Here is a 144179-nt window from a genome sequence, read left to right as displayed (position 1 = left end):
GAGAGAGTAAAGGAAGAGAAAAAGAAAGAGTGATAGAGATAGAGAGAGACTTGGGGGAGAGGGGGAGAAGTAGGGGGAGACACATGGATGCAGTTGATGCACAGATACCTGAACTAGAACATCTATGGAACTATATAATAAACACTATCATAACTATATGGATAAGTGAGTGATGACGAAAAGATGACAAACTGTGTTTTACATGAAATATTTACATGTAGATGACAAACAGGAAGAATACTCCAAGGCACTCTCTTTAAGCATTAAAATGGATTTATTCTCATGGCATGGTCATGTATAGACCTAAAAAACACTTCACTGTGTTTCAGCTTCAAGCCTTCATCAGGAAGTCAAACAAAACAGAAGCCTGGAAAACTGTAGGCTCTTTTAAAGTAGGTAAACAGCCAGCCAGCAGATGGTGTCACTACAGGTCAAAAGGACATACAAAAAAAACTCCTGTTTGTCATCTACTTTATGAATCCCTTTTTCCAAAGAGCGCCTCGGACAAACTCGTTTTTTGGGGTCCTGGAAGCATTCCTTTCCATGATTTTTTTGAATTATTTACATGTGTTGATAGGATGAGCAGTTCAGCAGTTATTAAACATTTTTCATCAGCAGATGGTTTTGGTGGATGTTTAGGTCTTTATGGGTTAAAGGAGGTTATCAGTAGCTGCGGTCCAACATATTATAGTGGTGTTACGAAGTTGTATTGTTCTAATGATGACACATTAAAAAAGCTTGGGATCGAAAAAAGTAGTGATGGATTGAGCGAGTAGAGACAGATGGCCACTGTAAACAGAATTATAGTTTGATGAGGCTTAAATCTATACCATATTATTGACTTGTGTTGATGTACTCATAGACACTGATCTCATTGCAGGGCAGCTCAGATATTGATTGTCTGACTGGAAATCCCATTACACGCGTGCTCGTTCAGCGCCATTTGAACTGCTCAGGGTACAGTGGATATCCCTGTTTGTCAGAAAGCAGCGCATCTCTCCACTGAGCATCCGGTCTTAAATAAAGATGAAGTGCGGGAGTTTTGAGAGGCCTCTGCTATCGATTCCTCCACAAAGCACGTTCAATTGACTTCAATCCTTTTCGTTTTTTTTTTTTAGACGTTTTCCCTCTGATAGATAGCCATGCTTGTAAAAACCACTGGGAATCAGGACATGTTCTCTTATAAGCAGTCCCTTTCTGTTGTAATTTTTGCAGGCTGTAGCTGTGTGTGGTGTGTAGAAGTGGATTGACAGGGGTGAGTTAGTGTTTGTGTGGTAACTAACATCTGTGTGGTGCAGATAGCCTATGACATGTCCAGGAGATCCAGGGTTAGCTCAGGGGTTTGGCCTTATGTGGTTGTTATTCTTGAAGGGCAACTGGAATTAGTCGAAAAACTAACTTTAAAAGTGGGAGGGGGTAGGGCACGGAGGAAGAAAATTGTTAAAGGCAGTTAGACAGAAAGAGTTAGAAAGTTAAAAAAGGAGTGATGGTCAAAGAGACTACAGACCTTGGAGGCAGTGTAAACAAATAAACACATAATCTCTCTTTTCAGCCTCACTCTATTTCACTCAAACACACACACAAACACACACACGGAGAGTCAGAAATACCAACCAAATTCTCCATTTCTCTGTTTGCCCTCTAGAGAGGCCTTTTGAACAGAGCAGATTCATCTTGTACACCCTGACCTCCAGCTTTCTTGCTCACTTCCCCATGGAGCTCACACTAGCCATTGCCTAATACACACACATACACACACACACAAACCCACAGCTCCACAGATGGAAGCAGCGGGTGTAAACACATAAAGATATAAACTCCACCAGTATATACCAAGCACTAGCGCACCTCTCATACTCTGTACACCACAGTCGACCTACAGGCTGTATTTTCTCCTCATATAGGCTTAAGCCCTAATGCACCGAGGATATCGATCCTCAAACCACTTTCATCCACACCGACTCCAGATCACATTTCTCTATGTGCCTCCGTTCACATCACTTCCAGTAGTTTTGGATGTTTATTTTCACACCTAAGTGAGAAATCTTAATGAAATCCGTGCAGAGTCCTTTGTTTGTTTTGACAGACCAAGTATGTCTGTTTTCATCTATATCGATTGAAACCTGTCATATTGTGGATCAGCAAAGAGTAATCAGTCTGTGTCTGCAGAAATAAAACTGTAGAAACATAAGTTCACATTTGGAAGTAACTTGCAAGAGCTACAGAGCTATTGCTAAGTTCCTTTGTAAATTAAATTTGGAAGTATTAGGGCATTAACTGAAAAAATGGTTTGTCGACGTGTTGACGTCTGTGGCACAAGTCAACGTTACTTTGGAGGAGTCATCTTCCATCCCTTCCATCACCCAACAGTGCACAAGCCTTCATTCAGCACATGTCAGTACTCTCATCTTTCTACAGGAACACATGGAGCGCAAGGTAGTGATGTGCAGATCAGCGGACCTGGGTCGGGTTGGTGTGGGTCCAAAAAATGGTACTTTATTTGCAGGGTGGGTCAAATAATTCCACAAAAGCAGGTTGGGAAAAAAAAAAAAGACCTGCGCATCACTAGCGCAAGGCCAAGACTGAAGGACGAAGATGACTCAGAGTAGGATTACTAAACTGACTCTGATCTAGAAAAACTATCATCTAAGTAACGTTCTATGAACCACGTAAGTACGACCAATATTAAATAATAATGTGGACAGTCTGTGTTTGGATTATTCTGTTCATTTATTTCATTCAGACAATGCGCTCTTTTCTCTAACATGCTGTGTCTTGGCTGCTGCTGTCTTAACCTTTTCCCGCAAGAAAATCCAAGGTGTTATCCTATGTTTAGTTTTGGTTAAATGTCTGAGACGGACTGTTGATGCTTGTGTCTTGCAGGTTTTTTTATTCTGCTCTTTACTGTACATTGTTAATGTTCCAGTGAACTTTAGTACAAGTTGCTCATTGTTGAACGACTGTGTGTCTGTGTTGTTCCTCTGCTGTCAATGTGATGACGTCATTATACGAGTAGTCGACTCGGCTTCGACTTTATTGACAAATAAGTCGATCTGAAAAAATCTGAAGTCATTAATGCCCGAGTAAGTATAAATGGAGAAATTAAGAAGTTTATTAATGCAGCTCATTCTACATTTTTTTTTTTTTTTTTTTACAAAATGATTTTGTGCTTTTAACTGCAATGTAACTGAGAGACTACAATAAACCAGTCAGATTTCAACTTAGAAAACCTGAAAATATATCTCTATATCAACCTAATACGAAAAACTTTGATTAATCACTACTATTTCCCAGTAAATTACTACATTTCTGTCTATTCACATTTTCTGTATGTACACCCTAGTGAGTTTGTTAGCACAGAATAATACAACACAAGCTAATTTCAGTGTTGTTGCACAGTAACCCAAGTTACATTGAAAAAATAACCCTTTTAAATGCATGTGCACATATCATAGACTGTATGTAAACAGTAGTTGAAGCCTCTGTAATGTCACATTGATTTATGGACAGATATTTTTAAGCCTCAGTTTTTGCATTTTGAGCATCGTTATTGGTTTAGGGTAACGCAAGGTATGTTTTATTCAATAAACTGAAACCATGAAGATAAGATAAGATAAGAGAAGAGAAGAGAAGAGAAGAGAAGAGAAGAGAAGAGAAGAGAAGAGAAGAGAAGAGAAGAGAAGAGAAGAGAAGAGAAGAGAAGAGAAGATATGCCTTTATTAGTCCCACAAGGGGAAATTCCAGGTTTACAGCAGTAGAAGTATTATGAAGTCATTAAGCATCCTTTTAAGCCTTAATAATGATTTAAATGAGCAATATAGAAATTCACTTTAAATTTAAGTAACCTTAAAGTTTTGGTTTGACTGTTTGAAGTGTATTCTTTATAGAGTTTATTTCATGGGAATATGTTTCTGTCTCTTGAATGTGTCTAAAATCCTCCAAGAAACCTGTCAACCTCGACACCTACATGACCTGTATTTGATGTTTCAGACATAGGTATATAGAGGTGCATGTTCATTACTCAAAGCAACAATGGGAATGTGGGAAAGGGGGTTTGACACCATCTTTTCACTATCTCCTTGTTTCCTTTGTCTATATATGAATATATACAGACAGTGGAGTTTTAAAAAAAAAAAAAAAAATTCATTTTGGAAGGTGTTGTACAAAAATATGACTACCATGCCACACAATTTACCCAGACATTGATAAAACTGCTTGTTTTGCTAAATATCCATATTAGATTGGACATGTTATCAGACTGATACTATGATAAGAAAAGAGTTTAATCATAGGCACAATATAGGAGAATGATTTCAACCTGAATTTACTTCCATTTTATTTTATTTTATTTTATTTTACCAGGAAGTCCCATGGCCATTGAGATTAGGAATCTCTTTTCCAACGTGGCCAAGGTAGCAGCCATACAAAGGCCAAACAACATAAAACACATACATGATACATAATTAACAATAAAACACAATAACAACTATTCAACCACAATGGCATCAAAAAAAAAACCAAACAGTGACATTCTTCCTTCACTGCATTTTCCATGATACTTTTAAAAATTTACAAATATAACTAAGTGAAAAAGTAAGCGAAATGCTCCGCTGAGACAGTTCTGCTCCAATATTATGTGAAGTTAGGGCATAAGTCTCATATTTTCATTTCTTTTCAAAGCCTCCATGCTTCAAGGCAAGGGTTTTTTTTTTTCTGCCTTTGGGAAACTCAGAGCTCCCCACAGTAAATGAGAACCATTACAGTCGGGGCAGGACTGAACCTGTGACCTTGTTTTTGCCAATTCACTGCCTCTCAAACATCAGGGCCACCCTCTGGACCACTCAGCCACATGTCTCCTGCTATGTCTTTCAGTCCCCCTTATCTTTGTTGCTTCCTACTGCTTGTTCAGAGCCTTTAAAAGCCATAAAGCTCCACAGAGACACAAAATGTTTTTAATGTGAGACCAGTAGTTTCATGTGAAGTCATGACATGAGCCTCATATTCTCATTGGCTTTTAAAGACCTCCATGCGACAGAAACCGGCCGCTCTTCACGAGTAATTCTTTTTGTTTTCTATCTTTGAGAAGCTCGGGGCACCCCACAGTAAATGAGAACCATTACAGTCGGGGGAAGGGCTGAACCTGCGACCTTGTTTTTGCCAATTGGCTGCCTCTTCAACACCACGGCCACCCTCTGGAACACTCAGCCACATGTCTCCTGCTTATGTCTTTCAGTTTCCTCGTCTCTCTGTCCCTCTCTTCGTGTTGGCGCCATTAAAAGCCATAATGCCGCTCTAAAAATGAAACAGTGAATCCCTTGAAACAATTTCATCTTATAAATCTGCCCGATGCAGGAGTTGTGGTGAGGAGGACAAGTTGACAGTAAATGAATATTGATTTTTCCTCCCGTACTGTGCAGCTGGTTTCTGGCTGAGTGAATTTACTCTTACAGAGTTGTCAGAGGGTGGGCTGTTTAATGGGGTGTTATCAATTCACGGGGAGTTTGAGTGCCTTCTGTCAGTGTGTTCACGTGATGGATTGGCTGGTGGCTTTTAGTTGCGAAGTAGGACTTGCAGATTTAAAAAAAAAAAAAAAAAAAAAAAACAGGCTGATGGAGAACATGGGCGGTATGTGGTAGAAAGCTGTGTAGGAATTGTTTAGGATCACAGATTTCTCACGGTGATGTCTTACCTCAGATTAGCCCGAGTATTTATAGGGCTGTCAGTACAAATCGTTTGCGGTGTGTGATTGCAGCTGTTTTTAAACGGGATTATACTCAGCTCTCATGTGTACAGCCCTCGCTTAAAGAGATTTGAAGAAAGCATATTACCGGGAAAATTATTCGGTTAGGTTCAGTTAATGACACGTGGTTGTAAATTATTAAATATCATCTCGACATCGCAGTGCAGAACATCCAAGTCACTCCTTTTGTGTCACTGCAAAAAAAAAAAAGAAAAAGAAAAAAAAATCCTTTCGATTTAGTTGTTTGATTCGAAGCAGGAAACCCTTTCATGCATAGTGGTCACTACAGTGGACAGCTGTTCAGAGGTGTTTTCTTGAATATTTATGGATTTTGTTGTTTTAGTTCCATATCAACCAACACAGTGGACGTTTATCCACCATCCCATAATACTGTAACTTTGCTGTTCTAGATAAAACTGATCTGCACTAACATGTTTGAGTGTAAGTCACTTGTTATTTGTTAGACACAAAGATTTTTGGGGTTTTTTTTGCACATTATCTCCATGAAGTGAGTAATAACGAGCATTAGAATATGTTAAAATATGAGAAAACATCAGATTTGCAGCATTAAAAATGCTCTTATTTCATTGTTTTCATGTTACTTTCTTACGGAACAGGATTAGGGCCAGTGGACTTTAATCTCAGAATTCTGACTTTAAACTCAGAATTCTGACTTTTATCTCATAATAATAATAAGAAATATATATTGGACCTTATTTTATTTTATTCTACTTTATTTATTTATGTATTTTTTTTCCAGTGGCCCTAATCCTCTTCTGTACTTTCTGATATTGGGTTTTAAACACACGTTTCTTTACTTTAAAAATTAAATGCATGGACATTTTTGTAACTCCATGAAAAAAAAATTGATCGCATTATTTTTGTTTTTTGTTTTTTTTTTTCATATGTAAGGAGGAACAAAAACACTCAAGAAAAAAAACCTTTACTAAGGTTCTCATAATTCATGCATGAAAGGGTTAAACAATTTTTTTTTGGGGGGGGGGGGGCTGCGAGCTCTCTCCATGCAGGTATGTTAAAATGTAATAAAACATGAAATTTGCAGCATTAAAAATGTTTTTATTTCATAGTTTTCACAGCATACCACTAAATACATGTTTTATTTTTGCTTCTAAAATTGAATGCATGGTGTCCAGCTGAGTGGGCATTTTAGTAACTCCATGAAAAATACGTTCATAAATTTTTTTCTTTTTCTTTTCATGCCTAAAGAGGAATAAAAACACTCAAGAAAAAAATATCTTGATTAAGGTTCTCATAATTCATGCATGAAAGTGTTTAAAAATGGTGAAATGGTGAATGAATGATAACACTGAGACCTTGTGGGGGTGTAAAGTAAGTTGATAATATGGAGAGGCTGGTGAATTGTGAAGTGTTAACTAAGGCAGCAGGTGATGAGAATGAGACAAGGCACATGGGATTTGTTAGACAACTGAAAAGGTCACGGCTAAACAAGACCGGGAAATACATGCAGATTGGTTAAAGTGTGTGCATGTGTGAATGTATGCGCTCACTAGAGTCTGATTTTTAAGTTAAATCACTTCAACACTTGTTATTTTTTCCCAGGCTGATATGTGAAAACATCTGTTCTTCTGAGCTCTTCATTTATTCTCACTCACATATATGTTTTAATTAGCGTTAACTACCTCTAATAAGATGTCAGGCCTCTAATTCACTGTGCCTCTCATGTCAGGCATGGGCATTGTTACATTTTTGAAATTTAACATCATATACAATCATGCACTGTCAGCTCTGCAGACTTAAACCATGTACAGTGTTGATATGCATTCACATAGAGACCGTGGTTAGAGAGAGGAGTAACTGGAGAGATGCAGTGACAACAAGAAAGTACTGTTTGAGAGAATTTAGTGGGGATCAATGTATTGTGTTATGTTTGAATAAGCCTCAAATGGTCACATGGAGAATATGCTGTGTTAATACTGAACCTTGTAAATAAAACACAGCTTGTAAATATGTAAAAATTCGACATTTTGTTTTGTTCATAATGAATTGTACTTAAAAACACACATGGAAGTGACAGGAAAAGGAAATGATGGCAATGCACTGCAAAAATCTAAATCTTACCAAATGTATTTTTCTCATTTTTAGTCAAAATATCTCATCACACTTAACCCTTTCATGCATAGTGGTCACTCCAGTGGACAGTTATTTTACAGCTGTTCTCTTGTATATTCATGGGTTTTGTTGTTTTAGTTCCATATCAACCAACACAGTGGACACTTAGGCACCATCCCAAACACAGCAATTCAGACCATTACTGTAACTTTGCTGTTCTTGATAAACCTGATCTGCAGTGACATGTTTTAGAGTAAATCAGTTGTTATTTGTTAGACAAAAAGGTTTTTTTTTTTGCATATTATCTCCATGAAGTGAGTAATAACTCACATTAGAATATGTTAAAATGTGAGAAAACATCAGATTAGCAGCATTAAAATGTTTTTTATTTCATTGTTTTCATCTCACTCTCTGATATTGGGTTGTAAACACGTTTCTTTACTTCAAAAATTAAATGGATGGACATTATGTAACTCCATGAAAAGAAAAAAAGAAAAACTCGATCACATTGTTTTTTTCATGCCTAAGGAGGAATAAAAACACTCAAGAAAAATTTTTTGATTAAGGTTTTCATAATTCATGCATGAAAGGGTTAAAATAAGACAAAATCACCTAAAGACTAACTTGTAAGTGAGATATACGAACTTATTTTTAGACAATAAGTCTTGAAAATTTTTTTTCAAGAAATCTTACCAAGTTAATTTTCGCTTGTTCCATTGGCAGAATTTTTTGCTTGAATTAAGCAAAAAAAATCTTGAATTAAGCAAAAAAATCTGCCAGTAGAACAAGTCAAAATTATCTTGGTAAGATTTCTTGAAATAAGATTTTCAAGATCTATTGTCTAAAACTAAGTTTTTATATCTCACTGAAAAGTTACTCTTTCAGTGATTATGTCTTATTTTAAGTGTGATGAGATATTTTGACTAGAAATTAGAAAAATACACTTACTAAGACTTTGATTTTTGCAATGTGTTTAGCACTGTTGCTTCAGCGCAAGAAGATTTTCGGTTCAATCCTTGTGTATTCCTGAGAGCTTGCATGTTCTTTGCATGTTTTGTACTACTACCTCCTCACACCATCCATCCAAAAGCATGCACCTTAACCCATAAACACCCAAACAGCCACTGGCCACCTAAACTATCTACTGATCTAAACTGTTGAAGACCTGTTGATCCACTAATCTTATCAATACATTTAACTAATTGGTGTAAAATCCAGTTTATCATCCTTTCATGTTCATCAGATGTGACCCATTTGGATGTTCGGAGGCTCCGTAGTTACCGTGGAAACACCGTCATCTTCTACAACATTGATTCACCAGTAAAACCCATGTAGTTTGATCAGTGACAGTAGATCATGTTCAGGTAATGATGTATTTTGCTGAAAAAGTTAAATTTTCTTCAGTTTTCTCTATCTGATATAATATACCTCAACTTTAATCTGAGCTTTTATGAACATCGACATGTAATATAGGAAAATACATGATTTTTACTGACAAAAAACAGAGGATAACATTGTAATAAATGGTGATAAATTAGTTAAGAAAGGTTAAATATACTGTAAGTAAAAATGTATTTGGAAACTGCCAGAAAAGTAGCACTGGGCCTTTATGGGTTAATAGGTTAACTGGTCACATTAAATGGCCCATGGTTGTAAATGTGAGTTTGTCTGTATGGGCCAATCCTGCGATGAACTGGCGAGACATCAAGGGTGCACCCCACCTTCACCCATTGGTAGCCGGGATAGGATCCAGCATCCCTGCAAACCTATTGAGGATTAAGCAGCTTGGGAAATGAATGAAAATCTTACATAGACACAGATTTGTACTTCATTTTGTTTTGATCAGCCTTTCTGTACAGCCAAACAGACTGTTTCCAAAAGACCCCTGAACAGGTTCCAATAAATCTCTGTTCAGACAAGATGGTCATGCACTCAAAGATGATCAAAAGCAACAAGACGAAAGAGTTAGAGTAAAGAGCAAATTGGCTTACAGACATCAGACAATAATAAACACAGCAAATATTAATGTAATGATGATAAAAATAATGCAATTAATATTTATACACATGTAAAAACTACGAATGACAAATTAACGGCTGTGAATTGCATAAGCGTACCATTTCTAATTCTATAACTTCAACGTATCCAGTTATCTTCCCTCTCTCTTTACAGTTGTCTTTTTCTAACTATAAGAGTAAATCCAGTTTGTCTTAACATTTTATGCAGCGGACTTTACACATGCAGATTTTTCTCATGTTTCTCAGTTTAATTGTCCATTTTTTATACTATCATCGGCTTTCACGCTATGACTAAATTTAACCACATATTATCCTTATTTTGCAACATATTGCATTACAGTCAAATTTACCTGTCCGAAATGACCATAGCATGTTGTATACCGTAGCCTAACTACACCACAATGGGATGGAACAGGTGCTCCTTTGAAAAACACCATAAAAATATGAACTACATGAGAAACACTTCAGAAACTAATACAAAATGGTCATTTTTGGAGCCATACTGAGTGTGCGATTTAAAAAAGAAAAAAAAATTGTAATAGGGGTTATTTTCCTGTAGGAGAACCCCCCATGCTCCCACTTCACTAACCACCACTTACATACTTTGACGTCATTCAAATGTACTCTGTCTTGCAGGATCAATCAATCAGCGAACAACTCCTCCATGGAAAGCCATTGCAATAATCTAAAAAAAAAGGCCTAAATTGTCCCTGTTAGAACTACAATTAAAGCCATCACAAATGCTTAAATGCTATAGAAATCTCTAATTTCTTATTATGATGCTATGAAAAGCTCTTTGGCGACCACATGAAAAAAAACTCGAAAATCTTCAAGGAGAATGTACCAATGCATTATCAAGTACCTGAAACGCTTTATTAACCCATGTGAAAACCTGTCTTGAATGACCATTTTCAGAGCACATACTACTACATTATTACGCTGTCACCAGAGGCTGTTGGCGATCACTTGAACAAGATTAAAAAAGAACCTGAAATACCACAGGCTGTGTTGATTAACCCACAAAGACCAAGTGCCATTCTCAAATGAATTTTTCTCCGTATTGAACCTTTCTTAAGTGATTTATAACCATTTATTGTAATATTATCCTCTGTATTTTGAGTTTTGTCGGTGAAAATCTATTTTTTCCTATATTTAATTTACTGATCATGTAAATGTTCATTGAAGCTCAGATTAAAGTTGATAGTTATTATATAAGAAGCAGACAAAACTGAAGAAAAAGTGACTTTTTCTGTAAATATATCATGAATTGAACATAAAATAAGTGTCTTCATCCACTGCCATTGATCCAACTCCATGGGTTTTACTGGTGAATCAATGTTGTAGAAGATAGCGGCGTTTCCATGTTCACTACGGAGCCTCTGAACGTCCAAATGGGTCATATCTGATGACCATGAAAAGATGACAAACTGTATTTTACACCATTTATTTACATGTATCGATAGGATTAGTGGATCAACAGGTATTAAACATTTTACTGGACTAGATAGTTTTGGTCGCCAGTGGATGTTTGGGTCTTTATGGGTTAAACCAATCTCAAACACTTTAGAAGCTTATATCTAAACTTGTTCAAAGTGACCCTTTTTCAGAGTACCTCTTTAAGCTCTACTCAGTTGGGAATTAGAAAATAAATAACAGGGAGTGATGGTCACATAGAAGCACCTCCTGCTCCCATGCCACCAACCAACACACACCCCCTGGGGCACCGCAAGGAAATGTGGGCCCCATGAAAGGTTAACATAGTGGGCCCGTCATAAAATAAAAGTATCTGTAAGTTTGGTATGTGTGTGTGTGTGTGTGTGTGTGTGTGGGCAGGGTATGTACATGTGTTCCATAAGTGCCATAGCTGGCGTAAACCTGCTAATTAAACTTAAATTTGGACGTCTGCTTCAATGCATTCTTTTACTCTGGAGCTTACACAAAATTTTCACAATTTCTAATCTATATCCACTGCCCCCCCAGGAATGCTGGGTCCCATGAATTTATCATGTTAACGCGCCCCCCCCCCCCCCCCCCCAACTGTGCCCCAGCCTTTAGGGGTCTAGCAGGGGGGAGGGACTATGAAAACTATTTAGTAAAAAAAAAAAAAAAAAACTGAAAAATTTTAGTAGAAAAAAATTAGTTAAGAGGGGAAAAAAACAGGAAAAAAATTGAGGGAAAAAAAACTGGAAAAAAATTTAGTGGGCAAAAAAAACCATGAAAAAATTCAGTAGGAAAAAAAAAGGAAAAAAAATTTGTGGGCAAAAAAAACCCAAGAAAAAAAATAGTGGGTAAAAAAACAAAAAAAAATTTGGGCAAAAAACTCAGAAAAAAAAAAAGACAGGAAAAAGAACATGTGGAAAAAAAACAGGAAAAAAAATTTGTTGGGGAAAAACTCAGAAAAAAAAAATCAGTGGGGGAAAAAACAGAAAAAAATTTAGCGAGCAAAAAAAAAAAAAAAAAAAAAAAAAAAAAACCCAGGAAAAAAATTGTGTGAAAAAAAACAGAAAAAATATTTAGTGGAGAGAAAAAAAAAAAACAGGGAAACGTTTTGTGGGGGGAAAAAAATGGGGAAAAAAAATGTGGGCAATAAAAAAGCCAGGAAAAAATTTTTGTGGGCAAAAAAACCCAAGAAAAAAGTGGGTAAAAAAACAGGAAACAATTTGTGGGCAAAAAAAAACAGGAAAAAAAATTTGTGGGAAAAAAATAACAGGAAAAAATTTTGTGTGAGAAAAAACTCAGAAAAAATCAGTGGGGAAGAAAAAAAATTTAGGGGGCAAAAAACCCAGGAAACATTTTTGTGTGGAAAAAAACCAAAAAAAAATTTAGTGGAGAAAAAAAAAACAAAACAGGAAAACATTTTGTGGGAAAAAAAAAAAACAGGAAAAAAATTGTGGGGAAAAAAACCCAGGAAGAAAATTTAGTGGGCAAAAAAAAGGAAAAAATGTAGTAGGCAAAAAAACAAAAAAAAGAAACAGGAAAAAAAATTAGCGGGAAAAAAAAAAAAGAATTTACCCCCCCCCCCTTATGGCACCCCAACACATACCATATGAGCACCACACCAGTGACATTGTTGCAGGATGTCTTAATTATAATGGTGCCTTTTCTAACTCTCTGATCTATTTTGATCCAGTTACCTTCCAGTTGTCTGTTGTAACTCTATTAAAGTAATGAACACATAGACCTTCACATTTTATGCAACAGACTGAGTTTGTTCAGGCAGTGTTCCTCATGTCAACACGGAGGATACATTTTGGTCGTTTAGCTAACGAAAGGCATCGCATTCAACTTCCACATCCCCCTCACCCTCTGTTACCCGTCAGCTGCTTTGGACTTTTGTTGTCCTCTAGGAAGATCTGTTTGATTCTTATCTTTAGCTCCCGGCCTGATGTTGTCAGGTGAGGTTGAAAACCATCGCCATAATTCTCCTTCTTTACGATGCTGTCAGTTTTATGAAGTGTACCACTCTCTTGCAGCAAAAAAAAAAGCCCGTAACACATAACCACCATGTGTGCTTCAAGGTTGGGATGGTGTTCATCGGTGCAGCAAGTCTTATTTTTTTAACGCTGGTTTTGCAGTAGTAGCGTCCTCCTTACTGAATATTTTTCCAGGTTGTAACAATACCCATCTGTTAAGTATGTTGAACTATGTCTGTTGTCCTTGGATCCTTTCAAACCTGTCCAACCAGAACAAATTTACCATAATAACAACCAGATTATCACCATGGCGCTAAAATACAACCACAGCTATCCTTCCACTTGACTCCCAATAATAACAGTTAGCCGATATGAAATGTCTGCAGTCTTGACATCAGTTTGTGGGAGCTTCCAGAATCAGTTGACATATCGTAGGTAAACTTTTGACCTTCTGAGAATGTAATAAAATAAATACAAGCGGAACCAATAGAGGGAATGTATATGTAAGTGGATTATTCAGTACAGTGATAAATGGAGGTTGAATGCATTTAGCCAAAGTTATACCTTAACCCTTAGGGGTCCACGGTCATGACCTCGTGACTGAATCACATGACATTTTCAACATGTTGTTGCGTTGCAAGTCGGTCACATAGACCAATGGGGACAACTGCATTCGAAAGTGCGGACTTGAAAAACTCTCCTACTTTTTATTTGATTTTGATAAAGCAAACCGGAGAAAACGCCTATGTAAAGATATGTTTTTATGTCAAATATTTGAGTATAGTTTTAATGTATTACAATTTAAATTTTATATACCTAATACTTGGAACCAATATCCACTTTTAAAGTCTTTGAAAAGGTTCATTAGGCATCTTTGTGTCATTTATGCAATAAATTACATTATTTTTTAAAATCAGATTTTATATTTTTTGTGTGTTTTTTGGCCTTTTGTGTTGATATAATAGGTGAAAGTGAAAAAATAATTGGCAGATGACAAGATAGATGAAGTTGCGCGGAAATAAAAGATATCAAACATGGGTATAATAAACATTTCTTTATAAAGTATATAAAGGCAAAATCAAAAGTACTCAAAAACAGCCAAAATAGGGTCAGACCCCTAAGGGTTAATGTGTGTAGAATATAAGGGCATTACAAAAATATATATATATGTCGAGGCCCAAAACGGAATCTGGCCCGATTCAGAATCGGGCCGGCCCAGAATGGAATTCTATTCTAGGCCGGCCTAGAATGGAATCCTGCTGCTATAATGTTATTTTTATACCATGTTTAATGCAAATGATCCATAATTCCATAATTTGTCATAATTTTACATTTTCAGTCTTACATACCTTGAGTAACTATTGTCAATTTCAGTCGATTTCACTGTACCATATATTGGTGGGGAGTACCACTAGGTTCTATTTGTAAATAAAGTGTATTATAGTTTACAATTAAAATATTGTTTGTTTCATTTTTTTTCACATATTTGCAAATTCCATGTATTGATTTTTGTAATAATTTAGATCATTTGCATTAAACATGGTATAAAAATAACATTATAGCAGCAGGATTCCATTCTAGGCCGGCCTAGAATAGAATTCCATTCTGGGCCGGCCCGATTCTGAATCGGGCCAGATTCTGTTTTGGGCCTCGAGATATTTTTTTTTTTTAATTTACTAAATGATAGTGAGGAAATCCAAACTTTCTACACAGTATCAAAGCAGTAACCATCACAAACAGAAAATGTGCAACTGTGACTTATGTAAAGATTGCATTATATAATATATGGTCTGTAATTTCCCACCACTACACAGAACAAAAGGCCATCCAAAGATGAACACACTGACACTTAACTGCTTACGTATTATACTTCAGCTCACATTTTTGCCAAATGACGCTCAAGGCCAGCTCCATCAAACGCCGCCTCTCTCTAGGGCTCTGTCTTAATTGTCTGAAGGGTCTTCATCATTTTGATTTGTAATGCTAATGCAAGCGCTGATGAACCTCTTCTTCTATGTGTGTGTCTCTCTCCGTCTGAACTCCAGTGCTGCTGTTGGGTATTTTCCTTTACACTCGCTGGAGGAGCTACAAAGGGCTGAAGGAAGGCGTTTATCACGTCTCAGCCCACCACGACGGCTGGGAGGACATCCGAGAGAACGTCCTCAACTATGACGAGGAGGGAGGAGGGGAGGAAGACCAGGTAACACACACACACATGAACACATTTGTCTGCACAAAATACATATTTTCTTTATGGTAAACTAAACAAGGGCAGCTCTCATATGTAAAAAAAAAAAAGATATTTTGGATCCAGTTCAGTTTGAAATAAATTGCTCCAATCTGTGTGTGTGAGCATATGTGTGTGCTGGTGTTTTAATTAAGCCCACGCCAAATCCTTATCTCCTCTTTCCAACATCCACTGTAACCCACAAGCACTCAACATTGCTTAAGAGGTTGCATAATATCACAGTTTTAATCAAAATAAACCTCTGTGTCCGCTGCATTGCTAGTACACATACATACACTGAACACACGCATAAATTGTGTGTATCTAGTCTCCAAAAACTCTCAAGGCCACGTCCTCCACGCTGTAAACCACCTGCAGCCAAACATACAAGCACACGATCATGATTCCCGACTGTATAGCTGCAGCTGATTCCCAGGAGTCCTGTTTAAAGGCTCTCTGGAGGAATAAAAGCAGCGCTTTCCACTCATAACATAATCAGTTTTACAGAGCCACCCACACCACCCTGTGTATCATTTCCTCCTCCTCCTCCTCCTCCTCCTACACCCCTCCAACCCCACCCCCGTTTTTCTCATCTCTGCTGCTGCACTTACACTTCCTGTGGAATCACATTACGACTGAAGTGATTGGCTGTTACAGTGTATGTAAAAGTAAACCCCAGTGCACCAGAGTAAAGTGGAGACGAACAGAAAGAGAGATGCCCTTCATCTCTTTGAATCACCTCTGCTCATTTTTTTTTATCTTTTTTTTTTCTTTTTTTTTTTATCTTTGTGGTCACACATTCACAGACATACTTAAAATTACTTCTCAGAGACAGAAAAATGGAGATAGATTGGAAACCTAAATAGGTGGAACATTCACACTAAACCTAATGTTTGGACCTGATTGTTTTTCTGCTCTCTTTTCATTTTTCTGCTCTCTCACTGTCACATTTCATTTTTTCCCTGCCTCGTCTCTTCTTGAAACAGTCTTTCAGTTTGCTTTGCTGTTCTGTCTGTTTGCTCTTATCTCTCACTGGTCTTATTCTTTTACAACTCCTAGTACTAACAGTCGTCAGGTTTCTATCTAAATCTATCTCTAAATATAAATGAATTTCCAGGGGAAAAAAAGTGTGCCCATTTCCATCTACTGCTATGCTAACAATATTTGGAGTTTGTTCATTTCTGAATATTTGAGCAAAAATACCTGAACCAAAACTGAAACAATAGTTAACAAGGGCTTCAATGGTTGATTGATTATTACCTTAAAACCACAGGATGTATTTTCTTCTGCTGGGCATCCTTCAATAAAAAAACAGCAGAAATTCACTGTTTGCCCAAACAAAAATTACACTACATAACTGTATAATTTGTTACTTGGAATAAAGGCGCTGTATGTAACCGTTTGAATGAAAAGAAACTAATTTAATCTGAAGTAGCTTTCAAGGGGAATTGGGTAAAACTTTGAGAATATGTTCAATAATAAATGTTTCTACATTCATTAGGTCAGATGATGGTTTCCAGCTAGAGCACAAACATGGCGGTAATAAAACAAAACTATTCTGTGCCTGATAACACTTTATTGTTTGAGACTTAACCCTATAACACCAAATGTATCGTATTTGATACATAAGTTTTGAAGCCCCCTACGTGATTGGTATTGGTGATATTTTTTTTCTTGAAAAACCTGATGTATACAATTAGATACATCCAATACACAGATAATCCACCAGAGGGAAGGAATTCTATCACCAGAGGCCTTTCCAGTGACACTACAAGATTGTCATTAATGAGGAAGGAGGCAGAACTATGGCGATTTTGACAAGGAATTACCAATTTGTTAGACATATTTGTGTTATATTATGTTTTTGTTTCTTCAAAAATAATACTATTTGAGCATTGAGACCCAGTGTATTAAATATGATACAAAACTGAAACTCATACATAGAAATTGATATTTGAAAAAATAAATAAAATTTTAAAAAAATTGGTAGTTCAGAAGGACCAATAAAGGCTCCAGTTTCAAAGAGCTGGAATTTTCTGTCAATGGTTCAGGCTTTATAGGGTTAAAGGGTGCCTGTAGTGAGTTTTCATTGCTAGCTATTTCAAAAGATCACGTAGAATACTAGGGGTTCCATCAGGTAACTTTTGTCATAGCCTGTTGTCAAGTACACGGAAGTACTAAGTCACTGCTAAGTCACCGCTTACCACATGTCTGAATAGTGTATGTGCAAGCAGAAATGCAATACTAATTTATGAAATGCTGAATCCATAATTTATAAAGTATGAAAATACAGTCACTAAGCATGTTGTAGATGAGTTTATTAATGAGTAAAACATTTATAACTGTGCTTATAAACCATACACTAATGAGCATTCAGGTCAGAATTATGCTTTATAATTGGTGAATTCAGTGTTTGTTAATGCTTAACTAATGCTTCATAGTGTGTATTTATTATAAAGTGTTACGAAAATGTGTTTTATCTGAAAAGTAGTTTCTCTTTTATCTCAGTAAATATTTACTTTTACAATAGACCCAAAGTGCTTCCAAACTTGCTTCATAACATTAGTCTACATCTGGTTGGAATTTTTAGCCCCCATGTCCTGTTTTTAGGGACCAGTTTCATAGGAGCACCCATTTAGGATTGAACACCATGATGGTCAAAAGGATAGTAATACTGAAAAAAAGAAACTAAAAAACAATATTTTCCCAGAACATGCCTGGAAAACATCTTCTGTTATATTTCCCACTGAATGAGCAGAATTGTTTTTGCATATGCCAAAAAAAAGTCTTCTGATTAAAACCTTTAAACACACATCTTCTGGGATCAGCTTTGGAAAATAGTTAGAATATCTGATCAAAATAATTACAATCTGACTGTAGAAATATCATCCACGTAACTGCAGCCATTTGCATTTGCATCCATAAATACCTTTAGCAATAAAACATGAACATGTACACTTAATAAAATGGCATGTACTTCCATCCACATCCATTATATAATTTAATTCGAGTGAAATAGCTACAATCAACATTAAATACTGATATTACACAACAGGCACAGGATTAGCCATTGATAAATATTAATATATGTGGAAATGAAATGAATTATGGGTTTAAACAGATACGAAGTAAATTAGTTTATTGAGGCATATAATTTATTTAGTGGTATTTACACTGATGTCTCCCTCAAAGGTGTTTTCTGTAATGATTTAAGTGGAGATGAAGGGATGAAACTGGAAAATGGAATGTATTATTCACTTTCACTGGTGTATAATCAGCTGGAAAAAATGGGTGTTTTCATTACCTTAGAATGAGGCATTTTCATCCATGGAAGGAAGGGGTTGCCAGAGACCGCCATGTTTCCATAGTTGCTCTGAACAGACTTCCTCTTTGTCTTCTTTCCATTGCTTTCCAGTGTTATTGTCTATCACCATCACCTACTATATTTCAGTGTGGACTAGACTTATTATCATACATTCTAACACCCTCTTCTCACCATAGGGGAGGGTGAGACGAGGGTGTATTCACTTGAAATTCTGCAAATTTACCACTAAATGGTACAAAATATTACACACTGAACCTGACTTTCAAGTAACGCTGCCTTCTTCTCATCCTTCCACATCATCACAGTCGTCATTTATTCAATCAATCAATCAATCAATCAATCAATCATATTTTACTTATATAGCACCAAATCATAACCAAAGTTATTTCATGACACTTTATATACAGGGTGGGGAAGCAAAATTTACAATGAACATTTAGTTGTTTTTTCTCAGCAGGCACTATGTCAATTGTTTTGAAACCAAACATAAATTGATGTCATAATCATACCTAACACTATTATCCATACCTTTTCAGAAACTTTTGCCCATATGAGTAATCAGGAAAGCAAACGTCAAAGAGTGTGTGATTTGCTGAATGCACTCGTCACACCAAAGGAGATTTCAGAAATAGTTGGAGTGTCCATAAAGACTGTTTATAATGGAAAGAAGAGAATGACTATGAGCAAAACTATTAGGAGAAAGTCTGGAAGATACTATTAAAGAAGAATGGGAGAAGTTGTCACCCGAATATTTGAGGAACACTTGCGCAAGTTTCAGGAAGCGTATGAAGGCAGTTATTGAGAAAGAAGGAGGACACATAGAATAAAAACATTTTCTATTATGTAAATTTTCTTGTGGCAAATAAATTCTCATGACTTTCAATAAACTAATTGGTCATACACTGTCTTTTAATCCCTGCCTCAAAATATTGTAAATTTTACTTCCCCACCCTGTATATAGTTGGTCGAAACCAGACTCTAAGCCAATTTACAGAAACCCAACAGAATCCTCCAGGAGCAAACACTTGTGACTGGTGACAGTGGCGAGGAGAAACTTCTCTTTAACAGCAGAAACCTGGAGCAGACCCAGACTCCTGGAGGATGGATGTCTGCCTTGACCAGTTGGGGTTAAAGAGAGAGAGTAAAGGAGGAGGAAAAGAGAGAGAGAGAGAGACTGGGGGAGAGGGGGAGAAGGGGGGAGGTACAGGGAGACACATGGAGGCAGTTGATGCACAGATAACTGAACTAGAACATCTATGGAACTATAAAATAAACACTATCAGAACTATATGAATAAGTGAGTGATGGTGGTGAAGGATGAGAGAGGCAGGACCATAGCAGCAGGTCCAGAGATGATCCAGGGAAAACCTGTGATGATCCTGGGAAAACCTTGGAAAACTATTCACTGAATCTGTTTTCATTCCACTTATTTGCTTTCACTATTTGTCGATACATTAACTCATCTGTTATTTCTGTATGTGTCTAGAATGCCTATGACATGGCCGAGCTGCAGAAGTCCCTCCAGCCGAGCCCGGCCCAGTCGGTCCAGTACTGCCGCTCCAGAGCTCTGCACCACCCGCCGCCTACCCACCACCACCACCACCACCTCCTCCACCAGGCATCCCCGGCCCCACCCTCCGTGCAGCCGCTGGACCCACTCAGCCGAACTGCCAGCTCCACCACCCTCCCACCGTCGGCTGCTTCCTCCACCTCCACTGCCACAACCACGACCAGCCACCGCAGAGACGTCCCCCCCACCAGACTGCCTGCCCAAGGCCAGGCCCGGCCCTCCCAGCTGGCTCGCCGCTCCCTCTCCTTCTCCAGTCAGGACCTGGCCCGCTACTTGTGCGAGATCATCCGCGACGCCGACCAACATCCTGACACGGGACCTTTCGACTCCTTGCAAGTGTTCTCCACCGAGGGAGGGGGCTCGCCCGCCGGTTCCCTCAGCTCCTTCAGCTCAGCAGGGCTGGACGGAGGGAGCAGTGCAGATGGGGGAGGAGGGGGAGGGGAGGGCAGGAGGGAGGAGACGCTCGGGGAGTGGGGGCCTCGATTCGAGAAGCTGCGGGCGTTGTACGAACGAGCCGAGGCCAGCGACCTCTGAGCTCAGCACACAGAAAATCCTGACTGATTGGACCCTGATACCGGGGCGACCCAAAACAATCAATTAGCAGATGCTTAGCGGCAAACGAGGCAGGAAAATGGCGACACACTGACTGACAGAGACTCGCTCTGTGCGTGTTCGTCTCACAACCCTCGTTCGTTGACAACTGACACAAAAGGTTTTGTATTTTCTGGATGGTGAGCCCTGTCAGTCAACACCGTGGCCTACACACAGATCAAAGTGTCCCTGTGAAAAGAGTGCACCACTCTGCGCTCTCTCTACCTTGGATGACAATTTTGTTGGAGCAGGTGTTATCGAACCTGCCAGTCAGGTTAAAGGCTTCAGAACATTACACTCTACCTGGGCTACTCATCATGATGGAGCTTAGCTTCACTGTCAAAAATATCAGTTCCGGTCACAGCCACCAAAACGCTAAATTTCCTCTCTTTTCTAACATCCATTGGAAGCTGTGAAAACATGTCAGCTGAAGGCCTAAAATGTCCTGGCTAGGATTTTTTTTTATTACCAAGCAAGTCAATGCCAACTGAATCTATATTTTGCCCCTTGCAGCTGAATTAGTTATTGTAAATAAATATCTAACATACAGAGGTAAGGCTGTGAGGATGAGTGGAATCATTCTGAGTAGCCCATGAACCAGAGCCCTGAATTTTCACTATATAGTGGACACATAGTGTTCTCGCTGCCTGGCTGTACACAGCTTCTGTCAATGTTTGTAAGAGAAAAAAAGTGCTTTGACCACCACTGGGTTGCAGGGTGAGGTTTTACTTTATTTTATTCTTTTTTTTTTTTGTAATGTGTCCTTTGCTGGGTTGAGTAATTCTGTATTGGTTGGGTGTTTCCGCGCTCCGTGGGTTGTAAGACATCAAGCTTTCTACTTACTACTGCGCCCTCGTCTTCATTTGATTTCCTATTCTCATTCGCGCTCCTTCGCAGCTCGTTCCTCCCCACCCGAGGGAGGGTGCACAAAAATTCAAACAGCTTTGTAACAAAGAAATGGGAGCGGACGTGTGGACTGCAGGAGGGAGGAAATACTTGCTCTGTTGCTCTGTTCCACGTATGCTCTTCCTCAGGCATACCAAATGCAGCGTCTGAGAGAGTCAATTTTAACAGACAATTGCATGGTGGAATACAAACTATGTCAAACGGCTTTCCAAGGTGACTACTCAATAAATACAAACGAAGAAGGAGGAGGAGGGTGCAAGGAAGGAGATTTTTAATGATTACACAAATTCATATTGTGAGCTGTGCCATAGGCATTTCACACTCACATTTATCTATTGTCCCCTGCTAAATTACCACATACTCTAGGTTGAAACGGTGTGAGTGTTCTGCTAAAAGGGACTGATGGAAAATTGCAGGGAAATAATAACTCTGCAGTTATTATCCAAACTGTGAATTGTCAGCACAGTGGCAAGCCATGCTCTTGTTTAGTTTGTTTGTCACATAAGTTGATCTTACTCCTTTTTTCTCATTTCAAAAAGGAAAAAAAAAGAGAAAGGAATCAAAAAAAAAACAACAAGTCTGAATAGGGCCTGTTCTTTTCTCCATTGGTATGAGAGATGATTACAGGGTGGAAAGTCAAATCAAAGAGCAAATAAGAAAGGGGAGATAGAGAGGAACCATCTTAACAAGTGCCTGGCTCTGTGGTAAATTATGCCACCACTCCACCATGGAGCCCATGGAGAAGGGTGCAATGCTGGTTTTGTGCAGATTTTTTTTTTTTTTTTTTTTGGCTCAGCAGATGGCATAAATACAAACTCTACAATGGCCCCAAAAAAGCTGGCCTGGCTACTCCTGGCATTTTAGGCACTGTATTCTGCTGGAAGTAGCAGCGTCGCTCTCATCTTGCTCTTTTTATTCTGTTTCGTCTTAGAGCTGGCAAAGCCGAGTCTGTCGGCAGAGAGCAGTTAAAGGGTAGGAGTGTGTGAAAACACGTCAGGGCACTAATCCTAATAGGACCTGATGGCTTGCTGTCATGCTGGAGAAAACCAAAGGATTGCGGGTACTTTCAGAAAAAAAAGTCGACACAGGAGTCGATTCCCAGATTGCAGCTTTTCAGAAACGGGCCTTTTTTAAAAAAAAAAAAAAAAAAAAGCAGAGGCAGCAACGTGGCTTTTTAAAGTAAGAGATTTAGCGGTCAGGTGAGGGTAGATCATGCTGTGGGATGGTGCCAGAAAGTAAGAGACACAAGTATATTTATTTTTTTCTTAAATAGACCATGGGTATTTCCTAGAAAGGAATGGTTTATTTTCCTGTTTCTTTTTTTTTCTAAATTCCTCTGTAGAAAGGGGATGAGCCTGAGCCAAGCAGAGTTGTGGAGTATGAAGACATGTGATGCTTTACTTTTCTGCAGCTGTCAGGAGCAGCGACTCACTTCCCACTACCATTCATTTGTACCATAAAAAAAGCTTCTTAAATGTTGTGTTATGGGTGCAGACATGTTGTGAACAAAGTTAATGTTTTTACCTCATTTGTAAATACAGAGATAGATTAATTACAATTATTATGCTTTTTGTCAAGAAAAGCACCATAGGTCACAATGTGCAGCTTCTGAGAAAAAAAATCAAACATATCTTTTTTACCATCATGATGGTGATGAGCTTTGGACAGTTATGTGTTTTGTATTTGCTTTGATCTTTTTTTCTCAATAAATTCATTTATTTGCACCAGTGAATCTTGACTCATGACTGCATTTGACAAAAAAACAAAGAAAACCAGAGTGTACACTTACCCACAAGACAGCCACACCCTGTAGGCCTCAGCCGGAAAAGGGTGGAGTGCCCACTCCGGGTCGGGGAGGAAGTCCTACCTCAGGTGGAGGGATTTAAGTATCTTGGGATCCTGTTCACGAGTGAAGGTAGGATCGACAGGCAGATCGGGGCGGCATCTGCAGTGATGCGGACGCTAAACCGATCTGTTGTGAAGAAGGAACTAAGCTGAAAGGTGAGGCTCTCGATTTACCGGTCGATCTACGTTCCGACCCTCACCTGTGGTCATGAGCTCTGGGTAATGACCGAAAGAACAAGGCTGTACAAGCAGGCCGAAATGAGTTTCCTCCGCAGGATGGCCGGGCTCAGCCTTAGAGATAGGGTGAAGAGTTCGGACATCTGGGAAGGACTCAGAGTAGAGTCACTGCTCCTCCACGTCGAGAGGAGCCAATTGAGGTGGCATCTAGTGAAGATGCCTCTCAGACGCCTCCCTGGGGAGGTGTTTCGGGCACGTCCATCCAGGAGGAAACCTTGGGGCCGACAGAAGACACGATGGAGGGATTATATCTCTTGGCTGGCCTGGAAACGCCTCAGGATTCCCCCAGAGGAGCTGGTGGAAGTGGATGGGTAGAGGGCTGTCTGGTCTCCTCTGCTGAGGCTGCTGCCCCCGTAACCCAGACCCGGATAAGCGGAAGAAGACTGTACGGTACAGTTAATAACAATAATAATAATGGATTAGATTTATAGAGCACTTTTCTATGAACGCATACTCAAAGAGCGTACAGAGGATCCATTATTCATTCGCTCTCACATTCACATTTACACAATTACATTACAAACAAAGGAAATCATTGGAAAACATCTTTTTTTATTGTTCATACTGGCAATGTACATTTTTGTGTCAAAACTGTAATATCCAACACTGGCATGGGAAGAGATTTCAACTCAACACAGGTTTCACATATCCCTTCAACCAACATGTTTGGCATCAGAGCTATTTTAACTGCAGGGTAAACACTTGATATTTTGTAGTATTTCAGATATTGATCCTCCTGTAAAAAGAGCCAGCTGTACAACAGTTCCACTGATCCTCAAGAAAAGAAATAGCAGACCAGAATGGTAGGGGAAAAATGACCAAAGGCACTGAAATACATAAATAAAGTATTCCTCTTTCAAGCTCACAAGTGGATCATTTCTACTACAACCAGCATTTCTTGCTAGCTACCTGTACATATAAAGGTACTTGTGCTGAGGATGACAATGTTTCAGGGTTGCACGTTCTCTTTACAAATTACCAACTCTCTAAGGTGATTAAGAACCTTCATTTATCACAGTGCACACTAAGGAGCTGCCTCAAGTACGTACTGTTGTATTGTACCAGGACCCTGACTCGTAGAAAAGCCCATCAGTCATTTCTCCAGTACCTGTGTAAATTTACTTCACATTCAACATTTTTATGGCACTGGCTTAGGAAAGAGTGCAGACGATAGCACATAATGTAACACAATTTGTTGAAGAAAATGTGCAGTTTAGACCTCTATAAATCTACACCAACCTAGTAAATGTATCGGGACATAATGGTGAAGACCAAAACAGAGCATAAAGAAGGCTCGGTATTGGACAAAAATCCATCAACAAGATAGAAACGATATTTCAGAATTTAACTGTATTTTTGGTACATTGAAATTTGTCTTTGAACTTAGCACAACTTCAGAATTGTATAAGGTGCAAATGTGTCCCAGTGTATCATGTCAGTGTTGGTTTCACAGCACTGCCCCCTAGTGGCCCTAACAACTTTGAGGAATGAAAAATATTAAAATACTTAAGCTTCGGCATCTAACTTCACAGCCTCAAAAACCCCCGATACAACTAAAAACAAACTGAAAATGATGCTAATACATTTACGTTTAATCTACAGCCAACTATAGTGTCTCTATATAAAATTACATTTGGATTGCTAACTAGGCTGAAAATTTCAAATACTTTTTGGCTAAACGCACACGGTAAACTTTTGATGTACTTTTTAAGTTTTTTTCAACTGGCACAGACCTGCAGAAAGACCTAACCTTATCCCAGTTTTACAACATTGCATGGATTACAGCCAGACCTCATCACCTAGCGTCAGGGTCCTCATCCCCTTAAGCTTGTGCCAATTGAATCCCTGCAACTAAGTACTGAAATCTGCTCCGAAGGCTGGCCAGCAGCATATTACAATAAAACCTGTGCTTCTGGAATGACATGTTCCAACAACGTCCTTTTTTCCAGAAACTTGTGGCCGTGTCACATATTGGAATTCTCATCTGTTGATCTGCCGTGGATGTTTGAGCTCTTTTCTTTGTATTAAAGACCTCAGATTCAGGTGGCTGTTGAAGGCCGTGTGATGGTCAAAAGGTACATTCTGTCCCTTGAGTTATTGTTAGATTTTATTGGAGGACACAAACCATGAAGGACAGGCCACAAAGTTTCAAATCGTAGTAGATTTATAGGGGGGAGGATCCAGTTCCGGAAGCATAATGTAATATTCTATGCATCACTGGTCATGAAGTTAATTTCTACAGTGGCTCAGAATGGCATTCCTCTTCTTATTTTTTACCATTATCAGCGATTTTTCAGCATTAAGGTACATAATAATCCTCTATTATGTTTAAGTCTAGAAAAGTTATTTCCCCTTTATATAAAAAAAGCTAAAAAATCTGGCTCAGCTGAGGGACTGACATTTTTATCGACCACCATAGGTAAGGATGAAGAGACGAGAGTGGTGCAATCTGCAACTTCACCACTAGACATCACTAAAATATTACAAATTGAACCTTTAAAACACTTTATAACTTACTTCTGAATTCTATAGCGGAGGGAACCAGTAAAGACTGTAGTGAACATGGTGATTTTTGCTTTAAACAAGCACCTTGACAACACGGGCTGTGACGCCACAACGTTTCATTTACAATAATATCTTGTGACACACTTGAAGAAAAAAACTGCAGATCCAATGATTTGGATATTGCACTTGGCCATATTGCGATTTTCATAATATTTCAATACACAGCTCAACCTCAATGAATACCCTTCAACCTCAAATATATACTTCCCGCGAAAATTTGGCACATTCATATTCATACACATTTCAAAATGAACCTCAATGTAGCGTCGGCTTGGAATCTTCCTAAGCACATGGAGTTAAATGGCTTCCTTCATCTCCTTTTCATTACGGAAAATCATTGGCAGACAGCTCGCCTCCCAATGAACTACTAATCCCAATATGTATGGAAATTAACAATGCTGAAAAACATATTACATTAGTACACTCTTATTAGTCAAACATAATGGAATCACTTCGCTCTCAAATAAAGCAATCAGACATCTCCTAAATTAAACATCCAATACGAAGGCGTGGAAAGAGAACAAGCGGTGTTATTCCACAGTGATCCCGTTGGTATGCATTACAATGAGGCTGCGCGGTTAACGAACAACAGCGCTTTCAGGAGCCACACAACAAATGTGTGCAGGGGCTGTTCGTGCATCTGCGACTGTGCGGATTATCAAAGACACAGGTCCTTATTAACAAGTATACAAATATAGGCAAAAGGAAGACGAGGGGAGGGAAAAGTATGAGCGTGTGTTGGTGTGTGTGTGGTGCTGTACCCACATAACAGCTCATTGTAGGAGGCAGCTTGGACCATAATTACAGACGGTGCTCCAGCCTTTCAATCACCACCTCTACTCCCTCTCCCTGCTTTTTTCCTTTAGTTTGAAAGAAAATGAGGAAGGGTTTCAGATCGTGGTGAATCCGTGTTTTGATGCGCTCTCATCTCTCCTCTGCTGCTGTTTAAACATGAGCCTTTTCTGTCCTCCCCACTCCTCCTTCTCCTCCACCTCTCCACTTTCTTTTCTAACCACAAAGCCTCAGTTTGATATGCAAGTGTTGGCCCTCTCCGTCTCCCCCCCCCTCTCTCTCTCTCTCTCTCTCTGTCTGTCGCAACACACAAACTATTTTGGATTGCGGCGGGGAATCAGCGTCGTTGTCAGCCCGCCGCAATTTCCTCCCCACTTACATTATTCATGTGTGTTTGTGGCTCTGTGTGTGTTTGTGTGACAGAGAAAGAAAGTGAAAAGATTGAGGCTGCCGCTGATGAGAATCACAGAGCCCAAAGAGAAACATGACAGCAATCACAACAACAGTACCGTCACAAATATCACTTGGTACCAGTATTGACCTCGGTTTTACAGCAAAAGAAACGCACGTTACAGCAACGGAGGAACCTGTTTGGGGATCGAAACTAACTAAATTATGTCTGATTTTCTTTTCAGGGGTAACTGATAACATCTATCACCCAACTGATCTATACTCCAGAGGTAGTGAAGCTAATTTACTAAACTACTTCATGTGTCTTTTTTTTGTTTTTCTCTCTTGTGAAAACACCCGCCTTCTCATAAATTCACTGGAAATAAACCTCGAGTACCGTCACTTCATGTTTTCCCCAAGTTACATCCTTAAAAATATCACATAATACCAGGAGAAGTAAGAATGTCATTCTCATTTAAGACAAAAAAAAAAAAAAAAAAAAAAAATTGGAAAATGTGATATGGTTAAAAGTTCAAGCCGACATTAAGTGACTTTGTTTGGCTTTTTTTTTTTTTAAACAAATAAGCAGCATTTTTAATTGGAACTCATTTCATCATTTCTCAAAGGATTGACGTCGCTCCCGTTGTAATCCGCACAGTGGTAATTCTCGAACTGGCAGTATGCCCTTGTTTTTATTAAATTGTGATAGTTCTTCTGATCTTTCAATTCTACCTGGGCTGTTTGGCAGTGACAGTTTGCACCTTTAAATAATGTATTACGTTGGTAAAAGAGAACGTCTGGGTTAAGGCGGGATTTGTGTAGGAAGATCTAATTTTGGACCTGATTCCGTGTCTGTGAAATGCTGTGAAAAATAGCCAATTTTTTATCCAATCTGTTAGTTGTCCCTCTGGGAGTAATGTACACTGAAATCAAACAGTCTTTTTGTTTAAAGGAAACTCGATATACTGCAGTGTAGCTGGATGGGCTTTAGAAAGTCCAGTGTATTCAGTATTTTCACATTAATCTGTTTGTTTAGTTCGTAAATGAAATTACTTGCTGTGACTGTCAGTCAGAGTTTGATTAATATTCCTCTTTAAAGGTACAATTAGTAAGACTGGGCTTCAGAAATGAACGACGATCAACAGAGAGGAGGCAGGAATTTACCAGAAAGTTGTGGTGTTGGTATCACGGCCAAATCGATGAAACTCTGAGGACTGGTTGGTATCAGTCTAAGAACATGTTGTATTTTTTTAGAGTTAGAGTTACACTGAAAAAAATCAAAATCTTACCAAGTGTATTTTTCTTATTTCTAGTCAAAATATCTCATCACACTTAAAATAAGACATATTCACTTTTCAGTGAGATATAAGAACTTATTTTTAGACAATAGATCTAGAAAATCTTACTTCAAGAAATCTTACCAAGTTAATTTTCACTTGTTCCATTGGCATTTTTTGCTTGAATTAAACAAAAAAAAATCTTTAATTAAGCAAAAAATCTGCAAAGAGAACAAGTGAAAATTATATTGGTAATATTTCTTGAAAGAAGATTTTTGAGATCTATTGTCTACAAATAAGTTCTTATATCTCATTGAAAAGTTACTCTTTAGGTGATTATGTCTTATTTTAAGTGTGATGAAATATTTTGACTAGAAATGAGAAAAATACTCTTGGTAACATTTTGATTTTTTGCAGTGTAGACGCAACAGTACTAGTGTTAACGGGATTTGCACAAACTGGTTCAGCGGACATTTATTTATAATCATGTTAGGTTCTGGCAATTTAAGTAAAAAACACAAGGAAACAGTGCTAAAGTTAACTGGATTTGCGTTGGTAATATAGAATACAACCACATAATTAATATAATATTGTGTTATTGATGACCTGCGAGTAAAGAGAAGCCGGCAACATGGAGATCAACTGTTGATATATAGAAGAATAAAAGTTGAATAGTTGTGAGACATACCAACACAATCTGTCTCCATGTTACGTCATTCCCTATTTCTTTTTATTTACTGCTTATTAACAATTTGGGAATCAGTTTAGATGAGTTTTCCTGCCACCAAGTGGATTGGAGTTACAAATTTCTCCTTCATGTGCTCATTATATTCCAGTCAGGAGTCAAACCAAGCCGCACCTAGTGGTAAAACTGCTCTGGTCCAGTGTTTGGATTAATATCAAAGCAGCTTGAAAACTTGAACATGAATGAAGCCAGTTCACACAAATCTAATATCCTTTACTCTGTGCTCTGACTGCCCTTTCTGACCAAGACCTAAAGCTCTTAAGCTCTCCTCAATGCCCCCCAGACTAACCAAGAAAAAACAGAACAGAAATGTTGTTAGTCTACTGTTACTTCAATATGCTAGTTTTTGCTAATGTATGAGTTTGGTTAACATCAAAACAAACTAGTGATTAACATAGCAGTAGACAAGCACCTCCTGTAGGCTACACATTGAAGTAAATGTTATTTTCCACAGAATCGGTTAGCTTTGAAGACAGCGATATAGCTTGCTCAGTTTTTAGCAATATATCACCACTGTTCGGAATGTTAGAAAGGATAAACTGTGACATACACACAAAAGTAAGTATATGTATGATTTTACCACTTAAGGTACTATGTTAAAGTGGAACTGTGGTTAGCATATTAGCTTGTTTGAGGTCTTAGCACATATTGCAGTGTTGTAAAAGCTAGCAGATAGCAAATACAAAGTATTTATTTTGTGAAAACATCTATAGTCCAAACAGTAACACAACACTGCCTTTGTCGCATGTTAAATAACTCTTCTCTCTGGTGTTATAAAATGGTAGTGGGCTACAAGATGGCATTGGTAGCTGGCTAGCATGCTAATTGCTACAATGAACAACAAAAGAAATGGAAGTTTTGTAGACTAACACATGAGAAATAGTCATTCAACAGCTGAAAATATCTTATATTAAGTTGTCATTTTTCAATGTTTAACAGTAAAAATATTACAAATTGTGCCTTTAAAGCGAAGGTTTAATTGTGGGTCCAGTTTTGTTAAATACCTCTATTTGTAGCAACTACTGCAGTTTGTTCATTACATGATGCAGCGCTGAGATGATGGAGAAAAAAAACAACTTGTAACTAAACAAAGTAGCCTAATAAATAGTTGCTCAACAAAGTATCTATTTTGTGAAAATATCTATGGTACAAACAGCAACACAACACTGCCTTTGTCGCATGTAAAATAACTCCTCTTTCTGGTGTTATAAAATGGTAGTAGGCTACAAGATGGCATTGGTAGCTGGCTAGCGTGCTAATTGCTACAATGAACAACAAAAGAAACGGAAGTTTTGTAGACTAACACATTAGATACGATCATTCAACAGATGAAAATATCTAGTTGTCATTTTTCAATGTTTAACAGTAAAAATATTACAAATTGCACCTTTAAAGCAAAGGTTTAATTGTGAGTCCAGTTTTGTTAAATACCTGTATTTATAGCGACAACGGCAGTTTGTTCATCACATGATGCAGCGCTGAAATGATGGAAAAGAAAAAAAACAGAACTTGTAACTAAACAAAGTAACAAACAGTTGCTCAACAAAGTATCTATTTTGTGAAAACATCTATAGTCCCAACAGCAACACAACACTGCCTTTGTCGCATGTTAAATAACTCCTCTTTCTGGTGTTATAAAATGGTAGTAGGCTACAAGATGGCATTGGTAGCTGGCTAGTGTGCTAAATGCTACACTGAACAACAAAACAAATGGAAGTTTGGTAGCCGAACGCATGAGATACGATCATTCAACAGATGAAAATATCTAGTTGTCATTTTTCAATGTTTAACAGTAAAAATATTACAAATTGCACCTTTAAAGCGTAGGTTTAATTGTGAGTCCAGTTTTGTTAAATACCTGTATTTATAGCGACAACGGCAGTTTGTTCATCACATGATGCAGCGCTGAAATGATGGAAAAGAAAAAAACAAGAACATGTAACTAAAAGTAATAAATAGCTGCTCAACAAAGTATCTATTTTGTGAAAACATCTATAGTCCAAACAGCAACACAACACTGCCTTTGTCACATGTTAAATAACTCCTCTTTCTCATGTTATAAAATAGTAGTAGGCTACAAGACGGCATTGGTAGCTGGCTAGCATGCTAACTGCTACACTGAACAACAAAAGAAATGGAAGTTTTGAAGTCGAACACATGAGAAATGATCATTCAACAGATGAAAATATCTTATATTAAGTTGTCATTTTTCAGTGTTTAACAGTAAAAATATTACAAATTGCACCTTTAAAGCATAGGTTTAATTGTGGGTCCAGTTTTGTTAAATACCTGTATTTGTAGTGACGACGGCAGTTTGCTCATTACATGATGCAGCGCTGAAATGATGGAAAAGAAAAAAAAAAAACTTCTAACTAAACAAAGTAATAAATAGTTGCTCAAGGTCTAATAATCATCTGTGCTTGTTCATGTGCAGCAGTGCAGCCTGGGAGGATGGCGAGGTGGGTGGGCGGAGACAGAACAGCCCAGAGCGGGACTCCTATAGGTGCTTCCACACTCCACTAACTAAAACAAAGCAGCCCGGAGCTTGAACCGGCCCGTTGCTCTGACACCACAGTTCACAGAGCCATGTGTTCAAAAAATAATGGACATGATCACAGCTGGGCACAGTGCAGAGAGGAGATAGAGGAACAGCAAGGATTCACTTCTTTTATCTCTTCTCTTCCATCTCTCTCCCCCCTGGCCTCTCATTTTTTGTTTTTTTTGGGGTTTTTTTTCTATGTTTCCCACAATCCTGCTCCCGCTACTGAGCCGAGCTGGACTCTGATGAGCTCTTGGCGCTTTTCTTGCGTTTCTTCTTGACCCGGTATACATGGAAGGTTTTATTCTGGAATGTTCTGGTGAATAGAGCGGTGTAAGCTGCCTCGTCCGACTTAATGGCCTCGCAAAATCGAGGGTGGGAGGCAGGGACCAGGTCCAGGTCGTTGTCTCCTGGTCCGTCCATGATCTACACGGCACAGAAAAGGATCGCATCGTTATTATCGACAGCAAGAAGAACAACACAAGGTTAAGGTCAATCTACAGTATCCATGCCACGCGTTCAATACATCACCAACACACTGATTCTGAGATATCGTTTGTGCAAATAAACACTAACAGCAGGGTGACTGACAGACTCTCACAGGCTCTAATTTCACTTTGTGCTCCTGCCAGCTCCAGCGCTGCAGGGCCCGCTTTACAGCTTTGACAGGAATCGAGCCAATGCGTTTCCTCAAAAAAAAAAAAAAAAAAAAAAAAAAGTGGAGTTTCTTGATTAGTGATTTATATATTAGTTTACTCCTGCAAGCTGTAACATATTTACAGAGACCGTGTAAAATGATGAACGTAAGTTTGACATTGAAAACTTTGTGCAGAGAAATTTTGCTGAAGTTCAGAAAAACTGACAATATTGTGGCGTTTGCCGCATTGCATCTTGGGTATTGGGCATGTTTGAGTTTGTGTTATTTGGGTTAAGCAGGGTTGTAGTGTTTATGTAAATTTGCGATTAATGTGTGTATGGCAATGTTTATTGGCCTTTTTGTGTTTGTTTTTGTATTTCTGTAGAGCTGGTTACCTAAAATGTTCAGTTTTTGGTTGAACGGGACAGAGCAGCACAGTCAACAACCTGGAGGGGGTGGGGCGTGAAGTGGCTCATGTGCATTTAAAGGGCCAGCGCTCAAAATGACCTTTCTGGTGTCATTACTCAGAAATAGGGTTGAAGATGGACCTGTGGAGTTAAATTAATGAAGAATTCAGAGCCAAGCATAGCATTTACAGTTGATGTAGACCACAGGGAAATGTTTTAAAATGCATAATTCCATTTTTAAAAAAAAGCTAAATATCACTCCTTTAAAGGCAGAAATCCTTCCAAGTCAAAGACAAGGCCATAAGACGACTACGCACGAGGCATGGGTCACAGTGAACAAACCAGAGCTCTACGTCCTAAAAGCAAATTGTACCTGCATGGCTGGGTGAGTATTATTTTCTCTTATTCTATCCTGTCGCTTTTCAACGTTACCCTGAGTTTGACAGTAGTGTGTGAACAGCAGGGTAGGGTCAGGATGGCAGGTGTCATATGTTAAGTGCCAGATCTTCACTTTTTTATATCGGTGTTTAAAACTCAGCGGTCTCGTCTTCCTCCGCTTGAAGTGAATAGGGTGAATGTTTTGTTGCCAGGATGTGCATGCAGCTTTTGATGACGTTGACGGTAAAAGGGTCTATTATACCAGAAGGTCACAAGATTTGTCACTGCAGCAACTGTCCAGAAAAAAAAAGAAAAAAAAACGTCTATGTATTGTATGTCTGGCAAAGACCTTAGATGAGGCAGGTACTGAGTTGAACCCTGTTTGCATGAGACAAGGACATTATGTGGACCTCCGCTGATTAGAAAAATCAACCACCCACATTTGTGTTTCATGTGTGTTTGCAGCCGGTAAGCGAAGTTTAATTCTTACTCAGATTTACTGACATTATTCCCTGGGTCTGATGTTAAGGACAAGCTCATCACTTACAGATAACGGTTGAAGGATGTCCTTTACTATAGCTGTCATCATATCATCCATCTCACCATCTTTTAAGATGTCACTTTTTCTGAAGGATTTCAGTTTGCTCTGTCAGTGTGTCTTGAGTTTGCATTCTGAACACTTAAAATTTTCATTTATCATCACCAGCTCAACCTTCATAGTTCTCAATCAGGAAACAGGCTGAATAATTGCGAAGCAGAAGCAAAATGTTGCAAATGCCACCAGATCACACAGATGTTGATTCACGGGACTATTATTATCACAGGACGTGTGTTCACTGAAATATGGTAGGTCACTCACAATGGAATTTTTACTTTAATAATTACAGACAGGACAGATTCTCATGAGATTAAAATCACAGACCATCTCCACAATGCTTACAAATCATCAGAGGTAGGTGGGTCCACAAGTCCAAGTAGTCCAATGCAAATAAAGCTTTAACCCTTTCATGCACGAATTATGAGAACCTTAATCAAAATTTTTCCTGAGTGTTTTTATTCCTCTTTAGGCATGAAAAAAACAATGCGATTGAAAATTTTCTTCTAAAAAATACAAAAAAAAAAAAAAAAAGATAAATAAATAAAATAAAAATAATTTTAAAAATGTAGAAATTACATAAAAAAATATTAATAATGAAAAAAATTTCTTATGAACCTATTTTTCATAAAGTGGCAAAAATGTCCACTCAGCTGGACACCACACATTTAATTTTTGATGCACAGAAACATGTATTTACTGATAAATTGTGTGAAAACTATGGGGAGGGTTTGTGATTCTGGGGGTTTATGCTCAGGAGAGATCTACATAATGATACCAATTCATGTCAGAAAAGATATGTAGTGTCTTAAAACTTTAGTAAAAATGTGTAAAAAAAAACCCAAAACAATAACAACAACAAAAAAAAAAAACAGCAACAACGAAAAGAACAACAAAAATCCATGAATATACAAGAGAACAGCTGTAGAATAACTGTCCACTGGAGCGACCACTATGCATGAAAGGGTTAAAGAGGGCTTTTTCTTTCACCCAGTACATGGGTTCTGATGGTTAAAGAAACTTTAATTTTTATTCTCTGAAATGACACTAACCACTGCTCATACAGCATTAAAACTAAATAAATAGTTCAGTGAACAATGTATCATGAACTACAACTAAAATAGGAGTAAAGGTAAAATCAACCCAGTAATAATGGATCAAAAATAAAATCACTTTGCACAACATAGATCTTAAAATAAACAATGGTTTTGTAATTTATATGTCTTTATGCTATTCATCCTATAGAAATGGAGGCTTGCCTGAAAAATAAAGTATCCTAAACTAAAGAAAATCAAAAGGAAAACTAGTTAGTTCCTATAAATGAAACTAAAATTACTCATGCATATTTCTTTATCCGATTTATTTATTTACAAATTGAGACTTGCCTGAAAAAAAAAACAAAAACAAAAACTAAAGAGATGGTAAACCATGAAGGTAGTAACTTTAGAAACAAAACTAATATTACTGATTCATTAAAACTAAACTGAAACCAAATTAATAAATAATGAAATAATATCTAACACATTTCAAGGTCTTTCAAGTAATTATGCTTTTAACTGCACTAAAAAGTACAAGAAATATGAAAAAAAACAAAAAACTAAACAAAACTGTGATAATTTATTCTAGTAATTGCATTTCTACCTCATCTGCAGATGCTCTGTAGCTTTGAAAATTAAACACATCCACTCTCTTGAGACTTAGACATGGTTTTAACATTGGATTTAGAATTTCTCCCCCTTTAATCGATGCATCCATAGTGAGGCGAGTTATTGGAGGAAGTGTGGATAGTATAGGTAAGAAAAAATGTGAAAGAACAATAGGAAAAAAAAAGGACAAGAGTGAAAGAATGAGACAGCGTGTTTGTTCAGTAAAGCTATCTAGATGTCAGAAGCCGTGTACGCCGGCTGACATTTATGCCGTCACAAACACAGACACACTCGGTGTTTCATGTGTCTTACACCACACTGAGCCAGACAGCCAGACTGAAGCGCGTCTTGCCTCTGGTAATCCAAATAACCAGCGCACTGCATCTAACATCAAAATAAGGAGAGACAGAGGGAGGCGGTGGGAGGGGGGGGTGAGAGTTGAAGGTCGGGGTGAGCGGCAATGAAACAGACACGACAGCCGGAGAGTGAGAGACAGTAGCGTGCGGATGAGAAATGGGACTATTGATCTGTGCGGAGGCTGAGAGCTTTCACCGAGTCACACCAGTTGGACCGAGGGGGGAGGCGGCGCATTCGGCCTCTCTCACATACACTAATGGTGAGTCACGTTAAATAAATGCCACCCACATGTCCGTTGGCCAGGTCGAGCAGGTCCCTCAGCCTGCAGCCGCGCCTGTGCCTCCGCTCGTAGCAGATGCTGTTTTCCAGCACCACGTAGTCAGCGCCGACGGCCCTCAGGATATCGTGGACTTCCTCCAGAGACCGGCGAGCGTACACCTGGTACACCTGCTCACAGCAAACACACAGATGACGAGGATTTAGTCAGGCTTGTGCAGATTTTTTGGTTTTTTTGGGCCTAAAAGATCATATGAGTTTAGAACTGAACAGTTATTATTGGAAGGAGAAAACTTCTAGAACTTCATTAATAATAATAATAATAATAATGATAATGATAATAACAACAACAATAATAATAATAATAATAATATATTTTATTTGTATAGCGCTTTTCATGGAACTCAGAGACACTTTACATCAGGGGTCTCAAACTCATTGTCTTTCAGGGGCCACATTCAGCCCAATTTGATCTCCAGTGGGCCGGACCAGTAAAAAAAAAAAGTAGCATAATAACAACTCCAAATTTTTGTCTTTGTTTTAGTGTAAAAAAACCCCATTAAATTATGAAAATACTTACTTTTATAAACTATCCAAAAAAAAAAAAAAAAACCTGAAAAAACTGAAATTTAAATGAAAAATGGAAGAAAATTTAGTGCAATTTTAACAATATTATGCCTCACCTTATCATTTCTACATGTGCATTATGGATGGGATCTACAAAGACACTAAACACTGAGGAACAGGCAGAAAGTTTTTAAAATCCTGCTTAATTTTCTTTAGACATTTCAGGTTGTTCATATTTGTTCAGGTTATTCACATTTAATTATTTCAGGATAGTTTGTAAATGTAAATATTTTCATAATTTAATGTTATTTTTTGCACTAAAACAAAGAAAAAAAATTGAAGTTGTTAATTCTAGATTTTTTTGCTTAATTCAAGATTTTTTTTACTTAATTGAAGATTTTTTTTGGCTTAATTAAAGATTTTTTTTTTTACTTACCTGAAGATTTTTTTTGGCTGAATTCAAGATCTTTTGCTAAATTTGAGATTTTTTTTGCTTAATTCAAGATTTTTTTAACTTAATTGAAGATTTTTTTTTTTTTTGCTTAATTCAAGATTTTTTCCTTAATTCAAGCTAAATTTTTTTCGCTTAATTCAATTCAAGACTGGAATTTTTTGCACTTGGCAAAAACATCCCATGGGCCGGATTGGAACCTTTGGCGGGCCGCATTTGGCCCCCGGGCCACATGTTTGAGACCGCTGCTTTACATAAAGCAGATAAAAAAACAGAAACCAAACACATTAAAAACAGATAAAAGCAGGTGCGAAAGGCAGGTATATGAATATAAAACAATTAAACATTAAAAGCAATCTTAAATAAGTGAGTTTTGAAAAGGGATCTGAAGGTGTTGGGGTCGGAGCAGTGTCGGATGGTAGATAGGAGGCAGTTCCAGAGGGTTGGAGCAGCAATGATTAACTCTGTACATTTATTTTCTGAATTAAACTTTTAACAGGGGTTCTTTTAAATTCAATTATATGTTGTTTACTGGAAAAATTAAGTAAACACTTAGGAGGGACCCAGAAAATTAAAAGTTTCAACAAACGCAGATCTGAGCTTTTGGAATAGTTAAGATTAATAAAGCTTGTCAAAAATAGTATTAAAATACAATGAATACAATAAGCTCTAATTAAGCTGTAACTACTGTGTCACATTCAATGGTTTTATGTGCGTTTATGTAAAAATCTACCCTTCCTGAACTCTGTGCTTTATTGAAATGTCAGAACAAGTGATGTCTAAAAATGCAGTTTACATATTGTTTTGGAAATAGATGCTTTTGCACATCATGTCCAAATGCGTTGACTGCACTTCTCACTGAAAGTGTTTCCCCTGTTGTTCGCTTCAGCTTCTGAGAAATAACGATGATGATACTCTGTCTGTTGTCGAACTGTCAAGAAATCCCTAGAAGAACCAAAACCAGCAATATATTAATCCATCTGACAACTATTGTCTGTGTATCAAAACCTGATTTCTCTTCCTCTCTGCGCCGTGGAGCTCTATATTTTTCCAAAACACATCCAACAGCTCCAGTCTAAAAATGTTCTTTCACATTTATACAGTTCAACTCACTCACCTCTACCTTCCTGTTGCTGTTAATGACACCAAAACATCATCAAATCAACAACATCATATCTCTTTTAAGGGGTTATAAGTAGAACAGCCTACCTGAGGACCTGAGGTCCGCTGTGAGTGTTCATATTTTTAAAAGTAAACTTAAAACTTATCTTTTTAGGCTAGCTTTTAATTAAACTCTTACTATAAATTTTACTTTGATTGCTTGTATTTTTATTTGCAACCGCGGGACTGTGGGGGGTTTTGTTGTGAAGCACTTTGTGCTACATGTAACATGTATGAAAAGTGCTATAGAAATAAAGTTTGATTGATTTGATTGATTGATTGATTGATAAGTAGAATAGATATTCCAAACTATGAATATTAGGGGAAGTCGTATATTAAAACACACTTAGGAAGAAAACCACCAAATAATTCACATGGGGGGGGGGGGGGGGGGGTCACGGGTGACATCGTCATACGTGCATGCCTGTTAGCGACAACTGTTGTACATCACAACATTATAAATCACTCGGCACATACTCTCCTCTGTGGTTGGGTGGGTGGGGGGCATATCATCTGGCACATCGTCCCCGCCCATCCCCACCCCTGGTCACAAATGTGTTTTTTTTTTTTTTTGGGGGGGGGGGGGGGGGGGGGGGGGCAGGGGGCAGGTAGTCAATGATAAGGTGAGGGGAGCTCCACATCCTACAACCCACCACATCCTCTTTATATAGGTGTGTCGCATTACTTTTACAGTAACTGTGTGTGTGTTTGTGTGTGGGGGGGTATTTGCCCTCCTGGTTGCAAATTTGTTTTGAGGGGGCAGTAAATGATCATAGTCAATGATAAGGTGAGGGGAGAGTTCACTTTCACTATAAGTCTATAGCATCACTTTTAGAATTACCCCCCGTTCCACAAATTTTTTCGGGTATGGGGGGGACCAATAGGCTCATGATGCCATTAGTGGGGCGTGGTTCAAAAATATCGCTACAATCTATTACATTGAAATCATTGGTATAACTTTAAGATTTTTTACTCTTAACACTCTAAAGGTACTTTGAGGCCACTTTGAATGTTTTAAAACAGAAATACTACATATAGCTGCTTTAAATAGTCAACCACAAATAATAAACTTTATTGCAGACACAGGTCCATAAACCATAAGCACACAACATACAGAATAAATAAAATAAAAAGGATAAAAAAGAATAAAAAGAATAAAAAAGAATCAAAAGGTAATAAATAAAAAAAAAAAAGATGATCTACCTTTATTAAAAATCACCTTCTAAGTTAATAAGATTTTATATGCAACTTGTTGAAATGGAGGAACAGGGGGTCAGGAAACAAAAAACCACCAAGAAATAATAATAATGATAACTAGAAAAGCACTCGAAAACCGTATTCTTAAATACATCTTTTTAATTGTTTAACTGTTGCTTTGCCATACAGAAAGCATGCCTGGTTGGTATATGAATTAAATTTGCAAGCAAAAAACAATAAAAAAAAAAAAAAAAAAAAAAAAAAAAGTACAAACAACAACTTTAGACTTTGTTCACTAATGAATTGTTTTGTAGAGACAAACAAATTAAGCTTCAAAGAAGTGGAAACATCATTAAGGTTCTTACAAATGTTTAAAAACCACGGTTTTTCCTCCCCAATCCGACACACACACAAAAACACACGCCTGAACGCAGAGCCCACCAGGTCTACACTGGTGTCGTGGAGCCTTAATGAGCTCCACACTAAGCTCCGGCCTCACCAGCGGCTCAGCATGGCTGACTTCCCACTGGGAGGCAAAACGTAGGCTCAGCTCCCCGAGAGATGACCCACACATTACTCCTTACTATGAGGAACACACACACACAAACAAATAGAATGTAAAGGCAAGAAGTAATTACAGGGGTACGAATAATTTGCTAACATGTTACATATTTACTATATGTGGTTGTGTTAGAACAGGGGTGTCAAACTCATTTTAGTTCAGGGGCCACATTCACCCCAATATGATCTCATGAGGGCCAGACTAGTAAAATAAGAACATAATAGCCTAGAAATAATGACAAATCCAAAATTTTTATATGCAAAAAAATAACAGTAAATTATGATAACATGTACATTTTACAAACTATCCAAACAAAAAAGATGCGAATAACCTGAAAAAACTGAAATTTCTGAAGAAAATTAAGAAAAAATAATAAGAAGAAAAATTTGATCAATATTATACCTCAACTTATGATTTCTACATGTGCATTACAGATCACATCTACCAAGACACAAAACAGGCAGAATATTGTTAAAATTTCACTTATTTTTCTTTAGACAGTTCAGGTTGTTCATATTTGTTTAGGTTATTGACATTTTATTATTAAAGGATGTCACAATTTAATGTTCTTTGCAGTAAATCAAAGAGAAAAAATTGGTGTTGCCATTATTTTAGACATGATGTCATATCATTTTTTTTCACCATAAACCAAGAAGAAAATTTGGAGTCATTATTTTTAGGTTATTATGCTGTTATTTTCGAGTATGATGTCCTTGACTGTTAACATCTTCTGCACTTTGCAAATTCATCCTGTGGGCCAGATTGGACCCTTTGGCGAGCCGGATTTGGCCCCCGGGCTGCATGTTTGACACCTGTGTGTTAGAATATTACGTTTGTAACACCTTTGTTTTAGTTGCAAATTTTTGTGATTAAACTGATTATAGCGATCAAAAGGCTGTTGAGTAGTTGGCTAAAAGTGTTCACTCTGCATTTTTTCATGCCTGCGGCTAAGGTCGTGAATGCTCTGAAATCATCTTTTTTCCCTCTCATAAAGAATGACAGAAGATGAATGAGCACCTGTGGGTGAAGCCGCCCTCATTAAAAGGATCAATAACACATGATCAGAAAGCAGAGGAGTAGGTAGCAGGTCTTGGGGAGGAAGGGATTGCACAGGAGACTTATTTTATCTCACCTCTCCAAAGAATGGGACATAATATAACCTTTCTAGCCCTAGGGTTTTTGGAGGTTAGGTACACCTAAACAGACCTACACAAAATTAATCAAGTCTAGCTCTACAATTATAAGCTCAATATGTATAATCTTGGTCTTAATCGAGAGTCAAGACCTCAAAGAATACAATTTTACCGTCAGTAACATCGTGACTGTTCCTCTGCCTGAGCAAACTGCAATGAACCAAAAGAAAAACATAGATTTTTAGTCTTAACCTTGATTTTTTTAGTGTACAGAATGGAAAACAACACAATGGAAATTATTCTATGCATTAGCACGACCAAAGCAGGTGAAAATATCAGAGAATAGAGATTTTACAAAGGTTTTAGTAAGGATAGAGTCAGATGCACATCACAGCTCTGCATCACATTTTTATGAAGACTATTTAAATTACTACAAAGCAAATACTGCCATGACAAAATGCACTGTCCGTGTTGTTTTAGTGGCATTAGGGCTTCTTATTTTAGAGATATTAGAAAGAAAATACTGCTGCATTTTACGAAATTTATACATACAGGTAGGGCTGTGCAATTAATCGAAATTCAATTACGATTTCGATTATTACACGCAACGATTACAAAAATTATGTAATAGAGAAAAAACGATTATTAATTTTGAGTTGTTTTAATTCACGCGCACGCAAGCTACCATGAGCTGCTCTGCCCCGCCCCCCTCTAAGCTACTGCTGCCTGCTAGCCGGCAGGTCCACCCCAAGAGGACAGTTGTACCAGCGGTCTGGACAAATGGCAGGAGAATCACAGCAGAAGTGCTTGGTAAACATAAAAGGCAAGTCAAATTCAATTGTATGGAATCACTTTGGGTTTGATGAAGAAGACGAAGAGCAAAAACACATCATGTGCAAAAAGTGTTTCGTAGTTGTGTCCGCACCGACCGCTAACACAACAAACCCTTGTAACCATCTAAAGTTGAACCACCGCCACCGTTATCATAATCTTATGAAAAACTACAACGCATAAAAACAACTTCGTCCGCAATGCAATCTTCAGTCTCCGAATCTCTTTACGCTGCAACTCCCGTATTAACATAACCCTACCCCGTATAACCCTAACGTACGTATTCTAGAGGGCTGATGTATACAGAAGGCCTGAACTGAAACCTCACGGCACGCCACTGAATTTACTATGTTTCATACTACATTGAAGATACTTGAATTTATAATTTGCACTTTACGTGATTTTTTTTTTTTTTTATTGCTACAGTTCTATGGCAAGTTTTTTTTTTTCCTATAATCGAGCAGCCCTACATACAGGTACCTGGTACATGTTACACCAGACCCCGAGAAAACAAGATTGACATCCTTCACTCCAATAAGGAATGTCCTGATCCAGTATCGGCTGCTGATGTGGCATTTTTTAGAAGATCGGATCAGATTTAGTCACAAGATAGGGCCGAAAGGAAAATTAGCTGCACAACAGTGGGAGGCTGAGAGGAATTAGTAAAGCGTCTATAAGTTCCTTTCACTTTCACTTCATAGTACGGTAGTGATAAGCGAGTTGGGTTTTTTTCAACCTGCTTTTAGTGGAATTATCTGACCCACCCCAACCCGTCCCAGTGCAATTGTGATCTCAAGTAAAATAATAGCATAATCTATAAATAATGACTCCAAATTTAAATCAAAATTTCATTGTAAAAAGTCGGCATTGGATCAGTATCAGAAAAAAAAAAAAATCGGATCAAATCAGAAGCAAAAAATACTGAAAATGCACTGTACATTTCTCCTTCAACAATATTTTAAAGCCCCTGGAACTGTATATCACAGGGGAAAAAAAACAGAAAATCTTACTTTTCACTGTAATTTGGAGTTCCAGAGTTTTGGTTTTAATAATCCCCTCACAGTACTCATTTTAACCTGGACAGATGCTATCACTATCAGCATTTTTCTTCAGTATTCTCCTTCCAAAACAGTAAACTAAATGATAAATATCGCATTTGTCCGTTGGCCAAAGTCAGAAACTAAATCTGATGCACAGAAATAAATGTAAAAACAACAGCTACTCTGTTCAATGCAGTATTTAATTTAGAAAACATGCAAACAAGTCCACTAATTGATAGATATTCTGAATAAAACAGCATGTTACTCTGATTGGTCTGATGTGCTTTCCTCCATTAATAACAGCTGAAAGCAACCCATCACAGCTACATGGACGGAAAACAAAAAAACAACGCTCCCGTAAAACCTGTCTGACATAACTAACATGCACTCAAGAGCAAAGCGCCCCCATTCAGTTCTGCTTTACCGGAACACATCATTTTTTAGCCTATGTGTCGAATGAGCCTGCCTTAATGGATGCACATTGTACTCAGTGCATCATCTGATCCCATATTCATTCACACAATCAGCGCAGGTCACTGGCCTCCATCTACAGACAATTCCCCAGACATTAGCACCGAGCTGAGCGAGACGGAGGGGTGAGGTGGCTTGGCTTCAGCTGTAGCCGTGCAATACTGATGTCTATGTACATGGATGAGGCTGACGCAGCAGGTTCTGGGAAATGACAGACATTCTGACTTTGGTTTCTTTCTATTTATTTGTTTCGAGCACAAGAAAAAAAACCAACAAAACTTTTGTGTGTACAAGGAACTAATAGCAGAGCTAATAAATTAATAAATAGAGGTGATCAAAACAATACACACTGCAAAAATCGAAATCGTACCAAGTGTATTTTTCTCATTTCTAGTCAAAATATCTCATCACACTTAAAATAAGACATAATCACCTTAACTTCCTGAGACCCAGCAATGCACTTTTGTCCTCTGTAGGGGATAAAAGTTTGACAGTTTTACTTAAAAAAATGCTGTCCATTGCAAAGGCCATTCTATTAAAAAAATAAAAAAATAAATAAGAATTAAAAAAAAAAAATGTATCTGAAAAAACTGTTGCATTATGCAGTTTCCAATCAAGACAATTGATTAATGTAAAAAAAAAAAAAAAAAAAAAAAAAAAAAACACTAAAAATTTCCATTATCCTGAGTCTTAGGAGATTAAGAGTAACTTTTCAGTGAGATATAAGAACTTACTTTTGGACAACAGACCTTGAAAATCTTATTTCAAGAAATCTTACAAAGATAATTTTCACTTGTTTCATTGGCAGATTTTTTTTGCTTAATTCAATTTTTTTTTTTTTTTTTTACTTAATTCAAGCAAAAAAATCTGCCAATGGAACAAGTGAAAATTATCTTGGTAAGATTTTTTGAAATAACGATTTTCAAGATCTATTGTCTAAAAATAAGTTCTTGTATCTCACTGAAAAGTTACTCTTTAGGTGATTATGTCTTATTTTAAGTGTGATGAGATATTTTGACTAGAAATGAGAAAAATACACTTGGTAAGATTTTGATTTTTGCAGTGTAACAATTGCCGTGTACACTTGTAATAACAAAATAAATGTAATATCTATTGCTTGAAAAGGAGTGGGAAGGAAACGTATTAAATCCCACCCCTACATCTCATTTATACAACATAACACATTACTTTTGCTTCCTTAATGATAAAATTACATAATGTAAATAACAGATAGTAAACAGACAGTAAACAGGTTTCAATGTGAAGTTATTTCTTAACTTTTAGGATTATCAAGTAAAGCAACCATCCCCAGTCTATTATAAACAGATTCAATACAGTGTACAGGCTTAGACTCAGTTAGTTTATTATGTGTTAGTTTTCCTTTGGAATATTGGGTAATTGTAACATTCTGAACATCTTTGCTGAAGCTGGTCTTTAACTGCTTTTTTTTTTTTTTTTTTTTTAATGGGCACAAAGTAATGTTCAGAGCCAACATTTGTGTCACTTTCAAGTATTGACAGGAGGGAGTTTAGAGGGAACAAGGAGAAAGAAAAAGTTTAAAACTGGTAAGTTTGGCAGTCAGGGCTGTCACACAGGCATCAGCTGGGAGTGTACACTGAACACTTAAGGACAAAGACTCCTGCCAAAGGATCCAGAAATAAAAAAAAAAAAAAAGAAAGACTTTCCACACTATGCTCTCCTTAGGTTCCAATCAAGACAGCTATAAGACAAGAAAAGTGTATTTACGAAAATAAGCAGCAACATGCATGAAGTTTTCATTTCACAAGTAGAAATTTGTTAGTCAGTTACTGTGAAAACACTCAATGCATTTTTGCTGTAATTACTCAAATCTAGTCTCAAAAGCAGCTCTTGCGTTAAGTAAAATGAGTCTGATACCTTCACAATATTATTACTGTAATGGAATTGTCTGTTCTTGCTGAGAGCTGAATGGGGACAAGAGCTGTTTTACATCTTCATACGCTGCTGCGTTGTTTATTAACTCAAGGACATTAACTCGTCTTACGTGAACCGAAATGCAAAGTAAACTATCTACTTATGAATTGTTGTAGTGATTTATTAGCACAGAAGATGCATAATCTCTTGCCTTGAGCTGTGACTGAAGAGTCCCTCTTCCACATGTGGACAAACCGAAGCTTTTCGAGCAAAAGGCCCACTCTGCCTGGTTGCTGTGACTAGATAATTGGTTTTCAGGTGGAGGTTAAAATGACGTCCAGAATGCTGCAGCATGATCCGCCTCTCACAATGATGACTCATTACAAAACGCTTAACCCTGAAAATTCTCAACCATTAAATCATTGACAGAAAATTCAAGTTCTTTCAAACTGGGGCCTTTATTGGTCCTTCTGAACAACCAAAAAAATGTTTTTTCAAATATTAATTTCCATGTATGAGTTTAAATTTTGTATCATATTTGATACATTGGGCCTCAATGCTTAAATATTATTATTTTTGAACAAACAAAAACATAATGTAACACAAAAATGTCTAACAAATTGGAAATTCCTTTTCAAAACAGTCAAAGTTCTGCCTCCTTCCTCATTATTGACAATCTTGTGCTGCGTTTCCACTACATGGAACCGGCTGGACTTGACACAGCTCGACTCGACTCAGGTGCCAGGTCCTATTCCTGGAGACCGTTTCCATTACAGGATACTACCGACTTTACAGTACCTGGACGTCACAGCAATGCGGCACGTTACTTCCGTGTCGTCTGCTCAGAGAGTTGCTGATAAACTTGCTTGTTGCGTGTTGTCTCATCAAACTCATGCTGAATTTTTACGTCGGCCACCAAACACTGAATCTCCTTGACCGACTATGGTGTAGTTTTGCGGGCTGTCATCATGTGGATTAACTTACCGCTATATTTACTGTCAACTTCCGGAGACAACTCTCTGACCAATCAGTGGTCTGCAGTGTTTACACATCACATTTTAGCATTTGTCCCCCAGTCTTGGAACCTTGGCAGAGGTGGTACCAAAAAACTAGTACCAGGTACCAGATTCCAGGTCCTTTTTCGTAATGGAAACGCAAAAAGGCCAAGTCGAGTCGAGCTGGTACCACATAGTGGAAACCCGGCATTGTATTGTCACTGGAAAGACCTCTGGTGAACAAATTCCTCCCCCCCAGGTGGATTATTCATGTATTGCATGTATCTAATTGTATACATCAAGTTTTTCAAGAAAAAAATATCACACTGATCATGTAGAGGGCTTCAAAACACTTGTATCAAATATGATACGTTTGGCATTATAGGGTTAATAAATGTTAACACTGTCCTGAGGTACACCGTCATTTCAGAGCTGTCTAACGAGCTCTGTGATTAGCACCCATTTACTTTAAAGGTGGACTTTTCTTTCGGTGTGTTTCCTCTCTATGTGTGACGGTGCAGTGTGGGCTACAGTACCTGTCTGGTCCTCTCCCTCAGGTCTTTATCTTCATAATGGGGGTGGTTTGTGAGAACTCTGCCTGTGCACAGCTTGATCCCAGCCAGCAGCTGCATGCTTCCTGCAAATACTGCCCGCTTAGGGGTCTTTGTGCTGTCAACAAAACAAGACAGAGAAAGGAAAAAAGAACACCATGTGACTCACACTCATAAATATACAGACATTTAACATATACCTAGGTTTCTACCGACCTCGTACATAGCTTTTGAGTGATTGAAAAATAGAGAAAATGAAAGTAAATTGAGCAAACACGTTTCACAGATAGAGATGAAAAAAGTTTGGAGGGTATTCAGGAGTCCACCCAGTCATCAGAAAAGTTTGATTGAATTTTGCTTTATTTTTTTTTCCAGCTTTGTTATTCAGTCCACATGTTCTACTTTCTGCCTTTGCCACAATAATTGGGATATATTGATGGTATTTAAGGGTTTCTTTCAGAGGTGTGGCTTCAAGGACAGTGTCGCTACAGACATCAAGACCAAATAAAAAAAACATTTTCCCAGCTGACAAATTGAGTCCTAAAAAGACACAACGTGATGTGCACAAGCTGTTCTGCAGAAAAATCTTAAGACAAGAAGACAAACCTTGGTTTGAGGTGTTAACACATTAAATCAGGATTTGCTGTTTTGGTGCATGTAGATATGTTGGTGAATAACTAATCTTGAACTCTATTTAGAGCAGGGCTGTTTTCATTATAACAGCACAACCACGCACACACACCTCTAATATGAGATGTTAACCCAGAGAGCCATTTTAATCCAAACCTTTACCTTCACACAGAGCAGCGCTGCTAAATCACTTCTAGCAACAAACATGATTGCATGACTGAGAAATACTGTACCCTTTGACCTTAACGTTCCAAACCTGTCACAACTAAACAAAACTCCACATGTAGTATAATTAAATCCATGCTGAACACACTGAGGCAAGGTTGGAGATTGCAGTCGTACAGCTGCGTCTCAGAAAAGTATGAAAATGTGAAAAATTTGTTGAAGCTACTTCAACAGTTAAAACACTTTCATACATTTTGTATTATATAAGTGGAATATTTCAAGCCAATTTTGTTGTAACATTGATGATAATCATTTACACCTTATGAAAATGAAAAATCTGATATTCCAAAATATTAGAATATTTCATAAGATCTATCAAAAAACTGATTTGTAGCGTAGACATGTCCAATTTATGAAAATAATCCTAATTTATTAGAATCAGAATACTTTATTAATCCCAGGGGGAAATCATTGGGTGTTACAGTCGCTCCATTCACATATAATAAAAAATAGTAGTAAAGGATTATCAAAACAACAGAAATAAATAAAGAAATAAATAAATAAACCCTCTATGTACTAGACAATATATTATTAATAAGATAATTAAAGAAATATACATAAGTGGGCAAAAATATTGTATTGTATTGTATTATGCACTCAATATTTGGTTGAGTTGCATATATTAGTGCTTCGGTGTAAGTCGGCGTGGTGGTGATCAGCCGATGAGTCTTCTGAGATGTCTTGGAAGCCCAGGCTGCTCTGATGGCGTCCTTCAGCTCATGTGTATTATCGTGTCTGCTGTCTCTCATCTTCCTCTTTACAAAACCAAATAGAGTCTCTGTAGGGAGTTGGCTGGCCCATCAAGCTCAGCACCACCATAGTCAGGAAACCAGTTCTGAGCAGTTTTGGCACTGTGAGCAGGTGCCGTGTCCTGCTGGAACAGAAAATAAGAATCTCCAGAAAGCTTAGAAACATGGGATGCTCTAAAGTCTCCTTGTAGACCGCTGCGTTGACCTTGGACTTGATAAAACACAGTGGAAAACAGCAGATGACACAGCACCGAAAACCATCACTGACTGTGAAAACTTCCCATTGGATTTGAAGCATATTGAATTCTGTGCCTCTTCACCCTCCTTCCAGACGTTTGGACGTTGATTTCCGACTGCAAAGAAAAAAAATTACTATTGGAAAAGAGGACTTCGGACTACTGAGCAGTCCAGTCCAGTCTTGTTTTTCTCTTCTTAGTCCATGTTACACTCTCCTGTCATTGTCTCTGGTTCAGGAGGCTCTTGACACTCGGAATGTGATGCTTGTCGTCCATTTCCTGGACTCATCTGTGTGTGGAGACTCTCGATGCTCTGACTGCAGGTTCAGGCCACTCTTGGTCAAGCACCTCCATGTTATTGAAACAGCTTTACTTGACAATCTTCTCAAGGTTACAGTCATGACTGTGGTAGTGTCTACTGAACCTGACTGACAGATTCATGGTGTTTCTGACTTCAAGTTGAAATGAAATATATAAATACTGAAGAAAAAATATAGTAGTATGTGCTTCACTTGATTATAAGCACAAAATGTAAATGTGTATAAAGGAATCAGGTGCTCATCAAGGACAGGGGTTGAATATATGAAAAATAAAAAGGCAAAAAGGATTGTAATCCTACGATGCACTGAGCTGTGTGTTATGACCTGATGATGATGGCGATAGGTTATACGTTTCATTTCTGTATCAGAGTTCCTTGGACTAGTTTCTGGTTGTTGTATTTTTGTACTACTTACTTTCTGAGCGTTGATGATTGATTTTTTTTTTCTTTTCTTTTTGCCACAGTCCCTTTTGCCCTTCTGAAATAGTGTAATATTTTGAGAAGCTGTTTTTTGAGCTGTTGGTTGTAGATATCAAAATAAAAACATAAAATGCCTCAAACGTTTAAGTTTACATGTAATGAGTGTAGAAAAGGGGTGTCAAAGGCATTTTAGTTCAGCCAATGCAGACCAGTAAAATAACATGCAAAAATGACCTATGAAAAATAATCCAAATTTGTGTCTTGTTATAGTATGAAAACAGTTAAATCACATTATAAAAATGTGAATAACCTGAAGAACTATGTACAACCTATAAATCTTAAGAAAAATAAGAGTAATTTCAACTTTTTTTTTGTCTCAGCTCATTATTGACTTACAGATCACAGTGCATCTACAAATGCACAAAACATTTACTAACAGGCATTACAGTCGTGGAAAAAATTATTAGACCATCAAAAGTCGTCAAAAACAATCATTATGCAATCAAGTACTACCTCCTGTGTGTATCATGTGACTAAAACAGACAGAAAAGAAAACATGGAATGCCTAAAAGCACTGTTTTTGTCAGTACAATGCCATAGATATTGATGTAAGAACTGAGGTGATTTTGGTTATTATCAAGAAAACCATGGAAAATGGTTAGATATCAGCTCTGAAATTAAACTCTTATGAGCTATTTTTGTTGTTACCATTATATTTGTCCAAACAAATGTACCTTTAGTTGTATCAGGCATTAAAATGAACAAGAAATGGAAGAAACCAGGGGGTGGTCCAATATTTTTTTTCCGTGACTGTATGCTGTTAAAATTACACTTATTTTCCTTAAGACATTTCACATTGTTCATATTTGTTCAGGTTATTCACACTGTATTGTGAAAGGAGCATTTGTAACTGAACATATGTTGGATATGTAATTTTACTTTTTTCACTTTAAACCTGGGAGAACATGTGGAATTGTCATTTTTATAGTTTATTACACTATAATTTTACTTTTTTACTAATTTTACTACTTACTAAATTGGGTTGTATGTGACCCCTGAAATAAAAGGAGTTTGACACCCTTAACGTTAAATATGTTTAGGATAATTTCTGCACTTTGCAAATTCATCCTCCAGGTCCGATTGAACTCTGACAGAACAGTTTTGGCCCACCGGCTGTATGTTTGCCACCCCCAGTCTAGAATACATATCGTCGGCTTCCTGATAAAACCTGCTAAGTGACATTTTTGGTTGGGAATAAAAACCTGCTATCTACCCTATTATAGCTTCAAATTTCAGTCTCCTGTGAAAGTTGTTTACATTCCATCATAAGTACCAACATTAAAAGAACAGATTTTTTTTTTATCATATTTCACAGTTTCCTGTTATATAAACAGTTTTTTGTTTCTCCTGTAAAATTTCCCAAAAGTCACATAGCAGGTTTTATCAGGAAGCCGACAATATACAATTTATCACTACCTGAAACAAATGACAAAAAAATACAAATTTTTTTTAGGATATTCTGACTTTTTTAGATGCATCTGTATGAAAACAATCCGAGACAAACAATATCATTTTGCTGATCGGAGACACTCATTCATTCTTTAGAACTGCTTAATCCAGTGTTTTTCAACCTTGGGGTTGGGACCCCACGTGGGGTCACCTGAAATTTCTAGTAACTGATAAAAATAAAAATAAAAACTTGCTCATAAAAAATAGATGGTGAGTTGAGAGAGACAGTCATAATACATAAAAGACATGACAAACTCTGAAGTTGAAACTGAAGCACTGTGGTACTGTTTATCTTTCAAATGTTCATTGTGGTCAGTTTCAGATGCTGCAGCTCTTTCATAATTCATAGTTTGAGTTAGTGTTTGTTCAGTATTAATTGTCAGCCTTGTAAATCCAAGCTGGACTGACTGTACATATCCTGACCAAGGAAAATAAAATTCCTACTTTTGTGCAGTAATCTACACCTGGCTTTTCTGCCTCTGTCCATAATAATATACATTCTATAGACTAAATGTCATCTAAAATTAACATTTATTTGCAACATAGTATAGAAAACTATTTTACTTTTAGCAAAAAAAAAAAAAAAAAAGTCTCCGTTATGAATGTCTGAGGTTGCCAGAAATTTGCGATATTAAAATGGGGTCAAGAGCCAAAAAAGGTTGGGAACTACTGGCTTAATCTTTTCTAAGGTTGCACAGGGGTATGATCTGGACTGGTTGTCAGAGCTCAGGACAGGGTTCTAATCGGAGCTGGAATCTTTCAATATTTCAATGATACTCCTCAGTTTGTGCAGAGCAGCAGTAAAACCTACTTTCCCTGCTTTGAAGTAAAAACTGAAAAGTAAAAAAGCTGCGATTTCACCTCTCAGAATACATGGCTTTGCTGAAGACTGAATGAGTACAGCATCGCCGGTACGATCTAAATACAACTGCAAAGTCTGGTACTTGAGCGCTGACCTAGACATGTGCTGCATCCTTGCTTGATGTTGAATGGATGAAAGGCTGACAATTTAGCTTCAAGCCTGATTGTATAACCACAGATGTAACACTGCAGCGTGTGTACGGACTCCCACGAGGTACGGTAACAAGTTACATCTTCAACCCACAGAGGTCAGTGTGACTACGCTTTTCCACCATAAATGATTAAGGATTTGATCCAAAAGAACCAGTTTGAGGAGTTTTTACACGTATAAACACTCCTGACAGATACATGGAGGAGGAAAAAGCCTGAAAGCATATACTCTACTCTTGTCTCAGTGAAGCTGAATGATACATGATCACAGGCTGCTGTATTTACTGTATGTTCTCTACGCGTGTGTGCGGCAGAATGATGACTATGTGTGAAATGTAATCATAAATGTGCAAATAGGCGTATGCTCAAGTGGATGTGGCCGTGTAAGAGAGCCGCGCTCACATTACCGTGTGCGCTCATACATGCTCTCAGGCGGATATGTGGGCTGATGTCTTGGCCTTCTGACCTGCAGAAGAAGTGGGTCATTTCCATTCCTTTCCCCTCGCGGTGGGTGTACGAAATTAATCGCTTGCTGCATCCCAGGGAGCAGTTTCCATCCCCTCCGAGCTGATTTACATTTAATTTCGCGTTTATATTCTCATATGTAAATGCCAGGAGTCGGGCACTGGTAATGCACCCCTCTGACATTATAAAAATGAAATAATGACATTAATAGCCAGATACGGGGGGGGGCAGGAGGCTACTTAGCACACATATTGAAACTGCTTGGTGGGATTTGTTTAAAAGAGTGTTCATTAGCACCTGCTGCTCAACATCACAGAGCCACATTAAAATGAAACATGAAAGAGTGGGCAGCAAATCACAAACTAGAAAAGCACTCGGAGAGCATAGACCTCCACCAAGGCAGATCAGTTGTCCCACCCCCACCCCACCACCCTGATCACCACCAAAATTTAATCATTTGTTCCTTGTGCCAGTATCAACATTTCCTGAAAATTTCATCCAAATCCGTCCATAACTTTTTGAGGTATCTTGCCAACACACAGACAGACAAACAACCCCCCCGCCCCCAAATCACCACCAAAATCTAATCATTTGTTCCTTGTGCCAGTATGATTATTATCTGAAAATTTCATCCAAATCTGTCCATAACTTTTTGAGTTATCTTGCTAACAGACAGACAAAAAAATCCGCCCCCTGATCACCACCAAAATTTCATCATTTGTTCCTTGTGCCAGTATCGACATTTCCTGAAAATTTCATGAAAATCTTTCCATAAATTTTTTAGTTATCTTGCTAACAGACAAACAGACAGACAGACAAACCCAAATGAAAACATAAGCTCTGCCGTTACACTTGGCGGAGGTAATAACATCATCTTCTACTACTGAGAGTCGAACTGGAACTCATGGAAGCCACTGTGACTTATATCCTGAAAGTGGAGGTGTCATTTGAAACAGAACGGCAGCTGATCTGATCGAGATTTTTTAGAAAAAAATGTGGATTAAAAATAAATAAATAAATAAATAAATAAATAAAATAACGTGCGAGGTGTTGCTGAGGGACAAAGGTGTAAAAACAGCACCTCCACTTAGAGTTTCAGTCCATTTCCTTTCACAGTTTTTGTTATTATTTTGGTCTCATCAGCAGCACTTTCACACAAATTAACGCACCGTTTTCAGGATAAAAACTTCAATTAATCCCACTGTGAATAACCTGCCAAGTCGCAACCAACAACACAAAGTTACTGATTAGCAGGTGATCACAGTGGAGCGTCTAGAAGCAAAACAAAAGAATGGACTGAAGCTCCACTCAAACCTGAACGCAAAGTGCAACAGGAATGTGTTTGCTAATCAAACATAACAAATCATTAGAATTCAACATCAGAACAAACTGATTAAAAATGTGCAACTTTGGATTTGAGGCAGCTACGTTTCCTCACATTAATTTTTGTGGTCATACAAATACATTAGTCAAATCACATTTATTTATACAGCACATTTAAAAGATAATCTTAGTTGACCAAAGTGCCATATAATATCAACCACTGGAGAAAATCAAACTAATAGACAAGATTTAAAATTTAAAAACAATACAAATAAAAACACATTACAATAAAACACCACAGGTAAGCCGCTTCGGACGCCAGGGAAGGAGGGAGTCTGGAGGTCTTATCATTGAAATTACACTTTAAAACTGCTGTTTGGGACGTAAGAAGAGCCAGAAGTTACAGATACATACTGGCCAGGAAAACAATCACCAAACACAGAGCTAACAAGAAAAGCACTCGGAGAGCGCAGACCTCCGCCAAGGCAGATCAGTGTCCACCGCCCCGATAAACACCAAAATTTAATCACTTGTTCCTTGTGCCAGTATCAACATTTCCTGAAATTTTCATCCAAATCCATCCATAACTTTTTGAGTTACCTTGCTAACAAACAAACAAACACACAAAGCAAAGTCATCGCAATACCTCATGGCGGAGGTAATAAATGGTCAGCCGACCACACCGGTGACATCCTGGAACCTCTTATCATTAAACCGCTTTTACACAGCACTTCTGTTATGAGAATATTTCGCCTTTATTCCGTAACAACGTCTGTGTAAACAAAATGGTGGGATCATTTAGTCCCAACTTTATTGTGGCTTTGTAACGCCTCTGAAGGTAGTAACAGAGCCATGATAAAGGTGGAATCATGATTCCGGAAGGCTATGTGCGATTTAAAAATGAGCGCGGGCCGTGTAGAGTAAACAAACATATCAACGCAACCAGAAAGATGTAATAAGTAATAATCAGCACTGACCATGAAAAATAGGACCAATAGCCCTGTAGCTTACCGGCCAAATTAAAAGCTTTGGGAAATGTATCCAGATGCCATTTATTATCATCCAGTTATGTGTATTTGTTATATTACAGAAATAGCCCATGTTTTGGTCATATTCTAATCAGATCTGTAAAAAATTCAAATTCCAACTTGATATCATTGATACTGACTGATTTATTGGATCAATCCACTTCCTATCTGTTATAATGGGAACATTTTTCAAAGTCACACCAAATCCAGAATCAGATCCAGATCGAAATAATTTCAATACCTTGTGCTGACATCATCATACAGAAGCTGTATACCAAGTTTGAAGTCAAACAGAACTGGAGTTTGGGAGAAGAAGACGATTGAAATGTTTTCCCCATAAGAGCCCATGTTAAATTTTCCGTAAGTTCCCGGATCCAGAAGAAGATCCTGATCAGCATGTGGACATTATGTTCTGGTCATCTCCCCATCAGGGCTGGACTGTAGAAATTGACACTTGATATCATTTATATTTACTGAGTTATTGCATCGATCCACTTCCTATCTCTTATAATGGGGAAATTTTTCAAAGTGGCACCAAATCCAGAATCAGATCTGGATCCAAATAATTTCACTAACTTTTGTTGACATCATCATAAAGAAGCTGTATACCAAGTTTGAAGTCAATCAGAATTGTAGTTTCGGAGAAGAAGATGATTGAAATTTTTGTAACGGACGACAGACGATGACGACAACGGAGGCCGCATGACGACAAAAAAGCTTACGGACTGTCGGCCAGTAAGCTAAAAAGCCATATCCACTGACCTATTCTATGTTCTCCTGTTCATCTTCTCATTCAATTCTTAAAAGAAAGAAAGAAATTCTTGAACCGAGTGTTTCTAAAATTTCTGATTCCCTTATGGAAAGGCAGAATGCTGTAATGTGGATAAAGTAAGCATTTGTACATAAACCAACGCCCAAAGGGAGTCAGAGCAAAATCTCTGTCTCACTATACTGTACAGCAGGTACACTGTATGCACTCTACTGTATACAGTCTTAACAAATGCACCAATTCATATTATTTTCTTCATATTCTGTTAAACATGACTGCCTACACTTCTGCCTAGATGTAAAACAACAGCAAAAGCTACCAAGTCGGTTGCCTTCAGAACTTGCTGCCTTCACAAAAAGCTGAAAACTCATCTATTATGCCTTTACATTTGTCTGCCATGCGACGCAGACCTCGCCTTTGTGATGCAGACAAACACCCTACATGCATTTAACTGTGCTCTTACACACGGCGCCCACCCACACAGGAACCACAGCGGCGTGCACTGGGACTTAAAAATTGTGTTGAACTAACTGAGCACAAGCCTGTCACAGTTTTAGTATAAAAACACAAATTGCACTTCTAGATTTTTCCACAGCCTATCAAGGAAATCTGTCAGTCTCCATTATGTTTCAAATGTAATATCTCATAAACGGTTTGACAGAATGTCTCTATTTAGTTAAAATACTCATGTTGCCTCAAGGATGAAATAAAATGAGTTTGGTAGAGAAAAAGAAAGGTCAAGCTCATTAACTAAACAAACTCTAATTATGTTCCAATAAAGTTGCATATGTATTTCAGGGACTCACAAAAGCGTATAACTTAAGGAAACAACCTTTCTCCACGTATCTTTAATTGAGGGATTATTTGACAAAAACTATTAACACATTAGGATCTATCCACACTAATGTATGTATTCCGCAAAACAGGACTTTTTCCACGTTTGGGCCCCTTGTCTACATGTAAACAGTATTTTATGTCACAAAAGCAGATTTTTTTTTTTTTTTTTTTTTTTAAATGATTTTCAAAGTGAAGACTTTTTTTTTTAAAACGTCGGCTTTGTGTGTATCTGTGTCAACAGGGAAAATGAACCCTGCAATTTAACTTCATTTTAACTTAAACTAATTAGATATACTAATGGCAAAGAACCCCCCCCCCCCCCCAAAAAAAAAAAAAAAAAAATCAGTGACTATGAGATGGCTGAGCTAAGAGGATCCAAAATTCACTGAATAGATAGTGTTCCAACCCTGGATTGTAATATATGTTTATTTATGCTTATATGTATATATTTTCTGAAAAAGCGTGTTTTCCTCCAGTCCTGTAGGGGTGCTGTGTTTGTCTTTTGTCTTTTTGTTTTCCATGCAGGAGGCTGCTGATTGGTGGATCCAGATGAACCAGCATTTAAAAATGGCCCTGGATGCAGAAACTCTCTCTCTCTCTCTCTCTCTCTCTCTCTCTCTCTCTCTCTCTCTCTCTCTCTCTCTCTCTCTCTCTCTCTCTCTCTCTCTCTCTCTCTCTCTCTCTCTCTCTCTCTCTCTCTCTCTCTCTCTCTCTCTCTCTCTCTCTCTCTCTCTCTCTCTCTCTCTCTCTCTCTTTCTTTCTTTCTTTCTTTCTTTTGTGTTTGGTCACCACTCATGGTGTTATTCATTTGTGTCTACTGTAGTTGTGTTTTGTAAATATATGTAAATAGTTTATTGTGAATCACTCCAATTTTCTGGCAGGGGAGGGTGGCTCATTTGTTTTCACCCTTTTCTCCTGCTTTTCTTTAGGGAGTTTAAGTTAGTTACTGTATATTATTTCTTCAATTTATTTTGGATTAGGAAATTTAGTTTTGACTTTGAAGACGACTTTTTGTTTGTTGTTTTAGCCGAGCCCTCCCTACCCCTCTTTGAGTTATTTAAAAATAATATTTGGACTGTAGCCTTCTGGTCTGGAGTTGTGCTTGGGAGTTGGGAGAGGACAAAGGGAGCACATTATGTACGTTCTGGTTATAACCCCTAGGCCCAGTTGTAACAATAGAAAGAGTTCAGGAAATATACACAACTAGTGCATTGACCCATGGGGAACCACGGGTTGTAGATGTGGTAGTTTTTATGCTGTTATGCTACTATTCAGTTGAATAACCTCTCAGCTGGCATCTCTGTTTCTGTACATGAAATTTAACACCATGGCAACGTGGCCCTGTAGTTCGTCTGTTGCCAAGTAACCCACTTCAATTCTATGATTCTGGGCACTGCAACATGATCATAAAGCTATTGTATTCCAAAATTAATAATATCTCCCAAAATATTGGTCCTATCAACTTGCCGTTTTCGCTAGTCTCTTCCTTGACCAAAAATACATAAGTATGTCAAACTCCAACAGTCAGCTCTTTCCAGATTTTGCGTGATCCCCCAGACACAAAACAGAGTCCAGTTCCCTTTTGTAATATAAATGAAATGCTAGACTTTGTCATTGACACATGACACGAAAATTGTGAAACAGACCCAACTAGAAAAGCACTTGGAGATCACAGACCTCCATCAAGGCAGATCAATGTAATCTGTAATCATTTGCCAGTACCTTGTGCAACTATTAACATTTCCTAAAGATTTCATCAAAATCTGTCCATACCTTTTTGAGTTATCTTGCTAACAGACAGACAAAAAAACAACCCCCCCCCCACCCTAATCACCACCAAAATGTAATCATTTGTTCATTGTGCTAGTATCAACATTTCCAGAAAATTTCATCAAAATCCACCCATAATTTTTTGAGTTATCTTGCCAACAGACAAACCCCGATGAAAACATAACCTAAAAATTTTAAAAATTGGGAAATGGACTAGAAAAACTAGAAGTTAAATGTACATATGAAGTGATCTGTCGACTACACCTTCTATTTCTGTTGTTTTCTTTTCTTTTCCAGAACACCAGCCTATTTCATTTCTTAGCCCATGAACATTAACTGAATGGACTTCTGTGATTTGACAATTCTAGATGTAAAGGATGCACAGGGGATATAAATGCATCCGGTTGAACATACACGTCTAGTTTTATTACCAGGTTAAAAACAGGCTGGGCACCTCTGGGTACTCTCTAAAAAGTGCACAGTTGTTGTTGACCTCACTGAATTCCCAGCACGGCTTGACCTAATTTGAACCTGAGCAGAGGTCAAATCACTGAGAATAACTGAAAACAGCGGTGCGGGTGTGCAGGCTTTAAACAGCAATGGAACATGTCTGAATCACTGCTTTTCAACCAGTTATTTTAGTCACAAGTCTAAGGCAAAACACTATGATTTAGTGTCAATGTCTTGTTTTTTTTCTACCTCCACAATGCAGAAGTGCTGTAAACATGCACTAAGCAGTATCGAGAGGAATTGATGTTGAAGAGTAATAGTCAGAAAGTGGAGAGGATGTTTTTGTAAATGTCCCCGACTAGTCTCACTTCTTTCGAGGTGAATCAAGGACAGTCCTCTCCATCTATCTGGTCTGCCTCTGGATAAGTAAGAAGGAGAACGGGAACACACACTGTCGCACTCATTCCATTTAAGGAGAGGCCAAATGCTGCTAATTTAGACAATTTAAAACACAGCAAAGAGCAGGATGACAGGAAGACAATTAGGGAAGCAAAAGAGTGAGTCAGTGCAAGAGCAAGGGAAAGATGTTAAAAAAAAAAAAAAAAAAATGAGAGCAGAGCTTCACAGAGGAAAATGAAAAAAAATTGGGATTTTACTGAAGGACTGATATTTAGGTGAACAGTGGCAAATGTTTTCTTAGAATTAATGATGTGATTAGTTTTTCTTAGAAAGACAAATAGAGAGAACAAGGAAGATTTTAATGGATTTACCTCGTGTCACTTAGAAATAACGACGTCTGAGTTTTACGGGGTGAACAATCAGTGTTGTCGCCAAATGACGGCAGCGTAATTTGTTCAAAAAGTAAACATCTCCTGGTCGTGCCATTAATAACTGTAGCCTCTACAAGGAGAGGAAGAAATGGACTGAGCTCCTACCGTCACAAAAATACTAATTGAGAAGGAAGTGTCTTTGCATATAAATCTGTTGAAGTTCCATCTTACCCGTATATCATTTGCAATTTTGTTTTCTTTAACCCATAAAGACTTGAAGAGCCACCGGCGACCAAAATCATCAACTGATCTAAGTTTAATACCTGTTGATCCACTAATCCTATCAATACATATAAATAATTGAGGTAAAATGCAGTTTCTCAGCTTTAAAGGACTGATACTTTACTTATTTTAAATATAATTATTCATTTTAAAACATTTCTCTGTGGTCTACATAAACTGTAAATGCTATGCTTGGATCTGAATTCTTCATTAATTCAACTCCACAGGTCCATCTTCAAACCTATTTCTGAGTAATGACACCAGAAAGGTGGTTTTGAGCGCTGGCCCTTTAAATGCACATGACCCCACCCCCTCCAGGTTATTGGCTGTGCTGCTCTGTCCCGTTCAACCAATAACTGAACATTTTAGGTAATCGGCTCAAAGTTTGGACATATTTTCAGTATGAACTACAACTGCTGCTGCTGACAAACAACTACAGGGTGGGGAAGCAAAATTTACAATGAACATTTAGTTGTTTTTTCTCAGCAGGCACTACGTCAATTGTTTTGAAACCAAACATATATTGATGTCATAATCATACCTAACACTATTATCCATACCTTTTCAGAAACTTTTGCCCATATGAGTAATCAGGAAAGCAAACGTCAAAGAGTGTGTGATTTGCTGAATGCACTCGTCACACCAAAGGAGATTTCAAAAATAGTTGGAGTGTCCATAAAGACTGTTTATAATGGAAAGAAGAGAATGACTATGAGCAAAACTATTACGAGAAAGTCTGGAAGTGGAGGAAGCAACAAAAAAACGTACCAAAGCTTTTATTAAAGCTCTCAAATCCAAAATCCTAAAGGATCCAACCAAATCCATGAGAAAAATGGCAATTGAGCTTGAGGTAGACAACAAGACCGTTAGAGATGCAGTAAAATATTATTTGAAGTTAAAATCTTACACAAGAACACCAAAACACTTGTTGACAACAGCTATGAAGGAAAAGAGATTGGAAAGGTGCAAGAAAATTATTACATGGTTCAAGAAAAAGTCCTCCATTGTAACGATCTTTTCAGATGAAAAGATCTTCACTGTCAATGCTGTTCTGAACCGCAGAAATGACAGATTTATCGCAAAATCTCCTTTGGTGTGACGAGTGCATTCAGCAAATCACACACTCTTTGACGTTTGCTTTCCTGATTACTCATATGGGCAAAAGTTTCTAAAAAGGTATGGATAATAGTGTTAGGTATGATTATGACAGCAATATATGTTTGGTTTCCAATCAACTGACGTAGTGCCTGCTGAGAAAAAAACAACTAAATGTTCATTGTAAATTTTGCTTCCCCCACCCTGTATGTCGTACTTGGAGAAATGTTCATCAGAAGTCTTGACCTTTTATGTGCAAATGTCGTGGCGTAACCAGTTATAGAACATAAGAAATTAAGAAGGAATTAAGACAGGTTGTAGAAATCCACTCGATTTTTGCCAGAATGAATATAAAGATAGCTTTGCAGCACCTGGAGGGTTTAAATTCAAACTTTTTGAACTATTAGGGTTCAAATACACAAATAAATGAACCAAAGACTAATAAAAGTGGGTTTAGCAAAATATGACCCCTTTAAATCATAATCAGATATGACCCATTTGGACATTCAGAGGCTCTGTAGTGAACCTGAAAACACTGTCATCTTCTACAACATTGATTCACCAGTAAAACCCACAGAGTTTGATCAATGACAGTGGATGGAGATTCTTGTTTTTACATTCAGTTAGTGATAACTTTACTGAAAAAGTCACTTTCTCTTTCAGTCACCCTCAACTTTAATCTGAACTAGGGTTGCACGATTAATCGATTTTAAATTGAAATTGGATTTTTTAATTAGGACGATTTATAAAAAAAGGGAAATTGTCAAATTGATGTCATCTCTCTTGTGCCTCCGGGCCGCGTGCCTGCGGGCTACCATAGGCTCCTCCTCCTATCTGTGAGAGCGGCCTTTCACAGAAGTCCATGTATCTGTGATGGGCCTGCAGTAGTTATACCAATGTAAAAAGTAATGTCAAGCACAGATCCCTCAGTTCAAATATAGCTGCATGGGGATCACTCATCTTACGTTGTCCCGCACAGATCAGTACCATATCGTCTTCTTCCAATCCAGGTCCAGGTCGCGGGGTCAGCTGCCTCAGCGGCCTCAGCAGCATAGCCCAGACAGCCCTCTGCCCACACACATCCCCCAGCTCTGGGGATATTATCCCTCCAGCGTGTCCTGGGTCAGTCTCTTTCATGCACGGATCCCCCAATTTAAATCCAACCACATGGGGATCACTCATCTTACGTGGTCCACGCACACATGCATGACTGATGCCTGTCACTGACTTACATTGGTATCACTTCCGTGGGCCCATCACGTGGCACCGTCACAGATTTGAGGAAGGGAGCTATGCCAATTGCATTGCAGGCTGCTCACAAAAACGATATGCTGACTTCTGTTGTCTTTTGTAGTGTTACCCAAAACTTTAAATCAAAAATCGAGTTCTTAGAGAAAAAAAAAAAAAAAATTGGGATTTTATTTTTTGCCAAAATCGTGCAGCTCTAACCTGAGCTTTCATGAACATCTACATGATGAGTAATTAAATACAGAAAAATACATAATTTACACAAAAAAAATGCAAAACACAGAGGATAATGTTATAATAAATGGTGATAAATCACTTAAAAATGGTTAAATACAGAGGTAAATTTATTTGGGAACTGCCACAAACATAGCACTGGGTCTTTATGGGTTAAATAATAGATAGATTTTATAATATATTATAATAAACTGCACATTATTCATTTATTTACTTATTTCTGAATTTTTCTCATATTTATGTAGGTATTGAATGGTTTTTAAACTTCTTTTTATTGAGTTTTTAACTTCATCAAACTTAACCTTGGTCTTCGGTTTACTTTTTTTTTTATTGATCCATCTCTCTCTTATCCTTTATGTCCTGATTGGTGAAATTTGGGGCACTTCTATTGTATCATAAATATGTCTTGGTTTTATGTTAGGTGTCACTGTGTCTTGAGAAATGTTAAAAGGATGCCATCATCGAACTGTCACACAAATGGGTATTAATAAAATAAGCTGAGCTTAGCTAAGCTTTTGTGTAAATAAATAATTGGGGTGAAAGTAAGATGAAAAAAATCAATACGTGCACAGTGCACACAAAACATGAAACAAACCAGCAGCAGAATACCGTACCTACATGTAAAGACTGGAGGCAAATGGAAACACGCATCCTCTTGGTTTAACCACAAGGGGGATTTTTCTGTTTTACATTATTCAACATCATTTCAGGTTCAGAGAAAATTCCCTGAGTCATTTTTTTTTAGAATCAGGTCTATAACCAGGCCACTGCAGAAGGTGCTGTCAAATGACCTATTTTCTAGTCTAAGTATGAGGATAAACAAAGTCAGTGTTTCACTCCAAATCGCTGACTTTCCCTTTCAGAGGCTGCTCCTTCTCTGAATGGGTCTCCATGCTGAGTAGCTCGATGAGCCTCCTGAATCTGCAACAAAACTGCTGTCAAAGCGCTCATTAATAATTTTCACTGCAGCCTTCATAATTCTCAACTGCAGAATGTATATCTTGACCCAGAAGAGATGGAATGAAGAGTGGGGGAAAAAAACAGGGAATCTAAAAAATAAATAAATAAATGAAAAATAATGGTAAAAAATATGAGCTCAATTTACTCCTTTTGCTGATCCACTAATCTCTGGATGGCAAGGGCTGGAGGATTGACTGTGTCTGTGATAATATCATCATTTATTTTTATTTTTTTTAATAATACGCTTCAGCTGTAACAGTCTGACTGTACATTCAATAACAAGTGGTGCCAGGCACAACAAACCCCGACCCTCACACGTACTGTAGCTTATTTTGGCATCGATCCAGCTGATGTCATCATGTCTATGCATGTGCTGATGTCAGCATATCAGTTGTCTCTATGCATGTGCCAAGTCTGAAGTAAATTGAAACAAAATTGATGTTTTAATAGACATTTGAAATTTCACACATTATAAGTAAATGGGAAAAAAGATTTTAAAAATTCATAACCAATTTTAACTTTGACCTACTTTTTCCAAAATATAACCAAATCTATTCTGAGTCACTGGCAATCTATAAACCCAACTTGGTATGAATTCAATAGTTTTGCTGCTACATAAATGTGAAATTTCACCCATTATAAGTAAATGGAGAAAAAAAAAAAAGATTTCAAAAATTCATAGAAAATACTTTTCCTAAAATGTAATGACGTCTATTCTGCATCACTGGCAATCTTCAAACCCAATCTGGTATGAATTCAACCAACAGTTTTGCTGCTACAGACATTTGAAATTTCATCCATTATAAGTAAATGGGAAAAAAGATTTTAAAAATTCAGAACAAATTTTTAACTTTGAACTACTTTTTCCAAAATGTAATCAGATCTATTCTGGGTCACTGGCAATCTATACACCCAATTTGATATGAATTCAACTAATAGTTTTGCTGCTAGAGTGTTAACAAGCAAAGAAACAAACAATACCCCTTGCCTTGAAAAAAAAAAAGTAAATATAAAGAAAAAAAATAAGAAGTTTGGTATGCATATGAATATTTATACAAATAAAGAATTTGAATTAAAAATTAAATATAGTTTACATATTTACATCATTAAAGGGGCAATTTGTATTTTTTTTTTTCTATTTTGAAATGTTAAAAGTGTAACTAACTTTATTATTCGATCTAGGAATGACAATTCTGATGTTACACCAAAGATGTTAATATGTATTAGTGCAGAGATTTTTAATATATCAGTGACATCTGTCCACAATACCACTTTGCACCTGTAGAGGGAGTTTTCACACTGTAGCCTTCAGTCATCCTTCACAGTCTCATGTCTACCTGAATCTGGCAGCAAATAACAAGTACACCTGCTCACACTACACCGGTTCTAATCTTCATTCATATGGAAGGACTGAAAACTAAACTGTAAATGCAACAGTACACATAATAATGGCTAAAACTTTTCACAGACTGATCATTTCCATCATCACGACGACCAATCGATGCTGTAAAAACAACATTCAGGGTCAAAGAAGAGAATAAAAGTAGAAGCAAAACAACATTCAGCACTGCTGTTGTTCTCCAGTAAAGTAATACAGTTTGATACTTAACATTCATCAGCATTTATACATAGCATACTCTATACATTATATAAAGGTGAATATATACTGACAGTGTTATGTTCATTGCCAAGTGGTTGTTCTTATGTGAACAATGACTAACATCTACCGCTAACAACACAGAGGAGATTCATGTTTTATAATGTACTAGAGCCGTTTTCCTACTAAAAACTAAGCTACATGGGTTATAATACACAGCAAATATTTCTACCAAGTATTTGTCGAAATAAGAAAACTGAGTGTTGCAACACAGATTAACTGTGAAAATAAAATACAACAGTTTTTTTAAGTGAGTGATAAGCTTTGTGCTGATATTTTTAGAGTTAGCTGTGTGTGCTTTTTAGTTCACTGTAGCTGTTCATTGTAGAGCTGGAGTTTTGTTTTCAGTCTTTTTTTTTTCTATTTAAAACTCCAAATAACTCTTCTTAAATCTTCAATTTTTGCTGTTTACTGTTTTGTTTTCAACATAAATCCTGTTCATATTAGGATACGTAGGAGTAAAAAAATCTGATGTGATGAGCAAGTTTGGTATTGTTATATATCTGTTATGGTAAGATTTTCCCCTCATCCTGTTTCCTGTCATATGAATCGAGAAAACCTGAGTTAAACTGAAGGGTAGACAGCGTAGTACATGGGGCAGAAGCAGAGGAAGAAGCACATGGTTGTTTATATATTTGTGACTTTAAAAACTGCACACTCACAACTATAACTCAGAGTTGGAGGCAGTGGAACGAGCAGGCATTGCTATTGATTTATTGACTGCCCATTTAGAACAGAGTATCAGCCTACAGCTGAGCCATGGAGCTGCTCTGTTATCAAGTGGAAACTTGTGAGTTATGATTCTGCAAAGCACAGATGAACCTCTACAGGTCATTATCACACTAACCTTCACGTCGGCTCCTCTACCCTCTCCGGTCTGAGGTCAGGAATTAATTGCCCAGGGAATTAAGATAATCCTCTCGGATCCTCTTAAACATATATGTATATTATTCACATGGCTTTATGACACCTGGGAGGGTCTCCTTTCTCTTGCATATCCATAATCCTAATCTCGTCATTCTCAAACATCTCTATTTGCTCCTGAACTAATTCCTGTTCTGATTCCACATTTTCATTTTAGAGACGTAATACTTCAACAACACAGAAATATATCCCTCTGCATCTGTATTTTTAATTTTCTGATTTCAACAAGCGGCATAAAACCCTTTTCAGAACATTTTATCAGCCATGATTCATGCACCACATCCCCTGCAGCCAGAATTACCAGAATGGGCCCCTGACAGCTTTACTTTAAATACACTAGCTCACAGAAATGTACTCTCCTCTGCGCATGTATCTATCTTTGTTCTGCCCCTCATTATGCTACGTGACAATCTCCTGTGATCTCTCCATGGAAAACTAAATAGCCTCTGCCTCAGTCAGAGAATATGGTGTAACATGAACCCCCTTCTCCATCTTAACACTTTCATCTGGAATGTAATTAGCGCAGCAGCAAGCAGCTTAGCGCTCCGCCCTGCTCTCAGCCCAACCAAGGTAACTCTAGGCAGCCCCTAATCCTCACAGCCTAATGGGATTAGCTCCGGAGGGAAGGGAACCCATGTCACACACACAAATACATTCAAAATCCCAACCTCTCCTCCTCTGCCTTCCTATCCATCTCTCTCCCTCTGCTCTGTCTGCACCATTTCGCTATCTGTCTAATAGGATTAGAACAAAATTGGCCATTTCTTAAAAATCACATCTGGTCCACTCAGCGTCATTACACTGATGATGATAGGATGGGAATAATGATCTTTGAATTATGGCTTATTCCGTCTAAAAGTGAACTACAATGACCATCTTACAGACTGACTCAAATCTTAACTGATTTGGCACTTTTATGCCTTTTAATTTGCATTTTGTTTCGATGGACACTTTCGGGCCAATTACTACCAGTCGTTGAAAAGGATTTTCAGTGCTGACAATATCAAGAATGGAACTGCATTCAGGCAAAAATGCAAATAAAGTTTACCATTAAACCCAAACATACAGTACATAATCTTTTATCTGCAACATTTGCATATACAGCAAATGGAATAAAAAGCAGCATAAACAAGAGGTATTTACATTTAAAAACGAGCAGAACACTACGCCTAATTATGCGATAACCCTTTCCAATGGGATGTCCACATATGGGAAGACTGACAGACTGAATATTCTGTAATTAATTCACACAATACTTGTTTTAATTTAACTTTTCTTGATCTTGATGAATATATGTATTCTCTCCATGGGATTAATCAAATTCATCTGTACCTGCATCTGTAAACATTTAAGCAAACAGTTCTCATGCAGATTCATTCTAGATTTATGGGGAGAGTAAATGTAACAAGTGGCACCAGGCACAACAAACCCAGCCCCTCGCACGTATACAGATGTAACGATATGAACGTTTCATATCACGGTGATTTTGACCAAAATGATCACGGTTATCATTACTATAGCTGCATTGTTGAAATGTGCTCAAAATGTTCAAAAAGTACTTATACACACAGTGAAATAATTTAACCAAGTTGTATTTAGAAAAAAAAAACCCAAAGAAAATAACACACACAATGTATTTTCGGTTGGCAGAAACATTGAAATATTAACATGTAAACATTAAACATACAAATGAAAGATGGCACCTCATGGCCATAAGAGATAACTGCAGTAGGGGTGGGAATTGATAAGATTTTATCAATATCAGTGCCATTGTTGATTCTGCTTACCAATCCAATTCCTTATCAATTCTCCTATTGATTCCTGAGTGGTTTTTTGAGTGGGAAAAAAAGTAGTTGGACAGGTCATAGTGGAGCTTGTTTGACCATTTTCCAAATCAAATCATTCATAATGTCACAAAGAGAGAGAGAGAGAGCGAGAGAGAGAGATGATGGGACAGAGGCATCCTCGGACTGGACAGACTGGGTCCATAGGCTCGTACCCGGTAGCGGGAGCCCACTATCCCTGGATCTCTGGAGTGCTGTCTGTGCAGCTGCCTTAAACCATGTTTTCAGAGGCCAAATATTGCAAACTGTGTATGTGTGCCTTGAGTGTCGCTGCTTCTGCAGTAATCGAACACAGTTTTAATAATTAGAATTTAAACGATAATACTAACGGTCAGGAATTTTACCACGGGTTATTGTTATACCAGTAATCGTTACATTCCTACGCACATATTTCACCCATTATAAGTAAAGGAGAAGTTTTTGAAAAAAAATCATTAAAAATTTGACCTTTGACCTACCTCTCCCAAAATGTAACGACATCTATTCTGGGTCACTGGCAATCTATAAATCCAAGTTGGTATGAACTGAACCAATAATTTTGCTGCTACAGTGTTAACAAACAAACAGAACCAAAAACAAAACCCCTTACCTCCCCTTCGGAGGGCGGGGTAATGAACTAACAGAACTTGTGTGATGTGTGTGTATATGAAAGTAGAGGGAGATCATAACCCATGTTCTCTGTTTGAGGTGATTTCTATAACTAAATGTGAATTCCATGTGAGTTTTTCTCACTTATCACCTGATGTTGAGTGCACTTTTTCTTTTTGTCTTTTTCCTCTCCGTTCATCCTTTAAGACTGACTGAGAAGTCAATTATATGCTGCTAAATCATCATCCCATTATCAGTCTCACCATATTTCTGATCTGTATAAATTCAAGTCCACAACCAGCTCAGGTGACACCTGTTGTCCCACTGATATCATCTACAAAACAGTAAATACTGCAACCAGAGTGTGGAAAAGAGGACAACATGTGATGTGTTTGTCCATAAATACACAGTGAGCAGCATAGACAGCTAAAAGAAAACCCAATGCACTACATGCAGCGTGATGAGCAAAAACTGACAGACAGACACAGATGTGCAAACACAATAACACACACAGCAGTCGCAGCACGGAGCCATTCCAAATCACAGCCCCATCTCAGATCCCATCAGGCTGATGCTCTTGATCGAAAGCCCGGCCGCAGAGACCCCGAGGTGGGTTAGAGCTCTGCCAACAGCTGGGTCCTTTCCAGCACCCCCATGTCTTATTCATGGATCCCCATCGGCTCTCATCACTCATCGGCCCGACTCCCCCGCAAACAAGCGCTCGTACACGTGTATACACACACACACACACAGACGCACACACACACGCAAACTAATCAAGGACATCAGGCAAAGTAAAACTTGATCTGCGGAAACAAGCTAATCAGATTTGCTTCAATTTGATGCATACCCTGTATGTGTGAGTGTGGGGGCTTGTTTGTTTGTGTGTTTCTGTACCTAATCCAGGTCATGAGCTCCACGGTGTCAGGATCGTAAAACTCCCTCAGTTCTGATAACTCTTCCATCAGCTTAGGCCAGAACTAGAGGGAAACAGAGACACAGGTGGGGTTAAAACTCAGCGTCACTGCACGTTATGACTGTAAAGCAGAATACCAGACTTACTGATATCCTTTAAATACCATCTCATTACAGCACTGAGTAGAACAGTGTGCATGAAAAGCATTTAGGTTACTCAAATGGTGAAATAAATTAAAGAAAACCAATCTTTTTGGCATCCTGTTATGATCCAATTTCTTGTTTTCATTTTCTTGTGCAACTTTCATTTCAGTCATTTGACTCTTCTCAGATCATCGCACACAGTGTGTACAAACCGGCTTGGCTTTGTAATGAGACAGACAATACAGAGATGAACATAAACAGCAAGAAAATGGCATACCTTATAATACAGGCAACCCATCATCACTAGTGGAACTGCGTATCTGACAAGCCTTAACTGCAAAGTTAGAGAAAGAAAACGGCTTTAATGAAATGACAGGATATAATCGAATCAGCTGCCGTCAAAGTGAGAGACACAGCTAAAAAAGAAAAAGAAAAAAAAAATAACGACAAGTCGTGAATGAGATAACACAGAGATAAGAGGCAGACGGAGCAGCATTGCTCACTGGTATCATTCCTTATCTGATCCATACTGCTGTCACATTATGACCACACTGACACCTAGTGGCCTTGATGCCAACGTTATCAGCAGCTCAGAGGAGAGGGTTAGGCTCCAATAACTCAGACCATGCCAGTGTTGTGCCATAATGCAGCTCTGTGTTCCATTTGCTTTTCTAACCAGCACGTCATTACCATCTACGGCATCTACAGCATCTCACAGTGTCATGTTCGCTAGACACTAACTGATGAATGTAGCGCTGGTTATCACTACGCTCAGGTGTCGGATCTCATTATATTTTTGGATTATTAAAAAAATTATCTTGTCATTTTAGTGAGACCCAGTAGATCCTCCAGTAACAGTATCATACTTTAGACTGCGATATATTTAAGACAGTGATAGCATCTGGTAAAAAAAAAAAAAAACATGGACATGGTGTTATTAAAAGAAGCCAAAATCAGCCCCGGTAGTCATATCGATACACGTCAAATATCACCCACCTTTGAGAATCTTTTAGTACCTTCAGTAACAGATACCACACTTGGGTAAGGAAATCTGAAAACACCCAGCTATACACATTAAATTTCTCTCAATATTTGGAGCTGGAAATGCAGCCGCTGGGAGGTCATACCAGAAATTTATTGTTGCAACGGAGAGCGCTGAGAATCAGAGTCCACAGCTCCGTCCCACACACACCAAAGGCGGCGACTGCACACATATGGCCTGTCCATATATACTTCATCCTGCAAAGAGAGGGCGAAAAGTAAGAGCAATGTGATAGAAAAGAGATTAAAAATTGCACCAACTCAAATTTATTACACAATAAATTTACTGTTGCAATGAGGCAAAGTAAAGAATAAATGTTTGGCAGTGTATATGTATGGCCGGCACAGATAGAAGTGTGTTTCGTTTTTTTGCAAGACAACAATATAATGCAGAGTTTAGAGTAAAACTTGAAAGGGTCTGCAGTGTGCTTACATTTTATTTCAGCATCTAAAGATAGCATTGGGCCAAGTTCTGGTCCAAAGCACATGAATTAGAGTCTGAATCAAACAGAAGAAAGATTAAACAGAGAGGAGTGAAGAGCAGAGGGAAGAGTAAGAGGCTGAAATGAGCAGAAGAATTGTTGACAAGTACAGAGAGAGGCGCACAAAGACGAGGCACAAAGTGATGCAGCCTCGCAGAAATTAATCTCAATACCTTTTAATGCAAAGGAGCTGTCTGACAGGAAAAAAATGGCTCTCTGCACTTTTGGCCTTTGGCTCTTCATCAGCAAGATGGAGAACGTGCTAAAATCAAATGTGTCAGTTTTCCCGCATTACCTGACTGCTGCCGTGTATTAAAAGCTGTATGATTGCTCTTCGTTTTGTGTGAATTCAGTCGACGCTGTCATTTCTGAACAGCCTGTGCAGAACTGTATTAATTGTACTGTCTATCAAATCCACCGTCATCACATGCACAAAACTACTCCTGTAGCTACTGACTAAACCGCACTAGTCATAAACCCGATACAGACGATTTACATGAACCTCTAATAACCTGCATTCTACATGTGGTTATGAATTATTCAGCTGCAAAAAAAAAAAAAAAATGCCTTTTTTTCTCCTTTGACTGAGTAATTGCGGGTTTCTTTTAATAAAGGAAACAGAAGTGATGATTCCGGCTGTAATCTGTGATTTTCTTGACAATCCTGACAAAGAAACCCTAAAGCTAAATGCAATTATACTTTCACAATAATGAATCGTAGACGTCAAGGATGGCAGCCTGTGTTTTCGGCTTAAAAATGCACTCATCCTGGGAGGTTATTAACAATGCAAGGGATAAATAACATTTCACAATTGCAGATGAAATTTGGAAGTCAAGTCTGAGAGGGTAATTGTGCTTGAGATTACAAATGTACAAAGGAAAAACTACATGTCGCAGGATGTAAAACAGTTTGGCATTACACACTTAATAATAAAGACATATACAGTGAACTATAATGGGCAGAGTACTGAATCTTCTTATAAAGGGACACATTACTGTAATAAACCACATATAAAGGTTAAAGATGGCAGTTTTCTCTGGTGCCTGAACAGTCACAGCGTTCCTAAAATTTTAAGTTCTACAGAACGTAATGTGATTCACAAATAGGTTGATAAATAAAACAAACACACAGAGATATTACCAGATCAGAGGAATATGCTAATGATAAAAGCACCAGGGTCCACCTGTATGAATCTTAATTGATAGAAAACTATCCAAACAACCACCTACGAGCAATTTAGCATTTATAATTCATGAAAAACTTCAACCTCAAATCATGAAAGCTGTGAATTTGTCTGTTTACTTTTGTTAATTTAAGCCGGTAGTTTTGTTTTAAAGTTTAATTTGTGGCAATATGAGGTTATATCGAAAATGAAATACCCCAACAATACAACAGAACACACCTTTTTGAAGATTTTTGGTAAATATTATAACAAATAACAATTGGGAAAACAGCAGCAATGCGGTAGAGGATGTTTAATGCCAACCACTCGCATATCTTTTGGACATGTGTAAAAATGCAAATGTTTTGGAACCATGTTGTTCAGACAATGGAGAATATTTTAAATTATAAAATTCCACTGGACCCCCAGACTACCTACCTTGGTCTAATACCTGATGACATAATTAAAAGAGAAGACACTTACTTATTGAAAATTATAATTCTTGCCTGCAAAAAGGTAGTCACAAGGGACTGGTTAAAAAGTGATCCTCTTCAACCACAACAATGGCTGGACATTATAGAGGAAATATATACCATGGAAAATTAACATTTCAACTGAGGATTAAGATGGGAACTCTTAAGCGAAGATGGGAGAAATGGATCATATTCAAGGACAGAAATTCTTGATATCAGATTGAGTACGGAAAAGCAGTCGAATGTATAAGGAACAACATCCCACCTTGTATTGTGTGTGTTTCCCTTTTTTTTGTGTTGTTACTGCACTGTAAAAGTGATTTAAAACATTAAAATAAAGAGTATTAAAAAAAATATATCATAACAAATAATAGAAAAGATGTGAAAACAGACTATTTGCCACAAACAGAGATATTGAGGTATCAGTTGTTGACATGGTATGTCTATATCAGGGGTGTCAAACATGCAAAACCGGCCGGCGAAAAGGTCAAATCCGGCCCACGGGATGAAGTTGTGAAATGGAAAAATTACGCTGCAGATATTAATAGTCAAGGATGCCAACATAATTGTACTTCAGGAGCCACCCAAATAATTTCAATCTCAAGTGGATCAGACCAGTAAAATAATAGCATAATATTATATAAACTAGCAGATCCACGGGTTCTAGATGTGGTAGTTTTTATGCTGTTGTGTATTCATGCATGCTGTACTGCATTTGTCCAGCAGTCACCGCCAAAGAATTCTGGGCATAGCAATGTGATTGCAAGGCTATTGTATTCCAAAATTACTAATATCTCCCAAAATATTGGTCCTATCAACTTGCTGTTTTCGCTAGTCTGTTCCTTTACCAAAAATACATACGTATGCCAAACTGCAGCAGTCAGCTCTTTCCAAATTTTGTGTGAATCCGGAGACACACATACACGCGTGCACGCACACTTGGCTTTTGTAATATAGATAATGACAACTCCAAATTTTTCTCATTGCTTTAGTTTGACAAAAGCAAAATTACATTCTGAAAATGTTTACAATTCACAACTATCTTTTCACAAAAATGTGAATAACCTAAAACAACCATGTACAACTTAATAATAAGTGGAATTTCAAACAATATTATGCTTTTTACTAAATGTTTTGTGCCTTTTTAGATCCACTGTGATCTGTAAATTGTGATGTACATGTTTAAATGAAAATCTGAGACATAATATTGGTAAAACATTTACTTTTTTTTTGTGCTAAAACAAAGAGAAAAATTTGGAGCTTTTATTTATACATTATTATGCTATTATTTCACTGGTATGGCCCCCTTGAGATCAAATTTGACCATTTGTGGCCCCTGAACTAAAATGAGTTTGACGCCCCTGGTCCATATTTTCATTCATTCATTGATTTGTTTTGAGCAGAAGAAAAAAATTAACATTTTTTGTGTACAAGGAACTAATATCCAAGCAAATACATTAATAAACTAGAAGCACTCGGAAAGCGCAGACCTCCGCCAAGGCTGATCAGTGGCCCCCCCCCGTGGGCCCCCCCACCCCCGATCACCACCAAAATTTAATCATTTCTTCCTCATCCCATTTCCAACAAACCCTGAAAATTTCATCCAAATCTGTCCATAACTTTTTGAGTTATGTTGCACACTAACGGACAGACAAACAAACAGACAGACAGACAAACAAACAAACCCTGGCAAAAACATAACCTCCTTGGCGGAGGTAATAACAAAGGTGATCAAGACAAAATAGCAATTGACATGTACACTACTAATAACAAAATAAATTCAATATGTACTGCTCAAAGAGGAGTTGGAAGAAGAAAACTTATTAAATCCCACCCCCATTTCACATTTATACAACATAACACATTACTTATGCTTCCTTAATGATATAGTAACACCTTGGATTTTGTGGTCATAGTTCTGGTGTGACCAATAAAGGTAAACAATAGTTAACCCTTTAAAACCTCATGTGTCGTCGCTGACACACCCTGTGTATATGCAGTTTGGATGGCTGTAACTCTGTCACTGTTTGTGCAATTGGAAAAACTCCAACGGTTTCTGAAACCTGAGGCTTTGCGCTTTATAGGCTTTATTTGGTCATTACAGTAATTTCACTCACGCTTGTAATAGAAGCTGGAGACAAAGCTATTTTAGCAGAATTAAAAAATGCAATGAATTGTAAATGACTGCTTGATTTTGAAAGTTCTAAGTGCTCTGGAAAAATGGGCGAAAAGACTCACTCACAGCATAATTTCTAACCATTTATAGTCAAAATAAGAAAAAAAAATTCCAGAGGGACCCTTTAGGGGTTAGGGTTTAAAGATTTAAAGCTGCTGATTCATAGTGCTGCGACATTTCTGTAAATTAAGGACAAGTAATAATAATAATAATAATAATAATAATAATAATAATAATAATAATAATAATAATAATAATAATGGATTAGATTTCTATAGCGCTTTTCAAGGCACCCAAAACACTTTACATTATTGATCCATTATTCATTCACTCTCACATTCACACTCTGGTGGTGGTAAACTACATTTGTAGCCACACTGACGGAGCATGGTTGACAATTCGAGCCAAAGTGCCCCTCCGACCACGACCGAACATTCATACACATTCATACACCAGTGTGAGTGAAGTGGATGAAGTGTCTCGCCCCAGGACGTAACGGACTGAGGACAGAGCGGAGTTCAAACCGCCAACCCTACGGTTATTGGACGACCCACTCTACCTCCTGAGCCATGGCCACCCCATAAGTGACACGTGGCAGGATATAAAACACAGGCCCTAGAAAGATGTTTCTGTTTGGAGGTAGAGGCGCCTCAGTCCCACAGCTAGGGTGTACCATCTAAAACTGCACACTGCCTTAGCAAATGGAGCTGGTCCACAGTGGGATTCTGCCAACAGATGCTGTTAGGTGAACCAGGGAAACTGGCTGGAGCTTTTATACATGTCAGCAATGCACCAGAGAGACAGAAGCAGAATATAGAAGTGAAGAATTTGTAAAGGAGAAGACAATACATTTGGATTTTGCAGTAGTATGCTGAAATAAAATGAATTACAAAGAAAAGGGAGGAGAAAATCTGCTGGGCATTTATATAAACTTATAAACGGACAAAGTAAAAGAGCTGCATGTCAAATCACCGCGAGGATGAGTGGAAGGAATGTATAGTGATGCCGAAAATATTTTTAACAATACTGATGAAGAGCAGATTTATTAACCCTGACTCATACAGCTGAACGCTCCATGTATGCTGACATCCTCTTCTATGTGCTCATCTGAAGCTATCTGTTGTGGGTTGAAATCTTTGGACATAATTTATAGAGCAGCATCCCTGGCTGATATATGTAGATGCTGTGCCAAAACTAAGTAAAATAGCCCCAGGTTCAGCAGATACTTACTTCGCATGCACTGCTTCCAACTCCCCATGACTCTAAAATGTCATAGTTTCTGTCTAGGTGCATACATGCTTAAGTCAGGGTCACTTGAGCTGGAAGTTTTGTGTGTATGTACAAATAATGACACAAATGTACTTTAACCCTTTATCGGGCAAGTGACTATTTTTGGTAATTTCCACACACATTACAAGACAGTGACGGCAGCAGTTACAGTGAGGCGACAATCTCAGGTCCAATGTGGTCTACAGGGTCTGTAAGGTCCTGACGAAGAAAGTGGGATATATTGGAATCTCCAGTGTTCTCATTTTGAACGTGACATGATGTATGACCACCTGCTGTGAACATGCACCGCAAAAATCTAAATCTTACCAAGTGTATTTTATTCATTTCTCGTCAAAATATCTCATCACACTTAAAATAAGACAAAATCACCTGAAGAATAACTTTTCAGTGAGATATAAGAACTTATTTTTAGACAATAGAGCTTAAAAATGTTATTTCAAGAAATTTTACCAAGATAGTTTTCACTTTTTCCATTGGCAGATTTTTTTTGCTTAATTCAAGGTTTTTTTTTTCTTAATCCAAGCAAAAAAAATCTGCCAATGGAACATGTAAAAATTATCTTGGTAAGATTTCTTGAAAAAAGATTTTCGAGATCTATTGTCTAAAAATAAGTTCTTATATCTCACTGAAAAGTTACTCTTTAGGTGATTATGTCTTATTTTAAGTGTGAATGAGATATTTTGACTAAAAATAAGAAAAATACACTTCGTAAGATTTAGATTTTTGCAGTGTGTCAGGCTTGTTTTTCTTACATATGTAACAATATATCTACTTTAACCCCAATTCAGTGACTTTTGTGTTTTGCTTCAATTTGTGTCTAGTGTGCTAGAAAAACTTCCATGACAGTCCACCTCTGCATGAACAGTGAGTGTAACTGCTTTGTTAGGTACCATGAAGTAATGGTACTAATGTAGTAACATTGTACCAATGTAGTACCACTAATAAAGTAAGGATATTCAAAGTGATAATGTGTTAAAATGTGTCTTATAAAAGTGATGTTCTAATGTTGTAAAACACACGTTTCTTTCACATTACATGTGTTTTTCTTGTATTTTTTACATATACGGTTTGGAATTATTTTTTTGCCACTTATGGGCAAGGAACCAAATATGGTAACTTCATTTACATAACAATCTATCTTTTTTTAACTTCACAAAATAATGAAGTCTGGTTATGTCCTCAAATAACACACTAAGGTTGAAATTTTGAACTTCAGAGTATTTCAATGAGTGCCCTATAAAGGGATAAGTGTTGTTGAAGATAATGAAGGGTTTCTATCAACAAATAATGCTCAAATTACCATAAAGAACAGCAAATAGTGAGTCAGGAAGGTCTTAAATTTGGTCAGAATGTCCAACATGTACAATGTTGAACTCTATAGTCTCTGTCTGCAATGCAAGGGACTAAACAGCGCAAGATGGTGCTTGGTGTGAAGAGCTGATCAAGACTTAAGTGGACTATTCAGACACTCTGCCATCTAAGAGGCCCTTAGATTTCTGCATCTTCTCAAATGCACACAAAATCAAGCCTACAAGAGCAAAAGAACATCTGGAGGGCCCTCATCTTGAATAATTTACAATCAATGCAAATTCCGGTATATGCGAGCGCACAAACCAGCAATTACATCCGAATATATAGGAGCTCACCTCATGGTGCTAAAAGCGAGAAGACCGAAGAAGAGCGAGTGCAAAAGATTGTATGCTACATCTGGTCGAAACGCTACCGCTCTGCCCTCTGACGCACCTTTCCTCTCGTCCGCCGAAACTCCTTTAGGCCTGCTGAGAAACAACAAAAGACAACGAGACAAAAGACAACGGTGATACATAAAACATAACAGGCAGACGGTTGAGAGGAGAGGCAGAAGGGTTGGTGGGTGGAATTAATATTATACAGATTATTCAGATTTCATTAGCTGTTTGTGCACAAACGGACACGCAATGATGCACACCCACGACTGTTTCTGTCTGCAGGAGTCAGCACACAGACAAACACAGGAAGGCCCGAGGGCAATGATGTCACTCCCATGGTCTGGCCTCCCGCTCCGAGTCAGACAGACACTGGCTTCCATTTGAATACAAATCCAATCTGCCTCTTCCTTCTACGTGAAGTGGGGTAAACTGGATTAAATTAATTCCTGAATTGGCAAATAGCCTTTTGTTCTATGAGGTTAGTATTCCAGACCTCCAACAGCAGAGGGCGAGTTGATATGCTAATGTGATTAGTTCAATGCAGCCCCTCACCTTGCACCACAGGCAAATGACGCTTTGAGAGGCAGCCGGTAGAATATTCTGCTTTTCGGGGCATGAAGCAACAGTGCGATTTCTGAACTGTGCAGTGATGTGAGGCGGTGGCAAGGCTGCCGCTGTGACTCGGTTTCTGCTGCCTGATGGTCATCCTAATGTCCTCCCGCAAGTTCCGACTGCATGGCTGAAACTTTTACTGTTCACTCGCATTATCCCCCGTCTATCCAACAACCTGCCCTAATAAGAATGCACACCAGCTCATTCTTTACTGCACAGTGTGAGGATTAAAAAACTAAATAGTAGCTGAAAAAGAGCCAAACTGGGCTGTCACTCTGTTCCACAATTGAAGTCATTTTCAAACTAGGACAATTTCCAAACACTTAAGAAGTGACTCTATTAAAAACCTGCCTCTTAGTTTTGTTTATTCAGTCTTAAAAGCAAAGTTTGGGACCGTCTGTTCGTTTGTCTAAAGAACTGGTAACACATGTGTCTACTAATGTGGCTGTAATACATAAGCTCATTTTTTTTTGGCTAAACACCACATAAATAGTGATTATGTTAAAAAATGATAATTCCATATAATTATGTGCAGCTTGTTCAAGACTTGCTATTGTTTAACAATGTTGACATAATTTTGCTAACTTTAACAAATGGTGTAAATGAAGGAACTGGTTAGAGCATGCATTCAAACATGTAAATAATAATAATAATAATAATAATAATAATAATAATGATAATAATCTTTATTTATATAGCACTTTTCATACATTAAAAACTGTAGCACAAAGTGCTTTACATATCAGTTTAAAAATCAGTACCGCCCCCCACCCACACCCACCCACTCACCTGCACACACACACACACACACACACACATGTATGCAAACCCACAAGCTCACACATACTTAAGAAGACTGACTGAGCACGGGTAGACCAGAACAAAAATGTAAAAGTAAAAGAGGAGGCGCTGTCTCAGGGAGCCATTCGCACCAGGAGGCAGCCGCCGACCCCGGCAACCAGGCACCAGCAACATAGCCCCGCATCCCAACTAGTGGGAGAGGGCCAACTGGGACCCCCACCCACCAGAAAGGAGCGGACCCCAGTGAGAGAAGGCGCCACAGCCCCCCGTAAGAAAAAAATCTGACAACCGAATGAGAAAAAAGTCAAACACTGCACTCTGAGGAAAAGAAACTGTTCAATACATGATGCCTTCATTCATCAAAAATGAGTAGGAGGAAGTTCAAGACTTATTTCCACCCCTTCTCTATAAGTCATCATTACTATTTATCTGGCTTCCTTATTGATTTAACCCTATATTCGAATTCTATTAATTTAGTTTCCTCAGATATAATGACTCTAATTTCCAATCCCTATTGTTCAAATTAATATAGATTACTGATATTAATTTCTGTATTAAATATGATAATTCCTCATCAAGCAAAGTATTGCATGAGGCAAACAACTGCAGACACAGAAAGTGGAAAAAACACCAAATGTTAAAACTAGTATAGGATATAGTGGTAGGTAGTAGTTAGTCTTATCTCACTCACCGTCGCAAATGTGTGCACGTTAAAAACACGAAAAAGCACTAAAAAAAGCATGTTTTTGGTGTGTCTGTTCTAGACTGCTGCAGAAACATGGTGGATGTTGTCGATTAGTTCTGACTCCCACCATAGATATGAACAGTTCATTCTAATTTTCAGGTGATGGGTCACTAATGAAAACATAATTATGAATATTGTATTAAATTTCTTTAAATAAATCACTCTAATCCTACACACATTACCTTGAAGTACACAGCCTTAGGGTAAAAATAAATAAATAAATAAAGCCGGCAATTTTATACTATAAAATGTTTGACATATTTGACAAATGTTTGATACTGAATAGAAATGAAATGTCTAAGAGTGCAGAAATAAATATTGAAATGTCCTGGATTGTGACGCATACCCATAAAAAAAAAAACTTGATGGTTTCGCCGCGGCCCACGCTTCCCTCCATACTTCCTGTCAACCCGTCACTCACCTCAGGTTCTGTAACACGGCCACTGTAAACATGCAGCTGAGCAGCAGCAGAGTGAGGATGTAGGGGTAGAGCATCAGGGTCCCCCCCAGACGCTCCAGAGTGTCGAGGGGCAGAAGACCAAAGGCCTCCTCACACAGGTAAAGATTGGCATCGAAATCCCTGCAGGACGGACACGGGAGACAAGTGAAGAGAGCAAAAGGACATGTGAGAATTTAGAGATTCCAGTTCCATTATCACTATCACTTATCGATTCTATCAGTGATTCTCATGGGATTAGGGAATAAACTAAAGTACAAATGGCTGTGTTTGCATTAACTCTTTAATATCAAATGTGTCAGATTCAAACAAAACTCATAGAGGGTTATAAAGAGGTAGTTAAAGGAGTGGGAGAGCCACTTGCTGCAGCCTCTGAGCCTCGTTGTCATCTAAATGTAATTCTAGAACATGAAGATTATTCATAAATAATAGTAAAAGAAGGTTAACACAGTGAAACGGCGATCCAATCAAGCGATAACACATGGACACATTTCATGTTCAACAGTCTCTTGTCATGCAAGCAGAGTAACTTATACATGCATGTATTATATATAGTTGAGTAGGTATTTATAAGCACTTTAACATTATATCTGACAAAATTTGGAGAGATTTTTAGGTGAAAAATGTCAAATTACTGCTCGGTAACACGTGGACTTGAAACAGATATCGATTTTTTAAGCTTTAAGCAAACATTCAAAACATGCGGTTCTCGACAGAAATCGATATCAAGTAGGACAAAACCTTTTAGATGTTATGTCCAACTATGCTGGAAATACATTTTGGAGTAAAATATTGAAAAGTCTCTGTTTTATTGCCATGAAATTGTGGTAATACATGGACAGGTTGCCATAGCAACACGTGGACGACTCTTTACTATTGTATGCATCACCCAAAATGTATCAAAAGATCGTTACTTCCTGAAAGTCTAACTCAAATATCTGAATTATAAGTAAGTTGAAAATTAATAATTGGTATTTTTGTGGTAACACGTGGACAGGGCCTTATAAGCAACTCACAAATGTTCAAACTCATAAATATCAATAATATTCACAAAATAATGAAAATCTAACACTTGAAACTTAACAATCATCTATATAATCATGATCAGACTGAATACATTTTCACATTTTTTAGATATAATTTTTAGCGTCAAATTCAAGCTATGGCTACGGTGTAAAAAGTACAATCGATAAAACTTTTTTTCTACTAGTAGAATCTTAAAAAGGATAACAGTTCCATCAAATACAGATCTCTGGCTAAAAAAATGCGCCCACTTGATAAATGATGTGTGCAAATTTACTTTTTCATGTTGATGTTCACTTTCTTTTGATCGGACCCATTAACAGTATCGATAGAACCCGGAGGAGTTTAATGTTACCGGCTGTGATACTTTGCTGTAAGCTCCGCCTCCACCACTATCGTCGCTAAGCAGCCAAATAAAGATGTTACATTCGTGCTGTTTAATTGCATGCCGTGTGGCTAAATGTTTGTGCATGTTTATCGGAATGGAGGCTCTGCAACGGTTACAAATGGACCTGGTGTCGTTTTTACTGGTGAAATACAACCGTGCATTAGAGAGCTTCTGAACCAAAATGGAAATGACATGACGATGCATTTACTGTGATAACACTGTGGAACCATTAAAGGTGGGGTGCGAGATGTTTTCCTGGAGCATTTTTTACTATATTGCTTAAAATCCCCTTCACACCCCGATTACAACCAATTAATTAAATGCTCTAATACAAAAATTAAAAAAAAAAAAAATGTAGTCACCTGTGGAATGGACAGGACTGAAAAAACACCATCCAATCATTTTAAGCACCCAATCAAAATGACTGGACGGTGATATGTCTATTAAAGTCAACTGCCATTTGTCCCTCCCCCTTCCCCCTCTGCACGTACCCCTCTTCGTGCATGAATCATGCGTTCTCAAAGGCTTAGAGGCCAGAGCCAGAGCTTGGCTATATTAGTTATATTAGGATGGAAAGTTCACCGGCAAACTGTTTTGTCACTAACATAAATCCCTAGGAAATGTAACATTAGCCAGATAGGTATGAACTGGGGCTGTTCTGTAAGAGCTGAGGTGTTGGAGGAGACTGAATGAGGTATGCATGGATTGGAGCCGGAGCCAAGGTCGGAGCCCAAGCTGGGGCTGGGCAAATTGTTGCTGTGCAGCGCTAGTGAACCCTCAGGAACAAGCATTACTCATGCCAGTACTCTGGAGGTGTGGCTTCGGGGGACTGTCTGTAAAAAGGGGTTTGGACTTTTGAATTGAGTATTTTCAAAATGTAGCTTGCTCGAACCGTTTTTCTAAGATCTCATACCCCACCTTTAAACAACTACTGGGTTCTCGATTCCCATCCCTAATGTAGACAGCAAATAGCATGACGTCACTTGGTAGTCGGTATGTTGAGTACTACAGGGTGGGGAAGCAAAATTTACAATATTTTGAGGCAGGGATTGAAAGACAGTGTATGACCAATTAGTTTATTGAAAGTCATGAGAATTTATTTGCCACAAGAAAATTGACATAATAGAAAATGTTTTTATTCCATGTGTCCTCCTTCTTTCTCAATAACTGCCTTCACATGCTTCCTGAAACTTGCACAAGTGTTCCTCAAATATTCGGGTGACAACTTCTCCCATTCTTCTTTAATAGTATCTTCCAGACTTTCTCGTAATAGTTTTGCTCATAGTCATTCTCTTCTTTACATTATAAACAGTCTTTATGGACACTCCAACTATTTTTGAAATCTCCTTTGGTGTGACGAGTGCATTCAGCAAATCACACACTCTTTGACGTTTGCTTTCCTGATTACTCATATGGGCAAAAGTTTCTGAAAAGGTATGGATAATAGTGTTAGGTATGATTATGACATCAATATATGTTTGGTTTCAAAACAATTGACCTAGTGCCTGCTGAGAAAAAACAACTAAATGTTGATTGTAAATTTTGCTTCCCCACCCTGTACATCTGTTGAATATTCTGCTAATGGAGCTTTAAAGCTGCACTAATCTGTTGGTTTTTTTTGGCACAAATGTGTATTATTATACAGCATTTCATTTTTTTTCAGAATTAAATGTGACTTTAATGAACAGGATGCTGCATTTCTTTTTCTTTTTTTTTTTTTTTGCATTTCACATCGGTAATACAACTCCTGATACACTGCCATTCCAGAACATAATTGAAGGGAGAATTGAGATATCGCAAAACACAGTACAAAACTGAGAAAAAAAAAAAACTCTGAGAAAGGAGAGGAGAATAAAAAAAGTCTCAGCGAGTGAGTGAAGCAGGAACAGAGGGAGAGGCAGAGATAGAGCACAGAGTAAGCTTTGCATTCTCCACAGCCTCCTGAATAATTGAAGGGCCAGTTGTGTGGCGTTGGGTTGTGAGCCGTGTTATCTGCCACCCCGGAGTAGCTATCCAGTGGCTGAGCCGCTCAACACACACACAGTATCTGATCGATGGGAGGCCTGCTGGCGTTACCCCACCATCTATTATTCACACACACTTACACTCCAGGTGCTGCAACACTGGTGCTTAGTGAATAATAAAGTCATGGTGGATAGAGCCAAAAGATGCATTTATGTGTGTGCGCGTTTGAGCAGACTGGATGTGTGCACTTATGGCTACATTTTTATGGCAAAGTGATGTGTGACTGTCTCCAAGGACAGGAGTGAGGGAGTTGCCTCTGTTTGTGTGTGCATTCATCTACAAGTGGTCGTTCATACCTTGTCGGCCCTAAGGCAAACTTGGACTTGATGAATTTAAAGATGTGTTCATCTGATCTGAGCTGAAGTGCTTTCTGTAAACACACAAACACACAGATAAGGTTATCTTGTGAGGACGAAAGATCAACACGCTGAGCTGGATATACAAGTAAATAAACTGAGATCATATGGTGAGCTCATATCTTACCCACCCCGGACATGAAAGAGAAGAAGAAGAGGAAGGGTGCTAGGAGTGAAAAACGGGGTAAGACAAGTGGGAGTAAAAGGAGGGCAGAGATCAGAGAGCCAGAAGACTAAAATAAAAGATCAGAGAAGATGGACCAGATCGGAGATATGAGGAGAGACAAACAAGGATGGGTGAAGGGAAAACACAAGAGGATGAGAGGAGACAAGAACAGCTGGAGTGGATACAAGGGTGAACAAGATGGGGAGAGGCAGTAAAAGAAAAGACAGAAACCAGAGAAAATGATGAAGCAGGAAGTACCTTGGCCAGGTAGTTGATGGTGAAGGTGAGGAGGAGGACCATGGTGGTGTGGAGAAGCAGTTTACCCACACGGACCAGCAGGGTTCCTGACTTCAGCCCCGACTATGAGGAAAAAAAACGACACGCAGTGAGTCATAATATCTGTAATATTTGCTGTACCATTTTAGAATTACAAGTACAGACCCAGAAGCTGTCATCATACACTCAGCCTGCACTGTGTAAACAAATCTCTATCAAGCAAGAAGTTACAAAATTCTGAAAATATACAAACTAATAAGGCAATTAAATTTAAATAAACCATATGAGAATGGTCGCTACAAGCAAATATTTATGACAAAGTCATTTGCAATCAGAGCATGTAGTTCTGAAAATATTAAAAGCAGAATTTAATTCCCTCCCTCCCTATTTCTAATTCTCAGCATTCCTCCAGCTTTCTCTGCGTTCCACTTTCACTCTGTCACATTAAATGTTTCTGTAATTGTTGCTGTGATAAGATCAAATTCAACTAAATTACATTTAGATCTGTCAGAAAAATGTGTCTCCTGCATACAAACAGAGTATGTGTAGCTTTTACAAAATCCAGGTGAATTTTGTTAAGCTCTTTGTTTTGTAAACAAGTTATCTTAGCTGTCAGTATGAGTTTGTAATGCTAATTGTTTTACACACACACAAACACACACACACACACACCGCAATCCTGAAACTCTCTCAGCTGCATACGTCTAACAAACCCCACAGTGACCTGGCAATGTCGGATGAAAAGCGTGGCTACGATGAAGCTCAGGACCAGAGATCCCAGGATCATGGAGTTACAGAACTGAAGGAGCCACACACTGAGGAGGCCGCTCACTTGAACCAGGTACAGAGTGGTCACCTGGGGGTAAAAACACACACACAGAGCATCATGAAACCATCAGGGACATGAATGTTGAGCTCTGAAATCTCCGTGTGCATTAGGCCATCCTGCAGCCACTACATGACTGAGGATGGATTTCCTTGCGTTACTAAGCAGGTGTTGAAATAAAAAAACAACAAGACCAAGTTGAACATTTTAATGACCTATTTTAAACCCTGAGAGCTGCCCTGCACCTATACCCCAGTTGGTCCCTGCTCCCTGACCAGTATCACTGAGCCAGTTGACATCCACACTAATACTCTGATCATGATCCGATTTCAGGAGTTATCAGCTTATTCAGGTGATTGTGTAAATAGTATCATCTGATTATGAGAAATCAGATTAATCGGAGCTAATACAAATTTAATGTTGAAGCACAGCTAGTAGGTATTTTGGTGCCGGATCCACCATCTCTCTGCTCAAAACAGCATCTTGAGGAGTACCAACGGGTTCCTACTGTCAACCCCACTTTTATATAGCCTACCGTGGCTTTTTCATCCCTCTGCTGCGGCTCCCTGTGGCTTTGGGAAATTAATGAGTATTTCATTTAAATTTATCTGATTTTAGATTGTTTGTTTTTTTTAAGTAATTCTAAATTTGAATATTATAGTGAGATCCTCCTGAGACCCAGTAAGTAAACATTTTCATCATTTTACATTAAATAATTGCCATAATTGGAAACAGCATGATGTAACAGTTTTTTCAGATACATTTTTGAATTTTTTTTTTTTGTCCTTTTCAGTAGACTTCCAGGTTTTTTTTGTTTTTTTTTAAAGTAAAGCTGTGAAATTTGTCCACTACAAAGGACAAAAATGCATTGCTGGGTCTCAGGAGGGTATTTGGTGTTACAGGTATTATCTCCTGCTGTCGCTGTCCAGAGGGGTGGTGCTGAAACGCTTTGCCATGTGTCTGGAAGAGATGAAAAGAGGTCGTCCAGAACACGTCAGATACATCTACATACGACAATATGCGTTGGAGATAAGTTCAGTATAAGTTAGACATATGCATAGGTATTATCTCAACATATTGAAACTTAGGGGGCTGAAATGGATTAATGGCATTTCAGTTAATTTCACTGAGGAAAATTGATTTCATATACAAGCAAATTGAGTTAAGAGCTTGGCCACGGAACAAATTAGACTTGTATGTCAAGGTACCGCTGTATTTGACTTCTACCAAGCAGATTTACTTACCTTACACTTCAACTGTCTCATTTATTCTGACTTTTTTGTTGTTTCAAATACTTAAACTTACTATTTTCCCCAATGTTGTGTCCATGTTTTTTTCTATTTGTAATCGCCTCTATTAGTCTTTAAGTTTTAGTGTCTGTTTCATTTTTTTTTTTTTTTTTAAATCACATACACCCTTACTTCAACATAATCCAAGTTTAAAGAAAAACTGAAAGGATGAAACAAACATATGATATTCTGGAGTTGGAGAATGCAAACCAGCTCAACACTAAGCTGGTTTCTATCCTTGCCAAAAAAAATTGCTAATTTATGTTTCCATCTACTATTGTTAGATTGTTATTGTTATTCTGAAGTGACAGATGTCGAGAGTATTTTGACAAAAAACCTGAAGCTTGTTTTTAATCCGCAAATGAAATCGCTGCTCTGAATCATAAGTGTTTCAAAGTCTATCTCTAACACTTCTTTTTGCAGCTTTTAAGGTGGTGTTAAGGTGGTGTTTCATTACCGTTTCCATCTTAAATTGAGTTTGTTTCTTATGTTGATTTGATAATTGTTACAATCTCCTTATGCAGGCATATGCAGCTGTTTGGTTTTTTGACAATATTAAAGGATTTGCACATTTTCAGTGCTTCCATTTTTGCTTTTTTAATGTACAAAATGAAAACGCCGGTACAACTAAATGGAAATGTCAACCTATAATTAAGGGAAACACTGACACAGATCTTTCATATTTAGATGCCCTTGAAAACCTGACTGAAGCATAACTGAAATTAGGGCTGAAACAGTCATATCCTGATTTAGATGTGAATCTATTTGCTTGGTTGTTCTTTCAACATGCAAACTTAAATTAGCATAAAAATACAAAAACTTCAAATAACACAAAAAACATGTTGCTCTGCTCAGTGTCACTAACACCAAACAAATTATCATCACACAGCAGTTTGTGCTTATTTACTTCGCATTTCTGCAATTAAATCCTCCTAAATCTGGACCTTCAAACTGCAGCTTTTTGCAATTACATTCATTCTGGTATTGCATTAGTGAGTATAAATGCATTTCAGTGAGTCCTTACTGATATTATTTTCAGTATCCAGGCATGTTTTTTAAGTAAATTAACTGTTTAAAGGGGTCATATTTTGCTAAACCCACTTTTATTAGTCTTTGGTACTTTTATTTATGCATTTAGGGACCCTAACATTTCAAAAATATACTTTTTTATGCTTATGCTTAAATAGTTTTTTTCAGTTTACCTAAGTGTGCAGTGATTATTGGTATCTTATTTTTTTAAATGATGTTTTACTTCACAGTTTTAGTTCCTGTTTTACTTAAAGGGGTCATATCTAGCTAAACCCATTTTTATTAGTCTTTGGTTCATTTCTTTGTGTATTTAAACCCTAATAGTTCATAAAGTTTAAAGTTGAACCCTCCAGGTGCTGCAAAGCTATCTTTATATTAATTCCGGCAAAAATCGAGTGGATTTCTACAAATCGTTTTAAGTCCTCCTTAATTTGTTACGTTTTAGAACTAGTTACGTCACAACTTTTGCACAAATAAAGTCAAGACTTCCAATGAACATTTCTCCAAGTACGACATAATTGTTTGTCAGCAGCAGCAGTTGTAGTCCATACTGAAAATATGCCCAAACTTCGAGTTGATTCCCTAAAATTTTTAGTTGTTGGTTGTATTAACGAACACAGATGGCTGAATGGGACAGAAAGCACAGTCAACAACCCGGAGGGGGTGGGGTATGAAATGGCTCACTTGCATTTAAAGGGCCAGCGCTCAAAATGACCTTTCTGGTGTCATTACTCAAATAGGGTTAAAGATGGACCTGTGGAGTTGAATTAATGAAGAATTCAGACCCAATCACAGCATTTCCAGTTTATGTAGACCACAGGGAAATGTTTTAAAATGCATAATTCCATTAAAAAAAAGCAAAATATCACTCCTTTAAGACAGATAAGAGACTTTATTGTCATTGTATTTCATGAGTGATGTACTTCTGTTTTATTTGTATAGTGCTGACAGCTCTCTCTCTCTCTCTCTGTGAATAGTTGATCAGCTGCAGGTGTGTGTGACTGGTGGAACCTGATGCTGATTGGTTGGGAGTGAGGATTAAAGCAGGCTGATGCTGATCCTCCTCCCCCTTCTGCTCATCCCATTTCCAATGATGGAAGCCTATTGATCACTGCTTTTGTTTGTTGTAAGAGGTTCTGTGAAATTAGTGAATTCCGTACATATTGTAAATTAGATTAAATATTGTAAAGGTAGCAGAAAGTAAGAAGTCCTTTTTGTTTTGTCATACTTTTTCTCCTGTTTTGGTTAGGAGTTAGGTCACACCGACTTGTTTTTTGTGTTTTATTCTTCTTTTTTTTTTTACCCTCAGTCCTTGCCCCAGGGTATTGTCATCAGTTCGTCATCTGTCCATCTGTCCATCCGTACATGCAAAAACTTTGGCATGGACTGAAGGCCGAGGGTTTTCAAGTAAAGGCACATTATGTTTGACAATTAGGAAAGCATAGGGTTGTGACATCCTTTTGTTTGTTATTTTGGGCATAATTTCTGTCTTCTGAGTGACAATAACAATAGATTTTCAAGTTCAGCTTGCTGTGCATCAATTGCATCCATGTGTCTCCCCCTACTCCTCACCTTCTCCCCCACTCCCCCAATCTTTCTCTATCTCTCTCTCTTTTTCTCTTCCTTTACCCTCTCTCTTTCACGCCAACTGGTCCTGTCAGACATCTGTCTTCCAGGAGTCAGGGTCTGCTCCAGGTTTCTGCCTGTTAAAAGGAACTTTTTCCTTCCACTGTCACCAGTCACAAGAGTTTGCTCCTGGAGGATTCTGTTGGGTTTCTGTAAATTGGCTTGAGAGTCTGGTTTCAACTGGCTCTACATGTAAAGTGTCATGAGATAACTTTTGTTATGATTTGGCGCTATATAAATAAAATTTGATTGACTGATTGATTGATTGATTGACTGATTGATTGATTGATTGAATAAATTGCTACCTGACTGCTAAATGTAACTTTTGTCTGGGCCTCACATTCTTGGGGATGGGACGAGTGGGGCACCTTTTAAATATGTTGTGTTCAGGTTTCCCCTAGGCCAGGGACATAACATTGGCACTATATAAATAAAATTTGATTGATTGATTAATTGGTTGGTTGGTTGGTTGGTTGGTTGGTTGGTTGGTTGGTTGATTGATTGATTGATTGATTGATTGAATTGCAACCTGACTCTTAAATTTAACTTCCGTCTGGGCCTCACATTCTAGCGGATGGGACGAGCGGGGCACCTTTTAAATACACTACAAACAAAAAGTTAAGGATATTTGTTTGGGTTTTTTTGTCATTTGTTTTGTCATTTTTGCCATTTGTGAATAAAACTATGTCTGGTTATTAAAAAAATGTATTTCAATTCAATTCACACACAATAAAGTAAAAAGCGCTGTGCAAGAATCACAACTGAAAAAACACAGCCCAAACATTAAAAATATCCTTAACTTTTTCGTTTGTCGTGTATGTTGAGTTCAGGTTTCCCCTAGGCCAGGGACATAACAGGGTCCAAAAACAGATATAATTATAACCATACATACATACATACATACATACATATAACATACAACATGTAGCACACAACATACAACACACTTTATAATCCTGTTTGTGGCAGACATACCTGGGTTGTTGATAAGAAGTCTGCACAGTCCAGGGTATATATGATGAGAGCCTGAACCAGCAGGATGAACTGATTGAACTGCCATGTCAGACAGAAGCAGAATGTGGTGACATACATCAGCCACACCATAACCTTCTGAGGAGAAAAACACACAAACACACAGGGAGTTGATACTTGAGGTGGATACAAATGGCTCGTAGCCTCATTCCTGCCATGTTGCTAGCCCTTTTAGCGGTTGTAGATTATCGAACGGCTGGGAGTGCCAAGGTAAGGCCAATCAATACTATGAGGACTGCATGTAGCGATGATGTAGTGTCTGTTAGAGGGTGTGCGGACCTGCTGTAAGGCGCTGAGCTGAGGCCTGAGGTAACAGGTGATAGCGGTGACCTGCAACGCCAGGAAGGGCAAAGACCAATTCTCCCTGAGCGAGATGGTAAACTCCACGCGAGTCGTGTCGACCCTGAGACAAAGCAGAGAGGAGACAGACAATCGGCGATTAGTGATGCAATATTCAAGCCCTCAACTCAAAACTAAGAGCATAATCACACTGGAAAGCTGCAGATATAACAATATGATGCATGCTGTGTTAAATGTTTGTTTGCAGCGTCTCACAGTTTGAGTGATGACGGGACAAAACAAACAGTGATGAGCGGAATACTGGAATACTTAACTAGGTGAGTGACAACAAAGCAAAAACCTACAATAAAACTGCATTACATGAAAGATCCCAGTGCCGGTCTAACTTGCTTCAAACTCAGAAGACCGTGGCATTATTCTGGCAGTGCTTAAGAAGTTGTAAAAGTCGGTGACCTTGTGTTTTTATTGTTTACAAGGTCCGCGGCAAAAATCTCGTCTCTGTATTGATCTAAAAGGACAGCAAAGAAAATGCCAGCAAGGTTTGTGAACTTATTTCAACTTTCGGGCAGGCGTCCAAAAACATGCCAAGCGACGCAAAAAGAGCAGCCGAAAGTAAACACCACTTACTCACTGAAAAAACTAGAAAGGTCCTCTTGTCTAGTAAATGCTTGGTACACCGACTGTGCGTTCAAAGCATATATCAACAGTTCAGGAAATATACTCAGATACTATACGCTCCCTTTCTTACTGAGAGTAAGAGGGTGTGTCTGGAGCTTCATATAAAGGGAAAAGAGGCAACTGCAGGAGCACCGACCAACATTTGTATATAAAACCGGTCTGTTTTATGTCGTCACTACTCAAATAGAAAGGAAATGTACAAGCTGTGTCATTACAGGGTGGAAATAGTTTTTTTTATCCTAGGCTGAATGTTATGATATAGGGTTTCTATGAAGTGTATAGTACTTTATCTCTGTCCACAGAGCACAGAACGGCACTAGCAACCAATGAAAAAAAAAAAAAAAAAAAGAAAACCTTAAGAGTGTGGGAAAGTGGAAAAGCTATGATTATTATGGTTAATGAAAACCGGGGACTTCTGATACCTCTGGACCTCAGGTAATTTGTAATTTGCAATAACTGTTGTAAAATTGGACTGCAAATATCCAACCCCGAGGTCCCACGATTACATTAGTCCCATGCAAATCAACATCTCGATGAATTCCATCATTTTTAGTTTCTCCGTGCATTTTATTCTGACTATGTTCTGTGTCTCCAAGTAAAGAGGCTGCACCAGCCATTGTAATATTATAAATGAAAGTCTTAACAGCGTCTTGGATGCAAATTCAGGGGGCGCGCGTCATGACACAGCATGGAGACCCATTTACTGAAAGAACAAACTTAAATCCAGCAGAAAATGAATGGCAAGCAAAGCAGCGTGCAGTCAGGAACATTTTTCTATCTTTTATCAGACTCAACAGCCACCTGTCAGCTGTGTGCTTATAACAGTGAGCTTTGGCATCATTTTCAGGAGGTAAGGTCAGTATATTCAAGTAAAACACACACTTCTCTTGTCTGTCTTGTTTTACCATTGTGCTGCATGAAACATAGATGTGAAAGTTAATTTCTAAATCACTCAAGTCCCCAGCCTACACTAGTTCAGTGTTCAACTAAACAGAATTGCAGGTAAAATAAAAAAAAAAAAAAAAAGCTTTAGCTCTTGAATTTGCACTTTAGCTGCTTTGCCACTTATAACTTCTACTTTATGATAATAAAAAAAAATCTAAAATGAAGTTGACAAAAGAATCATGTGGTTTTTAACAGTAAAGGATCTGTCATTTAGTGCATTCTTCCATCCTTTAGTTTTAATATTTTGATTTAACTTTGTTGTTTTAGTGCATTTTATCTGTTTTAAATGTTTATAATTCTTAGTTTTTATATTGGGTAGTATTTTATTCTGTAAAGCACCTTGTACTAAAGTGCATTATTCTTATTCCTAAATATTATTATTACTAATATTATTATTACTATTCAAGGTTTACCAGAGAAAATAAGTAACTACTGTGTTTGTAAACTATTTGAAATAAATACAGTAAGAGACATTAACAAACAATGATTTTATAATGTTTCATTTAATGCATTCTTCCATCCTTTTGGAACATTTTTCTATATTTTTATTAAATTTTGCTTTAGTTCTAGTGCATTTTTGTCATGTTTTAAAAGGTTATGACTTGCTATCTTTTTTATTATATATCTCTTTTTTGTAGTTTTGTTATTCTGTAAAGCACCTTGTACTAAAACTTATTATTCTTCTTATTATTATTAAACTCAAGGTTTCCATCCCAACACCAGAGAAACGAACAGAACTAAACAACCGATAAACTGATAATAAATTACTCAAACTAAATAGTAAGGGACTTTAATAAACAAATAAACTGTAAATTAGCTTAGAGTCTGGTTTCGACCAACTCGATATGTAAAGCGTCATGAGATAACTTTTGTTATGATTTGGCGCTATATAAATAAAATTTGATTGATTGATTTGATTGATCAACAATTATTTTGTAAACAATATGTCATTTAATGCATTTTTTTGTTGTTAATGTTTATAAATCATTGTTTTTTTACATGTGGTATTTTATTATGTATTAAAGTTTTAGTAGTAGTAGTAGTATTGTTTAAGGTTTCCATCCTAACACCAAAGAAACTAGCAGAACTAAATAACTAATAAACTTATAATAATTTCTTTCAAACTAAATATAGTAAGGGACCTAAATAAACAATTATTTTGTAAATAAAATTTCATTTAATGCATTTTTTGTTGTTAATGCTTACAGATCGCAGTTTTTTTCTAATGTATAGTATTTTATTACGTACTACAGTTAATTATTGTTATTCTTATCATTATTATTATTACTATTATTATTATAAATTATTATAAATTATTATTGTGAAACTTGGGAGGTTTTCAAAATAAATATAAAACTAAAACCACTAATGGACTCATAAAACTAACTCAAGTGGAATTGAAAAACAAACTGGGAAAACTCATTAAAACGTACACATATAGAACTATTAACAAGTTCACGACCCTAATTACTCTGGGAAAAGTTACAGAGAACACAGCTACGATAACATTTCCAGAGTCAGGTACAAGTCTGAAAGGGGCTGACTCCCCCCTCCCCAATCCCGTCCACTGTCTCCTGTGCTTCCATAAATACACAGTGATCATTACCCACCTGTTGAGGATGTACCAGACCCCGGCGAGAGCACCCGCCAACCAAGAACCCGACAGGAGCCACGCTGTGAGGTACAGGGCGATCACATACACAGCTTGGAGTGAGAACACCGTGTAGATGTAGAAATACACAGGCTCCAGATACGCCTGAAATACACACACAAACACACACTATTAGTTCATTAGGCATCGCAAATGAACACAGTGACAGCAACTGACTGGGGCACTCTGAAATTTGGCATGGCATTTTAGACTATGGTCGGAGATTTCACTTCCTGACATTTCTGTCACACCGTCGGTTTGCGGATGAACCTAAGCAGCTGTATCTCAGTTAACTGATATGCCAATACAGAAACCTTTTCTGTCACTGTGACAACTGCAAGTGTGCCATGCTGTGTCATCTTAAAAGACCAAAATGTAAAATGCCACAGCACCTCTACTGCCTGACGGTCCCCCAGTGTGAACTTCTGACAGTTTCTGCTGTGGCTAACAATATTGACAGAGGAAAATAGATTTTTTTTTTTTTTTTAACAAAATGAAATGGGATTAGTAAGATTCACAGCATGTACGCGGCAAACAGAATTATTATTATTTCATGGGCCCAAGTGGAACACGCTGAGAGACTGATTTGTTACCTGTATGGGCAACAATCTGTAGAGGATGCTGAGAAAGACCTCCTGGTAGATATTCATTCGCTGAAGGAGATTAATGGTCCTCTTGGATTCTGTCAAGTTGTCATGGATCAAATCTGACAGCCCTAAGATAGAAAACACACATACACACTTTAAAATGCCACCATTTCTCCACGGTGCTATGGACTGATAACAGCTATTATTGGCTTTGTGACAACCAGTGAGGAATGGATATGAATGACCCCCTTAGCTGCCTTTGCTCATTTACAGAATATGGTGCTATTAAAGAACAACAACCAGGTTTGAAACGTCTGTCAACTACTAACAGCAGCTTGGATTTAATTCAGTAATTGCTGAAAACTACAGTGGGTGCCTGAACACATCGGTGCATTCAACCTTGGGAGCCATCAAGCAACATTACTTTACTGAAATAAAAACAAGGGAGCCAAATATCCTGCAGTATTGTATCACAAAGGTGCTCTATCTTGTCTGAAATAAAGACATATACTAACATCATAAAAGCTAAAAAAGAAACATTTATACACAAGAACTGACACATAGTTAACAAGTGTAACTATTGTCAAGTCAAAATGTTCTATTGGTACATGGTATTTATCTAATATTAAAGCTCTTTCAACTGTCATCTTCCAGCTAAAGTAATTATGGGAGGAAATACAGCAGTGTTTTTCAACCTTGGGGTCGTCACCTGTACACAATTTCCAGTAACTGATAAAGAAAAAAGCAAAACAAAAAAATAAAAACTTACTAATAAAAAAATATATATGGTGAGTTGAGAGACAATCACAGTCCATAAAAGACATGACAAACTCTGAAGCTGAAACTGAAGCACTGTGGTACTGTTTATCTTTCAAATGTTCATTGTGGTCAGTTTCAGATGCTGCAGTTCTTTCATAATTCATAGTTTGAGTTCTTGTTTGTTCAGTATTAATTGTCAGCCTTGTAAATCCAAGCTGGACTGACTGTACATATCCTGACCAAGGAAAATCAAATTCTCACTTTGTGCAGTAATCTACACCTGACTTTTCTACCTCCGTCCATAATAATATACATTATATAGGATACATGTTGTCTAAAATTAACGTTTATTTGCAACATAGTACAGGAGGTCCTCAGGTTACGCGGTACTCGACCTATGCTGTTTCGACTTTACGACGCCTGAGTCTCGTCCGCCTTAGCTGAGGCCTTTTCACTTCTAGAACAGGCTATGGTGCGATTCGAGGCAGAGGATCCTAATATGGAATGATTTTCGAAAGCTTCAAGGGGAGTGATGGACAGTGTACGGTGGTACCGTGAGATCTGGGAGGAAACGAGGAAGATTTCCTTCCAGACGGACATCTCCAAGTACTTCACCAAGGTGGAGAGGCCAGTAGAACCCGTACCTTCAATGTCTACAGAAGATCCTGCACCTGTTACCCTTCCGGATTCCCCAGCAGCAGCTCTCACAGCCTCCCCTCCTTCTTCTCCAGCCACCTCTCAGCAGTGATGGTAAGTACAGTATCTTATTTTTTTTATTTTAATTTATTTTATTTTATTAATATGAAGTATAATACGTGTATTTGGATATTTATTTAGAGATTTAGGGGGTATTAAAGGGTTAATTCCGACTTACGCGGAAATTCGGGTTACGTCGCCAGCGTAGGAATGGAACTCGTTCGTAACCCGAGGACCTCCTGTATAGCAAACTATTACATGATCAAAAACAAATAAATTTTAGGAAAAAAATGTCTCCGTTTTGAATGTCTGGGGTCACCAGAAATTTGTGACGTTAAAATGGGGTCACGAGCCAAAAAAGGTTGGAAACCACTGAGATACAGACTACGGGGTTACTCAAAAAGAATGAACCAATTTCCTGACGCATTGCTTCAGTTCTCAAGCATCGTCATGGAATTAGTCAATGACCATTTGAAAGAGGAGTTTTCTAAGTTCTGAATGGGTGCTTCATTGACCTTAAACATCCAATAACAACAGCGACCAACTCAGTGGTTCATGATATGCTGATACGCGTCTGTGAGGAATTCTCTTATCATATTGATGTTGTCCGTGCTGCAGGTGGTGGATACACTGAACACTTGTAAAACAGGAAATAAAAGTTGATTGTGAGTAGAATACTTGTGACTTAGCTGGAGTTTTCTATTGCTTTTCCTTATTAAAATATTGCGTAATGAAATTGGTTCCTTCTTTTTGAATAACCCTGTATTTTCATGCATATCAGTATCCAGGACATGACTAAAACTAGGATATCGGTCTGCATGTAAACACAGACACAGTACGACTTAACTCATTTATTTTCACAGCAAACATATTACAGGGTTCATTCAAAGCAGCTTCAAGTGACAATTCCATATCTTTCATTTCTATCAGTCTTGATAAGAGTGTAAGCACACAAATATGTGATGAGGTTTTTGAATTTGACATCAGTACAGCTTAGTCTGACATAAAACACGTAAAATAAGCATTCGGAGGACAGGCGGAATATTAACCAATTCATTCTTTACATTAGGCAACTCAACAACACCGTCATGGTCCTAATAATCTCACAGAGAGCAAACGACTGCAAGTAGTGTCTGTGACAATCTGTGAACTACATGATGAGAGTTGTGGAAATAAATTTAAAGGCAGAGTAAGTAATATTTACCCCAATCAACAAAAGTGGAAGGAGTGGCAAAGTGAGAAGTAGACTGAATGTAGAGAGGGAACGATGATGACAAGAAAAAAGCTGTGAAATGGAAAAATAAGAAGTATTTGCTTGTGCTTTTTGAGTAAACAGAGGTATCGATGTGTGTTTTGTCCAGAGTTTTGTCTCTCAGGCAGAACTGCACAACAACATGAGCAGTGCAGTAAAAGAGAAGAGCAAATAGAAATAGCAATGAAGAGGATGACCTGAATTATGGACTTATGAGGCATTGGATATATATTAGAGCCCGACCGATTAATCAGCCGGCCAATTAATCGGGCCGATTATAGCGTATCACCAGTTAATCAACATCGGCCAATATGTAGCCGATGTAGCCGATATATTAACTTTTTTTGCTGCGCGGAGATTCTGTCGCTCGCTGCTCCTGTGTGTGTGTGTGTGTGTGTGTGTGTGTGTGTGTGTGTGTGTGTGTGTGTGTGTGTGCTGCCCGGAGAATAAGAGGAACTTTAAAACGAGTTAGTTTCACTTTCACTCCTGCTCAGATAATGACGCTATTACACCCCCACACACACAATCACACACAATCACATAATCACACACACACAATCACATAATCACGGAGCCCCCACCACCACCACCCCGGCGAAAATCACAGACCGCTACCGCGCGCTCTGACAAAGATGGACCGCTACCCCCCCACCCCGATGAAGTATTCACCCCCCCACACACACACCTATGTCTGTGTACTTCCTGTCTACCTCACAGTTTCATTCTGCCAGCAGGCCTGGGTGTTAATAGTGTGGGGGAGACTGGGGACAGTTGTGACATGGGTCAGTTGTAACTCTTGCAGTTGCTCCAATCAGGAACAACTTAGGACTCACCTAATTCACTCTGCACATGCTCAGTTTAGTCCTTAGTCCACATAAGAAGTTGTAGTGCCGTGAGGCAGACACATCAAAATTTGTGAGTGAAAACATAATTGTGTGGTAAGTAATAGTTTTTGCTCTAATTATTTTTGTGATTGCATTGTTTGCATTTGAAAGTTGTGTAAATTATATTTGTGAAATAAACAAAGATTTATGCAACTGTTTATCCACCTGTCCACAATTATCTAATATAAGATTATTATATCCTGTGTAGATCAGTGCTCTTATTTCATATACCGGCCAATATATCGGTTATCAGCCAATATCTGATATCGGCCGATATATTGGATGTCGGACGATATATTGGATATCAGCTTTTTTAGCCCCCAATATCGGTATCGGCATCGGCCCCAAAAATCCCATATCAGTCGGGCTCTAATATATACGTGTCTGTATGTATATTAATGTTCACTGAAATTCGTGTATGCTCAATATGTAAAGCACGTGCTGATATTATCAATATTTTATTTTTTTCAACGTAGATCTTAATTAAGGGGTGGAAGAGGGGGGTTAGAAGTTTTTTTTGTTTGTTTGGGGGTTTTTTGGAGTGTTTTATTGTTGTGTTTATGATTGTATGTTCATTAAAATGAAAAAAACAATAAGATATATTTGAAAAAAAAGAAGAGCAAAATTATTCACAATTGCTGTTTTGTTTTGTTTTTTTACTATTGGTAGACTGTTAGGGATGGGAATCAAAAGAACCGGGAACTTTTTAACAATCCAATAAAACCAAGAGTGATGGAAGAAAAATAGTTTATTCATAGTAATTGAAACCTTAAAACATGCCATTTAAGAAACAATGATGGAATTTTCATTTTTTTTAAATTACAGGGTGACCCAAAAAAACGGGAATTTTTGAAGTGCATATTGGCAGACATGAGCAAGTGGCAGCACTGCAAGACAGTGACCTTGAGCAAGTAAACACACCCCCATTTTAGTAACCACTGGAGGCTGTGCGAGAATTGTTCGGTAACCGTGTGATCTCAAGATTCGGTAACGTTCCCTGGCCCCCTAGATCGCAAGATTTGTCCATTTGTCATTTTTTCTTGTGGGGCTATCTCAAGAGTAAAGTGTACACGACTCGACCAAGAACTCTGGATGAGTTAAAACAGAGAATTCAGGATGAAATTCACAGTATCCCAGCTGAGATGTTGCAGCGGTCAATGAGGAATCTCAACAGCAGATTTCAAGAATGCATTCGTACAGGAGGACGCCATCTACAGGAAGTAATTTTTAAAAAATGAAAATTCCATCATTGTTTCTTAAATGGCATGCTTTAAGTTTTCAATTACTATGAATAAAATATTTTTCTTCCATCACTCTTGGTTTTATTGGATTGTTAAAAAGTTCCCGTTTTTTTGTGTCACCTTGTAGTTCAATTCCTTGGAATTGTTAGCCTGCCTGTTTAATGATTCTGCTTATTGATTCTGCCTTCGTTGCGCATGCTTGATGACATCACATGCACGCTGCATTGTTTTGGTTTAGAGCATAGCCAACATGGTGTCGAGGCAGAAACGCTCCAAAGTATGGCTATATTTCATGCAAACAGATGACACCAGGGCCACTTGGAACACTTGCAAAGCTTCCATTTCTTCAAAGGGGGGAAATCCCTCCAACATGCTCAAACATTTGTCCACACACTGGCAGGAATGTCACTTGTTTGATATGCTACTTAGCAACGCTTGTGTATCTAGCGACAGAGCAAACACCAAGGTGTCATCTGGGCCCGGATCTAGGGGGGCAACAAACATCCTGCCCCCTCAAATAAAAGTTTCTGAAGGTAGGGAAAAGGAAAACGAGGTGCACAACAGCGAGAGACATAGAGGAATTAGTAAAGCATCTTAAGTTTCAGTTTCATTTTCACTTTGTACGCCGCTTGTTCAGTGTTCCTTTCCACTGTATAACTAAAAAACAGTCCGATGTTTCATTTTCAGTCTAAGGTTTTGCCGATTTTGTTTAAAAAAGAAAAAAAAATTAAACAGACTAGAAATTTATTTTATTTAGAATTGAAATAACCAATGAACGAACTATGCACGGCTTGCATCTAAACCAGAGTTTTCGATTATCATATTTCCTCAGTGCATGTAAACGCATCAGATCTGATTATTACAGTGCTCAGATTTTTATGCTCATGTAAACATTCTCATTGACAGAAGTGATGACAGAGCAGGATTACTACTATACAAGTCTAAATCTATTATTTTAGAGAAACATTACATACTTTGCCTTCAAAAAACCCTGCTTTGTTTTTATTAAGCCGTTTTGTTCCCAAACCTCAGCCCATTAACTTTGTGAGCATAACAAGATTATCCCCTGAGCTACGGCTTTACCGTGCCATGTTAAATAGACTGGTGCTGATGTTAGATGAGCTTATACAAACACTGGTGTCATTATTCCACACTGAGCATTGTGGTGCACTATCATAGTTGGTTTGACTGAAACAAATTGTGACACCAAAAAAGCAGCAGAGGGCTGAGTTTGTGCTGCAGGCTGCAATGTGTCACCTTGATCACTGCTGTGTTCTTGATCCATGAAATGAGACCATAGAAACCAGCCCTGTCTCTTCTTAAAGGATGTGTTACTACCCACACACACTACGCATTACACTTCATTTACACTTATCTTTGTCCTTCCTTTAAAGCCTTTTCTTCATTTCTGTATGTCAAACCATAGTGCTTTGTTTCACTTATTTATAATCAATGATTTTTCTTCTCTCTCTCTCTGTCTCTCTCTGTCTCTCTCTCTCTCTCTCTCTCTCCCCCTTCTGTTTTGGTGCAAAAAAATAATTATGAAAATATTTCTATTAACAAACTGTCCTTTTACAATAAAATGTGAATAACCTGAATAAATATGAACAACCTGAAACATCTAAAGAAAATTAAGTGCAATTTAACAATATTCTGCAAACCTTTGTAGATTCGATCCATGTGTATAAATGATACACTGAGGCAAAAAATGTTAAAACCTGATTGTTTTATAAGAAATTAAGAAATGTCAGCTTTTTAGTCTCTCTCTCTCTCTCTCTCTCTCTCTCTCTCTCTCTCTCTCTCTCTCTCTCTCTCTCTCTCAAAACACTTAAGGAACATGGCCACCCAAATACTGTTATTCCTTGCTAAGAAAATGATTACTGTCAACTGGAAGGATCCAAAACAACCAACTATAATTGAGTGGGTACTAGGGATGTGACTATATGAAAATTTCATATCACGATTATGGTGCATTCTTTAGAGAATATTTGACAGCGTCTCAGATCATTTACTCCAAATCATAAACAAATCTCTTCATACTGGTATCTTTCCAGATGCCTTTGCTGGTTTTTCCTGCCTCCCCTACTTGCTTGTCCTTGCAGTGTCTCGTCAGCATGTTGTCCACGTGTACTGTGTGTAATCTGTATGATGTCTTCATATTTGTGCTTTGCATTATCTTCTGTTCTTCACTGCAATTTTCGAAGAAAGGGTTTTGTGGCAGCGCTCTAGTTGTACTCTGTACTAGGAGCAGCGGCCCGATGTCCCTAATCATCGAACCCAATTTCGTTTGATGTACTTTGTACTGTCAAATGACAATAAAGAGCTTCTGATTATGATTATGATTATGATGGTGACCAAAATTATCATTATTATTGCGATATTGTTGAAATTGTGCTCAAAATGTTCAAAAAGCACTTATACACACACTGAAATAATTTAACCAAGTTGTATTTTGAAAACAAAAAAATAAATAATAATAGGCACAATGTACTTCCTGTTGGCAGAAACATTAAAATATTAACATGTAAACATCAAACACAAATGTGCATTAATGATGACACCTTATGGCCATTGGTTGACCATTTTCCATTTCAAGTTTGAGTTGTTTTAGTTCCTTTTAGATAGATAGATAGATAGATAGATAGATAGATTAGATAGATTAGATAGATTAGATAGATAGATAGATAGATAGATAGATAGATAGATAGATAGATAGATAGATAGATAGATAGATAGATAGATAGATAGATAGATAGATAGATAGATAGATAGATAGATAGATAGAAAGAATTTAAACCTTAATACTAACCGTCAGGAATTTTACCATGGTTTATTGTTATACCAGTAATCCTTACATCCCTAGTGGGTACACAGACTGAAAAGGGTCTACTCTATGGAGCGAATGACCGCAAGTCTACAACTAAAGATGGACACTTTTGAACAAAGAGGGAACTGTATTACTCTGTATTTGGGTGACTGATGAAGGAATGGGTGCTACTACAAGATTGTTATGTCTCTCTATAGTCGCTTTTCCATTGAACATCTGTGCAAAACTTTACCGATATTTACTAAATGTCAAAAAAACACAAGTGTGTAATGTCGGTTTTTCCATTAAATTACAAATGCGATGATTTGTTTATTTATTATCGCGAGATGACACGAGAAGTCATTCCATAAACATGGCGACGAACGTAAATATGGTGTTGATTTACAGATATATTCATTATTATTATATATTACCCCTCTATCTCGTACTAAATTAAAAAATGATTGGGTTTCCTGGTGTGTCCACACATACCACGACATATTTCTTCTTCTTCTTCTTCGCTTGTTGTAACACCCGTCAACATCTGTTTTTTTAATTCACCTGACTCTAGTCCATTGCAGTTTGAGTGATATACCATTTGTGCTACACCCGAAAAACTATCTCTTGCCAGTGAAAACATTTTTAATCAAAACATGAGACTTTTGGCAAAATTGCACATTTTTATGCGCAAGTTATATTTGCGCAATTTGAGGGTCAATGGAAAAGCGACTTATGACTGATATTGTACTGCTGTAATTTTCCTTGGTAAAAAAAAAAAAAAAAAAAAACATTTATTTTTTATGTGATTTCCCTTCATGGTATTTCTAGTGTATTTCTTCAACTTGTGCTTTAATTCTTAGGGTCCTATGTCAGAGGATGTTTTGTTTTATGGAAAAATTAAAATATCTAAATAAAAAATTAAAAAAAAAAACAAAAACAAAGTGGCCGCCCATCCTCAGAATGGCTCTGTTTGAGGTTTCCTTCTTGACCATCACTAAGTCTTTCAAGGGGAATTGTTGGGCTTCTATGTATAATTCTGTAAAGTCTAGATTTGAGCTGCAACATTTAATAATTTAGGTGTCAACTATTAATTTAATTGCCATGTATTTTGATAATTACTAATTACAGTAACAAGATATTTCTGATTGCAGCTTCTTAACCTTTAGGGGTCCACGGTTACGGCCTAGTGACTGAATCACATGACATTTTCAACACGTCGTAGCGTCAGAAGTCAGTCACGTAGACCACTGAGGAAAACTGCATTGGAAAGTGCGGACTTGAAACAGTCCCCCACTTTTATTTGATACTGATAGAGCAAAAAGGTATGACAGTTTGAACTTGGAGCAAACAAACATGGATAAAAGTATGAAAATGAGGTGTGTGTGTGTGTGTGTGTGTGTGTGTGTGTGTGTGTGTGTGTGGGGGGGGGGGGCGTTATATTTCTGACCACATCTTAGTCATTTTCTGTCCTTCTTCAAAACGGAAAAAAACTGTCCGAATCTGCGGATTCTAATCCTCAAACTGTATTAGCATTACAGGTAAGGATGAGAATGACCCCCACCTGAACCGGATGCAGAAACCGGGAGGACCAGGGGAGGTGTGAAAACCAGAAAAAAAACACCTATATAAAGATATGCTTTTATGACAAATATTTGAGTATAGTTTTAATCTATCATAATTTTGATTTTATATACCTAATATTTGGAACCAATATTCACTTTTAAAGTCTTTGAAAAGGTTCATTAAACATCTTTGTGTTATTTATGCAATAAATTATATACATTTTTCAAATCGGATTTTATATTTATGTGTTTTTTGGCCGTTTGTGCTGATATAGTAGGTTAAAGTGAAAAAATAACAGGCAGATGAGATAGATAAGGTTGTGCTGAAAAAAAGATACCAAACATGGGTAGAGTAAACATCTCTTTGTATAGAATATAAAGGCAAAATCAAAAGTACTCAAAAATAGCCACAATAGGCTCAGACCCCTAAGGGTTAAATGTGAGTATTTTCAGTTTTCTTTCCTCCTCTGTTACAGTAAACTAAATCTCTCTGTTTTCTGGACCAAAGAAGACATTAAAGATTATTATTATTATTATTATTATTATTATTATTATTATTATTATTATTATTATTATTATTATCTTGGGCTCTGGGAAATGCTTTTTCACCATTTACAGGGCAAAAAAATCCATTGCTTAATGAAGAAAATCAGATTAATCGACAATGAATATAATTTGTTGCAGATCTGGTCTTGATCTTTCTATGCAAGTGTCTTCAAATAATTTTGTTATAATTTGGTGCTATGAATATAATTTCGTGCTTCCCTATTTTGCATATTAGCACTTTTATCTTTTTCACCTTTCATCCTGTTCATCATCCACCTTCTCATACATTATTAACTTCATCTCCCCACTTCCTCTTTCTATAGTGTTTTCTTTCTCCAGTGATTTCAGTCCTTCCATCCCTCTGTTGCCTTTTGTCTCTGTCTGTTAAGCGGGGTACACACTTAAAGATAATCAGACTTTTTTAGTCTCGATTTTCCCCCTTCCTGACTAAGGACAACAAACGCCAGATTATTTTGTTTTATAAGATTATCCTATAAGATTCTCTAGTGGTCTGAGGTGTGTTAAGAGTGAATTTGTCCCGATAATCGGCTCTGAAACGGGTCAGGGCTGACAACCGTAAATATTAAACATGTTCAATATTTATGACAAAAAATCTTCATGTGTGGGGAAACCTGACAACTCCCGAGCAGGGTCCTGCACAGGTCCACTTTTCCAAACCCACACCCGCCTGTACCCACACACATTACACCCACAACCTAACCTGACCCATGATTAAACACATTGTCTACACATAACTCACGCTTAAGGGCTTCATTTTTGGCTATGCGCTGTTCAATGACATCTGTGGCCGGATGTAAACAGACATGAAGCTCACTTCAAAATAAAACCAGATGTGGATCAACCACAGTCAAATTAGATGATCATCATCATTAAATGTCCTGCAAATTATTTTAATCCATGAATTTTTATTTTTTCACTTCCTTGCTTACTACCCACCCACATTTTGTTTAATTTCACCCAGACCCGAACCCGCAAAAATTCTTCTGATTTTTTTAACCAATTAATTTTTTTTTACCCATCCCCACACCGTCCCTGCACCCCTGACCTTTTTTTTTTTTTTTTGGGGGGGGGGGGGGGGGGGGGGGGCCTGATTCAGGACTCTACTCTCGAGTCATGCTATGTTTCTTCTTCTTTGTTTTTGTTTCTGTGGAGGAAAAATAATTTTTTTTTTGCTGATTCATTCTGTCTAAGCAGTTTGTCTAAACTTTGTACTTGTCATTCTGACGATGTTAGACTTTGTACTTGCTATACTGAGCAAATCAATAGAATCTAATCAAAACCCATACACTGTAGGGACATGTGATGGAACTTAGGTAAACATGTTTACATGACCTGCACAGTATAAAGGCTGTTTGAATCTGTGTGTCAGACTGGACCCTGTTTGCAAACAGTGAGACTTTATCTCTGAATCTGTGTGTTGATCATTGCTGCTTATTGTTGGTTGTTCACTTCAATTTGAAACATCATTTTGTAATAAAATTTAAAACTCTACAAGCTCATTGTGCTTCTTTCTCACTGTGAGGTTTAGGCCCCGACAGTTTCATCACGTGAGATTTCTGCTCGGAGGACTAGATTCTAGATCAGTGGTGGGACAGAATCCTTATGTATGTGGCGTGCTGGGTTGAGATTATCGGAGCACACCACACACAGTACGATCAAAACTGTTCAATGCCTGATTTTTTGTCTTCGTGTGGGGGGTCTGTAACAGATAAAACAATCTCTTCAGATTTCGAAAATACGTGTTTACCCCGCTTTACTCATTCACTTACACTACTCAATCAATCAATCGAACAATCAAATTTTACTTATATAGCGCCAAATCTTAACAAAAGTTATCTCATGACACTTTACATGTAGAACCGGTTGTAACCAGACTCTCAAGCCAATTTACAGAACAGTAGACGTGCCACCTCGTTTTAAAACAACTGTGAAAACAAAAGAGGTGAACACAGTGTGAGTCTGGGAGGTCAGTCAGTCAGTCAGTCCCTCAACTGATTAGACTACAGGTCATTTATTAGCATGGGTTGAAAATTAGGCCTGTTTCCAACTTGGAGCTTTACATGATAATGGGAACAAAATAATTAGACTAATTTTCCTCAGACCAGACAATGCGTCATGAGTAATTGTGGTGATTTGCTTCACGTGGCTGCAAAATGGAAAAAAAGGGTTGCTTCTCTACAGAGGAGTGGGTAAAGACAGCCATCTGGTGTCTACACCATGTAGATAAAAAGGCCTTTCTGTCTAGATGTTACAGCAACTATAATTTCCCTATATTTTGGTGTCACGTTGTGAACATAAGTGACTAAGCTTCACTCAGTTCGATACTGTTCTACCACCTACAGCTGAAGTTTGTCACTTCTGAAACAATGGTTTTTGATCGAAGCGAAATCAGACAGTTTAAGCCTGTCAACGAAGAAAAAAAAGGAGTTAATACAGTGGCTGTTTTTTTCATTAAAATCTTATTTGAGTACATAGATTATATACTTGTTCATAAGTTAATATATGAAAAAGTCTGGCTCTGTTTTTCTATCAGTGAAGATGTTATGACCCCAAGGTTATATAAACATTTTCGGAGTTTGTGCTTCAACTCTGAATTAATGCATGTATCCGCTCTTCTCAATTCTCAAGTTGTAGGTCCTTGTGTCCTCAACCCTCCTCCCTTATTAATTTATGATTAATTTTTCAGTTCATAACGTGGCTCGATAGAGGCCTGAGATCCTGCCCCTTCCACTGTACCCCATAGGACCTAAAATCAGAAGAAAAATATGAATGGCAGTCAACAGCAAGACACAAATCCTCCCATTCCTTTTCAAATGTTTGTTTTTTTTCTTCGTTTTCTGTTTTTCCTTGTTGTTTTTGGTTTTAAATATTGATATTTGAAATAAAAAACTAATAATTTTGATCCCGTTTGATGCGTTCTGCGGCTCTTCACTCCTTGAGCCCTTGCCTCAACTCCATAGATGGTGTTAGTCCATTAAAAAGATAATTTAATCTTTTTTTTTTTTTTTAAATGTTATTTGTGTGTTTTTTGGCCTTTTGTATTGATATAGTACGATAAAGTGAAAAAATAATGTACAAATGAGATAGATGAAGTTGTGCTGAAAAAAAAAGATACCAAACATGGGTATAGTAAACATTTCTTTATATAGTATATAAAGGCAAAATCAAAAGTACTCAAAAACAGCCAAAATAGGCACAGACTCCTAAGGGTAAATCCAGACATGTTAGAGCTCTTTCACACATACTCCCTCTTATTGTCTCTGAGTGTATAAAGGGTTACAGGTGAGCAGAGCTGATTGGCTGAGTATGTATTTGTGATTATGGGTGTGTACGTGGCTCCAGTTGCTGATTGGTTGCTGCGTCAAACCATGTGGTGTCCCCCCAGATCATATGGACTCCTCTTTTCCCACCAGAGGACAATTCACTCTTACTGAATGCACAGGATGATGTGAAGATACTCATCAGCCTTAGTTCATAAGGGTAAGTTAAGCTAGGAATTAGCGTAGACAGCTGTTGATTTTTTCATGTATTTTGATGAAGTGAGTTTAGGTCAGTCAATTCTTGTTCCTTTTGTTTATGATTTCTGCCGTTAGCTCACCCCGAGGGTTATAATTAAGGATTCAAAACTTTAACAGCTGCAAATTTGTGGTACTGATGATTCTGTCGAGCTGGGGAAGAGATTTTCATTTAATAAAAACATGCATCTAAAAGTAATAACATCCAAGATAATCTTCCACATGATAGATGACAAAGTGGTATATAATAATACTTTTGGACTTGGAATTGTATTTTACTTTTTTAATTAATGTTGTGTGAGTATTACGATAGGTAATGAAACAGCTAAAGAGTTTTTTGTTTTTCCTTTTCTTAGTTCTGGCTAAAAAAGAAATGACCCAGTTAGTTTGTTACATAATGAAAATCCCTTTACAAAATCCTGATGCGCACCACTTTGGCATGTGGAGAAAGCATAGACTGTACAAAACGCGGAAGACGACAACAGCTCCTTTAGCTGAAGCCAAAATACGTTGGCTGGTTCCAGTACAGATCATAAACCCTGTCCCTGCAATTTAGTTCATTTAAGTTCCAGTACCAATCTTGTCTCTTTTTTTTTTTTTTTCTAAAGGTAATTGCTGGCATTTAAGTACATTTAATCTGACTTGCCAGTTAAATATAGTAAAACCTTTATGGAAAGTTATTATTTGATTACATAAAATGAGGTGACAGACAACAATAATGAGCTGTCAAGAATGTGCTGACTAGCCAATGGCCAGACATCACACCCCTGTGTCTCCACTGCATATATAATGTATTAAAAAACAAAAAAAGTGCATTTAAAAGGATGTATACATCCACTATAATAAAATACAGAACAATATCTGAATAAGTGAATATCTAGTTATAATATGGAAGAATGCATAAAAGAAGATATTATTGTAATTAATACAGACTGTCATGATTATCACATTTATTAATAACTGTATTTATAGTAAATATTTAAAGTGCATATAAACATTATAGTTTATATAAAAAACGGTTGATTATGCAAATCTGATTGTGTGTGAGGTGACTAAAAAAGTGTATGGGAATGGTTTGTATGGATGCTTTGTGTTACTATGAAAATATACAGGAAAAAAAGTGTGTTAACAAAGCAAACAAAGTGGAATCAATTGAATTATTAGTTTGTAAAAAGGAGGTAGGAGTTTATAAGTTATACTTCTTCCCACTGCTTTTCGAGCGCCAAAAAAATTTGTTTGACCATGTTGTATGGTTCTTTGTTATCTGATGATTATATGGCAGTGTTTTTCAACCTTGGGTCAGGACCCCACGTGGGGTCGCCTGAAAGTCAAATGGGGTCAACTGAAATTTCTAGTAATTGATAAAAAAAAAACAAAAAAAAAAAAACAACCTACTAATAAAAAATATAGTTTGAGTGGAGAGTTGAGTCGAGTTGAGACAGACAGTCACAATCCATAAAAGACATGACAAACTGTGAAGCTGAAACTGAAGCACTGTGGTACTGTTTATCTTTCAAATGTTCATTGTGGTCAGTTTCAGATGCTGCAGCTCTTTCATAATTCATAGTTTGAGTTCTTGTTTGTTCAGTATTAATTGTCAGCCTTGTAAATCCAACCTGGACTGACTGTACATATCCTGACCAAGGAAAATAAAATTCTCACTTTGTGCAGTAATCTACACCTGGCTTTTCTGCCTCCGTCCATAATAATATACATTATATAGACTAAATGTCATCTAAAATTAATGTTTATTTGCAACATAGTATATTAAACTATTACATGACCAAAAACAAAATAATTTTAGCAAAAAAAGTCTCCATTTTGAGTATCTGGGGTCGCCAGAAATTTGCGATGTTAACCCTTTCATGCATGAATTATTAGAACCTTAATCAAGATTTTTTTTTTCCAGAGTGTTTTTATTCCTCTTTAGGCATGAAAAAAAACCCAATGTGATTGAATTTTTTTTTTAAATCAACCTTTTTTTCATGGAGTTACAAAAATGTCCACTCAGCTACACCATGAATTTTATTCTTGAAGCAAAGAAACATGTATTTAAAACCCAATATCATAAAGTGACATGAAAACAGTGAAATGAAACCATATTTAATGCAGCTAATCTGATGTTTTCTCACATTTTAACATATTCTAATACTAGTTATTATTCACTTCATGGAGATAATATGCAAAAAATAAATATTAACAATTGATTTCCACTCAAGAACCAATCAAAAACAGCAAAGTTACAATAATGGTATGAATTGCAGTTTATGAGATGATGCATAAGTGTCCACTATGTTGGTTCATATGGAACTAAAACAACAAAACCCATGAATATACAAGAGTAAAGCTGTAGAGTAACTGTCCACTGTAGTGACCACTATGCATGAAAGGGTTAAAATGGGGTCACAAGCCAAAAAAGGTCGGGAACCACAGTTCTATGCGCTCAAAATAAAACTAAACTAACATAAGTATGGTATATACCTTCTTGTATGGATGGGGCCTGCAAGATTTGCTTGTAGTAGGAGTAGTACAGTCCACACTCTGTCCGAAAAGAGATTTCCCGCTCCACTTCCTGCAACAGAAAGCAAGCAAAGAAATTTTTATGCATGCAACCAACAAATTTTGTCCTCTGTAATACGGAAAACAGATATTCTGGCAAGACATGACAGAAACCTGGAGAGATAGAGGCAGTACAGCTAATACACTGGTAATCCTCCACGCTAACAATACGACAGGTACATTGTGTTTGTGTTCAGAGGGTGTCGTCTTTAGAGATTACTGTTCCACTCAGGTAAAAAACAGACAATAAACAACCGGCTACAGAACACTGGATCAATAAACATATAATATTCCGCTTTAGAAAGTCTTTTAGCAGCTGTCCTTAAGTACAAAGAAATTCCCCCGTAGTCATAGACTTGTTTGACGAATGGGTTGTGTGATTTTACTGAAAGTCTATCAAATCGGTTCTCCAGCGTCATTGCCCATAACCAGATGAATGCGGTCATGCAGAGGGATCTCTTAAAATGTCCTGCTCATTAAAAATCAAAGCATATTTATGAATGTTATTGTCAAACCAGATGTGACCTTTTTTTTTTCCAAACAGTGACTTATGACTCATACAATAGCCTATCCTTCACAAAAGGACCATAAATAAAGAATAACGTGACGCATAATTCCTTACCAGAAAGCTTGCAACTAATAGCTTCTTGAAGGGCAGTGAATGGAATATTCAACACTTAAAATACACATTTAAGTTGAATAGTGGATTGTAAATATTGTAAATTACGACATAGGTGAAAGTAGTTACGGTTTTAGAGCTATCAGGGATGATGAATGGTAAAAATAAAACACAACTTTAACGACAGCTGTGGAACGACAGGCATTTTGGTCCCAGAGTCAGAGTTTGGTAAAATAGCTTTTCAATACGCAGCCCCTTCTTCATGGAATGATTTACAGAAGGACCTGAAACTGTCAGGAATTGTTACTTTGGGACGATTTAAGTCTATTTTAATGGAAAACAATAATCTTTCTCAGTGTTATCGCTTTAAAATTTCCACTGAACTCTTTTTTTTTTTTTTTTCAGTCTTGGTCTCTTATTGTATCATATCATTGCATCTTATTTATTTACAGTGTATATTAAAGTTGGTTGTTTGTTGTCTCTTGATTTGCTGGTAATATATATGCTGCCCATATCACTCTTGGGGGAAAAATGAAGATTGAAATGAGTTTTTCATATGGGTAAATAAAGGATATACACTGTATAATAATGCTCACAGAAGCAGATGATAAGCAGAAGCAAGCAATGTCATCATATCCTTTTTTTTTTTTGCGATCCAATTTTTATTTTCATTTTCATTTAACCAATTAAATCGAACAGAGGTATTTCTGGTTATACAATACGACCGGAATGGATTCCAGAGCAAGAACACTAACAGTGAGCCCAAGACACAAGAATGCGCCATGGGACAATCATATCCTCATTTAAGGTTTTCCCTCTAACATTATAAGGATAAGGTGCAGTACATATTTTGGGATGTATCTGAGTCAAATTATTATAAAAAAGTTAGTCTAGAGAACATCAAAATTAAATAAAACTAACAGATGTAATGGTTGTAGTTGGTCTCCAGTGAAGCTCTTTAGCAAGTTTTGCCTTTAAACTTCTTGGGTATTTTGCATCATCTCCTTTAAGGTTGTCCTTTAAGGTTGCACGTACTTCATAAATATTAATAATAGCGCAATGAAAAACTGATATTTTGCAGGAGGACATGGTGCAATCTTTCACACTGAAAGAAATAAACAAAAATGTGTTAAACAATATTCACTTTTCCTGGATTCCAAACCCCTAAATACAACAATCATGCCACCTGCTCCCACCACCAAAACTGCAGAACTTATCCCAAAAATGCTAGAGAATCCCCTGACTTAACTTCATTATGACATTACATATACACATAAACTTCATTAAACACTGATGTACCTGAAGATGCATTCAATAAAGTGGTTCTTTTCATATTTCATGAAGAAAAATGAGGATATTCACCTCATTGGTTAGACAGATATCATCTAATAATATCCATAAAATCATTATATAAATGTCAATGTACAGGTCACTGCAGATTTAACCTATGCTGTCACGCCAAATATCATTTCCAAATATAGCACTACATACAAGTCACTCAGGCCTTTTTAAACAGAGCGACCATGCATCCTTAACTGAGGCACAGGAGGCTGATTTAAAGCATTAAACAATGTTTAGACAGGACTCATCTGCTCTGAATGTGGCCTCAGTAATGGAATGAGGTGGAAATTCAACGTAGCTAGGCCATTCACGACAACAAGGGAGGATAGCAGTCTTTTTCTGTCACTCCACATGTGAGCCAAGATTAGACTACTGAGGAGTGTGACACTTTTTATTTGTACTGTTTTACAACCTGATGCTTGGGACTCATATGGCAGGCTGTGACTTCTCTGTAACATGCTAGGTTGATTAAGGGGTGGAATTAAAACCGTATCCATTATTCAAGTAATAACTCCTACCGTGAGCTGGGAGAACCACAGCAGATTCTCATGTATTGCATTAACACACCAGGCCTGAGTCACTGCCAGCAGCCCAGCCAATAACAGTCCCGCTGCCATGGAAACGCTGTGTTGCCAAGGCCAGTGGGAGAGAACGCCTGAACCGGAACAATTACCAGACCCTAAAGCTCCAAGAACAGGCGCTTCTTCTGCACCCCTGGCCTGCAAGGTATCAGACGTCCCCGACACTGTGGAAGTGCTGCATCTTCCTTTAGTTTTCAGAGTTTCTGGTTTGAGGCCTGAATTATGTTGTAGCTCACTCAGCTTAACTCTCTTACGCAGCTCCATTGCCCGAGAAGAGGGAGATTATCAATAAGTTCTTGGATCCTTTGATGAGCTGAATCCAGGTAGATAAACAGTACGCTCCTGGGCTGGGCTATAGAACTGATCCAAATCCATTACAGTAATAAATGTAAATGCAGTGTCTCTCTCTTTTTTTTTTTGAAGTCGGTCCAAATAAATTTGCTTTTTAATCGCTTCAAGTTCCTTGCCAAAGGAAATATGCAAAAAGCTTCCTCAGAGGGAATGAGCAGTTAGTTTCCTTCCCAATCCTCCTTTTGAGTTTGCCTAAGGCAAAACAAGCCTTGGCTGTTCACCAAGAACTCTGATGAGATGGCTAATCCTCAGTTTAAATTAAGGTCAAAGAGAATAAGGCCTAGTTAACAAGTTCACACATCGCTCAGCACACTCATTGACAGTTCACTTCTCAGACGGATACTCTTCTCTGTGACTTTCTGTTAACATTTCCTCTACATGGATCTTTGAAAAGCTCCCATCTCTCTGATGATGTGCTTGAAGAATCCAATCCAGGGTCCATCCAGTACTGGCCTCGCTCAGCCTCCACTCTGTTTTTGGTTCCAGAGTCTAATTACTGACCGACCTCTGCCTCCCGAGAACACCAACAGAGAATTCAAACAAAAAAAGCAATCTGTGAACAAAGAGACTCCCAACTCTGAGGAGAAAGACAGAAAACTGAGCCACAGTGAGTCTGTGAACAAGAGGATGGGCTGTAGATAAGTGCAGCAGCCAGGGGGAGGGAAAGAAAAGAGAGCTAACTACTGGTAACCTCTTGTCTATAAAGACACACATACACACAGGAAAAGAATAAGATGGGGGTGGGAGGTGGAGAACAGTAAAGGGAACATGTTGGAACATCCTTCGGAAAATGCAGGACCATTTATCAAAGGATTTGCAGATCTGGAACGGACGTCAAGCTGTGAGCACATGTCTGAAATAAACTCTGTGGGGCACAGGGACCAATGTGGACATGACTTCACACATGGTGAATGCGAGAGCCCAGATTAAGCCAGCTGCCTCTGCACGTGCGAGGGCAGGACTGGTGTTAATAAGCATCACCAAGACTGTTTGTGTCTCGCATGAGAATGAGAGCAAAGGCTGGATAAGATGCCCTCCAGATTCTTTAACCTTAGGCCACCACTGCTAACACAACCCCTCAACAACACACTGGGTGAAGGAACCACGTGTGAGATTATTAAAACACACTCATTTTTTTGTTAAGCAACAGCGTCTCCACAGACTGAAAACACTCCGATAGCATCAGTCACGTAGGATAAAGGCAGGCAGCAACAACTACAAAGTACAGACACAGAGCCAAGTGAGGTCCCAAACTCACAAATTACTTTCCAGCATGTTTCACGGTCTTTTCCATTCTACTTGACCCGGAGACACTTGAGAACATTTGTATTTGTGAGACAGTAAGAGGAAGAGTGAAAAAGAGCCAGACGGAGAGAGACGGAGAACCTCTAAGGGCAGGAAATTAAATTCATCATCTCAACTGGCTGAGAGTGTAACGGCAGCCAGTTCAAGACCGGGTCAGACTCCAGCATCAGTTGGCAAAGCCACTAGGGTGTTAACAGTGTGTACATTACACCATTAGCTGTAAGGTCTGCACAACAATGTAGTGCATCCATGTGTGAACTCTTGGATGATGTCTTCCAGTATGTCTGCATGTTTGTCCAATTAGTGGAGAAGAAAAGAAAAGTCTTGGAATTAAGAACAAAAGAAAATCAACATTGAAAAAAAAAACCCAGCATGCTTACATTAGCTGTTTTTTTTTTTTTTCAGATGATTTGAAGAAGCAAAAGTCACAAAATTGCAATGGAAATACAATGTTTCCCACAGATCTGTCAGGGTTTTCGCAATTATAAGGTTTAGGTCCAGCACCCGAGCTACTCTGGCCACCGCCTACGACAAATGAATGTAAAATCAATGTGGGAAGCATGAAAACAAACTAAAAATAAACTTTTCATTCATCTAATGGTTGGTGCTCACCACAGTATTTCTAGTTTGTTATGAGACTACAGTGAGCCGCCACAGCGTGTATATTTAATAGGAAACACTGGCTGTCAACTGAAAGTGGGTCAAGTGAAATCATCAGAAAGAACTTTTTATGCTTCATTTGAACAGAAAAGGATGTTCTTGTCATTAATTAGACACAAATAAAATGAATTATGATATGCTGGAGATTAATATCCTATTATCACCATCTTTACTTTGCTTAATGATGACTCTACCTTAGAACTTTCTCTTCAGCAAAGGCGTATATTATGGGTTGCTCTCACTGCAGCCAAGAAAATGCTGGCATTGAGATGGCAACCACCTCATACTTTATCACAGCAACAATGGATCAATTATTTTCTTGATATAGTTATGACGGAGAGGTCAGTGGCCCGGATGCATGCAGCCAGTCGAAAAACGCTTAGTATGTGGGATGGTGTTTATTTTATGGTTAAAGACAGAGTGCAACATAATTGTCTGTGACTTTCCTCATCACTATTCTGTTTATATCTGTAAATTATATTCTCTTTCATCTATATACATGTATTTGTCTTTATTAATTGGTTTTCGTATTCTGAGATCCAGATTGGGTTGGTATGGGGGTTGCCTCTGGTTCTGGGGGGGTTGGGGTTTATACTTTGTGTGTCACAGAATCTTGTATTATAAAATGTGAAGTTCTTTCTTTTTCTTTTGTATTGTACTTCTGAGATGCACAATGAAAACAAATAAAAAAATCAATCAAAAAAATAAATAAATAAATAAAATGAATTAAAATGTGCGTTCACTTCTATCTCTAGTTCATTTTTATCTTCTTACAATGAATATCATGAATTACAACAGAAACCCTTTTAATATCCACCAGGTGAGGGGTGCATGCATGGATGCAATTCAGTATTATAGAGTTGTAAACCTAACCATAAATTGTGTGAAAGAGGTGGAATTTTAAAAGGTCAGCAGCATCACACCACTCAGAAAAAATAGACCATTCGTAACTGTGTTTTGTGGAAAAACTGAGATGCGAAAAATCAGCTACTATGACAGATAATCTCAAAATAAACACAAAGAAACATGCGATTCAAGTTACTAAGTAACCAGTCAGGAATGCACGCACCAGCTGCGCCAATAGATGAAAAGCTTTGACAGATGACAAACACAGCCCCAACAAGAACCCAATTAAACCGTATTTTTTGTGACGTGCTTCTCCTCTTCTTCCCCAGATGCTGGTTCTGTTGCACATGTGTTGTCATTTGACATTTAGATCCTTGTGAAAAGTCTTACACAGAGGCTGTGAAAGCATTAACGGCATAAAGACACACACACGTACACAATGTGCAATGATGTCACACACTTATGTGGGAACGTTTCATGGGAAGCCAAGCCACCGAGTGACCAGCATTTATTAAGAATGAAAGCATCTGTCTGCCTCGGATCTTTGCACACAAGCTGATGAAAAAAACTCACAGTTAACCCATAAACACCCAGCACTACTTTTATGTCAGTTCCCAAATGAATTTCCTCTATATTTAACCTTTCTTAACTGATTTATCACCATTTATTCATAATATTATCCTCTGTATTTTGTATGTTATCACAACAAATCAGGCTTTTTCCTGTAGTTAATTTACTGATCATGAAGATGTTCATAAAAGCTCAGATTAAAGTTAATAATAATAATAATAATAATAATAATAATAATAATAATAATAATAATAATAATAATAATAATAATAATAATGGATTAAATTTATATGGAGCTTTTCTATGAACGCATACTCAAAGCGTGTACTGTGGATCCATTATTCATTCACTCACACATTCACACTCTGGTGGTGGTAAACTACATATGTATCCACAGCTGCCCTGGGGCTGACAGAAGCATGGCCTGCCAGTTCACACCTATGCCCCCCCCCGACCACCACCAAACATTCATACGCATCCATACATCACTGGAGGCAAGGAGGGTGAAGTGACTTGCCCAAGGACACAACAGCACATGACTAGGACAGAGCGGGATTCGAACCGTCAACCCTTATTGGACGACCCACTCTACCTACACCTATGTAAAGATATGCTTTTATGTCAAATATTTGAGTATAGTTTTAATTTATTACAATTTTAATTTTACATACCTAATAATTGGAACCAATATTCACTTTTAAAGTCTTTGAAAAGGTTTGTTAAGCATCTTTGTGTTATTTATGCAATAGATTATATACATTTTTCAAATCGGATTTTATATTTTTGTGTGTTTTTTGGCCTTTTGTGTTGATATAATAGATCAAAGTGAAAAAAATAATAGGCAGATGAGATAGATGAAGTTGTGCTGAAAAAAACAAACAAACATGGTTATAGTAAACATTCTTTATATAGTATATAAAGGCAAAATCAAAAGTACTCAAAAACGCCTAAAATAGGCTCAGACCCATAAGGGTTAAGTTGAGGTTTATTATGTCGAAAACAGAGAAAACTGCAGAAAAAGTGACTTTTTTGGTAAAATCTATCATTAACTGAACATAAACCCAGTGTCTTCATCCACTGTCATTGATCCAACTCCGTGGGTTTTACTGGTGAATCAATGTTGTAGAAGACAACGGTGTTTCCACATTCACTACGGAGCCTCTGAACGTCCAAAATGAATCATATCTGATGACCATGAAAAGATGACAAACTGTATTTTACACCATTTATTTACATGTATTGATAGGATTAGTGGATCAATAGATATTAAACAGTTTAGATCAGTAGATGATTTTGGTCGGTGATGTATGTTTGGGTCTTTATGGGTTAAGTGATTTATCACCATTTATTTATAATATTATCCTCTTTATTTTATATGTTATCAGTATAAATCAGGTATTTTCCTGCATTTAACCAATTGATTATCAAGATATTCATAAAAGCTCAGATTAAAGTTGAGGGTTATTCTATCAAAAACAGAGAAAACGGAATAAAACGTGACTTTTTCAGTCCAATGTCTCATTAACTAAACATAAACCCAGTGTCTTCATCCACTGTCATTGATCCAACTCCATGGGTTTTACTGGTGAATCAATGCTGTAGAAGATGACGGTGTTTCCACGTTTACTACGGAGCCTCTGAACGTCCAAAATTAATCATATTTGATGACCATGAAAAAATGACAAACTGTATTTTACACCATTTATTTACATGTATTGATAGGATTAGTAGATCAAAAGATATTAAACAGTTTAGATCAGTAGATGATTTTGGTCGGTGATGTATGTTTGGGTCTTTATGGGTTAAGTGATTTATCACCATTTATTTATAATATTATCCTCTGTATTTTGTATGTTATTAGTATAAATCTGGTATTTTCCTGCATTTAATTAATTGATCATCAAGATATTCATCAAACCTCAGATTAAAGTTGAGGGTTATTATATCAAAAAACAGAGAAAACAGAATAAAAAGTGACTTTTTCAGTCTGATCTCTCATTAACTAAACATAAACCCAGTGTCTTCATCCACTGTCATTGATCCAACTCCATGGGTTTTACTGGTGAATCAATGCTGTAGAAGATGACAGTGTTTCCACGTTCACTACGGAGTCTCTGAACGTCCAAAATGAATCATATTTGATGACCATGAAAAGATGGCAAACTGCATTTTACACCAATTATTTACATGTATTGATAGGATTAGTGGCTCAACAGATATAAAGCACATTCCGCTTGACTTTTTGACATGTTTGGCACATTCTAAGATCGACATATTTAATTGCATTTGGAAACCCTTCCTGGACTATACTGAAGTAAATGTGTCCTCAATTCTGTCTCGGGCTTTCATCTGCTCTTAAATGGGCTTTTTATCATATTATATAGATATGAATGCTATGGGAATCTGTCTCTTTGCTGACTGTAAATCTCTATTTTTGTTTTGACTGTGGTGCTAAGCTGTTTTGTTTTGTGTTGTTTTGAAAAATGAAAATTTAATAAATAAACCCTTTAAAAAAAAATTAATAAAAAAAACAGTTTAGACCGGTAGATGCTTTTGGTTGGCGATGGATGTGTGGGTCTTTATGGGTTAATTGGAAACACAATAGTTTTACATGGGTCAAAATGCACTGCACATACAGTACATGTTAGCATGACACACCTAGATGGAATTTCCTGTCATTGCCAACAGAGGGAACAATGTCTGAAATGTACTTTGTCAAGGGTCTGTCTGCTCAGCTGTCTAAGTTCCAAATCTCATCTTCTCAGGCAACAGGCTGACATTTAACAGAAAAGGATTAGATCAGACTAACATATTCCCCAAAGATGGAAGCAAGGAGCACATAAAAGGCTTGAGTTACATGGAAATGTTTACTTTTGTCAGCAGCGATTTTGGTTGATTTTGGATAAATTCCCCCCAGAATCTAGGTCATACCTGTATTTACATGCTGTGGTTGCCATGTCCTTGATTTTGATAAACTATTGGATGAATGCCTCTTGACAGCAGCACTGCTTAATTGCAAAACACTCCCGGGTACAGCAGACCAGACTTAAAATGACGTGGATTCCTTGCTAAGGTTGACTCATACACTTACAAAGCAGATGACTACACTGCAGCACAAACAACAACAACAGCGCTGAATTTACATTTTCCCACGGTTAGTTACGAGTCTGGCAGAATGATTTGTCCTAGCGAAAAATCTGCTGTGTACATGTCTGAGCGCTGGTGAAGCTCTGGATAAAGGATTTACAATGACATCATAACTGGCAGTGCACAATGTTCTGTTGCTCTATAAAACCTGAAGACTCTAATAGGACTGTGTTTAACAGCGAGTCACCCCAGTGTTTCAGGGCCACGTGTGGTTCATTCAGCAGGCATGAAAATCAATCCTCTGCAGTAGATGGAAAAACCATCATCCTTTTCCAGAATGAAGTGTTTATGACGTGTTTGCAGGGAGAAAACTGGATGAGCAGACATGTCTGATTGGCACTCGTGTCAGGGCTACATTTCCGCTTGAGATAAGCAGAAAATGTGAGCGGAATATTTTTCAAGTATTCGGAAGTTCAAACAGGGACAGATTTTCCCCGTCTGTGAACACCCACATCTGCAAGACGGTTTTTAAGTCATACACACACATGTCAAATACTTAGATAACTGCCATATTAATGTCAAACACGTCACTGCTGCTTTAAAAAAAAAAAAAAAAAAAAACAGGGGATTTACTTCATGTGTCTTTAACAAATCCAAATGCCCACCCCCCCTTTTGACATAAACTCAGCAGTAATGTCAGGCTTTAAAGACTTGAAACTTATGCATGTTAAGTGTATTGCTTCATAAACTCTGTATATTGTACAATTTGACGCTCTAATTCAGTCCTAATTGCATGTAACTAGTATAACCTGGGGATCCGCAGTGATTTGGAAATTAATCTGTGTTTCACGAAGTTCATTCATACAGGTTTACTAAAGTCTGCTTTACACGTGAATTTACCAGCATTATTCCCTGGTACGGATGTCAGAGGCAGATTACCTACTTATACAGGGTGGGGAAGCAAAATTTACAATATTTTGAGGCAGGGATTGAAAGACAGTGTATGACCAATTATTTTATTGAAAGTCATGAGAATTTATTTGCCACAAGAAAATTTGCATAATAGAAAATGTTTTTATTCTATGTGTCCTCCTTCTCTCTCAATAACTGCCTTCACACGCTTCCTGCAACTTGCGCAAGTGTTCCTCAAATATTCGGGTGACAACTTCTCCCATTCTTCTTTAATAGTATCTTCCAGACTTTCTCGTAATAGTTTTGCTCATAGTCATTCTCTTCTTTACATTATAAACAGTCTTTATGGACACTCCAACTATTGTTGAAATCTCTTTGGTGTGACGAGTCCATTCAGCAAATCACACACTCTTTGACGTTTGCTTTCCTGATTACTCATATGGGCAAAAGTTTCTGAAAAGGTATGGATAATAGTGTTAGGTATGATTATGACATCAATATATGTTTGGTTTCAAAACAACTGACGTAGTGCCTGCTGAGAAAAAACAACTAAATGTTCATTGTAAATTTTGCTTCCCCACCCTGTATAGTCATGGAAAAAATTATTAGACCACCCTTGTTTTCTTCAATTTCTTCTTTATTTTACAGGGTTTCTGCAGGTATCAGCTAATCAATTGAATGCTTTTTAATATCCTTTTTAATGCCACTTAAACAAAGTTAATGCCCATGTCCAACTGCTTAATTCAAGCAAAAAATTCAGCCAGAGGAACAAGTGAAAACTATCTTGGTAAGATTTCTTGAAATAAGATTTTCAAGATCTCTTGTCTAAAACAAAGTTCTTATATTTCACTGAAAAGTTACTCTTTAGGTGATTATGTCTTATTACCTCCGCCAAGGAGGTTATGTTTTTGCCAGGGTTTGTTTGTTTGTTTGTCTGTCCGTTAGTGTGCAACATAACTCAAAAAGTTATGGACAGATTTGGATGAAATTTTCAGGGTTTGTTGGAAATGGGATAAGGAAGAAATGATTAAATTTTGGTGGTGATCGGGGGTGGGGGGGCCCATGGGGGGGCGCAGACCAGAAAATTTCATCAAAATCTGTCCATAACTTTTTGATTTATGTTGCACACTAACAGACAGACAAACAGACAGACAGACAAACAAACCCTGGCAAAAACATAACCTCCTTGGCGTGGGGGGGCCCACAGGGGGGGCCACTGATCAGCCTTGGCAGAGGTCTGCGCTCTCCGAGTGCTTCTAGTTTTAAGTGTGATGAGATATTTTGACTAGAAATGAGAAAAATACACTTGATAAGATTTAGGTTTTTTCCAGTACAGAAACCCTGTTTCAATGCCTGGTATAACTAAAGGTACATTTGTTTGGACAAATATAATGATAACAACAAAAATAGGTCATAATAGTTTAATTTCAGAGCTGATATCTAGCCATTTTCCATGTTTTCTTGGTAATAACCAAAATTACTTCAGTTCTTGCATCAATATCTATGGCATTGTACTGACAAAAACAGTGCTTTTAGGCATTTTATGTTTTCTGTCTGTTTTAGTCACATGATACACTGGAGTTAGTACTTGATTGCATAACCATTGTTTTTGATGACTTTTGATGATCTAATATTTTTTTCCACAACTGTACATCACTTTTGAAAGACAGAAAAATATTTCTTACTTTAGTTGTCAATCATGCCGCCCATCGCTTCATCTTTTGAGATGTTACTCGTCTTTAAATTTGCGCTGAAGTAATTATCTGTGCTACATCCTGACATCAGCCTCCTGAATTTCTATCCCAAACACTTCAATTTGTCATCACCAATGCAGCCTCCATAGTCCCCAACTAAGAAATGAACAGAATAAATGAACAGCAGAAGTGAAAAACTGTTGCAAATCACAGAGATATTAATTTACACAAGACTTTTGACCTCTGTGCTACCACAGTGTTCACTAAAATTAGTCAATTGCAGTGGATTCCTTTAAATTGACAAATTACAGACATGGCTGATTCACACAGTATTAACATCACAAAGAATGTCCACTATTATTGCAAATTACCTGAGATCAACAGGTAACCTTAATTCACAAAGCTTCGATAAAAACGTGGCATAATTTGCTGTGTTAAAATGAACTTTGAATAAACTATTAAAACATTGTACACTGCTAAATTAAAAACTAAAATTAGACTGGCAAATCATTTCCCTGTTTGCTTTAATAAAAGGCAGAATTACCCCCAAAAAATGAATGAAGCAATAATACATGAGTATACAGTACGCTGTTGCCAATAAAGTTGGAATAAAATATATTTACCTCTTCTCATGAAATGATTGTGACAATGTGATTCATTCTTGATAGATTAAGTGTAACTATTATCCATACCTTTTCAGAAACTTTTGCCCATATGAGTAATCAGGAAAGCAAACGTCAAAGAGTGTGTGATTTGCTGAATGCACTCGTCACACCAAAGGAGATTTCAAAAATAGTTGGAGTGTCCATAAAGACTGTTTATAATGGAAAGAAGAGAATGACTATGAGCAAAACTATTAGGAGAAAGTCTGGAAGATACTATTAAAGAAGAATGGGAGAAGTTGTCACCCGAATATTTGAGGAACACTTGCGCAAGTTTCAGGAAGCGTGTGAAGGTAGTTATTGAGAAAGAAGGAGGACACATAGAATAAAAACATTTTCTATTATGTCAATTTTCTTGTGGCAAATAAATTCTCATGACTTTCAATAAACTAATTGGTCATACACTGTCTTTCAATCCCTGCCTCAAAATATTGTAAATTTTGCTTCCCCACCCTGTATTTACAATCAATAATGTAAAAATAATTTTAATTCACGTTCCACATACACACCGATTAGATCTCAAGTGGGTCAGACCAGTAAAATATCATCATAATAACCTATAAATAATGACAACCGCAAATTTTGTCTTGGTTTTGGTGTAAAAAAAGTAAAATCAAATGAAAACGTTTGCATTAAGAAACTGTCCTTTAACAAAAATGTGAATAACCTGAACAAATATGAACAATCTGAAACGTCTTAAGTGAAGTAAGTACAATTAAAACTAATATTCTGCCTGTTACTGAACATTTTGCGTATTTGTAATTGTAATGTAAGTTGTAATGCACATGTGTACATGATAGACTGGTAAACTGAGGCAGAACATTGGTTAAATTGCACTTTTTATTCTTAAGACATTTCAAGTTGTTTAAACTATTCAGATTTTTAAGGAAACTTTGTAGATCTAAACATTATCATAATATAATTGTACTTTTTTCACTATTATTGTTTTAATGGTGAGGCCCACTTGAGATCATATTGGGGTGAAAGTGGCCCCTGAACCAAAAGGACTTTGTACATCATCCGCTTTGTCATATCCACATTTGTTTTACTCTGTCTGAGCTGCAAGACGACACAGTGGGATCCGACCTTATACTGGACGGTCTCTACTTTACACTACAGACAGCACTTACAAAAAATACAAATATTATACGTAAAATGCCCTCCAAACAGATTCTGCATGTAGAATAAGTAAATTCAAGATGACATTTGCTTATTACTGTTCAAATCCAGCTCCAAAACCAGCTCTGGTTTTCATATCCAATCTTGGACCTGCATCCTGGTTTGAACAGGCCTGAGAATATGACGTCATAGTGGTGATTATCAGCTCATATTGTCAGGTTTTCAGAGCAGAGTTATGAATGTGTACTGGCAAGAGTGGACCGATCACAAACACGAACAGGTCCAGAAGCTGCATATTTCTCACCAGAACAATAAACTCTAATCTTAACCAGATATGAGAAATTTATAGCACATTACAGCCTAAAAGCAACACAGCTGCTGCAAGTACAGCCAGACAGGAAATATGGGAACAGCACATGAAACAATACAGGGGTTGGACAAAATAATGGAAACACCTTCACCTCAAGATGATAATGCCCCAATCCATACAGCGAGAATTGTTAAAGAATGGCATGAGGAACATTCTAATGAAGTTGAGCCTCTCGTATGGCCGGCACAGTCCCCAGACCTCAACATTATTGAGCATTTATGGTCAGTTTTAGAGATTCAAGTAAGACGTCGATTTCCACCGCCATCGTCTCTAAAAGAGTTGGAGGGTATTCTAACTGAAGAATGGCTTAAAATTCCTTTGGAAACAATTCACAAGTTGTATGAATCAATACATCGGAGAATTGAGGCTGTAATTGCCGCAAAAGGCGGACCTACACCATATTAAATTATATTTTGTTGATTTTTTAAGGTGTTTCCATTATTTTGTCCAACCCCTGTAAGTGGATACCACTGCTCTGTTATTAGGACTTTCAATTAGTTCAACTGATATGTTGCTTCAATATATTTTAGGTGGTGGAAGACACACTTTTTCTGATTTAAGTGTTATTCTTTCAGCTCAGTCCTGGTGCTGTTACAAAGTCTGAGAGCATGTAAAGAGAACCTAAAAAAAACAGAAACCAGAGCAGTTTACAGGACTATTGTCAAATCTCACACGGTCAAAAAGTCCAAGGCTTTACTGCTTTCATCAGTCTGGGTTTTAGAAGTGTATATTGTATTTCCCTACAAAAGGAAAGCAAAATCAGACAGTCTTTAGCCATTCTTACCTGCCTGAGAGACTCTGCTACTGTGACTTTTCTTTTTTATCTGCTCGCCAACGTCTGTGGAATGTTCTAGTGTTCAAAAGGACGCAGCTGCAGTAGCAAGAGGCAATGAAGCCGGTTATGTGTTTGTTGCTGCTGTGGCCATAATGCGACTGTGTGGAGCTCTACTTCCCACAATGCACGTCGTGACAAATTTCCGAAAATGCCAGAGTGACCTACCGGCTCTGTTTGTAAACAAATGGATGGTTTATGGTGGAGTATACTTTGAAACTGTTCACTGTGAAAGAAGAGATTCAGGTGCATAGAAAGACTTACGGATTTGTGATACTTAGGCTGAATCCCAATTCACCCCTTGGCCCTCCCCCTTACCCCTACCCCTCGGTTTTACGCGTACACATGAAGGGGTAGTGTCCTGATTCTCGATTAGACAGAGGGGAAGGGGCGGGCTAAGGCGGAGGGATGTATAGCCCTCGAAACTGAGATTTTCCAGGACCACACTACGAACGGAGGGGTAGGACAAATTTCCTATAATTCTGTTCGAATCATTGGCGAGATGGAGGTAAACACAGCCAAAAAGTGCAGCAGTGTGATGAAACAAACACACAAATGTACGGATTTTCTTCGTAAACATCTTAATCATTTGATCGACCATTTAATGCCGTTTCAATGTGTTATAGATTGCATTTCTGCAGTTTAGAGTTGATAGCTGTAAAAATATGACCAAAGCCCATGGAACAGAGATGGTTACAGCTGCTGACGGCATGAGGAATACTTTCAGAAACAAAGTTGTCACATCTGTTTATAGCGGCGCTGATGACGTAACAGGTCTCGAAGGGTTGTCCCATTTCATTGGAGAATGTTTCAACCCCTAACCTTTGCAGCTCCGTTTCAAGGGGTAGTGCCAAGTGCAAGGGCCGAGGGGTAGGGGTAAGGGGTGAATGGGGACTGGGTCTTAGTCTATGACTAGGGTTTTACAGATCTGATGAAAAACTGGTGGCGAAAGTCATACCCAGCTGTAAAACAAGATAAATTATCTAACACTTCTAAATCTAAGGGTTTTTTTTTATCTTGGCAAGAACCAAATAATTTGTAGTGTGATCTTGTGCAGTTCAAAACCTTGCAAAGCATTTCTGAGCTGTACCAGTTTTTTTTTAGACAAAAGGACATAAAGATAAGGCTTACTTTAAGTCTACTTTGAAAGCAGTGGTATTTGTTTAGCTTCTACTTAAAAGCAGCTCTACAGCTTGTGTGTGCTAACCCATGTCAAGTAGAAAACTAAAATCAAGACATAAACTCAGATCCACCCAAACCCTCAGTTCCAACGTTCATATCAGTACACTGGAAAAAATTTAAATCTTAACAAGTGTATTTTTCTCATTTCTAGTAAAAAATATCTTATCACACTTAAAATAAGACATAATCACCTAAAGAGTAACTTTTCAGTGAGATATAAGAACTTAATTTTAAACAATAGAACTTTAAAATCTTATTTCCAGAAATCTTACCAAGAAAATTTTCACTTGTTCCACTGGCAGATTTTTTACTTGAATTTAGCAAAAAAAAAAAAAATTGGATTAAGCAAAAAAAAAAAAAAAAAATCTGCCAGTGAGACAAGTGAAAATTATCTTGGTAAGATTTCTTGAAATAAGATTTTCAAGATCTATTGTCTAAAAATAAGTTCTTATATCTCACTGAAAAGTTACTTCATATATGATTAGGTCTTATTTTAAGTGTGATGAGATATTTTGAGTAGAAATGAGAAAAATACACTTGGTAAGATTTAGATTTTTGCAGTGTACTAACAACATTCTCTTTGCCAGATGTCTAACGCTGAATATTTTTTACCTTGATGTTGGAGAACCACAAGTCATTCTCATGTAAAGTCGCCACATAGATGCAGCACAGCAAACCAAGGCCGACGGACACTGACCAGCCCACTGATGTCCAGATTATGGACCCCCATGACCAATCACCTGCAGGAATACGGACAGGATGAGAAGATGACAGCAACAATAACAGCAGTGATTCACTAAATATCCAACCGTCCAACGTTTAACATCTGTATCTGTGTACACGGACTGTTTGTTTCATTAAAAGGATTAGCTGCTATTCGGGAAGTTTTTTAGCATAATTAAAGTTTACTTTACAGTGTATACATGTAAAACAGACACACAGACAGTTGAATAATGTTTATGTTTATATTTATGCATTTGGCAGACGCTTTTTTCCAAAGCGACTTATGGGGGAAAACCAATCAAATCACTCAATCAATCAAATTTTATTTATATAGTGCCAGATCACAACAAAAAAGTTATCTCATGACACTTAATATATAGAGTTGGTCAAAACCAGACTCTAAGCCAATTTACAGAAACCCAACAGAATCCTCCAGGAGCATTCTATAATAATAATAATAATAATAATAATAATAATAATAATAATAATAATAATAATAATAATAATAATAATAAAAGCAACAACAAGAGGAACAAACCAAAAATATAGTAGGGAAGTTAATACAGACTGAGGATATTTTCATCTACCCTGAAAATATGTATTATGTGTACTTTGAAGTCATATCCACTATCATTCACACCTCAGTTTTATGTCATTATCTTTTTTTTTTGTTTTTTTAAGCTTGTTTTGTTTAATCTGTTCTGTGCTTCACGTGCGTTTGTTTCTTTTCAGAATCAGAATGAGCTTTAATGGCCAAAGTTGTGCACACAAACAAGGAATTTCACTCCGGCTTATCCTCAGCTCTCACATACTAAAGAATAAATGTATGCATAAGAAACATAAAATTAAAAAAAAAAAAAATCCACCAATTTACTCGAATATGAAACAATCTTGTATAAAACCTGAAAGTATCTTGCTTTTTTTCTAATGCATAATTAAAACTAAAACCTTTGATTTAAACTGTTGAACCTTTATTTAAGTGTCAAAAGTACAATGGAAAATCTACAGTTTATAGTGTTTTCTTCAACCACCTCTGGGCTTCCTTACTGTATCCTTTGATAATGTCCTTAATCAAATAAATGTCACTGAAAACCATGTCTCTAGCCTCATATAAAATTGAGTGGTTAAGGGGAAGGAAGCTCTGATTGAGGGATTGAAGTAACAATGAATAATTTACCACAATATAAAAGTCTACCATAGATGTGGAATAAAAACAGACTTTTCTGTTATGTCAAAAAGGAGAGTTAATTTAACTCTAAAGCAGGGGTTCCCAAAGTGGGGTACTTGGAAGAAGCCTAGATGTACTTGAAATTGTTTTTAAAAAAATACATTAAATAAGTCATAATGTACCGAACACAAAATAAATGATGAGAATTAATTCTGAAATATAAAACACAATAAATACATTTATATAATAGCTTTATTGTCAGTTGTCTTGTTTAAGCTTTGGTAACATTTGAAGAACATTTCTATTGTCTATTATTTAAAATCAGTTTATGTGAGTAGCTAAAGAATAATTTTTTGTTGATGAAAGGTTCATTTATGAATTAATGACCAATTCATTTATTTTTCTTATCAATGAAAGAGGGCATTTTTCAGTCCATATTTTGCACACAAAATTTACTTTATTTTTTATATATTACAGTTAAATACACAGCTCCGGAAAAAAAAAAAAAAAGAGACCACTGTAAAATTACCACTTTCTCCGATTTGACCATTTATAGGTATGTGTTTGAGTCAAATGAACATTTTTGTTTTATTCTCTAAACTACCGACAACATTTCTCTTAAATTCCAAATAAAAATACTGTTATTTAGAGCATGTATTTGCAGAACTTGACAAATGGTCAAAATATGCAGTGTTTTCAGACCTCAAATAATGCAAAGAAAACAAGCTCATATTCATTTCTAAACACAATACAAGAAAATATCAATACTCTTTGTTCTTTTTGCAGCAACGCAGAGGAAACATGTCATTTATTTTGTGACTGCACCTACTCGCATGTATTTTGGATTGATTTAAATAATTTCAACACCACCCTCAAATTCATTTTACTTGTACAATGATAATAAAGAGATTCGGATTCTGAAAAATTGACCCTTCATGTAAATTGAACTTTCAACATGTTTTATTTAGCCTTTCACAAATTGAGAAAATAAATCCAAAAAAAAGATATATCATCAACCTTTTAGTAATATTTGCTAAATTTCACGTTCATTGCACTAAATTTGCACACCAGTGTCCTAACATTATTGTTTTTGAAGCACCTTTTTCCAGTTGTTTCGGTAATCTGAAGAACATTATAAATTCTAAAGCAAGTAAAACAAAGAGACCATGTCAAGTATGTAAGCTTATGTAATTTATATTATTTCTATTTTTATACCTCTTTTATTTTTTTTACCCCCGCTAAGGAACAGCAGAGGTTACGTTTTCATCTGGGTTTGTTTGTTAGCAAGATAACTCAAAAAGTTATGGATGGATTTTGACAAAAAAATTCAGGATATGTTGATACTGGCACTAGGAACAAAGGATTAAATTTTGGTGGTGATCAGGAGTGGGGACAGTTTTGATGAAATTTGCAGGAAATGTTGATACTGGCACAAGGAACAAATGATTAAATTTTGGTGGTGTTGGGCGGGGGGGGGGGGGGGGACGACTGATCTGCCATGGCAGAGGTCTGCGCTCTCCGAGTCCTTTTCTAGTTTGTCCGTTTGTTTGTCTGTCTGTTAGCAAGATTACTCAAAAATTTATGGACGGATGACATTTTCAGGAAATGTTGATACTGGCACAAAGAACAAATGATTAAATGTTGGTGGTGGTGGTGGTGTGTGTGTGTGTGTGGGGGGGGGCACTGATGCTCTCCCAGTGCTTTTCTAGTTTTAATTTATGTTTTATTTTACCTACATTTGTATCTCTATATCAGAAATGTGAAATATTTCATGATTCACTTTGGTGTAACAATAATATTTTAGACATGAATGAATGAATGGATAGATAGATAGATAGATAGATAGATAGATAGATAGATAGATAGATAGATAGATAGATAGATAGATAGATAGATAGATAGATAGATACAGGGTGTCCCATAAGTCTCCATACAGAGGAGACATAATTCATATGGTTCTGACATGTATTTCTTTATATCTCTTCTTTATAGTTCTTCAGCACTGGAGGACACGCATTGAAATGTGTTCCCGACAAAATGGCAGTCATATAGAGCATATTATATAAATAAAAATGGTTTATGTCAAGAAACGGTTATTTTTCCTATGTATGGAGACTTATGGGACACCCTGTATATATATACACACACACACATTCATTCATTCATTCATTTTCTGAACCCGCTTTATCCTCGCTAGGGTCACGGGGGTCACTTGGAGCCTATCCCAGCTACATAGGGGCGAAGGTGGGGTACATCCCTGGACAAGTCGCCAGTTCACCACAGGACTGAACATATAGAGATAAACAATCACTCTCACATTCACACCTATGGGTAATTTAGATTAACCAATTAACCTATCAGTGCATGTCTGTGGATGGTGGGAGGAAGCTGGAGTACCCGGAGAGAACATGCAGACACAGGGAGAACATGCAAACTCCACACAGAAAGGTCCTACCCCCATCGACTGGTGTTGGAATCGAACCCACACATATACACATATGTTGTTCAATTGTTCATTGTTAAATAAAAATAAAAAAAAATAAAAAATAAAAAACTTTCTATCCTGTTCTGCACACATAGCAGGTCAAAGGTCAGGTCCAGATCAGAACAGCTGACCCCAGAGCTGGATCTGATTCATGGACACATCAGCACTCTGCCAGTGAACCATGTTCCCCCTTTAGGCCAAACACAAGTTCTACTTTAGTCACAACAGGCCTTTAAACTGTGCGCAGAAACACATGTGGGTTCAAGGACAGCTCACTCACCGAGCAAGATCTTTTCCGGATGATGATCGGAGCAACAGTTGGAAGGTTGTGACTGAAACTCTGCACCAAGAGGAGGCTCCTTCCCCTTTGTGCCCTTTCTCTGACGCAGGGATGTCATGTCGAAACACTGCAGGCAGACAAGGGAAGGGTGTTGCATTCAGATTACTCAGATATGGGAAAAAAAAAAAAAAAAAAAAAAAAACTGGCACAGGCGCAAACACAGTGAAGGTATCTTGTCTGCACACAGGGCACGCGAGGAAACAGCGTGTGCACAACAGCAGTGGACACATGTTAGTGTGTTTGTGTTGCCTTCACTGTCTGCAGCCTTTCATTCAAACACACAGATAGGGAGGTCGCACAGGCCTGGGCTTTGTTTTTTTTTTTTTTTTTTTTTTTTTTTTTTTCCCAAATCACGTCGCTACCAAAATAGCATGAAACATCTGAATCTGATACCGACAGCATCCTGAGGCGGACATGAGGATGGACTAAGCAGCAAAAAAGTGCAAATCTCCAGCAAGATAAAGGAAGGAATATTGACATAGAGATGCGCGTGCAGAGGCGCACAACGGATGATAAGACACCGCTGGGCATTTACTCCATTTGTGCGGCACGGCGGACGCACCTCCAGAACCTTATTATACTGGATTGGATGTGGATTTAGTAGAAAAGGAGCGTCCCCGTTATGGACGCCCGGTTATCTATCTATCTTGACAGCAACAAAGGCGCGTACGGTACATGTAGAAGCCTCACCCTCCTCTACCGCGGCTGCTTGGAAGGATGGTCCGACGTCTCTCTCTCTCTCTCTCTTTTTTTCTGTGTCTCTCTATCTCCCTCGCTCTTTCATTTTCTACTCTTTTTTTTCTTCCTCCGGCAACACACTCACGGTCAGTTCCATACGGCACCGGAAACAATCCCGGAACACACGACGAGAGCGCGCCTTCCAAAATAAAAGCCCGTAAAAAGACGTTACGCAAATTACGCAGAGGAGGAAAAAAAAGCTACACATGTAATATTTTCTATATTTAACCCTGTCATGCACGAATCATTAGAACCATAATCAAGATTTTTTTGTTCCTGAATGTTTTTATTTCTCTTTAGGCATGGAAAAAAAAACAATGCAATGGATTTTTTTTATTTTTATTATTTTTTTTTTTTTTCATGAAGTTACAAAAATGTCCACTCAGCTGGACACCATGGGTTTAATGTTAGAAGCAAATAAATATGTATTTACTGATATACTGTGTGAAAACTATGAAAAAAAAAAAAATTTAATCCTGCTAATCTCACGTTTTCTCACATTTTAACATACTCTAATACTAGTTATTACTCACTTCATGGATATATGGATTAATATGCAAAAAAAAAAAAAAAAAAAACTTTTTGTTTAGAAAAACAAAAAACCTAAAACTGTTAATTACAATCTAATAACAATTAACTTTTTTTTTTTACACTCAGACATGTTACTGCAGATCAGGTTTATCTAGAACAGCATAGTTACAGTAATAGTATGAATTGCAGTGTATGAGATGATTCATAAACGTCCACTGTGTTCGCTGATATGGAACTAAAACAACAAAATCCATGAATATAGAAGAGAACAGCTTTGAACAGATGTCCACTATAATGACCACTATGCATGAAAGGGTTAATCATCATTATCATATATCATATATTTTGGATTGATTTAAATAATTTTATAAACACAAAAATGGACTCTTCAAGTAAACTGAACTTTGAACACATTTTATTTGGCCTATCACACATTGATAAAATAACTCCAGAAAAAAGATATATTATCGACCTTTTGATTATTTTTGCCAAATTTCACATTCATTGCTCCAAATTTGCACATCAACGTCCAAACATCACTGTTTTCAAAGCCCTTTTTTCCAGTTACGTAGACAGTTTGAGAAATGGTATAAATTCTAAAGCAAATAAAACAAAAAAAAAAAAAAGTCAAATGTGTAATCTTATTCACTTTGTATAATTTCTATTTATTCCTCGAGCAATTTTTTTTTTTTTAATTTTTATTACTTATTTTTATTTATTTATTTTATTTTTTTATTTTTAGTTATTTATTTATTTATTTATTTTTTCTTTCCTAATGTCTTACATGTATTTCTCTATATAATGTCAAAGAATTATGGATAATGTGAATTATGGAACTTTCTACCCTTGTTGTTGTATACTATTATGTATATTTGCTGTTCAATGTTAATTATTCAAATAAATTAAAAAAAAATAATAATAAATTTTTTTTTAAAAAGTAATATTTTCTATAGGGTTGAGGAGGAGATGGAACGTAATGATTATGTAATGAATTAGTAAATGTAGTAAGATATATCATATTTGCTTTATTTTTTTTAAGCTCTTATATTGATGATGACAGAGTCGGAGCAATGTGTAAAGTTTGCGTAAGTTTTTTTTAATGAGGTTCAGGTTTGGACATAACATATCTAAAAGTAACAGTAAAATAAATATAACATCCCAAAATGTAATGACTTATTTTAAACATGATACTAATAATCTAGAATTTATTGTAAATTTGTTCATATTATTTGGAAAATTTTATATACATAAAAACAAATATACTAAAACACTCCCAAATTTTAAAATCTTCCTATTAGAATTTGGAAATTATATTAAATCTTTAAAACTCATTTATAATTAAAAAAAAAAAAAAAAAAAAAAAAAAAAAAAAAAAAGCACTGACACCTTGGCTATTTATAAACAATTTTTTAATACTGACTGAACTCTCTGTTGCATTTATTTATTTTTTTATATTTGTCAGAATTATTATTTTTTATTTATTTCCTTTTTTTTTTTTTTTTTTTTTTTTTTTTTACTATTATTTATATATTATTCTTTGTATTTTTAAATCTATGCATTATTTTCTTAAACTTATATGTTCAAATGCTTTTTCCCTTTTGACATCTTGTTTGTTTAAAATGTTGTACTGTATACTCAAATGTTGTTAATAAAGTTGAAAAAAAAGAGGTTCAGGTTTGGACTATTTTTATTTTATTTTATTTATTTATTTTTTTAACTAACCCTGGACAAGTCACCAGTTAATTGTAGGAAAATGGCAAAATCTGAGACAAATTGCAGGAAAAAGAAAAAGCTCACAGATGAGATATAAAAAGCATATTTATAAAGTTATATGTAAAATGTATATAGTAGCCATACTAATACTACAAAAAAAAAAAAAAACAACTAAGAACACTACCATGTTTAAAAAAAAAAAAAAAAAAAAAAAAAAAACAGAAATAAGCACACATCACAAATCCCATTCTGCCAGTAAAACATGAAAAAATCATGATTTTACAGTATTAAGTATTGCTTCAAGTCAGCATGGCAGTGTATTAATTGGGCTGCTTGTGTTAGTCTAGCGCTGAAGTATATGAATAAATGCTCATATTCAGTCATAGAAATGACCTGTTCCACTGCAGACATTTTGGCTCGAAATAGCAGCAAAGCACAGGTGGTACTAATAACATTAACACTGTTTCTGGTCCATATGTCGCCCCAGGAGGCCATTCCACTCAACTAATGGACAATTACGAGGCCTGATACTGTTAACAACTAAATGGAATGTAGCCATTTTTAATGATACCGATCATACCTGTATGTTTACTGCCTTAACAAGTCCAAATATCTGTTGTGAAAAATGTCTATATAAGGAACTGTTAGTAGCACTGGTGTCACTGCAGAGCTTCTAGTCTGTATTCAGAGCTGCAAGCAGTGCAATTACCAGTTAATGCAATTACATACGTGGGTGTTTTCCATAATATCTGCTGTTCAGAACATAAAAGGGCAATGGAGAGTTTTAGCTGTTATGGAAATGTCTACAGATGTGGTTCTAGTGGTTCCCAAACTCTTTCAAGACCCCAAACAAATCTTAAGATCCAAATTTGCAAAAACATCCGATGAAATGCCTTAATGTCTGCATTTTTGCTAACTCTTCACTCTGAAACTGATGCTGAATTAAACACACTTTGCTTGAAAATCTGCACATCCATTATAAATGTACAACATGAAAAAAAAACCCAAAACTGTAAACACAGTCTAAATTAGAACAACTACAAAACATGTGCAATGAATGGACTTTTCTGCTGCGGAAACAGTGAATATTTTTAAGTCATTTTTATTTTGGTGCAAGTTTTTTGTCCAGTGCCCTTTACATTTGTTGAATAATTTGCGCATATATTTATTTATTTGTTTGTTTGTTTGTTTGTTTAACTTATTATGTTGTTTTTCTCTTGGGTCTTTTTATGACCAAAACCTCCACATACCATATTACCATCATATACGCTACTCACACTACTAACAATACCTCGCCGGGGGGTAAAAATGATCAGAATCACCTGTATGGCAATCAAAACTAATGTGACTTCCTACCTGTTTGGTGGTCAACAGGGCACATTACTGGTTCATTCCGTGATTAATTATATTCTTATTCAAAAATGAGTACAAAAACAAAAACATTTTATGTTCAATTTAACTTGATGTATGTAAGGTTGTATTTTAGCTACATACTAAAACATTTTCTGTAATAACTACAGCTTATTACTTTTCAAATGAGGAAATGAGGTGTCATGTCGTTAATTTTAGTCTTGCAGTCCTTAAGTTATAAGCATTGGAACTTGGTATGGTAAATGAGTGAAAATTAATAGAAATTAGGTGGGAAGGAACAGGTTCTTGTAGACTGTCTTCTGGGTTTGGTTAAACAGTAGGACTCCTGGTAGCAGTTTTATTTCACCACAAACTATTGGTGGAAAGGTAAATGAGTTATGTAATATACTAGTAGCCTCTTCCAGGTCATTAAATGGAGAACACTTAAACAAATAGTAGCACTGAGTCCAACTGGCCATGTAATCCCTAATACATTAACACTAGCTAATTCTTAGCTAAGCTACCCTAGTAGGAGGTTTATAGGCTTATTTAAAAACCCTCTATAGATTAGAAAAGCAAATGGGTTAAGTTATAACAGTAGGTGATGGTAACCACTTCTAGTTCAGTGCATGGAACATTCTACAGGTTTACAGGTGCACAACTATCTATAATTTGTTATGGAAACCCATGATTTTCCACATAGTGCTTGAAAGTAAACCTCAGCATGGACAGTACTGAGTGACTGAAGAGTGATTTTTAACACAGTTTGCGTTTCTGAAGGTTCACCAGGTTCATGTTCGTAAATATTTGACACATCCAGAGAGAAGAAATTGTCATCTAAGTAGAGGTATTTCTCGCTCATCTAAAACACACCTTTTTCTTTTTATCTGTGTTATAGACCATGTTAAAGCTATAGGTTAGGTCTAGTTAGTAGTAGTAGTAGTAGTACAGGGTGGGGAAGCAAAATTTACAATATTTTGAGGCAGGGATTGAAAGACAGTGTATGACCAATTAGTTTATTGAAAGTCATGAGAATTTATTTGCCACAAGAAAATTGACATAATAGAAAATGTTTTTATTCTATGTGTCCTCCTTCTTTCTCAATAACTGCCTTCACACGCTTCCTGAAACTTGCGCAAGTGTTCCTCAAATATTGGGGTGACAACTTCTCCCATTCTTCTTTAATAGTATCTTCCAGACTTTCTCCTAATAGTTTTGCTCATAGTCATTCTCTTCTTTCCATTATAAACAGTCTTTATGGACACTCCAACTATTTTTAAAATCTCCTTTGGTGTGACGAGTGCATTCAGCAAATCACACACTCTTTGACGTTTGCTTTCCTGATTACTCATATGGGCAAAAGTTTCTGAAAAGGTATGGATAATAGTGTTAGGTATGATTATGACATCAATATATGTTTGGTTTCAAAACAATTGACGTAGTGCCTGCTGAGAAAAAACAACTAAATGTTCATTGTAAATTTTGCTTCCCCACCCTGTAGTAGTAGAATCATTTTGTCATCTGTCTATCTGTCTATTCAATAACATAATCGCATTATCTGAAGAATGCATTGAAATATCTGCACCAAATTTATACTGGGGATGCATCTTGGCATGGAGCAGAAGCCTATTGAAAATAGGTGACCTTGACCTACTTTTTCAAGGTCAAATGGCAACATGTCCTTTCAATGTTATCATCGCATTAGCTGAAGAATGCATTGAGATTTCTACACCAAATTTACACAAAGACAATCTAATCTAAATTATAGGGCAGTAACTTTCAACAGAATTTTACACTATATTTGGCTGAGGGGTATTAAAAGTGTGCAGCACGTTATGTTTGATTATGTTTTGGTACTCAGGAATACTATAAAATAAACTTAACAAATCCATTGCGGAGAATATCAGCTTTCTAACAAGATATATCGACAAAGGTTTTATTGTAGAAACGCAATCAATCAATCAAATTTTATTTATATAGTGTCAAATCGTAACAAAAATTATCTCATGACACTTTATATATAGAGTCGGTTGAAACCAGACTCTAAGCCAATTTGTAGAAACCCAACAGAATCCTCCAGGAGCAAACACTTGTGACTGGTGACAGTGGAAGGAAAAACTTCCCTTTAATAGGAAGAAACCTGGAGCAGACCCAGACTCCTGGAGGACGGACGTCTGACTGGACCAGTTGGGGTGAAAGAGAGAGGGTAAAGGAGGAGAAAGAGAGAGAGAGACTGGGGGAGAAGGGGGTAAGTAGTGGGAGACACATGGATGAAGTTGATGCACAGATAACTGAACTAGAACTGTCAAAAGTAGATCAGCTGGTGTTAGTATAATTACTAAAAACCAGAACAAAGGTCCATGACTGTTAAACCTTGTATGGGGTTTTGGTCTGTGGCACCCGTTTTTGTTTTTTTTTACTAAAAAAAATGATACTTTTTTTTTTTTTTTTTTTAATGAATATTTTCCTCTCATATCTTGATTATATTACATTTTATAAAAAAAAAAAAAAACTAAAAATGAGTAGCACTTTAATTCATAAATGTGATCTAGCAAAGGCAAAAGGCAAATATTAAACATTTATGCTTTGTATGTTGCTTGTAATTGGGATGAAGTAAAAATCTGTTGACTATTTTAACATAAAATTGTTTGATCATGCTGAATTAAAAACCTACAAATGCAGTCGGTCCACCACACCTACAAACACTGCAAAACAAAAATCTGAACACCACACAAGGGCTAATACTACAACTATATAAAGTTGTAGTATTACAAGTACTAGCAGTGGTTGTACTACTGCTACAACAGTTAGCACAAATAATACAAACCTCTACGATCTATGGAACTATATGACAAACACTATCATTTAACTTAACTCAGTCGTGTAGTGGTCCCCGGAGAAGTGGGTATACTCAAAATTTTTGCCCTTTTTTTTTTTTTTTTTTTTTTTAAAGTAGTGCAGAAAAATGTTTTTCTTAGAAACAGTGACATGTCAGACTACTCTATTTAGTTTACCCAAAAATCCATCAGTAGTGTTTGCTCACTATTATAAAATTATCATGAATTGATCAGGAGCAGTTTGTAGGTTTTACTGGTCACACAAGCAGCTGCATGAATGGAAATGGATTCAACTTGAAGCAAACATAGGATAACACTAGCCTTTCATAATGCTAGCCTTTCTTAACATTCGCCTACTCACACAGTTTAACCATTGGCGACAACATCTCTTCTCTAAATATGCCATCATATGGTCAGTAGTTTAAAACTTACCTCAGAATTATATATTCCATGAAAGTAGGTTCTCTTGATGTGTGTCACTCATTTGAAGGACGTTTATTCTGCCTTTCTTTTTCGCATTTCCAATAATCGCGCATCTTTCAACGAGACATGCAGTGACCTGTCAATCAACTGGGGCGGCACTGGTTCCAGAGGTGTCCAATCAGGTTCCAGAGGTGGCCAGCGCTAAGCAGAGTCCTTGCTTTGGCGCTACGCTAACAACACTGGGTTACAAAAAAAATGTTTTTTGCAAGTTGTCTAGGTTTTTTCAAATGAATTAGGACCATTTTGCACCGCTAAATCCAAAAATGACATCTGTTTTTCTCAATCAGGTCAGGTGTTTTTGCTAATTTGATTTTGAAAAATTTGATCTTTTCACAAAATTGATTACATTTTTGTGATTTTATCAGTTGATTTTTTATATAGCTCTCACCCAAAATAGGTTTTAAGAGAAAAAAAAAATCATTTTCTAACAGGATTCCTGTTAGGTACAATGGTGTATTCACCGCAGATGTAGCAGAATACGTCAGGCTTATTTTTGCAAGATCTTCTAGTCGAAGCCATTTCATTCACCTGTAATATTAAAAAAAAACATTAATCATAAATTGGCAAAAGTAAAATCTTCAGAACTTGTTTATTCCAAGAAATATGAAAGAATTTTGTATCATATGATGTGAAAATGCCCATAAATGTAAGCAAAAATGTTAAAAAGCCAATATGTAGCATAGTTCAGAAAGTTGACCTGACTGAGCAAAATTAATGTGATTTTTGGATTCAGCACACCAAAATTATCCTAAATCAGCTCAAAAAACTTAAACATTAAATTTGTTGTTGACCAGTGCAATATTTTCCTCAGCATGACCCGCCCAACTCTGCCTCTGATTGGCTCATCAGCCCTCATGCTTAAAGTTAACCAATCCAATCAGTGAAGGTACCAAGTACTAGCCAATTAGAGGCAGAGTAGGGCGGGTCATGGCTTCACCATCCAACGGGAAAACATGGGCAATTTAAAAGCTATTATTATTATTATTATTATTATTATTATTATTATTATTATTATTATTATTATTATTATTATTATTAATTTGGCTCAGATACTCCTGAATGGTGCACATCAGGGGGATTTAGAAGTGGATATACACAATACTGACTGAAAAATAGGTAGGTATACTCAGAATACCACCGTATACCCTGGACTACACCACTGACTGAACTAAACTTAAATGTACTCATTACAAAATGGTGACTGGATCGCAAGCAACCTGGTGGGAATGGAGAGTTTAAAGAAATATCTCATCATAATAAGATAATCCCAACAAAGGAGCCCAGTTTGAGCTTATAACATTTTCACTGACATGTCAAAAAAAATGAATTGCACAAGTGCACTTGGCTGTCAGATGTTGCGGTCCATGCCGGCTCACAGTCACAAGTCAAAACGTCTATGATGAAAAGTACCTTAGGCTCTTACTTTGTGGCACAGACTGTTTCTCCACTAAGATAGAGGTCACAGTTCTGCTGCAGTGACAGACCTGACTGGACTAGTAATATTTTAACAGTCTGTGTTTTGGGCTCTGAAGGCTGTGAAACCAGTCTCCAGGCTGTGTGAAACCGGCTCAATCATACGGCGCTGTCAGATGAACCTCATGTCGACTCCGGGTGACATGCAGGAGAAGCTATCATCATCAATCAAGTTGTTAGAAACATAAATAGAAACGGAATTCACATTGATACCTTAAACGGATGAGTGCCGAATATTAGAATCACTCAGTGGCGCAATCATGCAGTTGAATTGCAGCTCAGCACATGTGCATCAACAGAGAGTGAGCATTATCGTCTTTAAAGCGTAGTCCGTATTACAGGGCTGTTGTATATGATTGCATGAGATAGTTAAGCAGTGAGCTATCTATTTTGCTGTTAGTGTGAAAACTGTGAAAGGCCACTCTGAGAAATGACTGGTCCTTTACAGAGCAGAAATGGTCTATTACAGAGGACGTGATCACAATGTGAAGTAATAAAAACTGTGTATTATATCACTTATGACAAACACACTTTGGTTGGCTTTTCAGAGTCGGATAAGGGCCTTCTGAAATTACACTGAGTTGCATTCAACTAAAGACAAATGCTTGTGCATGACATTTTATAAGATTGTGATGTTACTGATGATAAATGGACAAATGGACAATGTTTTTCTTATACAGTCACGGAAAAAATTACACTGGTCAATAAATTTATTGTTTAAGTTTTTTGAGCTGATTTAGGATAATTTTGGTGTGCTGAATCCAAAAATCACATTAATTTTGCTCAATCAGGTCAACTTTCTGAACTATGCTACATATTGGCTTTTTAACATTTTTGCTTACATTTATGGGCATTTTCACATCATACGATACAAAATCCTTTCATATTTCTTGCAATAAAAGAGTTCTGAAGATTTTGCTTTTGCAAATTTATGATTGTTTTTGTTTAATATTACAGGTGAATGAAATGGCTTCGACTAGAAGATCTAGCAAAAATAAGCCTGACGTATTCTGCTACATCTGCGGTGAATACACCATTGTACCTAACAGGAATCAAGTCACAAATTTCATTAAGTGTGCTTACCAATCTTATTTTGGTATTAATTATTATATTTTGTGAGAAGATCTAATTTTTCAAAATCAAATTGGCAGAAAAACCTGACCTGATTGAGAAAAACAGATGTCATTTTTGGATTTAGCGGTGCAAAATGGTCCTAATTCAGTTGAAAAAACCCAGACAACTTGCAAAAAACATTTTTTTGTAACCCAGTGTTATTAGACTACCCCTTGTTTTTTTCAATTTCTTGTTCATTTTAATGCCTGGTACAACTAAAAGTACATTTGTTTGGACAAATATAATAAAAACAACAAAAATAGCTCATAAGAGTTTAATTTAAGAGCTGATATCTAGCCATTCTCCATGGTTTTCTTGATAATAACTAAAATCACTTAAAGGTAGGGTAGGAGATCCTGGAAAAATGGTTCGAGGAAGCTACATTTTGAAAATACACAGTTCAAAAGTCGAAACCCTTTTCTTCAGACTTCCCCCTGAAGCCACGCCTCCAGAGTACAGGATGGTACCAGAGGGGGGAGGGACAAATGGCAGTTGAGTTTGATAGACATATCACCATTCAATCATTTTGATGGGCCGGTTAAAATGAATGGATGGTGTTTTGTCAGTCCTGTCCGTTCCTCAGGTGAATAATATTTTTTATTTTTGTGTTAGGGCATTTAATTAATTTTTTGCAATCGGGGTGTGAAAGGAATTTAAAGCAATATAGTAAAAAAAACAAAAATGCTCCAGGAAAACATCTCCTACCCCACCTTTAAGTTCTTACATCAATAGCTGTGGCGTTATTCTGCCAAAAACAGTGCTTTTAGGCATTTCATGTTTTCTTTTCTGTCTGTTTTAGTCACATGATACACACAGGAGTTAGTACTTGATTGCATAACCATTGTTTATGGTGAATTTTGATGGTCTCCACTGCACTACACTTCAGGATTTTTTTTTTTTTTTTTTTTTTTGCTTAATTCAAGCAAAAAAATCTGCCAGTGGAACAAGTGAAAATTATCTTGGTAAGATTTCTTAAAATAAGATTTTCAAGATCTACTGTCTGAAAATAAGTTTTTATATCTCACTTACAAGTTACTCTTTAGGTGATTGTCTTATTTTTAGTGTGATGAGATATTTTTTTGACATATTTTTGATATTATTTTGAGAAAAATACACTTAGTAAGATTTTGATTTTTGCAGTGTAATAATTTTTTTCACAACTGTATATTCTAGATATTATTTTACCTCTGTTAAACTTAACTAACTGAAACCTTTCAAGACTGCCATCATAACCAGCCGCCTAGGTGTCTTTATGCTTTCTTTGCAATAAAAATGTCACAACAGCGATGGTAACAACGGGAAAGTTTAATCCAGGATCCATTTATGTTGTCCTTGTCTAGTCCCATGTAAACACACAATCCCCACAACTGCAGAGACAGAAACTGTGTCAGTCACACTGTGTTGGATAAAAATCCTTGAGTCGGTAAAGTGGATGGCCACTCAGATGGAAAGGACACAGTGTTTGTGCAGTGCTGACATGAAAGACCTGAAGATTATCAAAGAGATTTGAGGGTATAAATTGGCGGGGCTTTTGGAGAAGGAAGGATTACTGGAAGAGAAAACAGATTGTTTAATAGCCTCTCCTTTCCTTTGCTTCTCTTGGATGGCCCCTTTAGCTCTTGAATCATTTCCTCGCGGGCACACAACATTCCGTATTTCTTCTTCCCCTGCCTTTCATTTCTCTAAGTCTGGTCTTCCTAAGCAGGGGAGTGAGACTGCAGGAAGATGGCCCATTAAAGATAACCAGTGCTCTCCCAGTGTGCCCAATCGGGCTCCGTTTGCCAGCATGGGACTGAAAATCTCCCTCCTTTTTACCCACCGTAACACAAAACAAGGTCCACGGAGCAAAGAGGTCTCAGAATGAACTATTAAACAAGTTGAAAAGCAGACTGGCTCTGACTTAGTTGAATTGATTCTTTGCTCCGACTTGCCCTGTCTTTACCCTCTATCCTTTCTTTACCTCATTTCATTTCTTTGCCTTGATCTCTACTTTCATGGCGGACCCTTAAAAGGTTTGTGTAGAAAAGCTGATCCTGTAAAGAATTGAATAGACTAAGTTGATTTTTTCATTTCTGCTTGTCTCGTCAGGATTTCATGAAAAAGTAAAGGGATTACAGAGATATTTTTTCTCTTTTGAAAATAAGAGAATAGATGCGTGTTTGTGCAGATGTGTGAAGAAATGGGAGGCACAAGCTAGGCCTTATCGCTGCACTGCCGGACCTTGACATACTGTACTTCATACTGAATTGTTAAAAACTACATCAATACGAAGATTTGTCTTTGCTTTGAATGCACTTGGGAATGAATG

The 144179-nt window shown here is 37.3% G+C and overlaps 2 protein-coding genes across 3 annotated transcripts in view; one reads left to right on the top strand and one right to left on the bottom strand.

The window, feature by feature from the left end:
- Positions 1-23613, top strand: part of LOC115413880 (neural-cadherin) — a 527604-nt gene extending 503991 nt beyond the window's left edge. The window contains exons 36-37 of the mRNA XM_030127006.1: positions 15308-15462; positions 20301-23613. Of these exons, the coding sequence (XP_029982866.1) occupies positions 15308-15462; positions 20301-20918 (773 nt within the window). The 3' untranslated portion in view covers positions 20919-23613. The remainder of the gene's footprint in view (positions 1-15307; positions 15463-20300) is intronic.
- A 6537-nt stretch (positions 23614-30150) lies between these two features.
- Positions 30151-132481, bottom strand: dpy19l3 (dpy-19 like C-mannosyltransferase 3). Of its 2 annotated transcripts, none has more exons than XM_030127048.1 (20): positions 132324-132481; positions 131574-131700; positions 127530-127657; positions 110709-110799; positions 94952-95073; positions 94318-94463; positions 91064-91187; positions 90728-90862; positions 85707-85838; positions 84965-85066; positions 84481-84554; positions 80713-80871; positions 78092-78223; positions 70949-71060; positions 70099-70155; positions 69660-69742; positions 47405-47537; positions 36580-36738; positions 31888-32697; positions 30151-30597 (listed from the first exon to the last, which is right to left on the bottom strand). In XM_030127048.1, the coding sequence occupies exons 2-19, from the start codon at positions 131689-131691 to the stop codon at positions 32494-32496; spliced, it is 2211 nt and encodes a 736-aa protein (XP_029982908.1). In that variant the 5' UTR covers positions 131692-131700; positions 132324-132481; the 3' UTR covers positions 30151-30597; positions 31888-32493. The 2 variants fall into 2 exon arrangements, with proteins under 2 accessions (XP_029982908.1, XP_029982916.1); XM_030127056.1 differs by having other exon boundaries at positions 78092-78220.
- Between the last annotated feature and the right edge of the window lie 11698 nt (positions 132482-144179).

Source organism: Sphaeramia orbicularis, chromosome 3 (genome assembly GCF_902148855.1).
Source record: "Sphaeramia orbicularis chromosome 3, fSphaOr1.1, whole genome shotgun sequence".
Lineage (NCBI taxonomy): Eukaryota > Metazoa > Chordata > Actinopteri > Kurtiformes > Apogonidae > Sphaeramia > Sphaeramia orbicularis.
This window is presented reverse-complemented; position numbering and strand designations above follow the sequence as displayed.

What these genes read in the sequence shown, in the direction of transcription:
- dpy19l3 (XM_030127048.1), bottom strand. Translation starts at nt 131,691, where the DNA reads ATGACATCCCTGCGTCAGAGAAAGGGCACAAAGGGGAAGGAGCCTCCT. An exon ending in GGCCCCATCCATACAAGAAG is followed by an intron (nt 95,074 to 110,708) that starts GTATATACCATA and finishes TTTCTATCTTAG; the next exon opens with GGCTGTCAGATTTGATCCAT. An exon ending in TGAGGGAGAGGACCAGACAG is followed by an intron (nt 36,739 to 47,404) that starts GTACTGTAGCCC and finishes TGCTGTGAGCAG; the next exon opens with GTGTACCAGGTGTACGCTCG.